Source organism: Natator depressus, chromosome 12, assembly GCF_965152275.1.
Source record: "Natator depressus isolate rNatDep1 chromosome 12, rNatDep2.hap1, whole genome shotgun sequence".
NCBI lineage: Eukaryota > Metazoa > Chordata > Testudines > Cheloniidae > Natator > Natator depressus.
In genome coordinates, this window is record NC_134245.1 from 12,526,855 (window position 1) to 12,671,033 (window position 144,179).

Here is a 144,179-nt window from a genome sequence, read left to right on the forward strand (position 1 = left end):
CCTCCTAGTTTGCAGGCATATATTGTGGCACCACATTTTCCTGGGCATTGGCGTTTTGGCATATCTTGCAGATGCAAATTTGGTGACGTGATGCACAATAACTGACTCGTGGTCACTGCTTCCACAGCCGCAGTTCAAATATGGGTCTACAATTTACAGGCACAAACTGTACTTGCAAGCAGGAAGGCAGGGCCTGGTGAACATCTGGCTGGTATTGTATTACAAAAGTTGCATTACGGGGATAGACAAGAAATGAATTCCTACTGTGAATGTCAATGGGAATAGCCGGTGCTCATCACTTCCCGAGATCAGGTGTAAAGTGGGGATATTTTTTTTTATCTCCTTGTATGCTCATATCATTCATTAGCAATGACAGGAACTACATAGGTGTGGCAAGAGGAAAGTAGCTTGCTCAACTTATATGTTTCCTGTCTAATATTGTACAGAAGCAAATACAGGTGGAGCAAATGTAGGTGATTTAATATCGATTTCCAAGCACAGGAGATAAATTCGTACATTGGGGAGTTAGCAGATTCATTTAAAATTCATATTGGTATGGATTTTGTGACTATACGTACCATCATGGTAAATGCATGTGCTAATTAGGCATGCAAATGCATATGCATTTATGTGGGAACAAACGAATGTAAAAAAGATGTAAAAATATGTTCCAATACTTCTGAAAATTATTCACACCCCCGAGTGACATAAGTTTTGCCGAAGTGAAGTGAAGCTGAAGTGTAGACATAGCCTTACTCTTCGTTAATAAAAATGTACATTTGAATGTAATTAGGGATAAGACTAGGCAAGAAGGCAACATTTTGCTGCAATAATTCATTTGTTGGGGGAGAATGGGAAATAAGCAGTTCACAGATAAACATGTTTATGAATAGGCTTGGAAGGGTTAGATTTTTATCAGTAAACGTTGATTTCATCATACACACACAAACCAACCGAAAAACATTGCCATAGATAATAACCAGAATTTACAGATAGGTAAAGGAGGCAAAATGCCATTTGAGAACTTATCAAAGTTTGATTTAAGGATATTTACTTTGTATATTTTGACAATGGTTGACTATTTGTGTTTGAATGGTTATAAAATTTAAACTTTTTGAATCCCGGTGTCCACTGTCATTGAATAATTATTTTCTGACACCCCCCACCCTAATTCCTGCAACTTTGAAAATTTAAATTGATAAAAATTGGGAAAAAATGTTTCATCATCATCAATATTATATGTTGAAATTATACATATATAAAAAACCCTAACCCCAAAATCCAGTTCTGCCAAGCCTACTTATGAATGAAAGCAATTATTGACTGGAATGTTTAAGACACGTACAGATTTAAATCATTGCGGAGGTCTTTTAATATTGATTAGGGGAAATACTTCACTGATAGTATTGGTCAATATAAATGTATAAATCATGAACGTGTGATGTTTTTACTATATGCTTAATGTTTCTGTCTTTAATTGAGTTATGCTCCCCCGTTTCTAAACCGATGGACTGGAAGCTGGAAATCATTTTGGTCCTGACAAAAGTGGTGCCTTTTTAAAAACATTTACATTTAAGGTAATTGGTAGCAGCACCTGACAGCACCACTATAGTCTAACTGAAGCCATGTCTCAGCATTTCCACCATGAACCACATTTTTCAGGAGTTCATAACTGGGGCAAATAAAAAAAAAAGTTTAAAGCTGCAATTTGATATATAAGGGCTCAGTAACTGGATCATTTTAAAGACATCTATTTAAATAAATCAGGTCACATGTAGGGCTGTAGGAGATGTTTAGCTAGAACCCTGAACCCAACCAAACACAGGGTGGCTTGGGTCTGAGTCAAATTCATGAACCTCAGCTGAGGTTCATGAATATTCAGTAGTCTTGTGCTAATAGAATTCACATGGATCCCTTCTGCCTACCATGATAGCTGTTCCGAAAGTCTGGCCCAGAGCATAGGCACTTCCAAAATGGATATTTATCATAAAGACTTCTGCTCTGTATTATACAAACATGTGACCAGATGGTTCATGCTAAGGGAAAAGTTCACCGTTGCAGAGGGTGCGTTAGATTAAGTTCACACCTCAGATTTGCCCATGCCTGCTCATGTGCCTAGATCTTTGTCAGCTTCACAGATTTGAATCTTGTGACTTTGAAGGAAAGAGGGATTTGCCCTGGAGGCGCAGGACTTTTCTGCTATTGATTCCTTTAAGGTGAGTCTCTGATAATACATTTCCAACAATGCGAGTTGTGGTCTTCCTGGAAATCACAAGGAATGTTTCTTTTCTGTTTTGCAATGTTCGTTTGATGTAATATCACTTTGGAATAAAAAACAAAAGATGGTTTTAAACCCTTGCCAATCCAGAGTCTCTTGCTAGTCATTGTTTTTACGATAAAATCTTTGTGTTCAGTGGCATATTCATCTGCTGATCTATATCTGCATTAAATTTTAATGTGATGGAATTAATAAAGAATGAGGAATACTTTTTGCGTGGAAAAAGTAATGCAGCCAGTCTTACCAGTAACACAAGTGGAACTCTGCTTTAAAAAGTAACCATGGTTGAAGTGTCTGAGGCAGAATTAAGCAGCAGATTTTTTCTGAGCTTCATGCAGTTAAAAATAAATAAATAAATGAATATAAATATGGACGAAAACACAAAACCTGAGGCTATCGCCACTGGTGAGGGTTAAAATTAGGGCTGTCAAGCAATTAAAAAATTTAATCACGATTCATCGCGTTGTTAAACAATAATGGAATACCATTTGTAAGTTGCACTTTCATGATAAAGAGATTGCACTACAGCACTTGTATGAGGTGAACTGAAAAATACTGTTTCTTTTGTTTGCCATTTGTACAGTGCGAATATTTGTAATCAAAATAATATAAAGTGAACAGTGTACACTTTGTATTCTGAGTTGTAATTGAAATTGATATATTTGAAAATGTAGAAAAACATCCAAAATGTTTAATAAATTTCCGTTGGTATTCTATTGTTTAACAATGCGATTAATCGTGATTAATTTTTTTAATCTCAATTTTTTTTTAGTTAATAGGGTAAGTTAACTGCGATTAATTGACAGCCGTAGTTAAAATATAAAAACACTGCATTAGTTGCAGTCCTTAGAAAGCCTCAGGCACCATATCACAAACGTTTCAGGCAAGTAAATAACAAATAGCAAAAAATATCTTAGGCCATCGCCTAGAGAGAGGCTTAAGAATATAAAGATGGATGACAAGAGCAATAGCACAGTCTTCCCCAGAGCAAGAGCAGGAATAATGTCATGAATGGTATTTTAAATCCAGGAACTTCTAGGCATGAATTGACTTAGACAGGTGATGTTTCTATGACACCCATCAAAGCATAACTTCTATGTGTTAATTTGCCTGACACATTTTTAAAGTCTCCATAGGGTAGTTGCTGTTGTTTTCAGTTAAACTCGAGAACCCTAATTACATTACATATGAAATTTGATGGCCTGTGTTATGCAGGAGGTCGCATTAGATCATAATGGTCCCTTCTGGCCTCAGTATCTATGAATTTAACAAGCGAAAGGCCTGATCCTGCAAACAATTATGTATCTGAGCATACTCATGTACAATAAGCAGTTTCATTTACTTTAATAGAAGGTTGTATGTGTAAGTATATGTAAGACTGGGCCCTAAATGTCTGTCACCAGATTTTTTTTTAACTGCTGAGTGAAATCTTTTGATGATTTTTTTTCAGGCTCCTTGTGAGAGATAGCTTTAAGATACTGTTTTGATTTTTTCTGATCATGTCAGTTATTTCCACACAGGTCAGGGTATGAAAATTTCCTTTGTTTTAGAAAACATTCATTTTGTTGTAAGTAGGTGCGATCAGCTGTGTTCCTTATGTTTCATAGTATCTCATCATATGTGGTTGTGCTGTGAGTCATCTCACAATGTTGGAAATTCAACTTATTTATAACTTTTATGAAAGGGAAAAGTGGTTTTGTCGTATTTTCAGCACAAAAATATGTAACAAACTGACCTTTTGCTTCTAAAACCCCCTGCAAAATCCATAAAACTTCAAGACTTGGTCTAATATGGACATCACAGTAAACTCACATATTTTGATTCTGCTCTGTTTAAGATTGTGAAATAACTTTAGCTTTCTCCATCCTCTTAAGTTGTTGCCAAAGACTGGGAGAACTTAAAACACATCTTCCCTTTAGTGCCTGTTCTAAATTATTAACTTCTTTGATGCATCAATGTCAGGAAATAATGGCATAAAAATCTTCTTCAAGATGTGGATATTTTAGTTTAGAAACCAATTTTAAATATTGGAAAGGAAACTGAGAACCAGGGCAATGTGGAAACCTTGAAAGTGAAAATCCTACATCTTCCAATTTAGTATTCATCCGCCACTAATCTGATGTCTTCTGTGTTCATACAGACACACACGAGTTATCAGTTTTCACTCATGAAGATGAATTTCATACTAGAGAAAAACCATATTACTTTCTCTGCTTAGTATCAGGGGGCAGCCGTGTTAAGTCTGTATCCACAAAAACAACAAGGAGTCCGGTGGCATCTTACAGACTAACAGATTTATTTGGGCATAAGCTTTCGTGGGTAAAATAAATCTGCTAGTCTTTAAGGTGCCACCGGACTCCTTGTTATTCTCTGCTTAGAAATCCTTGATAGCTAAGTATATTTCAGCCTTTCCTATTTGCACAGTTAATAATTGGTCAGGGGTGGTAATTCCTAGTAGTAGCCTTGTGTGGTAATTCCCATCAGATCTCACAAGTTATCAGAGTATTAGACCTGCAAGGAAAATCTGCATGGTTCAGGAAATGGTACTGATAGTACTGGAAGCAGTGCATGTTGGCTGGGCACTCGAGGCATTAAAAATTCATCAGCACTGTTTGTAATATAGATGTGTAAATCTGGTTGTCTTGGGCAAATTCTCAGGTGATCACTTCCTGTCTACCTATTTCCATCTTCATTTTTAATGGGGTATAGGATTTTTCTTCACTGCCTTTCTCCAAACTATCAAATATTTTGCTTTGTATTGTCATGCAGCTGATATACTTTGTCCACCAGGCAGCTATTTTTAATTGATAATAGGTACGTTGGCATAGATTTTCAGATGTGACTAGTAATTCTGGATGGTTCCATTTTAGGTGCTCAACCTGAGACACTTATAAGGATCCTGACGCTTCAGGGAGTGGTTGTTCACAAATGGCACCTAAAATTACCAGTACCTGCTGAAAATCTTGGCCCAAGACCTAAAATAGATTAATAAATAGAATTAGTAAAAATTCCTAAATGAATACTTAGTTATAAATAAATGAACAGAACTAGTTTCAGACCAACCACTCTTCATTTGGGCTGGACAGTTTTCAACTTTTGAGATTTGTGTCATGGAAATGCAGATGTTTAATATTTTGAAAAATGACTTTAAAATTGCTGAGTGGTCTTTTAAAGTTCTTCCAAGCAGAGAGAATCTTTGCAAGGATATAGAGAATATATTGTATTTTACACATTTTATCATGTGTGTCTTTTGTATTTTATGTGCAAAGGTGACAAATTTCATATATAATTTTAGGCTGAACCAGTAGATTTTCTGTTTTTTGTTTTTGTTTTTTTTAACAGTTTCAAAATTTATTTATTATCCTTCAGATTGTTACACTTGAATCACAGTGTGAAAAATCAAACACAGGTCAATAATAAAGTCAATAGAATAACCACTAATACCAACAATGTAACTAAAACATTAAATTTAATGTTAATTAAGGATACATGGTCAAGATGTTCAGCATGCTTAAAAGGATGTACAAGTGACCCAGTCCAACAATCCTTGAAGCCTGAGTCAAAAGCAGTATGTCTTTCATACGGGGAGAAGAAATGTACTAAATGTTTAAGACCATATTCCACTCACACTTATGCTCAAGGAACGTCAAAGGAATATCAATTCATTTAAATTGGGAAGTTTGGATTTTCCCCATTTAGAATCTGTTTAAACAGGAGTAAATTGTAACCTCACAGGATCTTAACTCAAACTCCTCCTATCTCATCCATTTCTAAATAGGTATAAGTGTAAATTGTGCTGATGGGAACCTGAAAGAATCCACATAATTTACAGATAATGCTGACCGCAGCCAAAATGGAGGAAAGAGAAGAGAAAAGAGGGTGGAGACAGGGCTGGCCCACAACATTTTGGCACCTGAGGCGGGGAGCTCAAATGACGCCCCCATGCCCCCTCGCTTGGGCCAAAACTTTGAAAGGTCTCAATTCTGCCTTTTTCCTGTTCTACTCCTCTCATAGTACTGCTCTGCTATCTACCCCAATAAAGGAGATCTAACAACTTAAAATGCCTTGTTCAAAAATGTTAAGTAACACTTAACTTTCAAACGCCTGAACAGCAAATGTAACTTTTCTTGTCTGCATAGTAAACACTGGCATTTTTATCTGTTTGAATAATCAAAGTGGTGCTTTCTGTGCCTTCTTGGTTGCAAAGATTTGAACTGCTTCCTGCTGAAGGTCCACAGTCTGGGCCAGCTCATGCTCTGCTGAGCTGGTTGCAAGGCTGACCAGCCTCTCCTGTGTCATTGTGGAGCGTAGATGTGTTTTTATTAACTTCGGCTTGGAGAAGCTGCATTCTCCACTGGCCACTGTTACAGGAAGTGTTAGAAGTACGCGCAGAGCAACAAAAGCATTTGGAAAGAGGGTGGTCTTCTTATTTGTGCACATATATTCTGGAACAGCCTGTGGAGTTGATCCTGCTGAAATGTATCTTGAAAGGGTTTTCAGTTCATCACCTAAATCACTCGCATCAATATTGCTGGTGTAGGTCTTCCTCAGGTATACTGCTGTGCTCCTTGAGCTGCATGAAACGTTCTTCAACTGACTGTATTGCACAATCTAGCACCTGGTTAAAGAATGCAACTTTGAATTGTTGTTTGGGGTCTCTTATGGGATTATCCCGTGCCTCGTAATCAAAATGTCGTCTTCTTCGGTGACTCTTGTATTCTTGAATGGGTGGGAAAATAGATTCAGTGTGAAGTTCCTCTGCCAACTTCTGGGCACTCTTCAGAATGTTTTGAAATCCCCCATCTGACCGGTAAGACTGTAGGTCTGACTTTGCTTTGTCCAGTTGTTCCATTGCTCCAGATATATCAAGATTAACACCTTGGAGTCTCTTGCTTACAACATTTATTTCAAACAGTACGTCATGCCACAACACTAAGCCACATAGAAATTTGAAGTTATGTATGTTTCTGCTGATTCCATTTCCCTCTGCCACTGTTCTCCCATGAACAGTTCCGGTCATAGCATTCTCCTCCATAATGGCAACTATCTATCTTCCCAATTCGGTGTTTGATAGGCTTTATCGCCTCCACTTGACTTTCCCATTGTGTGGCACTCAGTGGTTTCAGTGTCAGAGAGGGTGTTCCCAGATGTTGCTTCAAAATTTGCCATTGATGAGTTGATGCAGAGACAAATACATAGATGCTTTGAATTACATTAAAAAATTCAGCAGCCTCACTAGAAGCAGATGCTGCATCAATGACCACCAAGTTCAATGAATGAGAACTGCATGGGACAAAAAAAGCTCGAGGGTTTAACTCTTGGATCCGTGTCTGCAATCCTCTGTTCTTTCCTCTCATGTTGGCACCATTATCGTAGCCCTGACCTCTCATGTCAGCTATCACAATTCCCATATCTTCCAGCTTTTTAAGAAGCACATTTGTCATACCAGCTCCTATAGTATCATCAATGTCAATACATTCTAGAAAATGCTCTCTGACAGTCACCATTGCAGGGACATTTTCACTAGGTTCTGTTACAAAACGCACTATTAAAGTCATTTGTTCCGTATGGCTGATGTCAGGTGTGCAGTCCAGAATAACAGATTATAGCTTACCGACTTCAGATCTGCCACAATCTTCTGTTTGACTTTTGTTGCCAGTAACTGTATGATCTCATTTTGAATTGTTTTTCCAAGGTAGTGGTGTGTGGTGACTCTCCTTAGATGCTCCTGGAGTCCAGCATCAAACTCAGCCATCAGCTCCACAATTTTAAGGAAGTTTCCATTGTTTGGCACATACAGCTGATCTGAAGTGCCACGCAGTGCTCGGTTTTGTGTCGCAAGCATTCTCACAATGGCAGTGAGCCTTTTCAGAACATTTTGCCAGTAAAGAGACTCTGATGCAATCTTCTCTTGATGCTGATCATCTATGGTGGCCTTTAACCTTAGTGTCATCTCAAGCTCTTTCCACCTACGGAATGCTCTCTGGTGATTTGCTGCCTTCTCATGGCATGCCATATTTCGAGCCAGATTTTTCCAGTCCTTCGTTCCTGTAGCACCCAATGTGGCTGGAACATTAGACTGGAAGAGTTTGCAACAAAAACAGTATACAGCATTCTGGATTTTTGAGTACATAAGCCATGGCCTCTCCACTTTGTCACCATTGTGGATTTCACGCAAGTAGTAATGTGTTGGATGGAAACTTCTATTTTCATTGTCTTTGGGGAACATGAAGTTTTTCACTTGCTGTGGCCCATGCAGTACGAGGAAGTCCCTCAGGCTACTGCTCAAGTGGGTCCACAGTCCTGGATCATCTAGACTTAAGGAACTAAACTCAGCAGCAGCTGTTTCTTACACCTCCACCACACTCTTCTCTGATCTACACTTTTCTTCGGGAATGTGCATGGTTACATCCATTTGAGATGGAAATATGGATGCTGCAGTAGCTGCCAGGTCACCGACACTCTGACTAACTGGAAGATCAGGCATCTCCTCACCACTCACATCCTCACTGGGGCCAGAAGGCTCACCGTGAACACTTGTGTCTATGTATCTCAGGAGAGGTCCTTCCTGCTTAGATAGAAAAGCTTCCTTTCTTTTGCCGAATGCTGCTCCAGAGGGGCATTTTCTTCTTTCACTCATGGCTGCTGTTCTGTGCCAGCTAAAGTGGCTCTCAACACTCAGTTGAAGGGGACAAATAAGCAGGCTGGTAGCAGGGTCTAAGTGAGGGAAGCATCTTAAGGGCCTAACTGGCTCCTACTACTTCAGGTGACCGCCTGTTCTCCTCAAGTGGGTTCAGGGAAGCAGCAGGAAACAGGAAGCTCCCTGAGAAGCTGGTGTTAATCAGTCCAGGCTCCTGGGGGTCCTAGAGAGGTACATAAGAGGCTCCTCCTCCTCTCTCTCCCTGCAGCTCCTGCTGCTTTCTGTTATTCCCTCTCACCTTTTCTCTTGCCTGTTATGTCTCTTGCGCCCTCCTACCTCCAGCACAGCACTCCACCATCTCTGTGCATCTGGGGCAGAGAGAATACATATGCACAAGCAGCAGACACGATTTTCTACACTCTGGGTCCTAGAGGTGCCCCTCCCTCCCCCAGCCACCAGAGACTGGCATCTGAGGCGGCCACCTCAGTTTGCCTCATGGTGAGACCAGCCCTGGGTGGAGAATCAGTTGAAGGGACTGAGTTTCTGAGTGCAGGAGTTATAAGATTAGGCCCAAAGACATTACAAGGTCCTATGTATATAGTAGGAGTGCTGGTTCTTTCTTGGTGATGGCTCAAGGTGTAAGAAGTTTTCCGCTTCCCTCTTTTCACTCTTTCCAAGCAGGAACTGGACACAACAGAAGTCCTTGTGCTTAGGGAATGCAAGACCTCCATGGGACTGAACCCAGTTGGGGCCTTGCAGTAACAGGAACGAGGTAGAGGTTTCGCATGAGGGGTAATGGATACTGCAATCTCTTTAAGGGTGGATAAGCAACTGCATTCTGAAGGAGTTCCCACTCCATCTCAGAGCTTTGGATGGGTGCCACGATCGAGGCCTAAATAATTTGTGACTGGATGACAAAAGCTCCTTTTGCTTTCATGCTACAGTGTAACTTTTGAATTTTTTACAGATTGGGTCCTGGCTGTATTATATGTAGATGGTTTTACATTTAATGAGGGAGTGATAATTTTCAGTTTAGTTTATTTCTTCTTCACTATAAAATGCAGAAGCAGCCATTAATTCCCCAGGAGACTCTCCATGTATGGTACCTGCACCCACGCTTATAAATGGTTCCCTGAACTAAAAGGAACTCTGTGTTCATTTATTTGCTTTTGGCAGATTTAAGTGGGAATATAAATCTGCATCTGCTTTTTGATTTACAAATGCATTTTATTCCATAAAGAATTCATGTGGCCACACATGAAAACTGCACCTCTGTTTCTGCTAAGCTATATTCTCTCCCCTCTGTCAGATGGTTTCTTTCCACCACCCCTTTCACTTGCTCCAAGATTGCTAAATAAAGGTAGTTTTAGTGCCCCCAGAAAAGAATGTTCACTAGCAATTCTGAATTCTGACATCCCAAAGCCCTAGAGTCATATTTCAGGCCTGGATGGCACTTAAAGGCCCATAATCTTTTGCTGAATGGGTTTTGCAATATGCAAGCTGAGGCAAATTATGCAGTTTAAGGACCTGAGCTTCTCCGGGAATTCAGGTCTGGAACATGGCGCACGCCATTGTTTTTAATTATTTATTTATTTATAAAATGTTTGAGCAGAAAAACCTACAGGGATGAAACATTTCACATATCATTAGTTCCTGGCAACTGTGGTATTATGCATTTGCACAAGAAAAAACAACCAGTGCTCCCATGTGGCTTTCAAGTGCAAATGTGGTGAACAGAACTTACAAAAACATATAAACAAACAAACATTTTCCCCAGCCCCCTCCATTCAAAAACCCTGAGGCTTAGTCTCTCTAAAGAGGTGGGAAAGGGGGCAGAAGCTGACAAAAGGTGATTTATTTTAAAAAAAACTTTCCACAGAGTTTTCTACTCAATACACATTGATTGGCTTGACATCTAAAACATTTTTTGAGGAAGATGAATAGAAGAAACTCGACTTACTCAAAAGAGATGGAGGGTAGCAAGGAAAATTTTTAAATTGTCCATGAGAAGAAGATTGTGTTATCATATCTGCCACCAGGCTACCAATCTTGTCAGATCACCCAGGCTTAGCAGGGTCGGTATAACAATTTATATTATTATTAACTGCAGATCCACAAAGATGCTTCAGTAAGTAGTTTGGTGATTTACTTTAGTAGCTCTTTGCTCTCATTACTGAGCCAGTAACGCTGCATAGTATTTGAATATCATATTGATGGAAGTTCATCCTTCCCAATGAGACATAAAACTGAAGGCCTGACTAGGGCTAGCAGGAAAACAAGAATTTTATTTTGTGAAAAATTTTAAGGTTTCAAAATTTGTTTTCATTCTTTATCAGAACAAAACTGAAACCTTTCAATTTTTTTCATGAAAAAACACGAGAGAGAAAAAGAGAACCACCTCAAAATAGTCAATAGTCTAGTGGTTCGGACAATCCCCTTGAATGTGGGAGACCGTTTTTCAAATCCCTACTCTGCCTGATTGGAATAGGGACTTGAACCTGGGTCTGCCCCCATCCCAGGTGTGTGGGCTAAACACTGGGGTGTGACTTTTCTGGGGTGTCTCTCTTTTTGACTCTTTATTTGCTGAGAAAGTTTTCTGCCAAATTTCCATTTTTTGTTGAAATCTTAAAAACAATCTCTGTGACATTCTTAACTATTTCTCTACCCATTTTTGTTTGATTTAGTCCTAATCATATTTATATAATTAATGTGATCATTAAATATCCTGTGGTTTGCACGTGTATGTGTGCGTGTCTGTACACCAGTGGTGAAGTCTTAGTCCCAGTATCCTGTCCAAATTCTCATTTGGGTAGTGGGAACACATTCTCAACTGGTGTAAATTAGCACAGCTCTCTTGACTTCAGTGGAATCCTACCAGGAATCTAGCCCTAAATTTCACGTGTAGCTTCAACTGGATATAATATTCTCCTCCGCTAGAGATGCGGTACAGGGGTAAAGAGCTACTGCATTGCACACAAAAGGTGAGAGAATGTGAGGTGGATGAGTAAAGCACTTTTGTGCATTTCAGTTTGAAAGGTCCCAGTGAAATTAGATAATCTTACATATACTTTTCAATATAATCATCTACTGGCTTAATATGGAAGTAAACTACAAACCAAGTACTGTAAAGTTACCAAATCTATGATACCAATCCTTCCCTTGCTCAGCTTCCATTGACTTTTACTGGAGATTAATGAGCCATGAACCAGAAGACATTCTTTAATGTTTTCAACAGAGTCGTTGGAGAAAAGATCGACACCTAAAATCAACGTGGACAGAAGAGGATGGATGAAAATGTGTATTCAAATGACAGCACACACTGAGTCATATTGGGCGAGAGCCTCAGCTGTTGTAAATATATATAGCTCCGCTGAAGTTGTGGAAGTTAAGCTGATTTGCACCAGCTCGGGTCTGGCTCAGAATTCACACCCATTTAACATGCATTTGCCTTGGCCTAGCAGTTCTGTTGCTGTTTAGTCACATGGTGTACATCTATTTCCTACACTAAATTGTTTCCTGGTTTCCAGGAATTACTGAAAACTAAAAAAAAGGGAGCATTCTTTCTGACTTATTACTCTTATTCCCATTGCCACATCTACTCAGCTGTGTCTTTCTCCCCACTCCTCGCCTCCCCCCCCCCACTAATATTGCTGACTATGTGCACTATATTCCCCCAGCCTACCCAGGGACAGACTTCTTGGAACACTCTACAGCTATTTTTTTGGCAATGCCAATGTAGTTTAACTTCAACAACCTGGAGGGCCATTTCTGCCAACAGTTTAAAAGCACCACTCTCATTGAACATGAAATGTTTAAATTAGTATTGCTTTCTACCCCCTGGTAAGAAAGGGTTGGCAGCATCCTCCACCTTGGAGCCCTGATGATCTACTCATTTCCCCTAATTTCACAGATTCTAGGCCATGGCAGACATGAGGCAGGAGGCTCCCTTTGGAGTTTGTCAGAGTCACTTCTTAATGGGCCCGCTGTTGTGAAACAAGAGGCGCTTCACTCCCTAATTGCCATGCAATCTGCCTCTGCAGCAGTTCTCCCAACCTCTGGCAGACTGGGGAACGAGAGTCAAGGACCACCAGAGTTCAAACACTGCCCTCTTCAACTGTCCCCATTTAAAAAAAAAAAAGGAGGGGGGGTATTTATTTATTTAAAGTGTTCCATTTCTTTTGCTATTTTGTTATCACTTTGGATGAATTTAATACCTCATTAAGATGAGGGCTAGTAGCACTGCTCAGACCGTAAGCTAGTGCATGCAGGTAACATATGTCTTTGGCTTCACAGCTCGGCAAAGGCTGTGTCAGTCATGGTCCACCATACCACTCTAAGCATAGCTTGGCTTCTTTTGAACTGACCCTGTCAATCATGCTGAATTGTGTGGTAGTTTGCAGATATGGACAAATGTCCAGGAAGCACCAAGTCAATGGAAAATAACATTGTGACCATCTGAGTTCTTTGTTCGGCTCCCACAGAGTGCTAAGCATGTTAGATGACATACACACAAATACAATGGACACACTTCCTGCTTGAGAGATCTTACATTCTAAGTGTAAGCAGGGGAATAGTCCCGCTATTGTGGGGAACTTTCCTGGCTTCTGCACTACCCCGGTGAAGTGGGCTAGTGAAAGGATCTGAGTCCTCGCTCCCCCTTCCTTTCCCTAGAGGCCTCCCTGCCCTTGAGGACTCCCCTTCCACTCTCCTGTCTGGCAGAGTCCTCGTAACCCCAACAAGGCTGGGTCCAGGATTCTTGGGGGGCTCGACCCCCAACCCTGCTGCGGTCACCTAGGATAGGGGCTAGGGTGTCCCCACTCCAGGGTACTCTCTCTGCACTGGGCACTTCTCTGACCCACTGATCATTACATACAATTTAAAGCAAATGCAAGTTATTTAATGAACAATTAATTTAAAAAAGAATAAGGAAAAATGGGAAAGGTTAAAGGAAACACATCACCCTGCTCTGTGGCAGGGAACATCACGAACAGTGTCTCTGGAATGTCAGGGCAGTTCACAATCTGTTCCTTGTAAGTCCCAGGCCTTCTTCTCAGGCCCTGGCTGTGCTGTAGGGATGCTGTGGGTTCGACACTTGCTCTGGTGGTGGCCACACGCTCTCAGGCTCTAGGTGGCAAGGCCCTTCTTCCCAGCGTTGCCCCCTCCCTGTCGGGGTTACCAATCCCCCTCCAAGTCTGGCCTGCAGAGCCTCCTGGCTGAGGCATCTCCCTGTGCTGGGTCCACTGCCCAGGGTCCCCCCTTGCTCTCCCCAGCTGCTCACGACACCCAGCCCTGGACTGCTCCAGCCCCAGCTGCAGCTCCAGCTCCACTCTGCCTCAGCACGGCTGCTGCTCTGCCTCCAGCTCCCTGGGCTGCTTCTCTGGCCCCTTTGGCTCTGGTTGCTGCAGCTCTGCTCCCAGGACAGGTCTGCTCTGCAGGCTGCTTCTGCAACTCTGCTCCCAGCACTGACCTGCTTCGAGGGCTGCTTTCCTAGACCCTCTGGCTCTGGTTGCTGCAGCTCTCCACTCTGGGCTGTGCCTCTGGCTTTGGGGCTGCAGCTCTGCTCCCAGGACAGGGTCTGCTCTCTCTGGGCTGTTTTTCTGGTCCCTCTGGATCTGGCACAGCTCTGCTCCCCAGCTCAACTTGGTCCCCTGCTTTCTCCACTCTATCTGACCCAGGCAATTCCAGCTCACATGGAGGACGGGACCTCCCTGGCCTCCTGACTCCCTGATTAGCCTGCCAACCCTGTCATTCAGGCTGACCTGGAGCATTGGCCTCTCCCCATTGCTCCTAGGGACTGGCAGTCTCAGGGTCCTGATTCCCCATCGACCCTTCCCCCTTTTAGTACTGGGAGCTAGCAACTAAAAATCCCCACTGAATGTTAGTAAGGGGACCCCTTACATAAGGGCCACTGCTAATCAGTAATAGTCACTGGCTTGTATTGGGAGTGGAGAGGAATTCCAACACCAGCAGAGCAGCGTTCAGGCGGTGCACATGCAGATGCAAGCTGCTCCCCTCAGGGCCCATCCCATTCTGTGGGCTGGTGTGGAGGAGGAGTGTGACGGGGCGGATTGGCCCCGCACTGGTACCGAGAAGCCACGCCCCTGAGGCTCTGCTGGGCATGCTCCAACTGGAAGTCAGGTATAAAAGCCTGCAGAGCTGCTCAGTCAGGGCTGGTGGCCGAGGAGGAAGGACACTTGGCAGAGGCTGCAGCCCAGGAGCCCCTACAGCCCTTACCTAGGAGAGCTGAAGAGCCAGGAACCTGGACCAGAGGCTTGCGGCTATCGGAACCCCAGGGAGTGTCTGCTGCTGGGGAACCTGGACACCTCAATGCCACATGGACTACTGCTGCTCCGAACTGGTAGGAAGTGACCCAGGGAAGGGACTGGTACCTCCCACTGCTATCAGATCAGCGTGTTTCGGTAGGATTCCCTGCTGACCCTGTGATGGATCACTCCGCTGCTGGCAGGGCCCTGGGTCGTGGCCCAGTGAAGTCGGGTGGGCCCAGGCTCCCCTATTGGGGCTCATCGGCCCCCTGCGATGACCACAGTTACCTGACCCCTGTTTTGCCTCCAAAGGAGGTAGCATGGACTCCGGCTGCTAGGCCGTGCTATCTCACAAGGGGAAGGGAAGTTAGATGGACTCTGGCCATTGGGCTGCACTGCTTTAGGAGCATATTGCATGAACTCTGGCTGCTAGGTGGTGCTATCCCACTAAGGGAGGGGGAATTAGGGGGACTCTGGCCATTGGGCCGCACTACTTTAGGAGCATATTGCATGAACTCCGCCTGCTAGGCTGCATTATCCCACTCAGGAAGAGGCAGTATACAGATCCTGGCCATTGTACTGACTACCAGGCGGGGTGTATGTGGTAAAAACAGACGTAGGCATAGAGAGCCAGAGTTACCATCGCCCCCCCTGACTCAAGGGGTTGATGAGGTACAAAACCTGCGACAAGGAGACTCCTGTTTTCAGTGTGCCTCTAGCAGTGTGAGAAGGGAGCAGTCCCTGTCTTTCCCTGAGCCCAGGAACTGTGGTTGTGACTGTTTCTTTCATGGTGTGTGCAAGGGAGGGGGAGGAGGAAACCCAGCCCTGACAGTAGACATGAAACAACAAGTGATACCAACAAAGACACAAGAGAGCAATAGGGTGAGTGGGAGTCAAGAGTTGCAATAATTAGGTCACCTGCTTACTTAGGTCACTCTAGTTTTTAAGTGGGAGACTGATTGACCAGCTCAGCCAATCTGGATGTTACCAATATAAGGAGATAAGTAGTCTTAGGTCCTGATCCTGCAATTAAATCGGGCTTTGTGCAATGAATTGCAGGATTGCATAAATAAGCCAGGGCTTAGGCTAGTTGGGGCTCCTGAGTTCATATGGCCCCTTTATGTATTGCCCACCTCAGAGCTTGTCTTTCCTTACTGCCAGACATGAACTGCACTTTCAAAGTACACACATTAAGGCCTCTAACTCATAACCGTAACTCATGGTCTCCTTATGCATTAGAATAGCTAGTGTTGGTGGCACTGGCTTAGACATACAAATGTGTCTTTCAGGGGCTGTGCTGTCTCCATAAAAATTCAATATGTGTATTATTCTTGGCATTTTGGAATAGGCCTCCAGGAATATTTGGTACATTTAATATGCTTTTATACTGCTGAGCAAAATTATTTTTCCTGTATTTGTTTTGGCCTAAATTGATTGAATATAGCTAAAAGCTTGGATTTTGTTCACATTTCTGGTAGAATTTATTTTTTATTGTATTGCCAGTTGTGCACAAAGCTCTGGAAAATAGAGAGTTTGGTGAGAGAACTCAATCATTTGTTTGCTTTTGGCATCCCAAAAGGAACACAATATTATATGGCTTTTAAAATGGCTTAGCCCCAAAGCCAGAACATTTCTGCAACACAGAGTGTTGCAAGTCCTGTAAGTCAGAAATGAATTCAACCCCAGTCCTATAATGAGCACCACATATGCGTGCCCTGCACCCATCAGAGTCAATGGGACAGAGCTTATGGCAGGATTGGGGCCTTCTGGGCAGTAGCAAGTGCTTGCTGCTACCTTCTTTTTTCAGACTGCCGATCAAGCGTATTGATTAAACTGTATCACAGTTCAGACCTCGACACTGTCATAGAATCATAGAGTTTGAAGGGACCACAAGGGTCATCTAATCTAACCCCCTGCCAAGATGCACAGATGGCTCCAGCTTCCTTTTGAAAACCTCCAGCAAAGGAGCTTCCACAACCTCCCTAGGCAGTCTGTTCCATTGTCCTCCTGCTCTTACAATGAGGGATTTTTTTCCTGAGATTTAATCTCACTCTTCTATGCTGTAGTTTGAATGCATTGCGTCTTGTCCTGCCCTCTGTGGCAAGAGAGAACAACTTTTCTTCACCTTTTTTTTTTATGGCAGCCTGTCAAGTATTTGAAGACCACTATCATGCCCCCAGTTAATCTCCTCTTTTCCAAACTAAACATACCCAGTTCCTTCAGCCTTTGCTCATATGGCTGGCTTGCATTCCATCCCTTTGATCATCTTTGTCACTTGCCTCTGGATCCTTTCCAGTTTCTCCACATTCTTTCTATACATTGGTGACCAAAACTGGACACAGTACTCCAGATGAGGCCCAACCAGTGTGGAATAGAGTGCTGTCACCTCCAGTCACTTGTATGCTATGCCTCCGTTAACACAACCTAAAATTGCATTTGCTTTTTTGTGCAACAGCATTGTACTGCTGACTCCTATTAAGGTCATGATTCAACATGAAGCATGGTACAAGTCACAATAACTTTGGGGAGTGAGAATGATAACCGCTTTTGTCCCTTCTGCCTCAGAAGACACTTCAAAATAAAAGAGAGAGGTTGGGAGTTGCATGAGAATATCAGAGAGCCTGTTGAGGAGAAGGGGGATCCTGAGGGACAGGTTCTCAAGGCTTGTTGAAGGTAGATTATACAGAGGAAAGGGATGGTTTTGGATGCCCTACTACCATGCAAATCCTTTAAGAGATTAATGCAAACATCTGACCCAGCCTGGTTAACTTGGGTTAGAGGTTCTGGAGAACGTTGTAGACGTTTGCATTTTGCATGGAAACTCCAAAAGCAGGGTGACTTTCAATGGGTTGAGGTTATAATAATAATACCTAGTTCTTCTATATAGTTCTTTTCATCTGCAGATCACAAAACACTTTAAAATGGAAGGTAAATGTCATTTTCCTCATTTTAAAGTTGCAGAAACCAAGACACAGGGAGGTGCAGTGACTTGCTCCAGGTCACCCAGCAGGCCACCAGCAGAACCAGGAACAGAATCCAGGTCTCCCGAGTCCCAGTCGAATGGTGCAGCCACTAGTTATGCTGCCTCCCATAAAGGCACTTCATAGGGATTCAGTGAGATCATGGTAACTGTGACAGCAAAGATGAGTTAGACTGTGATGTCACTGGAACCCAGAGAGATGTGAAGAGTCAAGCTGAGTCCTAGATTTGTTGGTCAGTGGTTTGTGTTTGAGCTCTTTGATGGATCACCCAAAGAGTTAGGAAGAAAAATAGTATAACCATACATAAAGCAACTCTTCCATTCAGAAAGCCTCTCTCTTTTTTGGCAACAGTTGGCTCAACAAAGATTTGGTATTGGGATTTTACAAAGATTTGTGCCTGTGAAATTTCTTAATCAAATGATTTAATAATAGCAATAATAGTACCCCAGCTCCCTCTCGTGCTTCCAGGAAATTAGCCAGTTTTTGAACTTTCACAGACACTCGAGAGAGATTATTGCAAGGTACCAAAATGCCAAAACAAAAAAGGAGACCTGCCTGCTCTAAGACTTTCCTTAGAACCAGAGTCTCCTCCCTGTCACATAAAGCAATGCCTTTCACTGCTAGAGAGGGTTTCACGGAATTGCCTGTGAGTTTTGAGGCTGTTGGCATGCTTATTCAAAATTGCCAGATTTCTGCCTCATTGAAGACAATGAATTCTATGCTGAACTCCCTGAACTCCAAGTTTGATCAGCTGCTGAAGAAATCGAAATCTATAGGAAATACAAACACAGGGAGTAGAAGCTTGAAAACTTGAAGGAGGAACTACAGGCCAAAGCCAATAAGACAGAAAGGTCATGAGAGGTAAGTTCTGGTTTTTTCAAAGAAAACATACAGTAAATTACTGTAATGTCTTCCTTTCTTAAAAAATAAAACTTTTTTACATTTTAAAGTAGGAAATGCATTGCTAAGCTAAACGTGTAAGCTCTGTAACTGTCTTTCCGGAGAGTTGAAGAACGCAGAAATGTATGCATTAGTACAAACATGCTGTATATCTTAGCTTCTGTTCCAAAATTCACTGAAATAAATGAAAAGGCTCTCGTTTACTTCAGTGGACTTTGGATCAGGCGCGAGGTGCCTTCCTTGGTAATGAAAATATGCCAGGCTTAAATGATTAAAAACACAATTAGAAATATTAGAAAATCTCAATTGAAAAAGAGAGAGAAGCAAGAACACAGTTCTCTCTTCCTCTCTCTCTCTCCCTCCCTAGAACTAGGGAACTAGTGATGCTGCCACACATCATCTGTGGTGACCTCTAAGGAGACGATGATTAAAAGCGTATTATTGGAGAAGATATAAAGGGTCAAGTATGACATCTTTAACATTTGGAAATATAAGCACACTATGTTAAGTTCTCCTTGGTATATATCTGAAAAAAGCCCCATATCTGCTCATACAGAGATCATTAGATCTTGTAAAGTTAACTTTTTTCAAATGAGACTGTCTCCAACAGGGAGTTAATCCATTGTTCTGTACCCAGCTAAGATGAGTGTTTGTTCTGGTTTTGTTTTTGTTGGCCGTTTAGTTCTAAGGAATCGCTTCCGTCAGATTTGATGTGTCACAATTATATGACCTATTTCCCAAGATATAGTACAGTTGATTGAATGGAGTGAGATCTGACTTCAGTACAAAATTAATTCTCCCTAGGTTTTATCTTAGAAAAGAGTTGTTATCTTTCATTCCCAAAGCATGCCTATCAGTACTGGGAACCCTTCCAGCAACTTCCTGAGTAGATAGTACCCAGCCTGTGAAGTCTAAATTGCGTCCAATATGAGAGTGAACCTGCAGAGGTCCCTCAAGCAGTGTTGAATATGTTTCAGAACACAATTTCACCTTTGAAATCATTGCTCCAAAGTCCCCATAAATGTTGTCAGGTAGTTGCTCAATAATTTGTATGTCTTAATGCTGCATGAATTTGCCTGATTTTTAATGTCTGATTTTTAATCTACTCTTTTTGTCAGATGTTTAATGTGTTTGGAAGCCAGTTTTTATGTGCAGTGTTGCTGTAGCTATGTTGATATGTTCTGTGGATGAAGGGAAAGTAGTGGACGTGTTGTTCCTTGACTTTAGCAAAGCTTTTGACACGGTCTCCCACAGTATTCTTCCCAGCAAGTTAAAGAAGTATGGGCTGGATGAATGGACTATAAGGTGGATAGAAAGCTGGCTAGATTGTCGGGCTCAACGGGTAGTGATCAATGGCTCCATGTCTAGTTGGCAGCCGGTATCAAGTGGAGTGCTCCAGGGGTCGGTTCTGGGGCCGGTTTTGTTCAATATCTTCATAAATGACCTGGAGGATGGTGTGGATTACACCCTCAGCAAGTTTGCAGATGACACTAAACTGGGAGGAGAGGTAGATACGCTGGAGGGTAGGGATAGGATACAGAGGGCCCTAGACAAATTAGAGGATTGAGCCAAAAGAAATCTGATTAGGTTCAACAAGGACAAGTGCAGAGTCCTGCACTTAGGACGGAAGAATCCAATGCACCGCTACAGACTAGGGACCGAATGGCTCGGCAGCAGTTCTGCAGAAAAGGACCTAGGGGTTACACTGGACGAGAAGTTGGATATGAGTCAACAGTGTGCCCTTGTTGCCAAAAGGCCAATGGCATTTGGGGATGTATAAGTAGGGGCATTGCCAGCAGATCGAGGGATGTGATCGTTCCCCTCTATTCGACACTGGTGAGGCCTCATCTGGAGTACTATGTCCAGTTTTGGGCCCCACACTACAAGAAGGATGTGGAAAAATTGGAAAGAGTCCAGCGGAGGGCAACAAAAATGATTAGGGGACTGGAGCACGTGACTTATGAGGAGAGGCTGAAGGAACTGGGGATGTTTAGTCTTCAGAAGAGAAGAATGAGGGGGGATTTGATAGCTGCTTTCAACTACCTGAAAGGGGGTTCCAAAGAGGATGGCTCTAGACTGTTCTCAGTGGTAGCAGATGACAGAACAAGGAGTAATGGTCTCAAGTTGCAGTGCGGGAGATTTAGGTTGGATATTAGGAAAAACTTTCACTATGAGGGTGGTGAAACACTGTAATGCGTTACCTAGGGAGGTGGTGGAATCTCCTTCCTTAGAAGTTTTTAAGGTCAGGCTTGACAAAGCCCTGGCTGGGATGATTTAGTTGGGGATTGGTCCTGCTTTGAGCAGGGGGTTGGACTAGATGACCTCCTGAGGTCCCTTCTAACCCTGATATTCTATGATTCTATGATATTAGAAAGACAACATGAGTGAGGCAATATATTTTATTGGACCAACTTCTGTTGGTGAGAGAGACAAACTTTCGAGCTTACACAGAGCTCTTCTTCAGATATGGGAAACATACTCAGTGTCACAGCTAAATACAACATGGAACAGATTGTTTAGCAGAAATAGTTTACGTACATTTCAAGGGACCATTCAAGGTGAAGTGAAATGGATGAGTTTGGCATAGGTGGATATCTGAGGGACCCACCACATAGACACTACAGGACACTGCATCACTCATCCATTTCATCCTCACCCATAACAATTTTATGTTCAACAAGAAATACTTTGCTCAAGCCATGAGAACAGCCACAGACACTAGGGTGACTCCCCAATATACCAACCTCTTCATGGGCCACCTTGGACAAAAATTTCTGGACAAATGCACCACAGAACCAATGATATACCTGAGATGCATCAAAAATACTTTCATCCTTTGGACAGACAACCTAAACTCTCTCAGATTTCCACCACAACTTCAGCAACCACCACCCATCCATTAAAAATGCCAGGGTGGGGGGTGTTGTCTAGCCAATTTTTAAGCTTTTTGGATCACCATGAATGTAAATGTACTAGCAGATGCCTTTTTTCATTTTTAGCCAACTAAAATATATTAATACAAACAGCAAAAGTGAGTTGCATGTGTAACCCAGTGGTGTGACTTTGTCAAAGGTCCCCCTAGTATCCCATAGGATAGGAGTTGTCATAGACCCCAGTTACAGAGCCTGGACTCTTCATCTCATGCTCTGTGCTCATGCTTTTAGTTCTAGTTGTTCCTGGTGTGTCAGCCAAAATGGCGGCCATCGCACATGCATGTGGGAAATGAACCTTACACAAGACAGATCTGCTATATAATCCAAGTGTAGTTACTAACTGAGTATCTAATATGCTAGTTATAATCTAAAATTCTAGTTCTTTACAGCATAAACAAAAGATAAAGCACTTCAATGAACAGTTTGATTCATAGTTAAGTGCTTCTTGGTGTAATGATGTAGCCTAGGGTCAGTTTAATTCAATGTATGACCCAGTTTAACAGCTGTCTGAAATTCTTTTTGGAAATCCATTAACTTCTCGAATCTTCACCCCAGTGAGAAATATTTCTAACTAAAAGATGAGTTGGCTTCCGGATGTAGCCTGGGGAGAAGTGCTATGTACTGTTAGAAAATTGTGACTTGCAGTAGTTTGCTACAGTGGAGTTCCAGAAGAGATTTCTATCATCAGATTCATGTTTCCACTGCAGTGGTGGTTTTAAATTACCTAGCTGTTTGATTAATATATTTGTGTGTTAATTTGGATCCTATGTTGAAGTCTCCTCCTAGATTATTAAGCTTTGATTGGTTAATATTTTGAGGAGATCAGGGAGAAAAAGTGCACATTGAAGGGTTTTGAAGAGAGCATGAGAACAAAGCTCAAGTAGACTGTGTTGTCATTGGAACCAAGAGAGATGAAGAGCACATTGCATCTGAGCCTTTATCTCAGTGCACAGAGAGAGAGAAATATACATTGCTATGGAGAACCTAAAATTGCTAGGATCAAAATTCTCTTTGGAAGGTGTGTGGTTGTAGTGACTTATCTTAAAATGGTAGATTCTCTTGATTTCTCTGTAAGGTATGGGAATATGGCTCCACCTCACTTCTCAATTTTTCAGGCTTTGCAGGCCTCAGATTGATTTCTTGTAATATGGTTAGGTCTACTTTTGCACTGTTGAGAAATAAGAGAATGATTTTCTTTTAACTGGGCTGTTCAGTGTATTCTATGCTATGAGCTTTATCCATGTGTATTCTATGCTATGAGCTTTATCCCCAGGTTAGATTTTATCAGATAGATATTTTAGTTTTGAGGAGTAGTTTTAGGCTTGAGGGTACGTGGGATAGAGGGTCTGTGCACCTGAGGTACCAGGTGGCCAGGAAAGCTAATGGCTACCACCAAAAATCATGATTTTGTTATTGGAGACAGAGTTGTTCCATAGCATAGATGTACAGTGATCCCATGGTAGACCATCACCGTGTGTGTGTGCATGGCATTATCCCCCTCAGTTTGTGTATTACTGTGTGCAGGGGCACTGGCTATTTTGTCACACAAGACAAAAAAAATATGAAGGGTTTTAATAAAAGGAAAATACAACCAAGGTACTTTGTTCTGTTAGTGATGAACAAGTTGTCTAAATGCCTGATTGCTTGTTAATCTTCTACCATGCCTAGTGTAAAGACGCATTATTTATATCTGCACCATAGCATTAGGTTGGCATTGTCAATAGTGGATGGGATTATTATCCAATAAATGTTATATATGTTCTTTTACAGGGCAGGTTATCAGGACTGGTAACAAGAATGAAGCAGAGGATGTTGCAATCATAACTGCAAAGGAACACATGTGAAACTCATCAATTGACTGTAATGGCAGGCATCTGAATAAAAGCACCATGAAACCCCAGTGATGAAAACTTTTCAGAGCCACCTCCAAAAAGTTGGGGCCCATTTTATGACATACAGCCCCTCTAATGGTATTATAACAGTAGTAACTCAAGGTGCAAATAAAAAGAAACAGAAAACGATGACATTTTCTGCCACTTATTTGTTGTCCCAGTCTCCAGATTCATTAGACAAGTCACTTCGGTTCATTGTGCCTCAGTTTCTCCATTAGTAAAGTGGGTAAAATGATGATAGATTGTTCATTGTGGTATTTCCAGGCTGAAAAATAAATCTTAAAAAAAAGAACAGTTTTGAGAACCTCAGTTGTTAGGTGCAGTTTAAATGCAAATTATTATCTTTATAGTTTTTATTATGATGATCGAATATATCAGATTCACTAGAACACTCTACTTAAATAGTGTCATGCTATTAAGTTACATTATAAAGTCTACACCAATCATTTCATACACCATGAATATAGGACTTTACATCTCAAATGTGTCTGTCTTTCTGTTTCTCACATGTGTACGTGTACACACACACAAATACACACACACACACACACACACACGTGTAATCAGCCATCAGAAGAGAGAGCCAAATTACTTTACAAGCTACATTTCCTTTTAATGAATAGTAATTTAAATACAGGACTACTTTCAGGGCTCTCTTAATGCCACTGAATCCGTTTTGATCTGGATTCTTTAGAGCCGACAAAAGGGTTAACAGTCTGGGAGAGGATGGGTACTGCAAAGCCCATTTTGCATATGAGATAAAGATCATATGAAAATTTACATGTTAATGGAACATTTAAGAAAAAAATTGCTCTTTGTCAATTGATTGTATAAATATTTTATCTAGTGTAATATTAGAAGAAGGCAAGCGTGAAGTCATTCAGCATGAACAGTTTTTTGAGGAGGAAATTAGGACATTATTGTTGAAGAAATAATATAAAATAGGGAGTTACAAGCACTTGATCTAAACTGTAAAAACCTTTCATGCACTCTGGCAGAAAGAGCAGATTAAATCCATAATGAAATGGGTAACTTTAGGCCTGCATAAATTTCCAAGCAGTCTCAGTTTCCTAGGAATCTCTCTCAGCTAGATTAATGGCCAGCAGCCTGCCACATAATGAAGTAGTTTGCCTTGGCAATGTGCTCATGAATTTATTATGGTGTCCACAAGTGTGCTATATGGCCTAGACATCTTTATAAATCCTGGATTTAGAGCTGCAGCGATGAGCCATTTCAGTCCTAATGGTGAGGTTGATTTATCACTGTGGTCCCTCACTCCACCCTCCCACCCCTCCCTGACAGTTATAAAAGGAAAATGCAGGTCATATCATTGATGGAAATGAAATGTGAAGGTAATTAGATAATGCCGAATGGATATGGGAAAGGGTGCACTGTTGAAATTTTAAATATGTTGGTAATTTTTTCCTTAGAGCAATTATATCAGGTTGATTTATTTTTACAGTTTATAATCACTTAACTACCTGTGGCTGATTTTTACCAGATCTTGTGCCTTTGGAGACAAGAAGTAGAGCTTTTCACTGCATGATTGTTTATTGTAAATTCATTTATCTCAAAATACCTAATTTATTATGCAATTTACACAAGTCACAGCTCATTGCTGATGGGGAATAATGATTAGCCATTTGGTTCCTTGTAAACTCCTTTCTCTGTGGCTTTATAAAATAATCAGCCTCCAAGGCTGCCAGGATCTAAAGAAATCTTTATGTTGGAACAAAAAACTAGAATTTTTAAAAGGTATTGGAGAACAGTAGATTAATCAACGAAACAAATGTTATTAAAATCAATGTGTGAGTGGTCCTGAATTTAGTATGATGGATATTTACTACTTGAATTTATTCTAAAGAGAGCTCAGGCTTTTTTAACAGAATTTTGAACATTTCAAAGAGAACAAAAACTCTAAAGTTCTCAGCAAGCCAAGGCTGCACAGCATCAAAAACAAAGGCTTTGACTTACTGTATTAGCATATAATTGACCCAAAAGAAGGCTGGGATTTTCAAAGGAGCCATGGGAGTTGGGTGCCCAAATCCCATAGATTTTTTTTTTTTCAAAAGAAGTAAGATTCATTTGGAAAATCTCAGGCCAAAACTCTGAATTGAAGCATACAATCAACTCACTATCCACCATGTAGGAGTGCTATGAAGTAGCATTTATAGTCCTGTTTCCCCTCTCGTCTTCTCTGTCCTCCTCAGATTTGATTATATTGATTGAAGGTCCGATATGGAAAGGAGTACATGACTGGGCTAGTAAACTCTGGATTTCAAATGAGCTTGGGCAGTCATTCTGATGTGTGGTTGTTGAAGGTAAAATACAGCAGTATTGTAAGTAATAAGATTTGAATCTCAGGGTCCTGTTTTGGTGTTAATAAGTATCTAAAAGTTAAAGTGCTCAGCTAGGGCCTTGATTGAAAGCTCATTCACATCAACAGGAATCTTTCAATTGACTTCAGCTGTTGGTTCAGGACCCTGGAGCTATCCAAACTGTCCAGAGCTCTTGAGTCAGTTCTCAGGGCATGAGATTTGACACTTCTACTTCCCATCTTGGATTGAAATGATGTGATAACAGCTCATCTCATGGGCTGGTGTTTTGGCAATTCTGGCGGTGCCTGGCACCTGGAAGTGCAAAGGCATAAACAAGGGGACAAGCTTTGTGAATATCTCAGAGAAGTTTAACTTTGGTTCTGGGGCAGAAGATGACAATGTTGTTGGTACTGGTTTGTTGTTGAAGTCCTTATAATTGTGCAGCATAACTGTTTATTTTTTGTAATGAGACACAACATTCCATAGCTCCAGTGAACTTATGAAAACAAATATCTCCTAGGCTTCAAGCTTTCTGCCAATTGGCGGCTGCAGCCCCACTTTCTGGCGTGTCTGATTTGGGTCCATTGGACTCAGAAAACCAAGAGAGTTAAAACTCAATGACTGAACCTGCAGCAAATCAGTGGAGTGCACATATGCAGAGCAGTGCACATACGCAGCTGCTAAAGTGTATCATTGCATTCAGAACTAGATCATTTGAGCTAAGGCTAGACTAGTGATGGGTGTAAAAGTGGGAGAGGAGAGAGCACAACTTGGTCAATCAAAAAAGCCTTTAAAATATCTTGTAATCCAAAAGCAATGTAGAGAGTGATGGACAGACTAAAAGTGGAACCTAAATTAATCTAAAGGAGCCCTAAGCTGCTCTAACATACTTTTCTTCCAACCCCCTTGGCGCTCAATTAGGTTTTCTAACATTCAGTGCTGAATTTGGTCCTGAGAGGGGAAGAGAAAAGGAGAGTAAGAAACTATTGACAAGGTATCATTCTTAAGCATATTTAATAGCAACGAGAGAATATAGAGGGAAGACTGCCTCAGAAAGGTGCTTGTAAAGCTTCCAGAATAGAACATTTTGCCTTTGTGTCCTAGACAGAGGGAAGAAGAGCACTCCACAGCCCAATCTTGAGAACCTCTCCTTTTCATTGCTATAATTTATTCAGATTGTGGTAGCATCTAGGCAAACCAGTCATGGAGACTTCCTGCAAGATGCCTACAACAGCTATGTTGAGCACGTCTGAGGAAGTACTAGTGGCACAATCAGCCTTTAGGATACTGAAACCTTATGTAAAGGCAATGAGAATTTTGCCCCAGAAAAATGAGCTCCTAAAATGGTTTTGGAGTTCTCTGCCCACCAAACATAGATTAAAGCAGTCTGACTTACTGCCTCAACCGCCTTGACTAATAATATTGTATCTTTTATGAGATCAACTTCTGTTAGTGAGAGACAGAAGCTTTCGCTTGTACTCAGAGTGTCACAGCTAAATATGAGGTAGAATAGATTGTGTAGCATAAGTAGAAATATATTTCAAGGACCATTAACACCCCTCCATTCACAGGGGGAAGGCAGCTGACTGGGGGTTGGTGGGTTATAGATTGTTGTGAAAAGCCATAGTTCCAACTCTCTATTCAGTACATGATTTTCAGTGTCCAGCAAAGTTATGAATTTAAGCTCCCAGATTCATCTGATGAAAGTGTAGTGCGGGTTTCCTTTGAGAATGAGGACTGAGAGGTCAGCTATAGAGTGATCACTTTTTGAAAAGTGTTTGCCCACAGGTGATATGTCTCATATGGGGGTGAAACCGGATACTCACATGCTCTCGAATGAACTCACACAGGAAAATGATAAAAGGCAAAAACATCATATCACCTGTGGGTTAACAGTTTTTGCAAAGTGATCATTTTATATCTGACCTCTCAGTCCTCATCCTCAAAGGAAACCTGTCTGGCACTTTCAAAAGCCAAGGCTGGAAGCTTAAGTTCATAACTTAGCTAGACACTAAAAATCATGGCATGAATTTATGGCTTATTACAACAATCTATAACCCGCTCACAACCCCCACTCCAGCTGCCTTTCCCCCTTATGCCAGAGGGGTGTTGAACAGGCCACTTCACCTTGAACAGTCCCTTGAAATATGTGCTATTTCTGCTAAACAGTCTGTTTCACCTTGTATTTAGCTGTGAGAGACTCAGCACATTTTCCAGACCTGAAGAAGAGCTCTGTGTAAGCTTGAAAGCTTGTCTCTCTCTCTCACCAATAGAAGTTGGTCCAATAAAAGATAATTACCTCACCCACCTTTTCTCTCCCTTATCCTGAGACCAACATGGCTACAACACCGCATACAATATTAGTCTATAGTAGCTACTGTTGTACTTCTTGAATGCAACATCCATAATAGAGATGGAGCCCAAGGATGCTCCAGATCTGAACAAGCTTGAATGTGAAAGAGCTCATATCCAGAGCCCAGTCTGTACCTGAAATCTGGGGCTTGGGTACAACTGTAATCCTTATGCAATAAATACTGAAAATTCAGTCATTCCACTTCAGTCTTACAAAATCCACTCCAGAGAGTGGGCAATTATTTTTTGATGGTTGAAGAATAAATATATAAAGTTTGGATTCAGATTGGCACTGGATATGAGCACGTTCACATTTAGGCTTGTTCAGATCCAGATCATTATATACGAATCATGAAATTTCATGACAAAAAATGGGTTATTAGGAAGGCAACTTTAATAACCAGGAATGGGATTTTGGCACCCAGCTTCTTTTGACCTTTCAGCGGGAGCTGGGTGATTTAACTGCCGATATGACATTAACAATTCCCCCTCCTCCCTTTTTTCTTTCAGCTGGGTTGGTACAGTTTCAGGATGGTACTGCAAGACTTGGTCACTCTGTATTGTAGTCTCATGAAAATGCTATTAAAATGGAACAAAAGTTCTTGGGCTTGGGGTTTGTTTTCGTTGCCAAATAACTTTTAAGATAGGATGATTGTAAATGTTACTTTCAGACCCATGACTTAAGGTATTGTTGTTTTCCTTCCCAGAGGAGGAGGAACTTTGTTAAAATCCTATTTGAAGGTGCAGGTGGCAGTGTTATAAAAGATGAGAATGTGAGAATGTAATTGTTGTGGTGTTCTAGTGTGGCAATGGGGATTAGATTCCTGACTCTGTACTTTCAAATATGAAACTTTTGAAGTATTTATGAAGTTTTAAAATACAAGTTTTCAGTGTGGGTTGAAAAACTTGAAGACATAAGAGCTCTTATCAAAATACCTTTTTTCCCTCTTTTTAAAAAAAAAAGTTCTGCGTGTTTTGTTGTGTAAATGAGTCTCTTGCAAATTCTCAGCATCAAACATTCAAGGCTAGAAGTAGAAATTCTGCACATTCCTGAGGAAAATTTGATAATGATGCATATTTGATCAAATATTTGTTTTATAACTTTCCAAACCTCTCACATATCCCTTTGAGCATGATTGTGGTTGGCACTGTTCCATACTTTGCCTTAGGTAAGCCTCAAACATTATTTGCTCTTAGCCCGTAAATAAATTCTCACCTTTTGGAGTATCCGTTCCTGGCTCTTTGTAAGTGCTTTTTGTGCTTTGTAGAAGGAACTGATAAGTGTTATGCATTTATATATGGTCTGCAAATACTGGACCCAATCCTGCTGCTGCCGTTATTTACATCCTATGGAAGTCACACGAGTCAAAGGTATGCAATCATACCTACTATAATTTATGGATAGAATCCTCCTGCAGCAGTGGATATTGGCAGTGTCAGTAATATACTTGTGGTATAATATTCAGCCACAAGATGCTGCTGTGTGAGGTAGAGATTTCCTGGCATAGCATGGTCCATGGTAAACAAAGGAAATAAAGCTGGAACTGAAGTGTGGAAGCCTGATTGTTTGTGTCGATAGTTGCAGTTTTCTTTAATAAATGCCTGCTGTGATTCCACGTATTCTGTCAGTTTCCAGCCTCATTAAGTCCATTTCAGGTGACACTTCTCAACTAATGTATTGCTTGTTTGTACAAATACAGCTAAATAACTCTTTAGCACGTATGCTGCAAGCATCTTCGTTTTCTAGGAGCTACAGTAATAGTATGTCTAAATTTTCATTTAGCTCAAGTTTAAGCTTTAAAAGATAAGTACTGTTCAGTTGACTAATCAAATAGTCATAAAAGCTCCTTTTCTGAACTATAATTACATTTATGCAGTTCTGGGTTTGATTTATTTTTTATTTTAATTGTCAGCCCTGCTACACCATGATGCTAATAGAAATGTTATTGCAGCCAGGATGGGCTAAAATGATGTCTGATGATTATTAATGAGAGCAATAAGAAGGTATCTTCATATAAAGTCAGCATTAAAGGAGTAATTCATTTTACCTGATATAATTGGATCGTAGCATTTAAATAGCCTGGGACTTCCTCTTAATTGTGATTACTTGTAGCTTCTTCCTTTTAGTATAGCATTTAACTCTTCCTGTACTACTTCAGTTTCTTTTATGAAGTAATTAAACATGAATTGGTTGGTGTCTCTTAATAAATAGATCCAAGGATTTAGTAGCTGTTAAATGCTGTAGTTGTGTGTTAAAAATATTGATGTGCATCACCTATAGTTAACGATGAAAAAGCTATTCCTTGGTTCTAATATGCTATATTGAGCCTAATTTCAGAAATAACTCCATTGTTGTGGTTGCAAGATCCACTCTGGGCATCTCTGTCCCCTATGAGAGTAATTGCAAAGCAGAAGTTTAAAAGGGTGAAAAGAAAACAAAAAGGAGGATAATCGTTTTCTCTGTTTAGTGATGGGTCAATTGAGACCCCAAAAATGTTGATGTAACCATGATTAAAAAGCGAGCTGAGATGAAATTCCAGAAAACTGAACCTTAGCGTCCCACTTGATTCACTACGCTCTAGTCCCATGAAAGACTGCACAATATTTCACAGGATAGACGTAGATATTTGTCACTGCAGTACATCCTTCGAAGCGGCACTATTTTGCTATTTCTTTAGAGCCAAATTTTCAAAGTGGCCTCAGTCTGGCCACCGGATGCCATTTTTGGTAAACCAATTTAGATTGAAAATGTGGCCCTGAATTTAAAAACCCATCAAGATTGTACAATGAAAACATGGAAGAATAAGGAAAACAATTCTGCATTTGTCATCCCCAAAATCTACTGGTACTGAGATGAAATAGAACTCTGTTTCCCCCTCTATTAATTTAGCTGGGTTTGAAGGGCTCAAAGCCTTCACAGTTCAAAATGCTGGTCACCTGGGAGCTATGATATGAAAGTTAGCCTGTACTTGTGTCACACCACTGTACTTTCACATATCAAGAGAATAGGAATGCTGATACGTAGGAGGACTCTCTAAGGACAAGTTAGAACTATTTATCCTTTACTGAGAAATGCACACATTTCTCACTTACACTTACCAGAACAGTCAGAAACATTCTCAAGTCTGGCGGCTGCTCGTAGCTCCCAGCTAATATACATTGATCTACTTTTATTCTAGAGTACATGGTGGATAAGAATTTGCCAGTCTATCTTATATGCTCTTACCTATGCCTGATTTAACCATCAGTGTATCTCAGGAGCATACATAACTGCTAAAACATACGTAATTCCTCTTTTTGCCTTTGCATCTCATTTGCCTATATGCCAGATGAAAAGGATGTAACTGGATATATCTCTACCTTGTGTTTAATTTCATTTTTTTTTCTTGTAAGGTCTTTTGACACTTTAGAAATAAAAAATAATGGTCCGTTGTCTTTATTAATATGATAGGGGGACCGAAGAGGGTATCACACAGTTAAGAGTCTTACCTGGTACTTCAACTATTGTTTTTCTGATACATCTCTTTTAGGCCACATTATTTAGCAGTCATGAGATCTGGATGAGACAACTGGTGTGCCCACATCACGGACAAAAGAGGAGGTTTCCTTAGCAACATGAATCATATGAGATCTGTCAGAAGAGCTCTTTCCTTAAAGTCACTCCTTCAGTGGTTTGCACCACACACTGGCTCTCCATGGACAACAAGGACCTGATTCATAATGCACCTGATGTGGTAATGGCTACCTTTCAAAAGTGAGTGTAAAATGCTATCATTACTTTTTAGTGCAGTTTGCACCCATTTTGCACTGGTGTAAGCAACTGTGCAAAGTGCAAGGTGATGACAAACCAGGCCCCTATTGTGTCTGAGTTTATCATACAAATTGAGGTTGGTCAGTCTTATGAAGACTGAGTGGGGTTTCTAGAGGGAAAATACATGTTGCACCCTTTCCCAAGCTTGCATTTTTGGTGTGTCCATGCATAAAGCGATAATACTTAGTGGACTCCAAGCAAGGGCAGGCCAGATCAAGGAATTAGATCAGGGTACCAGTGATCTATTTTAAAGATTATAATAAAATAAAAGACCAAGCAGCTCTGAGACTAACTTGTATTTTAGAGAAACAAGGTGGTTGAGGTAATATCTTTTATTGGACCAGCTTCTGTTGGTGAGAGAGACAAGCTTTCGAGCCACACAGAGCTTTTCTTCAGGTCTGGGAAAAGGACTCCCAGGGTCACAGCAAAATGCAAGGTGGAACACATTGTTTAGCATGAATAGTTAACACATAATCTGTTCCGCCTTGTGTTTTGCTGTGGCCCTGGGAGTACCTTTCCCAGACCTGAAGAAGAGCTCTGTGTGGCTCGAAAGCTTGTCTCTCTCACCAGTGGAAATTGGTCCAATAGAAGATATTATCTCATCCACCTTGTCTCTCTAATAATCCTGGGACTGACACGACTATGACTACACGGCATATAAACTTGTATTTTGTAATACTGGTTCTAGAAAAGCTATTAATGTTAACACTGTTACACGCCACCAGGAATTTTTGGGAGGTATAAGAAGGAAGTAGGATGAGATTAATAAATGTTACTATTGATAAGAAACTGAGAATGGTGGCAAGAAAACCAGGCATAGTGCAGGCATGGGCTGGGCAAGCTTTTCCACCCAGCCTTGCCAATGTGCCCTAATCCTAATTTGCAAATCCTGGGCCATAGGCCCGGGCCTCTAGTAAGTTTAAAAAAAAAACCAACCAAAAACTGCTAATCATGCTGAAGCATACCAAGTTATGTAGCATTTTTGTTTTGTTTTGTTTTTCTTTCTAATGTAGATAAATGTCCAATAGGGATTAGGTTGAAACCACCAAACTCATTTACATTTGTGACCCTAAGGCATGTTTGGACTGGTTTCTTGAGCCGGAATAACATAATGTATCAACCCACTCGGCATATTCCATTCAACTTGTAAACAACCATAAAAACTATCTTAAACTAAATAAAATTGGACCAAATTAAAGCACTGTACAGTTTCCAGTTTTTGTGAGCACTTCTCTTAGTAGTGGACGTAAATGATAAATATTTTACAATTCCTATTAAAAAAGCAGATAGCATGAAGAAATCATTGTGGTATTTTCTGGATTATTACTGCAATAACACAGGGATATGAATATTAATGAATAAACTAGAATGTAATCCAAAAAATGTTTTTAGCATTATGCAAGCATTGCAAGGAGTCATGATTAAAATATGTGAGAAAGTAATGGATAGCTTTAAAAACTTGTATGTTCTGGCTTGGATAAATAGGTCAGGAAAACTGAGGTAATCTTATTTGTTTATCAAAGTCAAAATTGGCATGTTTTTAAGAGTGATGATGGCATAATGCATGAAAAATCCACTTTTGAAGGCATGTATATCATTAATGTTTTTCAAAGGTAGACTGGGAATCACCATTTAAGAGTAAAGCAGCAGTATTACACAAATGGGCAGATTAGAAAGGATTAATCTGATTCTAAATTCTCAATTGCCAACAGTTCAGCAGCACAGAGAATCATAAAGTTACCTGATAGAGGAGCCAGTTCTGCACGGGCTATGTGCACAGAACTCCTCCACTGAAGATACTGGTAATTCTGTACTTGGAGCACTTTCAGTACTGGACTCTTTATGTGAAACACTTAAGAGTAAACCCCCAGTTATCACTGAGGTGAAAATACGTGGGTGAGGTTTTTTTAAAAAATGTCCACAAATTTTGGATGCCTCCATATTCAAATGCCCAACTTGGGGGGACACAGGGTCAGATTTTTAAAGGTATTTAGGCGCCTAACACCAATTGTTTTCAATGGGAGCCAGGTACCAAATACCTTGAAAAATCTGGCTGTGGACATCTTGAGTTGGGCTGCCCAAATCTGAATCACCTTAAAACAGTGGCCACGTTTGAAAAATGTTAGCCTTTGCTTTTATGTTATGTCTCAAAATACACTCATGGAATAAGGATATCTTCCCAAACTGTATATCTTGACATGTGTTCTTTCTTGCATATTAAAGCTTTTTTTTTTTTTTTAAATGGCCTCCAGTTTTCAATGCTTTGGTTTCTGGGTGCCCAATTTTAGACACCTGGGGTAAAGTGTTGCCCCTGCCCACTGAAGTCAAGTGTCATTTTTGCCATTGATCTCAGTGGGGTCAGGAATCAGGATTTCACCCCCTAGGGCTTTATTTTCTGAGGGAATGAGCATCTGCAACTCCACTTTAAGTTAATAAGGGTTGTGGATGCTCAGCACTTCTGAAATTAAGACCCAACGTGTCCCAAATGAGGCATCCAAAATTAAAGGTCACTTTTTAAAATGTGGATCTAAATTGTTACATCACATCTCTATAAGATACCTGGCTTTTGCCTATTGTTCTAGGGGTGAGTATAGGTAGAATTAGCTTTTCTGTTATCTCATACAAACATATAACTTTCAGCCAATACCTTACATTACTGTGAAAAACCTTTTTGTTGATTTCTTTTATTTTTTTTATTGAGCTTTCTAAATTTTTGAACAAAGTAGTTAAAGGAAAAATAGGTGTTCTGTGTTATTTTTCAAAATACCACATTTGCGCATGCCCCCCCCAACCCTTATTTTGAGTAAGATGCTCATGCATTTAACTTGTGCCACTTTTTTGTTCTACTGCATAACAAATGGTAATGTAGACAGGACTTTGCATCACAAAAGAAAACATGTTCCATGAAAGAGAGAGAGAGTGTATAATATATTCATCAGAACGTGATTATATATTTTCTTTCTTCCCTCCTTGTATTTTGCCAAACATACATTCTGTATTAATGTAATGCTTCAAAAATAATAGATTGTTTCTCATCCATTTAGCTGTGAATGTGTTATCTCATTCTACGAAGCATATGCATGTCTTTTAATCTCCTATTAACATTTTACTCAACTTTGGCCCCTCTGTGTTTTATCTCTGTGGTAGACGAGTGAGGTTTGTTTATCCTGCTCCCATTCTGGGACATTTTCATCTTTAATTGTAGGTCAGGGAGCGGAGACCTCTCATACATTTTTGTTTTCACCGGCTATGGAAATGAGAGTTTGCCTGCTGCACTGGTGGGACTTCCTTTCCCTTCAGGGTTACTTATGCAGCAGATGCATTGCCAATCCTCTTATTGTACAGATATTGATCCCACCTCTCCATAATGAACTGTAACAACAACTCTATTACTCTGAGCTACCTGATTGGCTGAGGATAATATGAAATTAGCTGGCGTGCATCGGACCTGTCAGTATCGATTTCCCTATCCAGATTACTTGTTACAAAAGAATAGAGCTGTCTGCACTGTAATTGAACAAGTTAACTCCTTGTCTCATAAAATGTAAGCCCATATTGATTGCCTACTGTAGTATGCAGAAGGAGGAAAGTTGTAATGGTATTTAATCGCCATGGTGCTGAGAGGCCCTTTTTTTGAGAACCAAGTGACAGCTGCTGAGAAAAGGCTTGGGGCTTCTTTGCAAACAGAGAAAACAGCAGGATTTCTCTGAGTGATACATAATGAGTGGCTGTGGCAAATAAAAAGAGCCTCTTGCTGCTGCTACGTTGCTCCTAGCATTGTCTTCCATTGCTAAAGGTATTCGTTTTTATTTTGCTGAATTTATTTGCAAATGAATGGCAAGAAATATTCAAATGCATGTTGTTGGGGGTGGAGAGGAATAGCTCAGTGGTTTGAGCATTGGCCTGCTAAACCGAGGGTTATGAGTTCAATCCTTGAGGGGGCCATTTAGGGATCTGGGGCAAAAAAACATTGGGGATTGGTCCTGCTTTGAGCAGGGGGTTGGACTAGATGACCTCCTGAGGTCCCTTCCAACCCTGATATTCTGTGATTGTTTAGCATCCTCAGGTACAGTCATTTTAAAAAAAATGATTTAGGGTTTGCTTTGACTTTGGGTATCAAGAGATACTTCCAAAAATATCTTGGTGATCATATTTTTACCAGGTATTGAGGTTCCTAGTCATGTGACCCTTTCAGCTTCAATGGCAGAGAATAAGCCCTTGGCCCCTTGTTGGAACTGCTGAGTATCCCACAGGATCAGGCCCTTAAAATGAAGACACACTGAGACTGAAACATCACGCAACAGATTGAGAGATTAAAAGTGCCTAATGTCGTTCTGCAGTAAGACAAGATGTTATCTGAATCCATAGTCGTGGAACTGTGTGTGCAGTGACATTCTAAAAAAGAACCAGTTACTTTTTTGGGTTTCCCTAAGTGTCTCTTATTTAAATAGCGTCAATGGGAGGTTTGTGAACAAATTATTATTGAAGCTTCAAATGAAGGAAAGGCGAATTTCTCACAATTCAGCTTTTTGTTTGTTTGTTTCAATGGAACTATGCCAGTTTGCACCAGCTGAGGATCTGGCTCAAGGGTTTTACAGATTGGCAAGTACCTCAAAAGAGAACTTGATCTCCTGACGTTCTGTATGCCCTTATATATGAAAGGGGATAAAGAGGAGCCCTTACCCTTTCTATGCCATTCATTATTTTGTACGCCTCTATTGTGGCACCTTTTTTCCATCTGCTTCCTAAATTAACCCTTCGCCATGCAGATATATTTGTTGCCCTTTCATATTACTGTTATGTCCTTTTTTCGAGATGAGGTGACCAGAACTAACCAGACATTGTGTACTGGGTGACAATGTTCCATTGGTTATACAATGGCAGTATGATATTTACATTTTTCTTTATCCTTGTCTTAGTTCAGCGTAACTTGTCTGCTTTTCTTTATCACCACATCATAAGAATCAGATGCTTTTCTTTCTTGCTCACAAAGACATTAAGCTGTTTGTCCTGAGTAGCAACAGTTAAATTCAATCTGATCAGCCTGTGTAGGTTCTAGGCGTGCATCACCTTGCATTTGGCAGCATTATATTCCCTCTGCCCATCATGATCCCCAACTTGCCTAGTTCTGTTAGGTTTTTCAGAAGTTCCTTGCAAAGCTCTCTAGTCTTGACTAGCCTAAATATTTTGGGATTTATTCAAAATGTAAAAACGCACAAAAGTGGGACGTGTAAATTTCTGCTAGTAGCAACACCAACATTTCACAGGGTTATTTTTTTGTAGCTGTCAGCCAGTAAGAGGTTTAGGAAGGGTCATGTGCCTTGAAGATGATCCATTGTCTCCCACAATCTGAGAGGCCAGAGCAAGATCCCCAACAGAAGTCAAAAGAAAGATGACAGGAGAATTAGTCTCTACTCTAGAGTGCAGTGGTTCTCAACCAGGGGTATGCGTGTCCCTGGGGGTTTGTAGAGGTCTTCCGGGGTAGTACCTCAACACATCTAGATATTTGCCTAGTTTTACAATAGGCAACATAAAAAGCACTAGCGAAGTCAGTACAAACTAAAATTTCACACGGACAATGACTTGTTTATACTGCTCTATAGACTGCTCTATAGACTGAAATGTAAGTACACTATTTGTATTCCAATTGATTTATTTTATAATTATATGGCAAAAATGAGAAAGCAAGCTGTTTCTCAGTAATAGTGTAAAGTGCTGCTTTTGTATTTTTATGTCTGATTTTGTAAGCAAATAGTTTTTAAATGAGGTGAACATTGGGGTTACGCAAGAGCAATCAGACTCCTGAAAGAGGTACAGTAGTCGGGAAAGGTTGAGAGCCACTAAGTGGATCAGAGAGCTGGGTGGGCCATAAGATTCTCTCTAAACAAACCCAAGTGCATTTTTAAAAAAATGTTTGTCATGTCATGTACAGACCAAGAATTGATTCATCACGCTGCATTAGGCCATGCAGAATAGAGCAGGCTTTCCAGATCTAGGACTGTAGAAATTCCCATGGTCAGCAGAGCCTTCTCTGAGAGAAACCTAGCCAAAGGAATTAAAAGGACCTTGCAAATTTAAAAATCACACTTCAGACAGAAAAAAAAAATTATTCTTACAAGTAACATCTGAAGTTCTCTAAAACTGAAAGAGATTGAAGAAAACAAATTAATTTGTTCACTTTGTGTATTTGAAAGAATGTTGTGTATAATCTTTTCCACGGTTTCCTGTGGCCATATGGAATAAACTGGAGAAATGTATTCAGCAACAAACTGCCTTCCACATTACTTTAGTTCCAGCTCTGTCTCCCATTTTTACCAGAGACCACAGCCTATCAGGAATTGTGTGCGGTATACAGAGATATCTATTAATCGAGTACTATATTACAAGTATATCATTTACACACTCTCTAGATAGTCAGTCACTATGTGTCTCCAGCAACAGGGATGATAAAAACATTTTAAAACTCCAAAAAAGGATTGCTATTTGTGATTGACAGGGACATTTAAACTACCTTTTAACTCACTGTTCAGATTGAACTGAACTGAAATTCGTCCAGATTTCAAGCTGTTGCCATTCCTTTACCTTGGAGCCCCATTCATTTGAATTAACTCTCATTCTGAAGGAGAGCTGCCCAGCTCCCCCGGCTGGAGAACAGGTGGACTGGGCTTGTTCAGCTGATACAGGAGGCTAGCCTTTATTCTTTACGTCGGCTGATCTGCTGCAGATGCACTTCTGGCACTTACATGCTTCAAACTACATGGTGAATATTTTCATCTGGATCAAGGCCCAGTCCATCCATCCACTTATCCACTCAGATGTATAGTTTGACGCTGAATAAGTGTTCAGTTTATACAAGGTGTCTGGTTCAGTGTAAATTATTTTAACAGTATTTGAAAGAGAGCTGGCTTTGTGTTCTCAAGTGTATGTATATAATATTTACTAGTCTGGAGTGCTTTCTCGAGCACTCCTAAATGGCAAAGCAGCTTTACTTACTTAAAAGGAGACTTTGTAGGCCATGAATTTTTAGCTCGGGCCACACAGTGGTTTTTCATAACCTTTTAAAATATGTGGACTCTAGTGATACTTTAACAGCTGCCTCCTAGATGTAATAGTCTCCTTTCCATTTCCTAGAGCAAAACCAAACTGATTCCATGCAGTGCTGCGCTACTGCTTTATGCCACATGTAGATACTTACACCAGTGCAGAATGGTGTCATTTTGCATGGGTGTAACTGGTTGCACGTGGTGTAGGGCAATAAACAACGAGGTCCAAGGAGTGCAGAAGGTTGGGGTGTGAGGGAAAGATCATCTCTGTGGGATGCACTTCCACTTTGTGGGACCTAGAAGAAGCTTCTCTGTGCTCAGGGCTTAATGAAAATTGAAGATTGGGGCATGGGAGAAGGTGGAGCCAGGGATCAGCAGCTCTTTGTGGCATGCTGCTGCCACGTTCTGGAGATCAGCTTCTAACACTAGAGATGGTTGAAAATTTAAAAAAAGATTCACAAGTAACTGCTAATGTTTCCATTTCTCAGGGATCAAACGCATCCATTGTTTTTTTTTTCTTCGAAATTTGTCAAAACGTTTTAATGGAAATGTTTTGCAAACAAGCTTGAAAGCATTACGGTTTATAACAAACACTTTGTGTTTCTGTCACCAAAGCCTGTGTTCTGGTCACCAAACAATGTCAATAATGGTTTTGTTAACTCGTTTGTTAAATTTTTTTTCCAAAACCTGAAACATTTCCAAACAGGCAGCAGTTTTCTGGTGATCTTTTGGTTTGGTTTTTTGTTCCAAAAAGTCTTGGTCCTCTCTATTTAACATCCAGGGAGCCACCTTCATAGCTGCTATTGTGTGGCCCTGGAGCATGGGGATTCACATGTTGATTAAGGCGTTCAGATACTATTGTAGTGAGTGTAGTATAAATAGGTTGATAGATGGACAGGATCAGGGTGACTATGTAGATGCACAGGGTCTCTGCCCACCCCACCCAACTGTTCCTAGGAGAAACAAATCTCTGAATGAGGAGGAAACTCGGTGAGTCAAAGCTTGCAAAGTTTCCTGCCCCTTCCATGAGAAACTTGCATATATAGGTTTTAATGTGGTTGGGGTAGGGACTTTTTTCTCCTGTGTTTTGTACAGCACCTAGCACATTGGAGTCCAGGTCCATGACTAGGGCACCTAACCACTTGTGCAAAACAAATAATAATAAATAGGAAAAACCCACAGTGGCTCGAGTATGGCCTTAGTGTAACTTAATAATATATAAAAGATCTCCCAAAGAAGAAAAATCTATAGTGTGTGATGTTTGTTTAGACTATAGAATTCACTCATAGCTCACACCAGTTTTACACAAGTGCAACTCCTGCAAGTGCAGTGCACTTGTTTCTGCTTTGCATTCGGATAGACCAGATCAGGAGCAAGCTTTATATGTTGTCTTTTTGGTTCTTGTTGTTGTTCTTTATGCGTTAATTAAGTGTGTGCATGTACAGAGATATTACAAAGCAAAGATATGTTATATATAAGAACTAAGGCATGAGGGAAGTATGCAAAAAGCTAATGAATTTGTTGTTATCCTAAGACCATATGTTTTTCTGATATTGCCCCTGAAGGCAGTTTGTCTATTTTATTATCCTCTCAGGTTGTTTTTATACACAGATGTCTCTATGCATACGGATTTGGGTACATAAAGATTTCTCAATGAAAAAGCTTGTTTTGGCTGCAGAAAAGACGTTGGAAATCTCCTGATACCTTGGTGGGCTTGTCCTGTTAGGCAGGTGCTGCCAGATGTCCTTTGGGGGTATACCACTGAGGATGAACTCCTCAAATGAGAGACTCTGACCAGAGGAGGAGGAGAAGGAGAAGGTACAAAGGAGTAGGGGTTGTAATTTGGATTACACTGCACTAGTGTTTCTGATGCTTTAAGAAAGCTCAGCTTGACGGCACTCAGCTTGGTTTGATGTGAGCGCTATAGCTCAGTGAATCCAGAGAATTCCTGGACTGATCTGAGAATGAAATTGCTCCTGTTGTGTGAAGCTATATTTGTCTGGATAGTCACTGTTAGCATTATTTTGATTTAATTTTTTCTCCTTCCCCAAGAATTTTGCTTTTTTGATCACACACTCCTGATGCAAACTTTGTTCCAGATACCGTAGTACTCTGCATCTGCTGCATTCTCATAAGTTATTCATTTTGCAGTTTTATTCTCCCCAACCCTCCCCCACCCAAAACAGTCAGATGTATCTAGCTAGATTTGTTTTTTTGTAAATCCCTCCCCTCCCCACCCTTGAAATATGAATGTATTCTTTTTATTTATTTATTTATTTGGTAAGTGAAGCTAAATAAGTGCTTGCATTCTGTGTTTGGTTTGGCTTTTGGGCGTGACTAGAATGAGTAAGGATGGAGGGAAGGCAAATAGACCTTGGAGGGGTAGGTAGATATTGAATATGAATATTAAGGAAGCACTGAAGAGAGGACCTAGCAGCCAAACAACTTGATTCAAGAGGATATACCGAGCTGAAGACCTATGAGGGTAGCAGCTGTTATTCAGTCACTTGTACGTTATATCCCTCTCCGTTGCATTTTGTCTGTTTTGTGTCCGTTAGATTGCAAACCCTCAGGGACGGGGATTGTCTCTTATCTGTGTTTGTACAGTGCCCAGCACAATGAGGATCCCAACTGGGATCTCTAGGTGCTTCTCTAGTATAAATGTAAACTACGTCTACTTCTAATCGCAGAGAAGAGTGTTTCTTCATTGTTAATATTAATATATCCATTGTGGTTCTCATCCTGCATCATTAATGTCAATGGGAGCTTAGCTAGTGACTTCAGTGGCAGCAGGATCTGGCCCATAGTTTCTGATGAGAAATTATCTTTAAAATTAAGGATGTTTCTCAGAACTGGAACAAAACCAGAGCTAGATGAGAAATATTCAATTAGCATTTTTTTAAAAAAAGTGTTGACTTTTTTAATGGCCTCTGCACTGTGGTGAAGTCTCAAGAGGCACTAATAAAGGGTGCAGCAGTGATACTTTCTTCTTCAAGTTATCAGCAACCATTGTGAGATTTCTGCAGGAGTGAGACATCCTGATCATTGGGATTAACCTCAGCTAAGCATCTAGTTGTTTGCAGCTTATCCACAATAAACCCCTGAATCATCTGAGCTTCACCCACCTCTACAGAGATAAAGTTAGACATCTCCCTGCTCTACCAGCAGGATATGAAGATGTTCCCCCTGTCCACATCTTACCATGCATGCATCAAGGGAAGAATGAAGGCCTAAAGTTTGGCTATTGCCTCTGCTGAAATGTAGCAGAATGCCCTTGTAAACATGTTTCTGTTCTAGTCAGGATTTTTTAGGTGCGTTGGGGTGGGCTGCACTGTTGCCAGACAGGTGGGAGGCAGCAGAGAGAGAGAAAAGAAAGAGAATGAGAAGAATTCAATGAAAAAAGTAGTTTAGGTGGGTCAAGCCCCATAAGCACCAGAGAACCTCAGGGCTTGATCCATTGAAGTGACTGGGAAGACTTCTGTTGACTTAATTGAGCACTGCATCAGGCCCTGAGAGAGGAAGAGTGGAAGTTCAGCAGGCTGTGAGCAGTGAAATGTGCCCACAATAACTAAACAGTGCACATTTAGATATGCTAGTGTTGTTTCAAGGTCCAGCTACTATAAAAGATCCAATTGAAATAGGTTCCTCTCTGGGGCTCCTCCTGTACAAATATTTTGATTTACTTACATTTTTGCCAGCCCCAAAACAGCCATTTCAAATGTTTATATATTTTTAATTGTTCCTTAGACTTGTCCTGCCCTTGCAGACCCTAATAAATTTGGAGAGCTTCTTTAGAAACATTTTAAAGAGCGTTCTCTGATCACTAGCAGGATTTCCCATGCTTGCCCAGATCTAATATTATGCAAAGGGGGTTTCAGTTCCTATGTGAGTCAAGGCAAACTCCCTATTAGTCTGACTATTTGTGAATGCTCAGATCTACGTGCAATTGTGTATCTAATAACCTTGCCCCTAAGCAGATGAGTATTTATTTCAGTCAGTTACCCCTTATAATTACTATATTGAACCTAGTTGTGTATAAAATGGATGGTTTGCTTATACAGTTTACCAAAATAGTTCTTTAGGGGTTAAACAAAATGAAATCCTATTTGCAAAGAGTATAATAAATTGTTTCATCTGTGAATTTAGCTGTTCTCCCTAATGCAGACATGGATGTTACAGTGGTTTTCCCTTGATAGGGTTATGGGTTAATGAAATGCTTTTTCTGTTGCTTATTTTCCTCTCTTCTGTGCTGAGTGATAAGTAGCTAACCAACGAAGCTTGTAATTACAATCTTACAGAAACCGGGCCGATCTGTATATAAATCTCACCATCCAATTACAAGATGTAATAATTTTGCACTCAAGCTGGTAATGAGGTCTAATACTTGTGCATGTGATAATCCCCTCTGGATGCCGACTTGATCAGATGTTGGCTTTGTAATTAGACGGGCAGAAAATCATTATTTCATGTTCAGGAAAAAATTAGGTTGGTGGGAAGTTAATTTTCTCTCCGCTCTCTGAAGCGTAGACAAGAATTTAATGATTTAATCATGATTGTTAGCTCTTTTGCAATCAATTTGTAATGATTGTGTAGCAACTCTCTTCAAGGGAAACTGCATCAGGGAGGAGTATGCAAACAACTGTCTAGGAGGGCTGATTATAAATACTATCACATGTCTCTGAAGCCCATTAAAATCTTCTTAATGGTGACGTACTGATTCTTGCACCATAGCTGGGCAGATCTGAGAAGGGACTTCAGCTAGGTTGGCTTTGCAGTATGTATCAGTGTCCAAATTGTTTAGCAGTTCTACAGTGCTGTTGGAAAATGGAACATGCTGCTCATTCCATTAATGCTGCTATATTGGGGGTGGAATTCGCTCCTATAGCATCTACTGGTGAATTTACTTAGAAAACTGATATACATTAATGATGTAAACACACTCTCTCTCTCTCTCTCTCTCCAGGTTTCTTTATCGAAATGGTGAACAGGTGCCTGCAAAATAAAAAAGGGCACTTACGATGTTTAAATTGATAATACAACTAAACAATTACATGTTTTTTATAAAGGAAAGGGATCTTTAGCTTTTATTGTGGACATATGTGGCTTGGACTTGTCCCTATAAACTTCAACACATAGATACCGTTCATCCCTACAACCACAGAGTTGAGCTCAATGGGTTTATTCAAGTGACTGATTAATCTTAAGAAAAATAGCTTGTTTGTTATTGGGAAGTTCAGTAATTTATATAGTACATATTGCTACTGTCATGTTTTGGGGTGCAATCCATAGCAACAAGGGCTTTTCTCACTGCCTGTACTGTAACCCTTGGTGCCTTAAATGCACTGCTGCTGTGGCTCATAGCCTGGACATTAACAGTCAGCAGACAAGCTTGCGGTATCCCGAGTGTCTATGTGCTGTGCAGTCTTAATTGAACACTTCTGACCTCAGCAGCCTGCCACAACACAACAGCTCTACCCTGGTTTCCTACAGCTTTGGTTACACCTGGCAAGATGGCCCCAACACACCGCCAATCCTGAATTTCCCCAAAACCATCTGCCCCGAAATCTCCAGCCCTCTCCTAGAACACTGAGAGAAAAAATAAGGTCAGTTTGCTCCTTTAAAGAGACAACACCCAATGCTTTCCCATATTAACTGGAGTTAACAATTACTTCAATTCAGACACAGCACTGGGTTGGTTTAGATGAAAATAAAACAAGTTTATTAACAACAGGACATAGGTTAAGTGATTCCAAGTAAAAGGGGGAAAAAAGGTAGAGATGGTTACAAGCATATAAAGTGAAAACGTGTGTCTAAAACTTATTTAGTCTTTGTTTTTTTTTTTAGATGCTTTTGCTCACCAATTACTCTTGGTCCAGCATAGCTGACTCTCTCTCAGCCAGGACCTTCCACAGAAGTATCAGATGCTGGTTTCCCTTGCCTTAGGTGAAAGATAAAGATGGAGAGTCTCTCTGTTCCTTGTACTCCCAAAGAATTGTAATTGTTCTCAAAGATAGGAAGGGGGACTCAGTCTCCTGTGTGTCACTGGGATGCAGGAGCCATGTTAATTCTCTGTCTCTCATGTTCAAGCTCAAGACAACTCCCATTGGGTTGCTTGATAGCTTTTTGTATGGCTAATATGTAAACTGAGATAAACCCAAATTCCTTTGTCTAGGACAGATCTGTTTATCTTCTTTAGCTAGGTCAGGCTGTCTTCTTAAAGCTGTTCTAGTAACATTCAACAGAGGGAATTCATAACTTCACATAAGAGGTTAACACATGCATTTGACAATTCTATTGACCATTGTGCTATTAGTTTTCAGATGATACCTTACGAGGCATATTTTGGACAAATATCATTGCAGTTGTGTGTAGAGTGTGAATACACCTACTCCTTCTCAAAATGTGATAGGTGTAGTGTTCCTGGGTGGCAACAAGGATAGTTACAGATAGGAAAAGTGTTCAGTCAAAATCCTCTATTTCGATTGCATAGAAGATCTTTCTGTAAAATCCTGCTTGGGTTGAAATTTCCCATGCTTGGCCCACAATTTTACTTTTATAAAATGTTGTACTTTGAAGAGAAGGACACTCCATATTGGCCAAGTAATGGTTAATTCTGTGACGTTGGTACATGGTGATATCTCTGTGTCATAGTTATTCTGGGACCGAATACTTAAGATGACATCATTACTGTTTTAGCTGTATGTCAGCAAGGCTAAAAGGCTGCTGCTGGTCTACATACAGGCTTTTGCAGAGAAACACCCAACATTTGTCTGAACAAGTCAGCCCCATTCTAATTGTTATTGCTACTCTATTCAGCTGATATCCATGTAAATCCCTCGGGTCTATGGTAATGATTTTCATGCACAGACATTTTGGCTCAACGTGCCTGTGTAAATTCTTGGTTACTTTTTTCATGGGTTTTTTTTGAAAGAGAGCAAAAATGAAATGGGCACTCCCATGCAAATCCAGCTCCTAAATATAAATTGCATAATATCTCAGGGGTGTGCATAAACGTTCCCATGCTATCAGTTGAAATTATAGTATGGAAACCAAAGTATGGTCTTCAAAGACATTGTGCAATGAAGTTAATGTTTTGAGCTGAACCTTCCATTAGATCAGTAGAACAATAGTCTGATACTTTCAGGGTTTTCAAAACAGAAATTTCTTTGAAAAGAGAGAATGAAAGAAGGATTATATTTATTATGATATCTGAGTAATGTAATACATATAAAACCTCTTTTTTACCATTATTTTGTTTTTAAGGCTGGTGAGTTGGGAAGAGGAAAGGGGTGTGGGAAAAGCAGATAGTGCTTACCTCATGAAATATACAAACTCTTGTGCTTATAGAACTGTCTCTGTGAATCTGTTTACAGCTCTCTCTCTCTCTTTTTTTTTTTTTTTTGGACTGGCTAAATTATAGTTTCACTGTTTTAAATCCCTCAGGACTTTTCCAGAGATGATGTAACTAAAGCTGTGTATGTGCTGAAGAACCTCCTACCTGTCACTATTAGCTGGAGGTAGCACTAATTTACGTATTTTTGGATGGCCTCTCAGGGAACAATATAATTATCTTTATAAAAATGTGTGGCAGGATTGTCACCAGGGAATTAATATTGTGCCTTCAGAAATGTCTCATTGGCAAACATATGTTTGTTTTTAAACTTGAGATTTTTCTCCAGTGGTATTTGCATGGTCTTTGAGCAGCTTTGTTGTTGAAAGTGGATTTCAGCAAAGAGATTTTCCTTTCTTTTAAACAATGCTGCAGAATTCTTGATGTGAAGTGGCCTTCAGTAGCATTCAGCAAAAACTCCACTGTGGAAGAAATTCAGTGGGGACTTCAGGCAGCATTGGTGAATGATGGGGAAGGGGTAGCTATGTTCTGTTGTGGAGTGGGGGGAGAAATGAGCAGGAAGTGCTCTACAGGGCACTTAGCTTATCACAGAGATTAGGTCCGCCACAAGGCATGACAGGATCCTGGAAATGGGGCAATGCCACCACTTACAGGTGATGAGCGTGAGACATCATTGTCATTTCTGTTGTCATTTCTTTGATTCCTCACCTGGTCTTTAAGCCGTGGGGGAATTCAGCACTGTTGCCATTTGGGTTCCTTTCTGAGGCTTTCCTGTCCCAGTGACACTCCAAAACATAAAAAGCACTAGGATAGCACAAATATGTACAGTCAAGTGCAGAGTTGACTGGAGCTTCTTAGGGTTCCTTTCATACATAATGGGAACTAGCAGGCCTTGACCTGCTACTTGCTTTGTTCTATGTGTGCATGTTTGTAAGAAGGGGTGCAGAGAGCCTCTGTGCCACAGTCTCCTACCAGGACTGGTGAGGAAACAAAACCCTGCCTCTCTGAGAAGACCCCTGAGAACCTGTTGCTATTTGCAGACTTACATTTCTATTGAAAAGCTGGCACTTAAGGTAAAAGTCCCAAATAGAATCATAGAAGTATAGGACTTGGACGGACCTTGAGAAGTCATCTAGTCCAGTCTGCTGCACGTAAGGCAAGACTAAGTAATAACTAGACCAATCCTGACAGGTATTTGTCTAACCTGTTCTTAAAAATTGCCAGTGATGTAGATTCCAGTGCTTAACCACCCTGACAGGAAGTTTTTCCTAATGTCCAAACTAAACCTCCCTTGCTGCAATTTAAGCCCATTGCTTTTTGTCCTATCCTCAGAGGTTAATGAGAACAATTTTTTACCCTCGTCCTTATAACACCTTTTATGTAGTTGAAAACTGTTATCATGTCTCCCCCCTCAGTCTTCTCTTTTCCAGACCAAACAAACCCAATTCTTTCAATCTTTCCTCATAGGTCATGTTTTCTAGACCTTTAATAATTGTTGTTGCTCTTCTCTGGACTTTCTCCAGTTTGTTCACATCTTTTCTGAAATGTGGTGCCCAGAACTGGACACAATACTCCAGCTGAAGCCTTATCAGCACAGAGTAGAGTGGAAGAATTACTTCTAGTGTCTTGCTTACAACACTCCTGATAATTCATGATGTTTGCTTTTTTTTTTTTTTTTTTTGCAATAGCGTTACGCTGTTGACTCATATTCATGTTTAGAAAAACAATGTCCCAGCATATATCAACTGCCTCCCACCAAATCTCCCAAGTCTACCCAGTGTCCATCCCCTCCATTAGAGTAAAAGGACCTTGCAGCATGCCTGGAAGGCCAACACATTCAGTTTCTGATGGACTGGTGGGTTTGGGAGAGCAAATTCCAAACTACAAGATACCCTCATAGAGAAAGAACATCCTTCTGCTAGGTCCCTTCCAGGGCCTTTTAGCTGAAACACTTCCACTAACTGCCACTGTGGCAGAATTACAAGAATAGAAGGATAGTCTCGCAGGTATGACGTCCTGCTCAGGACTCCAAGAATTGTGAGCCACTGTTACCCACCTCTGCCTCAGTAAGTGAGAGTTTGGCTGTTGTTAAGATGTATGTCAGCTCCCTGATATGCCAGTCTGTCTGCCTTGCTAGTAAACTCTTCAGGACTCTCCAGTCCAAACTTTACCTTGCAGGTAACTCTCAGTAAACCTCAATTCCCGAGTTCCCCAGAGACATCTCTCTGCCGTGTCCAGTGCCTCTCACTGTGACATCCACAGATATAATCACTTCACAGAAATTATCAAGAGACAGAACACATGCAAGCCTGTTGGTTTAGCTGAGGACTTACCCTCCACATGAATGCACGGTACTGAGATGGTTTTGTAATAAAACAAGAAGTTTATTAACAAAGAAAAAAGATTGAAGTGACACTAAGCAAGAATCCAAAAGACAGGTATGGTTACAAACAAAAATCTCCTATCATCTTAGTACTGTCTGTAGTCTGGGTTAGGTTGGTTTAACTGCATCACTCAGGGGTGTGGATTTTTCACACCCCTGCACCATATCGTTATACCTACCTAATTTCCTAGTGTAGACTAGGCCTAAGAGGTCTTTTTGCTCTCCTTATACCACTCAAAGTCCATTGTCTCTGCCTCAAGAGCCAGGAAGGTTTCCTGGGGTACAGATTATGTCCCCTGGCATGATTGTTAAAAGGTCTCTTCTCCCGATTATTTAGCTTGATGACTTTGTTTCTTATATGTAAATGTACTTTCATTGTCCTCTGCTGGTAACCAAGCTGCTCAGACAGGTAAATACACAGTCCTTTGTTTAGGGCAGGCTGGGTTTTATGCTCTGCTACCCAAACACATTTTAAGAACATATTTCCAGCACGCATTCATAACTCTTTGTATACAATCCGTACATATATCACGCAATGATTTTTCAGCACCACAGTGTAAAGTAAGTTACTAGTTTACATGTGATGCCTTACATGACACCTATTATATATATTATGAAAACAGCGTGTTGGGGATAATGAGTGCATCAGGCCTGATGTGAATTACAGTATTGGGGGAAGAGGGGTGTCTGCCAGTTATCCAAATTCCATACCATTTAGGGCTTCATATATCATTAAACACCATTTGGTCCATTATAATAATATCATAAAGTGTATTGGGCACCTCATGGAAATATCTGATGTAAATACTGGCACAGTGCTTCCCAATAGCAGCAGCTATTCAATATATTTTCATTGTTTGGATTCAGACAAGATAATAGGGTCTCCTGTTCTAAGAGACCCAGCATAGGCAATGGGCAGACAGTAGAACACCACTAATTCACTCCAATGACTGGGGGAGACCTGTTTTATGGTAACACTTCATAAAGTGCTAGTAAATGACAGTAGTATATTTTATTAAAATAATGAAATTGTGATAATATGAGATCACTTTACAGCCCTCTGCTATTAAATCTTTGCTGAGAAGTGGGGAGGGAGATCTCCACGTTTTTTGCAAAATCCTAAAGCAGGTTGGTGAAATGTAGTTTATCATGAGGTCTAAAAGAAGAAAACCCTGCTCTCCATGCCTGTTGTGCAATTCTTCTTCTCCTGGGTATTCATTTGCCCGAAGATAAAGATGGGGAACTCTGCCACACACCAATTCACATCAAGATGTCTCCTCCCACTCCAAACTATTTATTATTACATTGATTAATGGATCATTCTCTTTCTGGTGTGTCCCAGTTTTCATGGATGTCACCCAATACTCTATTGAGGGACAAACAAAATCAATTACTCCTATGTTATGCTGTGCTCAGAGCACCCAGATCTTTAAGCCAGTGTGTTACCTCTGTGCCTTAGCAAGAGAGAGCTTTGCTGGAGCTTAGACTGTGACAGCTCCCTGCCTCACCAGTCTATCCACCTTAAAAGCAAACTCTTCAAGACTCTGCCAGTCTAAAATGTGTCTTGCAGGTAACAGTCAGCGAACCCAAGTTCCTGAAAGAAGTCTCTCTCTCCAGTGTCCAGTCCTTCTCACTGAGCACTCAGAGAAATTATTAACTTTGCTGCCTTCAGAGAGACCATGCACACACCAGGCTGTTAGTTTAGCTGGGGTCCTACACTTTAATGTACAGCACTGAGATGGTTTTGTAATAAAACAAGAATAAGTTTATTAATAAAGAACACATTTAAATGATACTGAAGCAGAATAAAAGAGACAGAAAATGGTAATGAACAAAACAAAAACAACACACTTTCTAGTTCCTAAAACTTAATTCTAGCAAACTATGTCTTTGCCTAAAAGTTTCTCACGACACATCAGTGTCTCCACGTCTTTAGGCAAGAGGATTCAACATTCATAGAATCAGAGGGTGCTGTCTTCTTTTTCCCCTATGGGATGGAGAACTAGAATGTCTTTTTGCTCCCCTTATATTTCCCAAGGTTCATTGTCTTTGCCTCAAGAGCCAGAAAGACTTCCTGGAGGTTCAGACTCCCCTGGTGTGCTCAAGGAAACAGCTTGCTGTTAGCTTTATGCTTTATTTACTTTATATGTAAATGCACTTTCATTGTCTATGACTGACAAAGCTTGACCTAGACAGCTAAAATCACATTCCTTTGTCTAAGGCAGACTTGCCTCCAAAACACATTTTAAGAACCTATTTCCATGACACATACATAACTCTTTATACAAACCGTCCACATGTCACACAATGATATTCATGGCCACCATATTGCCAGTTATGATATGCTACATTACAGGACACTGCTTGGCCAAATGTTCTGACAACAGTGTGTTGAGTGTACCCTTTGCCAGCTTAGGGATACATCCTATCCCGCCAGTCAGCACCTAAGAGTCTCCAGCATTCTGAAAGGCTTCTCTTTTCCCAAGAGCAATGTCTGGGTTACAACTGGATTAGCCTTGTGGGATGACTGAATGGCTAGCAAGACTTTTTGTTTTTCCACCTAAAAAGTGTTCTCTCCTTTATACAAGTAATATTTTAAATGCAATAAAAATGCAGAGGGTTAACAAAAGCTGGTTGGAAAATGTTTTTTTTCCCCATGGTAAATTTTGACTGTTCAGCAAAAAAATCAAGAGCTGAAAAATCAAAGACTGAAAACTTTAATCTTAAAACAGAATATTTCAATTTAGAAATATCACCACAGTGCCTTGTGGGAATTGTAGTTTGGGCGCTTTATGCATCCATTCACTTCTGTGGGCCAGATTCTCTATCTGGATTGTATCTCTCATGATGCATCATTGTCTTGCAAAGCCACCACAATGCATTTCAGGAACCCCTGGTCATGGTGCATCATGGAAGATGTAGTCCAAATGAGGAGCTCAGCATGTACAAGAGAATGGGGACATGAGACATGCAGACTACAACTTCCATGAAGCTCCCTGAAGCACCATGCTGGCATTTCAAAACCAAACATTTCTGGTATTAGGCTGAAATTTTTCAGCTTTCAGCAACCCCCCAGGCCCTGCCAAAACATGGTGTGATAGGGTGACTGGCCTCATTAAGAGGAAGTGCGGTCAAGTGCACTTGTGACTCATCAGTTGGGCTTAAGAGAAGGCACCGGGGTCATATAAAAAGGGAGACTGAGGAAAGGAGCAGGTGAGAGCTGCCTGAGAGGAAAGGAGAAATCCAGAGAGAAATGGGAGCAGCAGAGGAGAGCTGGACCATAGAACTTTTGGAAAGAACTAAAGGTAAAGAAAGTTGTTGGTGAAAACTGGCCAGAGCTGGGGAACCCCTGCCAAGCTACAGGAGAGCTTGTGCAGAGACCCCGTAGGAACTAGGGGAAGAACCGACCTGGCTAAGGGAAGTTGAGCTCAAAACAAAAAGAGGGTTGATGCTGATGGGTTGATTGGATTCACAGGCAGGAAGGCCTGGGGTGAGTGGGATATCCCCTTGCAGTGGGCCCAGGTGGAGGGCTGCAGGAAGCCAGGCCCAGAGGCAAGGAGTTGGACAAGAAGGGAGTTTCCCTGAGCAGGGGCAGCCATCCCAGCTGAGGAAGCTTGGGTGAGTGGAACACTTCAGAGAGACCTGACTTGGTGCTTCTGGAGAAGAGAAAATCTGTGAACTCTCAGGTGTATGGCCTGAACAGAACAGTCCTGAATCAAAGGCAAAAATTGACTAATACAGATTGGAGATAGACTCTCAGAAATGATGTCTCCGGTGAGAAAAGAGCTGTGATTCTGTTGTACTTTAGGGGGATTGGGAGGACTGATTTTATCACAAGGGGTCTGTGTATTATCATGTGTACATATACAAATTATACCCAAAGGTGGGACTTCGAATAGACATAGAGAAATGGTGATTCCTTTTATGGGTGAGTGAAGGGCAAGCTGAGGTAAGCATACTGGATGTGCCATGGCCTGCCACAGTGGGGCGTAGAGATGTGGGAAACCTCATTGCATATGGTTTTCAGGTGTTCATTTTTGTTGTTGTTTAAATATTGAAATATTCCATGGAAAGCAGATGCTGTCTTCAACTGAAAATTTGTGTCCAGCTCTAGCGTTAACACAATTGCTGACCACCATGATGTAATGAGGTGGATTAATAGTACCTGTGAGGGATACCCCTTATGGTACAATATTGGTGTTGTCTCTTGGGAGGGTGGCTATGAACATCGCAACAATCACAGTTTTCTTGTTCATGATGCTCAGAAAACCCATATTTACTGTTACAGCACATAGTGATCCAAAACAAAATCAAGCCCCCATTTTACTAGTTATTCATACACAGTACAAATCAGTCCCTGTCTTTAAGCATATAATATAAATAGACAAGACAGACAAAATGTTATTATTCCTATTTTATGGATGGAGGACTGAGGCAGAGAGAGGCTGTGACTTACCCAAGATCCCAGAAGAAGTCTATGGCACAACTGGGGATTGAACTGTGATCTCTTAAATCCTTGTCCACAAGACCATCCTTCTTCAGATCAGTTTGACTAGTGGATAGAGTACTGGACTAGGAATCTGAAGACCTGGGTTCTGTTTCCACTGGCCTGCTGGGTGACCTTGGGAAAGTAATGTAAAACTCCATGCCTTGGTTTCCTTATTTGTAACATGGGGATAAAGATACTGATCTCCTTTGTAAAGCCTTTTGAGATCTGGTGATGCAAAGTGCTCTGTATAACAGCTAGGTAATATGGTATCTTATTGTGGAATAAGGGAATAATTAGTACCTTTTACAGATATTTGCTGTAAGATGAGAAGCTCCCAAAAGCGAGATACAAAGCCCTTGTTTTTTAACTATTTCTTTCCCTTGCCTTTTAAAGTGAGCAATGATTGGTTTAGAGATACCACCAAAGGTAAGGAGAAATAGTCACATTAACCATCCTTGTTCCAGTGCCATCTGCTGTACAGTACAAGTTGCTTCATGCTGACTGAGAGCTCTGAGAAAATGATGTAAGCTCCTTGGGCTAAAAAATACACACATCAGTTCTGGGCATATTTTGTGTCGTTTCCACTCTCTCGCATGGGACTAAACAGAATGTCTTTTCAGGGAATCCAGATCTTTTTGCAATGGCCCTGATAACTTGGTACTACAAACGGTTAGCAATAATCATTATTTGAATGATCCAGAAAGCATAGAAACAGGAGCAGGTAGACAGCAGTCACTCATTGCACGCATGGTAGGACTCGTATGTCCCATATCTGGGAAATACTTTTATTGGCTGTGAGATCAGCTCTCTTGCTGTGAGATCAGCTACAGTGAAGGCAAGAGCTATTTGCTGCTAACTTGGTCAAGTGAGCTATTACGTACTCCAGCCTGTATTTTTGTGTAGTACAGTCAATGAGACCTACTGTGTGTGGTGAGACCTTTTTTCTTTTCTTTTCTTCCCCCTTGACCTACATCAAAACGTTTCCTTGCCCTCAGTAGGGGAAGCAGAGGTAGCGCAAGTGAGATCTGGAAAGGTGATGCTTGTCTGCACAAAACAAAGTTATGACCTGACGTCTCTATGAGGCAAGGACTAAGCAGGAAAAGGGCCTGACAGGAGCTGTACATTATCCAGGGTCACTGGTCCAGCTTCTGCCACAAAGGCATTACCATAATTGCAGACTATCTGTGAGAACCTGGGGTATAGCAAATCGCCCCGTAAGATCACAACAACATTAGACTTTAAATATTTTAAGTACTTTCTTTCATTTAAGTAATTATTCATGTACAAAGCCTTTCTTTTTTAAAGTCCCGTTGACGTTATGACACATGGCTGTGTTGGTAGTCATGAGAGGCTGATTTCTTTTTCTTTATCCACAGCTACTCTATCCGCCTCTAGTAACAGGGACCTAATAGCTTTGTGGCCATCCCCTCTTGTCACCTAAATTGACTGTGCTCTGCAGTCTCTTCCACAAGTCTTTGAAGATTTTTGGCTTCACTTGTTCATAGGCTGCACGCTAGGGTCAAGCTTCTGAGTCTCCTAATCACTCAGTTCTGGCATAGTCCCGTTGCCACTAAAGCCTCTTTTCATGCCTATTTAATGCCTTAGAAGTGCTTTCAAGTGGTCTTTGATAAATCATAGTAAGTGTTATTCCAGTCGCTCAATAGCAGTACCTGCTAGAGTCTTTTTCAGCTCCCAAGGCAGCTGTTCCCTCTTGCCTTATTTTACCAGCGACAGTAATTCATTCCACTTGAGCTGACTAGCTTATTTCACATTTATTTGCACATTATGAGCAGTGTCACTCTACTTACCCTCCAGACAGTAAATGGTTTGAAAAATGCAACTGTAACAAATATTAGGCAAGGGGAAAAAATAGGAAAATTGAACCTTTGCATTCTGAGCCCAAATCAAAACATAATGAATAAATAATGGTTTTGAATTATCTCAATCATGTGGTGTATGCAAAATCAAAGGTGCTGCATAAACTTGCATTATTCCTTTGAGAATACATTTCTCTCTCTTCCCTGTCAGCTAGTTTAGCTTCTTCAATGCAGAGTTAAATAAAATATCACCCATCAGGTCAGGAAAATAATTAGTCCTGCATTGTTGCCTCCTTCCTCAGCAATCCGACTTGACCCATATGTATTATGCATGTTTGCACCCTGTGCCTCTGAGAAATGGAATGTCTATAAACACAGATGAATTTGGGCTCGGTGTGTTTGTACCCAATGTAATACCTATCCCACACCCTCCCACGCACACATGGAGAGAGAGTTGGAAAATTAGCCGGCAAAGGGAACGGATTTCTTGCAATCTGAAGTGCTGTGCAGACAGTAGCAAATAGTATAAAAGTGCTATATTCTAGTATAATGGGACACATTCCTCCATTTATATGGGAAGAATTACAAATAATACTATGAATAATAATAATGTCCTTGACAGACAATTCTGCTCACATGGTGCAGTGGGACAGAGGACATCAGTATAAAGGGTGTGGCCCCAGAAACTCTCAGAGACTGAAGCGTCAAGGGGATCAAGCTGCAGATAAGGAGGATTGTCTTGTGATTAAGGCACAACACTGGGTTTCAGAAGATCTAGTTCCAGTTCCAGGCATGGACATAGATTTTCTGTGGAAACTGGATCTCTTTGCCTGAGTTCCCCATTTGAAAAAGGGAGCTAAAAATACTCCCTTTATCTGTCTTGTCTATTTAATTTGTAACCTCTTTGAGGTAGGGACTGCCTCTTACTCTCTATGTATAGTACCTATAGTGTTTCCAACTGTTGTGATTTTATCACAAGTCTTGTGGTGATTGGTGTTTGTCTTCAGCCCCTCCCCCTCCTGCAGTCAAGTGATTGTGTGAGAATCTCCGTTTTCATATTTTTAAGTCAGTTTCTAGTACATCTGTGCAGAGGATAGACATTCTGTTTCACAAAGGATTTCACAATTTTTGAAATTTGGCTTCATTTCACATCAGAACAAACCCCCCGCCCCACACTTCAAAATTTTCTGTGAAGGAAGATTACCTCCCAAAATTTCACTTTGGGTCAATCAAAATATTTCAGTTCAACAAAACTGAAACATTTTGACTGACTCTTTGTATGTTGTATTATAGCACAATATTTCATACAAAATAAAAAAAGAAATGAAAAATAATTTCAAAACAAAAAATCAAAAATGTCCTAATGGGATATTTCAGTGTTGTCAGAACTTTTTTTTTCTGCTTTTCTTGGGGAGAAGGCAGAAATCTGGAAAAATCAACTTGATTTCATAATGTGTTTTGATTTTTGGTGGAACTGCATATTTCAGTGGATTATGGGTCCCATCAGTCTTACTCTGACCAGCTCAAATTTCTAGCTTTTGAGCAAGATTCAAATGTACCCTAGTGACTTAAAACCAGAAGGAAAAGAACCCAAAACGTATAGTTTAAAATCACGTGGTTTTGGCTCTTGATTCATGATTTCTGAATACTTGGGGTTGGCAATAGTATGCATAACACAATAGAACTCAATCTCAGTTGGACCTGCTGAGGACGTCAGTAATCATATCTGATATTGTAGTATCTATCCACTGAGGTAATACAGGAAACTGCTGGGCCTGACAACTTCCAATGAAATCAAGGGGATCTATGGATGCTCAGAATCTCTGAGCATTGAGCACAGTAGACTGAATGGTCTTAAGGAAAAGTCTCTTTTCTTTCTGTGAGATGCCACTCCCCTGTCTCATATAAACTACTTGTGATTTCCTTTCAGCTGTTTCAATTTGCTGCATATGGTGCGCAAGGAGCGGGCTCTCTGCATAAAGGCTCTAACTAGCTCTCTCTCTCTCTGGGAGTGCATGAGGATGGTAGAAGGAAAAGGAAAAATGTGTACAATGAAGTTCTGAAAATTTTCCAAAAATATTTTATATTTCTGCGGTGGACTTTGGTTTTGAAATTTCCACTCTATATTTGTGTTTCTGACTCCAACTGAGTTTGACACTGTATCTGTCTGTGTGCGTAGAGGAGCTGTGTGTGTATAGACCTGTGTGTGCAGTCATTGCACAGCATCAGCTGCAGAAAACTCTTTCTAGGGGTGGACTGACATGTGTGGAAATATCCAGGAGGACCTTCCCTAGTTTCACCTAGATACTGTAGGTTATGTATCTCAGCCCCAACTCCCAATCAGCTAATATAGGAGTTAACAGTACTGTGATCAATGGTATTTTAGTACAGCCCTCCTGTATCCTTTAGTGTCAGACCATCCAACTATATTACTCTTCAGCACTTGGGAACACACATACCTGATTCCCTACAGAGGTTTATTAACATCAACATTTTGTGTTTTTTTTTTCTATATTACAGGCAATGTCATGCAGTTCGATAAATAACATGTTTGGGGGAAGGCACAAAATGATCCTTACTCCCACATGTTCACTTAACAAACACAAAATGCATCTTTTGCTGTCTCTCCAGCAATGGAGGGTACATGGTGTAGTTTTGTAGTCTGTGAATTGTGCAGACACAGGCACATCCCGCAGTTGACAATTTCTTTAATGTACACCCTGTTAACATAAATCAGTATTAAAAATACAACTGAATTTGTTTCTCTCTGGCATTCTGAGTGCCTGATACTTGTAGAGCTGTCTCCCTTTTTTTGCAGTTTGTCTCCACTCATATTTCCTGTGCAACTTGCCTTCCTCCCAAAGGTGAATATCAGGCTTAGCTTCCCCTGAGGTTTTGCAGTTCAAAGTGTCCCAAAGGAGGGCACCCAAATGCATTGTATCTGGCAATCCTGCAGCCCTGCTGGCACTTGGTAAATGAATGTTGCGTATCACACCGTGCTGTTCCCACCAAGGATTCAGGACCATGTTGTGTCTGGGAGCTATTGCCCAACACAGTCTTTTCCCACAAAGCCTTGTGCACACCTGGGTTCCTGCCTGCAGGCCTTGTGTATGCTAACCATGGCCATCAATGCCAGCCTTGAATGAGATGTGACCTCCTTGGGAGTTAGGAGGAATTCCAGGTGATTCAGCCCAAATAACTTCTCCTGCCATGCCTATCCCAAGCAAATGCAAAAGCAAGAGGAAGGATGATCTTGTGGTTAAGGCACTGAACTGGAATTCAGGAGACTGGGTTTCAATTCCTGACTTTGCCACAGATTTCCTGTGGACTTTGGGAAAGTCATTTAATCATTCTGTACTTCAGTTACCCATGTATCAAATAATACTTCCTTTGTCTGGTTGAATGATTAGCCCTTGGGGCAGTGAATCTCATCTTATATGTACAGGGTCTACCACTATATTGCTCCAAACTCAACTGGAGCTTCTAGATGTTACTGTAATATAATGAATAATCAAGTGTAGTCCTTCATTCATAGCTATACTTCCATCACCTATTGCTCTGGGTGACTGAAATCATGAACTTACTCCCAAAGTCAAGTTTCCCTTGTTGAGTCAGTGGTCAGAACAATAAAATATGTTGAGGTTTTCACATATTTCCATCTTATTCCTTTCTTTAATGGACATAAAACCTAAGTGGGGAAAGTGCCCCAGATATTTTCATCCCCTTGTTTGTCAGAATTCTCCATTAATTTAAAATCCAGTAAACAATGTCACTGTTGAGAGATGGTATTTCCTGGGTGGGAGGAGTCTTCCCCAACCACTTGGAGAAACTATTGAACTCTTGGGAAAGGGGCATAGAAAATATTTCTTGTTAACTGTCTGTAAGTAGCAAACCCCGTTGCATTTCTCCCTCAAGTGAGTAAAGCTAAGGCAAGAATTATCTGGTCTATTTTATGTTGTCTCCAGCTTTCTAAGCTTGATGATGCTGATGATTGATGATAATAATATATGAAGCTAATTACCCCAAAGAAGGCTAGAGGGATCCAAATGCTGGATTTGACCGTTTCTTTGTTCCCTGAGAACACGGCATTTACAGATTTGGTTGTGAGACAACAATCAGTTATTCCTGTTCCATAAACTTCATTTCTTACCAGTTGTATTAGCATCCTTCCATGTTGCACGTTGGACCCTGTGATCCAATCACAACCCTTCCCTGAATTGTAAATGAATTGGAGACAGATGCTTTAAATAACTTCTGATGACAGTCTAGAAAATGTGCTTGGATTCGAGTCACAGAATTATTTGTGCTGCTGCCTGCACTGCACTTGTTTGGTGGTTTTATAAAGGGCTTTAGGGAAAGGAAGGATAGTTCAGTGCCGGCTTGAGACTCAGGAGCCCTGAGTTCAGTTCCCTGCTTCTCCATGAGTTTCCCGTGTGAGCTTAACAAATCATATTGTGTCTCTGTTGCCCATCCGTAAAATGGAGCTACTTGCTCTTCCATCCCTCAAAGGGGTATTGTGGTGATAAATACATTCAAGATTGTGAGGTGCTCATTTGCTTTGGGAAAGGGAGCTATATGAGTACCTATGATATATTAGACATACTTATATTTTCCAGAGCTTTTATTACAGTACCTTTATTAAACACTAGCCAGATAGGTTGGGATTTAGAAAATCAATGGGTGTTGTGCTCCTTAAATCAGGTAGGCACTTTTGAAAACCTCACTCTGAGTGCAATAAAAAGTCTTGAAAATAGAGTTTGTCTATGTTGTGTTCCTGCACAATTAATTAACATGGTCAAATTCAGGCCTTATGGCTGACTCAGCTGCACTGATTTTACACCAAGTCTTAATTTAATCCATATTCTCCTTTATGGGGAAGTAAAATAATGTTATCTACATGAATCTAAAGGGGCCAGATTACTCATGGGCATGTTTGTCTTAGTGTATATGTGTGTCTTAAGATAGGTATTTTGGTGTGTAACCAAATGTCCATGAAATTTTAAAAAAATATATCTTTTGATCCAATATGCAGTATTTACCACCCTTATTGTATGATCTGGTCCGAAATTCCCAATCATAATAAATCCTTCCTTATTGAAACATTCAAAAGATGAGGCTCCAAAGTCGGGAGTGTTTTGGTTTGGGGTATACTGACTGTTGTTTTGTTTTGTTAGTTTTTGTGTTTGTTGTTTCAAAAGGGGTTTTTTGGGCTCTTATGATGTGATCTACTTTGTTTGATTTTTCACAATTCCATAGACTTCCTGAAATTTCTGAATTGATTAGGATGGAAATTTTTGCCTACTCATTTGTAAGGCCACATCCTTGGATACTGCTGGCAGCATGGGGAGGTATTCTAAGTTTGGGCTCTAAAAGTAACTTTAAAATCACAATGGCAGTTTTCTTTCTAATAGTTTAGGGTTTAACGGGGTAAGGAATGGCTCACTGCTTCCCTTCATTTTACTTTTAAATTCCATCGTTTTTCTGCTCCGCTCCTTCCATCTCTACAGAAATTACATCAGCTGTTAAAAACCCTGTGAGCCAACTCCTAATCCTGACATTCTTTTCTCCCTTGCTCATCTCACTTACATATCCACATGCAGTTTGTACTCTGTTTGTTAATTCCAACTTGATTGACTGCGGACAGCTTCTGAACCCCATAATCGCTGAAATACCAACGTTTCTCAGTGTAACTTAGTATTACACTGGTGTCCTGAGCCATTGTATTAGATGTTGTAGAATCTAGATTTACTGTTTCTCTTTGTTTGAACTTTTTTCTTTCTTCCTTTGAAGTGGAGTGCAACCCTGTTGGTCTCTTGTTTCTGTGAAGCATAAATCAGCCTGCTGAACCAGTGGCTTAGTTCATAGGAAAAGAAGCTCTGGATACAAACACAAAGAATAATTAGCTTCTTGTTGGCTGTTTCTAAATGTAATACCGGACTTCAGACAAGACGTTCGTATTCAGAGATCACACTGATAGAGTGCAGATTACAATTGTCTTCATATTTATCTGTGGTGGCTCCCGCTATGTGCCAGGCACTCTCCAAGTGCTGAAGAAACAGGGTCCTTGCTGTCAGTTGCTCACAATCTAAGAACAGACAAGAGATGGAGGAAAAGGCGAATGGGTTGAATAATAGGCGATTTAAATATAAGTCAATGTAAGCAGCATGACACTACTGGGGTTTTAAGAGGGACTTGAAGGTGGACTTAGGGAGTCCTTGCTGATGGACTTAGGGAGATCGTACCAGGCATGGAGGGGCTGCATGGAAGGCAGGAATGGAGGTGATTGTGTGGGGATCTGGACAAACTAGCAGACAAGTCTGTCTTGAAAATATAAAAGACGCAGAATGAAATCCTCATCTGGGGAAGAGCCACCCATGAATCTCCTGATGCTTTGGGGCTTCCTCCTCTTCCTACCACTCAGGTTTGAATGGTCCATATTTGCCAACAGGAGGGCTTTGGAGATCCACTGGTGGGTGGCTCCTAACCTTGCCCTGCACCAATCTAGAATGAAGTAGGTTCATGGAGATGCAAGGAGTTGTTAAGATATTTTCTGTCGTGCATGCTGTCCTACTGTATTCCAAATAATTCTTACTCTGCCTCCTCTAATGCACCTTTGTCTCACCAATGTACTCACATCTCTCACATAGTACTGATACCTACTGTTCCATGCAAAGTGAAAACAGCGTTGTCCCTCCCTGATTCTTCTCCCACCCTTTCAAGATATGCATGAGTTCCCATGAAATTCCTGACTTCCCCAAAGAGAAGTCCATTCATGAAGTAAACATGCCCTTAAACCTTCCCCTGCCCCCAGGCAGCAAACCCTACATGTTAGACCCTACCCCTAGAGACACTACTCTCTGTAATGTACAGCTGGTCAACAAAGGGGGTGATGGTGAGGAAATGTCTCAAAACTTGTGCTGGAAAAATGCCCTCATTTTGTGAAATTCAAATGAAAAATGTCCATCAGCTCTGCTCTCATGCTACAGGCTTCTCTGAGAGAGAGCCCTTCCTTCCCATATGCCCACAGGAGGCCTTGTCCTCTGTGTATGGCACACACCCCAATATATACTATCACTCTTTCACTCAAGACATCAGAACGTTTCCTCTCATGGACTGCCCTGCCCCTTCCCCTCAGTCAGGAGATAGTCTCCTTTGAATTCAACTGATAAAAAGTTTATTAGAAAAATAGTATTGGATACAAATAACAGTATCGTAAAATGTTTCCCTCTGTTGTCTACAGAATGAAAAAAATCAGAGAATTGTTATGACCGTCAGTTTTATTCTGGATTTACCTCTTCTTCCCTCCTCCCCTCGCCCCCCATCTAAATGCTTATATGGCCCTCATCATTGTAAAATCTGATGCATTCAGACACAATGGTGGAAGATGACAGAGACGGAAAGGAATGCTTAAATCCCAGTGTATAAATAGCTCTGTTGGGAAACCTAACAAAGGCTCTATTGTGCTAGGCACAACCAACACGCACATGTATATCTCCACCATCTACCGGCCTAGGATGTAAACTGTATTTGTGCTTGGTCACTTGCTAGTATATTGGCAAGAATTCTACAACTATCTACTCTTGGGTAAGCATGTGTTACTTGTAATATCCCACTTCCTCTGCTCCAGCCATAATTCAAATAAGTGCCTCAGTTAACACTTGCACATGGTATGGTCATACAGCATTATCCAAGCCCTTGGAAGTAATTTTGGCGTGATAGAAAGCACTCCTACTGTTTTAGTGCTAGGCCATGACAAGCAGACATTGTCAGCTGCACTTGAACTGTGTGGTGGTTTTTCGAGGTCAATAAAAATGTCCATTAGTTGCGGGGGGAAGGGAGGAGCGGGGGAGACTCCTGACCTCATTTTACTTGTGACTTGATATTGGTTCAAAACCCTCTGGTGCATTATCCCAGTGAGCCACTGAAGAAAAATTAATGCTCTCTTATTCACGGCTGTTCTATTACCTATTCATCAAAAATATTGCTTTTGTGCATTTTTCATTATAAGAATCAACATTACCAATGTTAATAAAGACAGAACTCGTTTTCTTTACTTAGAAATAGAATATGTAAAGACATTGCCTCTTTGATGTTTCTAAGCCAATACAATATGTATTTGAATGAAGATAAAAGTCATTCTTTTAACAGAAGATCACCCAAGTCATTTCTGATGAACCTCAAGAACAGCTTTTTTTAAAAAAAAAGGTACTTGGAAATTAAGATTAAAAAGGGGAAGCACCTCTCTCAGAAGAAAATAAATCAAGTTCAGCGACTGTATTTGTCAGGCTGCTCTTTCATGCAGTCTTTCCATGACATCAGCCTTCATCATTGTGCTTAAATGTTGAGCAATAGGTGCCTTTCATTCAAACAAAATAGATATTACAGTAGCAGGCAAGTTTGTTATGCAAAATGTTTGCACTGCAATTCCCCCACCACGCACACAACCTGGCCTGGTTTCAGACCCATTTTGCCACACAGTTTGTTAGGGCTTGCAAATAAAGGTTCCTTTTGCTCAATGCACAAGCGGTATGTTAGGGGGAGGATGGGGAGAATCCACTCTTTTTTTTTTTTTTTTAAAGTGTCCTGGAGCTGCACTGCCAGAGAATCCCTCAGGGCCAGCTGCCCCCGTTAAAGGGGGTTCCCCATGGGAAGAATCTCTGAGCAGCCAAAGGCTGCGTTATTTTGAGTATGGATTCCCCACAGGGGGTGGGGGAATGATACATGTCTCCCTATTAAGAGCTTATATGAAGCACAGCCAGAGGAAGGCATTTGCAGACCTACAACCCCCTGGAACTAAGTTATCTATTATTGAGCACCAACTCCTGGTGCCTTATCTATTAATTAGCCCTTTTCATAGATACAGAGCACTCCTGTAACATCCCTAGCCCCGTTACCAGGCCAGGTATTCACCACGCATGGATCCTGTGCTGTGCAAAGGGCCCTCTGCAAAAATGGTGCTGCAAAAATGACTGACAACCCCCATCACACAAATGAGAGCTGCGGGTGCTTGGTGTACCCCCCCCCCCTTTCCTTATGGCTGAGGCAGTTCACACACAAGCTGGGAGGATGATCAAGTCCTTACAATCTCAATGGCTTTAAATGGGTCTGATGGTATCTACCTCACAGTTGTGTCTGTGCATCTTTAATTACTGTTTCGATGGCAGTCGATGAAGGAGGATTCTGAATAACTATTAACATTCAGTCAAGGAACGAAGTGACTAACAGCTGGCTGGAAGGGAGAGAGAGAGAGAGACAGCACCCTCTCACAGCCATGCCCAGGCTGCTACTCTGCTGTGCTACCCTGAACACATGCAGGGGATCTTGCCGGACATTCAAAGCTTGGGGCACAATTTTCCCAGTTTCAATCCATACTTAAGCACCTGAATATGTAATCTGATTTGTAGAATTGCTGAGCATCCACAGTTCCCATTAAACCACTTATTGAGGTGCCTGGATATGGAGTTAGGTTTGTCACAGGAGGACTGGCCCCTCTCGGGCATCTCTACACAGCAGCTGGGCGGTGTAATTCCTAGCTCCAGCAGACATACACGCATTAGCTCTGAATGAGCTAGCCCCTAAAAATAGCAGTGTGGCTGCGGCTGCTTGAGCTTGCACCCGAGTACATACCCCGGGGGAGCGGGCACGATTGTACTCGAGTGGCTAGCTTGAGCGGCTACCCAGGCCGCCGCAGCGGCACTGCTCTCTAGTTGTTAGCTAGCTTGAGCGGAGCTAACGCATGTGTGTCTACCTGAGCTGGGACTCTCACCACCCAGCTGCTGCGTAGACATGCCCGAAGAGAAAGGGATCCAGGGCACCTGTGAACTGATGACCTGCTGCCCAATGAGAAGGCACCTGGGCCTTACAAAGTGGGAGCTAGCAGCAGGGGAAGGACTGCTACCTGTGGACTTCTCTCATCCCAGGGAGGTAAGGGAAAGAATTACTCAGAGAGCTACTGAAAGGATTTGTGAGGGAAACAGGTGGAGGAGCTGCTGACAGCCCGTAAACGCAGGCCCTCAGAGAGGAGGGCTGTGAAACTCCCTGAACCTGAGGGAGGAGATTACAGGTCAGAGGGACTTTATTTTGGGTCTGGGTAGAAGAGACCTTTATTTCAAATATGTTTAGATTTAATAAAGGAGAACCTCAGCCCAGAAGTTGAGCTTTCTACCTTTGGACTATGTGGCGTTCTTACGGGGGGCCCGAGAAAAGGGGAAACTGAAGCAGGGCTGGCCAGTTTGGCCAGTAGGGGGCATTATGGGGCAGACATTCCCTGTGACAAAGTGCTTAATATTGGTCACTGAGGCTGGCCTCTTCAAAAGAGCCTCAGGGAGTTAAGTGCCCAACTCCCATTGGGTTTTGAGCGTCACTCCTTGAATCTCATTTGAAAAGCCCAGCCTGACATTTGACATTTTTGGCTTCAGTGTAAGAATTCCGCACATGATAGCGAGTGCCGGATTTTTTTGCATAGCTCTGAACCATTGCATAGAAGGCGAGGGGTGAATCATGCAAAAGCACCGTTATTCCCGTAGTTTGTGATTCCCTTCTTTTGTGAACCTTGTCCATAATCAGTGGACAAATGGCTAGCAGCGGGATGTGCTTTGAATAATGTCCTTGTTTAGCATTGTTCAGAAAGTCATTTGATTAGCAGATGTGTGTTGTGTAGTGCTGGCTTTCTCTAAACACTCCAGCACCATTTTTCATACAAGTTAGGTGTTTTTTCCCCTGCAGCTAGGGATTTTTCAGTTTCTACCCTCTCAGCCAAGGGCCTGGAGACAACTGCGGAATTTTCAGAACAATGAAATTGATTTTTTTTAAAGTTTGAAATGAACTTATGAAAATGGATGTGTTGTTATCTAGGGGGTAATGCATTCCTTTCTGTAAGCTTAAGATGTGTTTTCTGAGGTGGGGTAGACTTCAGTGACCAACTAAATAACCCCTTTTCTCTTAGCCCCCTCGCTGTGTGTGTTCTTTGCAGTTTTTGGTTTGTTTTAAAACAGCAGAGTGAAATATGAATGAGCTGAAATGGTCTCCTTGAAATCCACAATCTTCAGAGACTGCCTTAAAAAAACACTGGCTCCACTCCCTTGCCAAAAGGCAGTCAAGCAAATAGTTTGTTTGTTCTGTGTATATGTCTTCCAATCTGCATTCTGTTTTTTTAATGCTCATTTAGGTGTTGGACTGGCAGCCTGAGAAGCTGTGGCTCTTTATCCACAGAGTGATAATGGACAGTGGCAGCACAAGCTTCTCCACAGCATTGCCCATCTAGCTTAGATACTTATATGCCTACATCACTTTTGAAAATGAAACTTAGGCTCCTAAATCAGTTAGGCATTGCAATGTTGAACACAGTACTGCCTAAATACCTTTCAAAATCTGGGCCTAAGTGAAAGTCTGCGGTGGAACATGGGCATGAACCCCGTCTCCTAAGTCCTAGGCTCGTGTTCTTACCCCAGGACCATCCATCCACTCATTGTGTCTTCCCTGGCAACACACATAAAACCTGAGTTTGTGGGACCACCTCTACACCATTACCTACACTAAAAAGTGTTTTGATCATGGTTGAGAAGTGTCAAGTTAGCTGCCATAATGCTGAGAGTGATCAATATAGACAAGGGCAAACTGTGTTGAGCATTTCAATTTAAACCTTACTGGGTCACCATTAGCTGACATGATTCTGAACACAATTTGTCCTGGTTTGTGTCTGCCTAGTCAGCATTGTGTCAGATTTGGTAACGTTTTATAATGTAGCTAAGGCATATGGGTGAAAACACAAAGGGAAAGTCCCAGAAATTAGAAAGAGGGAGACAAGTATATAAGCCTAAAAAAAAAAATTTAAGTGCATTAATATTTTGTGAAAGCCTATCTTTTTGGGAGGGAGAGGGGAATAGGAGGGATATTGAGTTTTGTGCTAGCAAGTTCTTTTATTTTTATTTATTTTCAGTACCTTCCTGCTTGTATTGTCTACTCTTAGGTGCTAGACATGCTTGGAAATTTTTTAAATTTCATTTAGTCATGCGGATGAATATTAGAAAGAATTTGCCACCCACTTGTGAGTGCTACATCTGATTTGCACAGTTTCCATTAGATATATTTTTAAAGGAACAAAAACATTCGGGTCTTCAGGAATCACATTTAAAAGGTGATATATTTCCCCTCTGAATTGTTTACGTAGGAAATGCAATTTATAAAGTCTAGGAAATGTTAGCAGGAGAAATGTTTTGTTACCTAGGCCACTCTGATCAAGGTCTCCAAATAAATAAATAAAACATCAGCACAAAATATATACCTAGGGACTAACAAAGGATGAGATATTTCTGATCAATGGAATCTAACAGAGGCTCATGTGACATTGTTGGTCTGAGGCTTATTTCAAGATAGTCGTATCGGTTTACCTCCTCAAAAGAAGTGTTTTAAACGAAAACTGTTCCTTCAATGTCTGTTCTCCAGGAGTCCCTTATGCTTGCTTGGTTGCTATTGGCTATTTTACCCTAATTGTTTTAGAAGTGCAGCCTGCTAGTCCACTCCATTTCATAGTACGTGTCATTTTTATTTTGACCGCACCCAGCTCACGAAAGGCTGAGCCGAACATTCATACTCACAAGAGTCAGCCTTGCTTAAGCAAGTACATTGACCCAGAGGCTTCACTGCATGAATCTTGGGCAAAGATATGACTAAGTGTTGCAGGAGCAGGCCCAGTGTCCAAAACATATGATTTTCGTGGCCCAGGTCCAAAGCAACCAAATGTGAGTTTTATCCTTTGATCTGTGTGTACAGTCTGGGGAATGCTTCAAGTTCTCTGCTGGTCTGACTGCTGAACAAACCTCCAATGCAATATCTTGAAAATACATTTAAAATATGAGCAGAGTGCTATGACTCTCTGTTGAAATCACAATACAGTGCATCAATACTGTGCTCTTTTTGGCAACGCAGTGGGTCTGACTTTGACACTGCTGCTGACTTTGAGCTGTGCTCTGCACTGTGAATGGTCCCACTGAATAATTCCCTGCTGGAATAATTGTGCTCTACTCCCAGTGAAGTTGGCAGAATTGGCACCTGTACATTAAAACATGGAGAAGGCAAATCATTTTGGGATCAATGGTGCAATAAGGTCACAGCCTACTATAAGACTCAGAGCATTTCTACGCTGCCCTGGGGGCATCCGGGGAAGGAATTGTGGCTCAGCAAGCCATCCTGCTTCCTTCTTGCTCTAGGAGAGAGTAATTTGATGCTAGCCTATAGCAGCAGCAAAGGACTATGCCATGCCCAGTGCTGATTCAGCACCGCAGGTCAGTACAATGCAGGGAGGCAAAGCTGGGGTTTCTTCCATTCCTGAACCACCACCTATGCACCAGCTTCAGGAGTGGGTAGGAGCAGATGCACAGTAGTAGCTTACTCCTATATGATGGGATTCAGTATCTTGATTGCTTATACAGGGGGATAATAGGAATACTTACTCCTCCATACACCCACATACACGACAACAGGTCAAGAGATGATGTGTAGCATTTTGCAATTTTCATTTTTATTCTCATTAAATAGCGATTTAGAAATGATGACTCAAAGCTACATTTTGTCCATAGTGCTATAAACTCATGACCCATTTTCTTTCAGGTATTCAAACATGCACAAACCAAACTAAACCAGATTCAGACACAATCAGGAGCATATTTATTTGGGAAATGTATTGCTGCGGCCTTCAAAGAACAACTAATGTACATTTGGGATAAATCAAACACGCCTGTAGTATGTTATTACAGTATAAACCATGTTGTAATTACAGAACTTGATTTGTTTCATTTATGACCTCCATGGTTTATTGTATTATTGGTTGGACTTGAAAGTGGTAGCTGTGAATTTGTAAAGCCCACTAAAACTTTGTTCCCCACCTCTTTCTCAAACTGATCAAATGGCTAAATCAATTGTTGGGGTAATGCCAATGGAATCAGAATCAATAGGCGTAGAAAATTTATTATAAATTTTCATTGTATAAAATTAGATTGCATAATTTATGGATGTTTATCCTTCTGAGACCCAGATATCAGCTTTGCCTGAAGCATATGTTACAGTATTTTGGGGTCTCTGTGTTATATTACAATTTCAGTAGCAATAAATTGAATACATTCAAGAATTCTCTCAAAAACATCAGGAACAGGTGTGCATTTTTTTTTCTTAAGGTGTGTGCCAACTAGTTTTGGACATGTCTTTAGGTTCCTCAAAGGCTTGTAGCCAGCAGTACATATGTGTTGGGTGAAGCACTTAAGCACATGTTTAAATTTAAGTACATGCTTAAGTGCCATTGACGTTAATGAAAACACGGTATGAGCTTAAACGCTATACTTAATTTGGTCTTTACTTTCTACTCAAAAGCCTGTTGAAGTCAATGGGATTTTTTCTGTTGATTTTAGTGGGATTTGCATATGTCCTTAAATGCCCAGCTCCAGATTAGCCAGTTGCTTAGCCTCCTCAGTTTGCCTGCCTGAGGTGATTTAGTAGTGTCTAGTGACTTTTGGTTTTGCTACCCATGAGTTGGCTTTTTTTAAAGCCCATGAGATTAGTTAGATAATTAAATACTTAGATGTTTTTACCACTTTTTGGTAATCCACTTTTTTTTGTGTGGGACCAAAGTTACAGTGGCATTTATCTGTGGCTATAAATTGAATGTGATATCCGCACAGCACCGAAAAGCAAAGAGGAGTACCAAAAAATAAATAAAAAGCCAGAAAGAGAGAACAAAATCAAGGAAGTTTTGGAGATATGAGTGACCAGATTTCAGCATTCACTGATCATGGAGGAGTGTGGGTATTTGACAATCTGATCTTTCTCATTGCAGATCATGTTAGTTAAAAAAAAAAAAAAGGCTAAAGAATTTCTAAGCCTTAACAAGAATCTGAAATCTATAAAAACAGCTATGTTAGATCAGGCAGAATTAAGGCTAAGATCGTGCCTTGCCCCCTTGTACTGTTTATAAATCCACATGTAGGAGCTCTGCTTTGAGGAGAGAGATCCAAAAAGAAAGCCATAGATCTGCCTTTTTTAAAAAATATAAAATAAAATAAACCTCATTATGTTGCCTAGTGGCTAGAACACTGAACTGGGACTTAGTTTTCTTGCCAGCTCTGCCTGGCCTGCTGGGTGACCTTGTGCAACTCACTTCATTTCTCTGTATTGTTGTAAAATGGGGATAGTGAGACTGACCTCCTTTTGTACAGTACTTTGAGATCTGTGGATAACAATAATACACAGATATTTTTGTCACTGATCAGATACATTGTGTGGTTTGAGGGAGTTTGATTTTTTTTTCGCCCACCTTTGGGCAGGGGATCAGAACAAGCCTGTGGCTTTAGAAAAGTGCTAAGAACTAATTGAGAATTCCAGAAGTTTTTTTTTTTTTTTTTTTAAGGCTCCAATTCAGCAAAACACATAAACTCATGCTGAGGTTCATCCCTGTTCAGAAAAATATTTAAACATATGCGTACATCCCTGATTTACTGAATCAGGGTCTAAATAACACTGTCCATTTGAACTGTTTTAAATTGACTACTTTAAAAAATCCAGTTTCACAGAATGTCCTGATTTTAGTTTTTTAATCCTTAAAATATTTACTCCCCCTGCCCCTTTTCCTCTTTTTGATTTTAGGGGTTTTTTTTGTTTTGTTTTGTATGTGTGTATTTTTTTGTTTTGTTTTGGAAGAAAGAAACTGACTCTTCAGGAGAAAGAGTAGAGCTGATTATGCACAAAATGTGACAAATGAACAAATTTCTGAAACATTTTGAAAAATGAGAAAATACTTTTCCTCTCATCTTTCATTTCTAATAACTTTAGATGTTACTTGTAACATGAGTAGGTACATAATTTTCAGACAGAAAAGTCATTTTCAGGTTGGTGGTGTCCCTTGCCCAAAAAATGTTAATAAAAACATTACTCTAACAGCATCTGTCCCCATGAGCTTTACAATAAAGGAGGAATTTTTTTTTCACTTGACTACCGTGTCTTTACTGAGAACCATGGGGATTTAGAGGTTTTTATTCCAGCCAGCAGAGAGCTTCAGTATTTTTTCCATTCATGTTGTAAAAACATCTTGGGTCCAGTGTAAATCTGGAATAACTTTGCAGGTGTAAATGGCATTGCACCTGTATAAAAATGATGTTAGTTATTGGCTTAACAATGAGAGCACTGCCTGAAGAAAGACTGCAGGTTGAACTTTAAAGAGCTGAAAATGTGGTGAACCATTTTCCTGTTGCCATACAAGAAGTGCAAGGAAAAACGGTAATTCATGAGGAATGTTAATGAAAATAAAATCTTAACAGGACTGGAACTCTAAAGCAGATGCTCGGGCCACTGGGATGCATCATCATTTGTATGCAAGTTTACAGGTATTGTGTTACATTCAAGCTGGGCAGAGAAAAGTATTCCGTTTCACAGAGGGTTTCTTTATTTCAAAATCTGGTTTCGTTCCAAAGCCCAGAAACTTCAGAATTTTCCCTGAAAGGGATGGATCCCCAGCGTATCTATCTGCCAGGTGTGCTGACCCTGACCCACCCATCCTGGAAGCCCTGGGGTCTCCTGGGGCAGTCTATATGGTGGGCTATCCCAGAGCTATGGAACCCGGAAGCCCGGGGGTCCCTGGTCCCAGGGCAGTCTGCTTGGCAACCTGCCCCAGAGCTGCAGAACCTGTAAGCCCAGGCTCCCCAATAGCCCACAAGATGGGCTGGAAACTAGCCAGCTGGGCAAAATGGCAAGGAACCAGGCAAGTTTCCAGTAGCACCCTGCTAGGATTCCATCAGAGCTTTGTTGAAATCCAAATATCTCTGTGGAACATTTTCATCTGGATGATTTGGCGAATTCTAATGGAAAAATATTTTGTTGACATTTTTGTGACCACCTCTCCTGAACACCCTTAATTTAAGAGACGCGTCGGAGACATCTCAGTTCTGTGCTGGCATGTAAGGATGGGAATGGTAGAAAGAAGGCCAAGGTAAATGAACAGTAGCAGTCCAAGTGGAAAAGGTACAGTTCTGAGGCATGGTGTAAGGTAGGAGGAGGAAGGATCTGAGGAGGAAGTGAAGGGGGAGCACAGCCTACCCTGTACAATGCTCCATGGGAGTGTCTCACAGGGTGAAAGGAGATGGGGGCAGCCTGGGCTGCAGAAAGGCCACAGCCAGGGATTCTCCTGTTGTTCCCCTTCCTAGCCTCCACCTGCTAAGTCCTGTCATAGAGGCTGAAGTAGCCCCGCCACAGTTGGGCTCAGCTCCTGCTCAAAAGCCTGGGAAAAGAAGTACCTCTCCTGTGTTCCTCCACCCGTCTTACATGGTCATTTGCAGCACGGACTGCCAAACTTTAGTGGATCACGTATCACCATAAGCATGAAGACAGGAGCTGTAAACAGCAGCCAGCAAAGCATTGACTCGGCCCAGTGCGCAACATCCTTGTGGACACTCGCAGAATGTGTTTTTGTGAGGGGGTGTCTGTCCCACACTGGTCCATAAGGGCTTAATAGAGCCCTCAGGAGGCTGTGCAGGAGGCAGACAATTAGAGAGGGGCTGCAAGGAGCAGCCAATCAGGGCCGAGCTGGCCCATATAAGAAGGGCTGCAGAGCAGTTTCAGTCACTCCCTGGAGCTCGAGGAGGGCAGCAAGCACCCTGGACAGAGCAGAGCTGCAGGAAGAGACCAGGGAGCTAAAGGCAGCTCCTGGCAGGCTGCCGGGATTTACAGGCTGAGGCCCTGAGACAAGGGCAAACAGGGAGCTGGGGCCGTGGGGAAGTGGCCTAGGAAATTCTACTGAGGAGTCGGAGGGGGCACCACAAGCAGCGGCCTTCTACAGGGTCCCTGGGCCAGGACCCAGAGTAGTGGGTGGGCCTGGGCCTCCGCCACTCGCCACTGAGGAAGTGGCTGGACTGAGGGACTGCAGTACTGTCCCCCGGAAGGGCTGGAGCACGGAGTGCGGCACAGCTGGAGGGCTGTGTCCTGAAGAGGATGCCATGGTCCTTGGAGTGATGACCTGAGTCCTGGAGCAGAAGGGATGGTGGCAAGACATCAGCAGATGAGGGCGCACTAGTGAGGAGAGCTAATTCCCGTATCGGCAATGACGAGGCGTGGCAGTGGTGAGTCACGCCCCATCACTCTCTTTCACTGGACATGAGTACCTATGTATCTGGATGAGTACTGTTCTATGTGCTCACTGGCTTTGTAACGTTTTTGACAGGTTCACCATGATGTGTTGGCTGCCTGGGATGCACAGTGGCATAAAACCTTTTCTGTTGTTGCAGGATGGAATGAGGTTGGATTGGCACCAAGTATTGTTTACTGCTCCTTTCAGCAAGAGTAGTTTTGTGTGCTGAGGCAATTCTCCAGCTTTCTCATCATGTTCAATCTTCTAACTGTATTAGCTGGTAGTGGTCATTTTATAATTTGGTATAAATTATTACAAACTTGTGGTTTAGAGAGAGGACGCTAGTCTTGTAACTGAAAACTACTAAACTATACCCATGGGTGTATTCAGATGGTGTGATAGCTTGAATGTACTGGGAGTTACAGCATGTATACAGTAAGGGAAGTTTTGGCAGGGCAAAAGCTTATCCAAAGTCATTGTTCAATTAATTTGCCATTTTCTTGTACATTTTGTAACCTATTTTAGTGGACTAGTAAGGAAGGATAGTCCAATAATCAGGGAAGTAGCCTAGAACTTGGGAGACTGGAGTTCAAATCCGTGCTCTCTCTTTCTGTGTGACCTTGGACAAATCACTTGGCATCTCTGTAGCTCTGTTCTCCATCTGTAGAATGGAGATAATAACACTTACCTATCTCAAAGGGGTCTTTTTAAGTATAAGTACATTAAGGATTATGAGACACACACCCAGATACTACAGGAATGAGGGTCATACAAATACCACAGATAGATTCAGGTCCTTTTGGTCACATGAAAACCACCTTCCACATACAGCATTAATTTGCAGAGATGAAGTGTGTGTATGTGTGCTGGTTTTTCCTTGTATGCCTTTTTTATAAACAAAAATGGAGACAAGCCATAATTCAACAGTTTTTTGCTTTGTTTAGAAATCTTACCACACACCTCTAATTGTGAATTATTACTTTGCACCAGCTTTTGTAAGAGGTGTTTTGATGTGTCTGTACAGCTAACATGTTTAGTTATCATTATGTAAATAGAAATTTAATTGGATGGGAAAGAGGCCAGCATTAAAAATTTGTGGAGAAGTTATGTATGGGTTTTTTAAATATGCTGCAGCTACTGACCATGACAGCAACATAAAGAGACAATGTTAAGCACTTTTTTGGGGGGTTCTTTCTTGCTTGCAATGTCTTTTCAAAACCTTAATGTAGCAGCAAAAGGTTATTTTTTGTTTTTTTGTTTTTTAATATAGGTGCACCTAAATCCATATTTGGTCTTCTAAAATTAGATGCTCAATTTTAGACGTGCTGAGCTGAATTCAAGGTGGAAGCTCTGAGTGTTCAAAACCACAGAAAATCAGGAAACTCTCAATATGGATTTTGGCGCTTAACTTTAGGCACCCACATTTGAAAACTTCAGCCTGTGTGTCTTTCCTTGCCCAGTGTTGTCCTTTTTCCACACACACCAGTCGAGCAAATATAGACACTTATTTTTCCCTTGTGAAATGCATACCAGACTGGCTGCTTTAGGTTTACTTCATTGTCAGCATTCCAAGGGGTAAAATTTTCAAAAGCATTTAAGTCCCATTTTTCAAAAGGTACTTGGGAGCCTCAGGGTTTGTCTACATGGTGCTGTAGAGGGATGTGAATTGTGGAGTATTCTAACACACTGTGCTCTAACTGCCCTGTGTAGACCCTGCTGGCGCAAACTGAAAAGTACCTTGTGTGTGTTAACATAGTCCTGTTTTTCAGATAGAACTCAATGCATGAAGTGCTCTACAATTCACCTCTTCTAGTTCAAACCATAGCACCGTGTAGACAAGCCCTATGCCTCACTAAAAGTCACTGGGACTTAGGTTTGTTCTATACTTAGGAGCTATTGAAAATCTTACCTCAAATCAGTAGTATTTTTACCACAGCTCTGGAAATGGTTTACCACAGCATCTTTTCCAAGTTCTGCAGCAGCTGAGCAAAACACATATTGTGGGTCACAAATGTTCTTTTTGCTGTATTTACTTTCTCTGTGAGGCACTTAGAGGGACAAATTCAGACCTGGTGTAAGTGAGCCAGCTGCACTGAAGTCCATGAAATTACACCCATTTATGCTTGGTCTGAAATTGGCCAGGGTTGGTTTGTTTTGTTTTTAAACAAGGAAAATAAATAGTTAAATATGGAGGAAAGTCTAAACCAAATTCCCTATTAAGGAAAGTCAGATTTTGCGTTTGTCACTACTTCTCGATGAAAACAGATAAAATAGGTAAATTAATTGTCAAATTAATCTGCCTAATTTGTGTCTTCCCCTTAGAATATTTGATGATGTTACGTATAACACCATGCGTTGCCTGGACAAAATTGGCCAAATCATGTAGGCAAACACGTGGAAAATGGATACTGAAGTTAGTTGGAGTCTGGATGATAGCTGCAGATTTGGCCCAGTAGAATTAGTTAAACTTGGAGTATCAGGAGGATTGTTTTATCAGAGGGCCAAATCTTGATCCCATTGGACTCATTTGGAATAGGATTACAGCCCGATCCTCAGCTAGTGTAACATCCATTGAAGAAAGTCAATTTACATGAGCGGGAACCTGGGCCATGACAAACCAGTTCACGATAAGGCAGAAACCTGAATTATTTGATGTATAGCAATGTGAACTCCTTATATCAATATCCGTATTTATGTTTGAAACCATAGCACAGACAAGACGTTTTTGTAACAGAAGAACCATGTATTACATGATACAGATTAGTCTATTGATGGAGCACAGGTTTGTGTAGAGCAGTGGGGATATCCTGTCCATGATGTACCAGTAAATATTCTACCATGTAATCATTTAAAACCATTAGTGGCATGTTATTGTCGTCTTTCGTTTTTATTGTCTAACGACTTCAGCTGCATGTATTTCAGCACTGGCACATATGCTAGTCTTTAAATAGCCTATTGTGGAATGTTTGTCACAAACCACCAGGACTAAAAAGCTTTAGGGCATGAAATAAACATTCATTTGCATTAAAAAATAATTGCTAAAGTTCCCTCCTACATGCCCCTCTGGAGGAAAACATGAACTTTTTGTAGCATTGGGTAGGAGCAACAACACCCAGACATTCATCCTCAGAGATGCTGCCAGAACTGCTGAAATGTCAGGGGCAGAAGCTCCAGCTCACTTCTCCACCCCACCACCCCTTTGTTTTTTGTCTCTCCTCCCCCTTCCACCCCCCCAACACACCCCTCCAGATGGGGAAGACAAGCATTTTAGAAGAGTAACTCTTTGCTTCAGCTGCTTGACATATGGTACCACATAATCTCTGTTTCATTTTGACAATGCCAAAACCCAACTGCCTTGAACGGCAGCCTGGAAATGTAATAGGATGAATACACAATGCCACAACGAAGCTGCTGTGCTAGATGTGTAGACCTATCCATAAGTTAGCAATTTTTTTGTATTTGTTTTCTGGAAATTGCTTTTCAGATCATTAGCCTGTTCTTATTTTTCCTCCTCCTTTTAGAATTGCACCCTTGTTTATTACATATGTAATGCCGCATGAACAAAAATTCCATTTTCAAACTCCTACTGCTCCATGACCCCCTTCTCATTCTGTGTCGTAATAGGGAAGTACTGGTTACCAGAAAGATTACAGTAAATTTGTTCTATGGTGAACTTACATCAAGAGAAGAAGCAGCAGGCACTTCCACAAACCAGTAATGACTGCGTGTCATTACAGTGTGGCTCATATATCACTGGAAATGACAAAGTGGTCTGAAATACGTAAGAACATCAAAGGTCCCTTGTTTATTTAGGGTCACAAACATATGAGATCTGGTGGTATGGAAAGCCTATATGAAAGTCATGGTTATTTGAAACTGGGATGGATGAAACCCAAATTGGAACAAGATGTAGCCATAAAGGCAAAACACTGCATGAAACAAAAGATTATTGGATCATTGTGATTAAACTAAAGTGGTTTGTTTGTTTTTTTAAAAAAATCCCAGTTAAGAATGATGATATTGGGAAACTAGGATGTTTCTCAGAAACGATTTATTTTACTTCCAGTGGCTAAGCAGTTTTTTTGGTTTAGCAGTTGTCTTGTTTTTTGTTTCTTTTGGAGAACAAGCGGGTGGCTTTTGTTTTGTTTTGGGGGTTTTTGATATTATTCAACCCCCATATTTTCTTGCTAAGAAAAAATCTTCCTTTCTGATAATGTGGATAACTGAATATTTGATTGGAAATGATTATTTTGAGCGTACAATACTTGAACATGTCCTTGATTTTATCATTATAAGATTCCTGAAGCAAGGCCACAGATATTTTCCTTGCAAAATAATCCATTAAATCCAGGCTTTCCTCTCCACAGAAATGCTGTATCTGACCTCCACTGCACCAACATTTTTTTAAAAATTGGGTTTCTGTGGCTCCAGTCCAAAGGGAAATATAAAGAGGAACATTTGTGCCTGAACTCCACCCAATCACCCCATCTTTACCACCAAAAGAAAATGCATCCAGATTCTTAAGATTTTTAATCTTCTTTCTGTGGTTGAGAAACTTAATGTTTTGGCTTAGTTACTCCAGCACAAGTGTCCACAATTATATATATTTGTTTTCTCAAAATTAAACAGCTTCTTGCCATTGGGAAAACTTTACACCATGTAGTCCAGTGCTCATCACAGCTTAAATCCTTGTTACTCATTTTTTGCACATTTGAAGTGTTGTGGATCTCTCAGGGCCCAATTTTTGGTGGGCTTCAAACCAATTTTTTTTTTTTTTTTTGGCCAGCAAAAATGTACCTGCAAGATTTTGCAATCACAGATGACTGAATGATTTGTATGTGCACGTGCAACTCTGTATGTGCAAAACAGTTGCTTGTGCAATTTATCAGATGCATTCTTTCCACTATACAATCACAGAAAAACAAACATCTGAGTCAGATTTTCGATTGGTGTAAATCTGGGTTTACAGTTGACTTAAATATTCCAATCTACAATGTGACCCTATAGTTACACCCATTTATACCAGCAAGTATATGTTCTAAGCTCAGGTGAGAGAATCATATTGTCTATATAAATGTTTCCTGATTTGGGCTCTCCTGGGTTTAGGACATGTTTCATACAAGTCATGTCATGCCCACAATCAATGCGCTGAACCACTGTGCGTCTAAGGCAAGCTGCTGTGTGTGTGTACATACATGTCACAGTTTCTCTATTTGTAAAATGGGGTTAATAATTGCCTAACTCAAAGATATTTTTTCTTAAAACAAAGCTGCAACCCAATTTTACAGGCATTCTCGCTTCTTGACATGAAGAAGTGGGTGGGAAAAGACAGTTGATCTCAAAACAAACGTGGATGAACTGTCAAACGCTGAATTGATGGGAACTGAATCTTCTACTGAGGTTTGAAAAAAATCTCAAAAAATCTGTGAAATACGGAGAGACATGAGCTCTCTTTTGGGTGAAATTCTGAAGTCCTTACTCAGACAAAATTCCAGCTGAAGTTCAGTTAATGGGAGTTTTGGCTACGTTGACACTTCCAGATTTGGCTCTCTGATTTCAGTGGGAGTTGAGGAACTAAATATCCTCCAGGAAATACTCAACTTATTGTAAGATCAGGCTTTTTCCCCCTACATCATTGGTGGTTCAGGATTTAGAGGGACTAATGAGCAAATCTCTCTCCAGAAGGTGCATTGCAATTACTTTCATTGAAGGGCTTGTTATAACTCAAATATTGTCATCAGTGTCAGCGAGAGACTACCGATATATAACTCAAGATAACTTTGCAGTAAAAATGTGAGTGTTCCCCCTAAACTCAGTCCCATTCACATACAAATCTCAAGTCCAGTAGAGCTTTTGATTCACGATGGCTGGCCTCAGAGGCGGTATTCACTAAAACTTGAGTGAGCAACGCTTGTTGGCTGATAACATAATCACGCAGTAGTGTGGACGCAGGCTAGTGCCACTTGAGTGCCGCTAGTCCTCCACTGCCTTCCCACAATCTCCCCTATTTGTCCAAAAGAACAGGTCATGGAGTGGCTCAGTTTACTGCAGCACACGGAACTATGGGATATGCCCCCAGAAGCTTTAGCGCCATACATATTTGAGAGTGGTGCCAGTGTAGATGTAGCAACTTGAGTGTTGCTTCGCGGTGCGGCCATTCTCACTTGAGCTAGGCCAATGCAAGAGAAGTGACTGGAGTGTAGATAACTCAAGTTAACTGCAGTGAAGACATACTCTTAAGTTTAAATTCACCCCAGTGCGGAGGAACGATGCAAGGTCTGTGCTCCACCTATGTCCCATTTAAGCTCTTAAAATACTACTTAATTATGATTAAAATGTTACATAAGCCTTGTGCTGGTCCTCTGTGCCTGGTGAATTTCATGCTTCTAGACTAGCTCTCTATGGATCTAACATGTCTTTAAACGTCACTTTCATTTTATAGAAAACCCTCCTTGTCTCTTTCAGGAAACACAACCATTTTTATCCCAAGTTCTGCATTTTTCCCTCCCTTTTCTAGTCCGTGGCTGACGAATGATTCATTTCCCCAATGTTTACAGAGAACATCGAGTGGAAAAGGGGATCATGACTTTTTAAAATACCTATTTAAAGAAGATGTCTCAGTAGTGCTGTGTAATCCAGTGCAGCTTCCCCCGGGTGGCCAGAGCCCACAGCAGAGTTTAATCAATCTCAGTCAATCAGAGCAAAGGATTGTGTGGCATATATTTTACCATATTAATTCCAAATGCTTTCTTATTACAGTATAACAGGCTTTATTTTAATTGAAATGGCCAGATGTAGTGTTTTATTTTTAGCCACTTTTTAGTATTGTTTCAGGACAATCTAAATTATGACAATGTCATTACTTTAATTTATGATACTATTTAACCATTCTGTGAATCTGTAGCAGTGATTTAATTTTATGACTAAGATCCTAGAATAGTCATCTCATGTTCAGTCTTACATGCCTTAAATTAAATATACCAAATATAAAATAAGTATAAAAATAGACATTAATTTTCTCAGATGGAGTTTTAATATTAATTTCTAAGCTTTGTAAATGACAGCACATATATAGGTTGTGATTTTAAATCCTGGAATATCTTTGGATCAGATTTATCCCACACTAATGCTTCTATATTTAAATTTTAGGGAGAAAAAACTATAGGGACATTGTATATTAAAACTATAAGTAGCTATAGTAACATAAATCCTTTCCGTCCCACTACATCATTGAATCATGCAGAGAGCAGTTTTGTTCAGGATGGATTCTTCATATAGGGCAAAGCTATCATTTCTGCATCAAAAGAAAACCCTTCTTCTGATGGAAGGAGATTTGTGTTTAGAGTCAATCAACTCTGGTTCCCTTGAGCAGAGCCTGCCAATATGAGAACTGTGCAATTTTGGAAGTATATTCATTCATATGGCAAGAGACTGTGATCTGAAAATAAAAATAGACCTATACATATGGTATACATGTGTGTATCTCTGTGACACTGATATACTTGTGTACTGAGTATATTCTGTAAGGTTGTTGATTAGGTAAGTTAGGCTGTACAGTTATGCTAAAGCACAGCTATCCTCTTATTCTGTGGCACCACTTAGATACTATGGTGATACACACATTGAACTCTTAACACAGATGGATGGAAGAGTCATCAGAAAAATGGCTTTGTGGCATCTGTTTGTTTCAATTACTTTCATATCTCTGATAAGTAAACATTATGGTTGTGTTAGCTGCCAGTCTGCCAGTTCAGCTTGAGATCTGAAAGTCAAAGTGGGTTCTTTACAGTCTGAATGGGAATCCTTCCTGGGCCAGAGAATATTGCTTAGGGCATGAACAAGGTTCGATCACGTCTGTCTATCATGCTGTTTGCTGGAATAGCTACTTTGCACTATTTCTATAACTTGTTTATGAGAATAGGCTGCTGGCCTGTTGCTCTGCCCACATCCTGGAGGACTCGTGGACAGCTTTTCATCTGCTCCCTATCCCTTGGTGACCACACCAGTAGTTCAAACTCTTGCCCAAATAGCTTTCAGGGTCATTGGAAGACACAAGCTTTCCCATCGTGTTGAGGTGTAGACCCCCAGGAAAGGGGTTCTTTGCAAAATCTGGAGTACTTGTGAGCAGTTTAAAAACAAAATTCTGTTGAAGCAGCACGAGCCAGACTAGAATCCAGCTCACTCTTGCATAGGTGTGCTGGCTTTGTAGCACAAAAGGGATGGAAAATAGTAAAAATGTGTTCTGGTCACTGTCAGTAAAAAAGTGTAACTCGGAAGAGATCATTCCAAACGACAATGATATCCTGACCATAACTGCACTGTTAGGAGATCTAGCAACATAATGATAGATCTTGTCAGACACTTTGATTTGAATGTGGGCCATAGTCAAAGTTTTCCTGTATAGTGCTTATGTGTTTGATGAAAAGAATTTTCCTCCCCAAATCCCATATTTTATACACTGTAAATTCAAATGAATTTAATGCTCAAGAAGAATGTCAGATTAATAGCATATGATTAATGTTCTTTCCATTGGCCTGATCCAATTCCTATTGAAGACCATGGAAGACTTCAATGGACTTTGAGCTAGGCTTTATATGCACTCAACATATACAGTGTATGCAGCATTAATGCAGATAACATTGAGGTCTATGGTATTTAAGCATGCGTGCATTGTTAATTACACTCTTATGTGCTTTCCTGTATCAGGGCCTACATGAGAAAATTGGAAAGCGCATTTAATTCTAAACAAAGCATAGAGGCTTACAAAATAAGCTTCATAGTATGTCCTTCATCCATGCACACAGACCCCAGAGGCTCCAGAGGGAGGTGTGTGTAGATCAAGGATGGTATATGTGAGGTTCAGTGATCACTCAGTGATTAGTGTGCTTGCAAGAGCTATGATTTGTTCTGTGTTGGGTTCCAGCTGGTTGTGCATGACAACAGCAAGAGCTTCAAGCTCCTCACCCAGACTCGCTGGCTGGGAAGTTTAGCCCTTCAAAGCAGTGTGTTCAATATCACAGTATATTACCCTAAACGTTTTAATGAAAACTCTTCTTTAGAGTGGTTGTTTGTTTGTATAGCTTTTTGTGACAGTTAAAATGATAGGACAAGATTATATGCAGTTAAAATGACAGGACAAGATTATGGAATGAGAGACCAAGATGGTACTTGGTGTGTGTGGGCAGGAATCTCAATTATCATTTTTTCTTCTAGATTAAAATCTATATTTAGGAACGATTATGACACAATCTGTTAACTCGTTAAAAAAATCATCTTCTTCCAGGCCCTTCCTACATTGGAACTTCCTCTTAGTTGGGGTATTTTATATATGGACAGAAGGCAGGTGAGGTAATATCTTTCATTGGATCAACCTGTGTTGGTGAAAGACACAAGTTTTGGAGCTACACAGAGCTCTTCAGGTTTATTTATGGGTTTTTTTAGTGGTGCTCATCCCTCTAGCTTCTGAGTGCCTCGCCAGGTAGCTTCAACTTCCCGTGAAATATTAATATCTGCATTTTACAGATCAGAAACTGAGCACAGAGTGCTAAACTGGCTCACCCAAGGTCACAAAGAAGGTCTATGGCAGAGCTGGAACTAAAACTCAGATCTCTTGGCTCCTAGCTCAGTGTTTCTGCTACAAAACCATTCTTTCTCTCTGTCTAAATATCATGGAACCTCCCTATTGAGCGAAAGCACCCCTCCCAGTAGGTGAAGGCAAAGGTGTAAGAAGCTATGCAGTGCTGCATGCAAGGCCAGCATAGAACAGAGGTGGGCAAGCCAGACAATGGAATGGCAAGTGGGTCTGCAAGTTACAGCCAGTGCAACTGTCCCCCGTCTTTTCCATACCCCAGTACTTACAAACTTAAACATAACATGAAAAATCTCAAATGTCTGTTGACCTCTAACTGTAGATTTTAGTCTTTCATTTCATGCTTTTAAATAGCAATTTTCTTCTTATAATTTAATACACGCTATGCCTAGAAACCTGGAAAAATTGGCTTGTTCCATCAATTTTAAAGGAACACAGAGTACAGTCTGTACTCTGTTGTAATAGCAAGTTCAAGTTTTATTAAACTTGATAGCATTTAAAATAGTATCATAGAACTGCTGACAATTACTTTGGATGCTTCTTGGCTAGTGCATGAGCCCTACTAGAGTTTGCAATGAGGAGCTTATTTGCTGAACTGGGAATTATTACTGTAGTCACTAGGGTCTCTGGTCATAATATCTTCTTAGGGTCTCAGTGCACTGGATTCAGGAGGAGGGTAGAGCTCATCTTTGGAACAGTTTGCCCTGGGGGCTTTCAGCTGAGTGAATCAGGGCATTTGAACTGCTCTGCAGCAGCTGAGTGACAAGCCTTTGTGGTAGGGAAGCCTGGAGTGGTGCTGGGATGAATGCATTGTTACAAACAATGAGTTCAACTCGTAGCTGTCAGTTAAGCCCAAAGTCCTGTGAATCTGTAAGACAGCATTGACTGGATGTTTGGACACAGTCTTGTCTATGTTGAAAAAAGGAAATCCTTAGCAATATCACAGAATAGTGGATCCTCATCTGAGATGCTTTTAAGCTCAGGGATGAAAATGGCAATCCTTATGTGATAAGAGAGAGAGAATGGTTTTCACGGGCTGGAACCAGGGCTCTGATAGACATTCAAGTAAAAATTGGGGAAATTCAAAGTTTGTATGAATCATGATGATGACCCTGGATGGCCTAAAAAATCTCCCTCTTCATGTACCTCAGAAGGCTCCAGCATTTCCTTTTCTACTTCCCCTTTTGAGGCTCTAGTGATGCCTTTCAGTGTGAAGATGGTTGACAAGCTCTCACCATCTGTAGTCTCAAAGGGGACTGGCATGGGCGGGGGGGCTCCTTCTCTGCCTGCTCTCCAAGTATATGGGGAAGGGTGGCTGGTATAAATGCAGGTGAGCTTCATTCACAGAAGATCTCATGGTAAGCATGGTGTGGGGGGAGACACCTTAGAATTGAAGGGAGAGCTGAAACTGATGCGTTTCATAAGATTTGCAGGCCAATCTCTGGCAAGATGTAACTGCCCTATGGAAAGAATTTGAGATTGTTTGCGTAACTCATAACTCTCGTTAACCTCAATGGATGTTTCTCTCTTGAGGATAATCAACCTTTGAGTATGTTGGCCGAATTAAATTTCCATTCCCTAAATAAACATTCTGAAATGTTAGTTATGAAAGAAACACAGAAAGGGCTAAATACACCCCTGGTATATATCCATTAAAAGCAAGCTCTGTCAAGGATAAAGTTGGCCCATTATCTTGTCTTTAGAAATAATTTTAAAAGCGTGATAGAGCCATTCTGTAATATCAGATAAAAATGCATTAGAAAGCAATGTTTCTGATGTGAAGTATTATCCTCAATTCATGCCATTCTGCCTGGCCCCTCTGAGAAATGGGGTTCATCATGGAAATGTTTACGATCTTGAGTCTAATGCTGCTATCTGTTCCACCCAGACAGCACCAAAGGCTGATGGGATTTCTGGGTAGAAACAGTAGTGGAATGTGGCCCTTAACTATGGCCTGGTTATAGGTGATGATACTGTGCCCCTAGAGGACTGTGGAAAAAACACTGAATTAATAAATCTGTGTGAGGTGGAAAAAAACCTCATCATAACAAACCAGCAAAATGTCCTTGGGGGTAAGGGGAAGAACCTCCCACCCTACAAACCCATCTTTATTTTGGATCCTGCTAGCAGCATGCAGCAGTCAGTCAAATGGTCTTGTATTCTGTGCATTCCTTTTATTTTTCATTTGTTTTCTTGGTTAACATACAACAAAGAACACTAATGATGGGCAGAGCCACAAACCCATAATGACTGTGTGTATTACAAAAATATGGACAATGCTTACAGGAAAATGACACAGCAGATTTAAAATGTGTGGTAACATTAAAAATGTCTCTGTTTACTCTCGTTCCCACACATTTGGGAGTTACAAGCATATGCTTTTCCCTTGGCAGGAATCTGACAGAGCACTTAGTGCCTACTGAAGGCTAAGTCAAGTATAGCAGCAGGGCCAGGCCCTGAGGCCTAACTAGCAGGCTTGATCATCCATCATCCCTTGACAGATGATTTTCTGGCTCTGTATTACATAAGGGAAAAAAATCATGCAATGTACAGTAAATATAGATACAATGAATGAAAATCCCCTTCTTAAATTATTTTGTTCATATTCATGACCAAATTACCATAATTAGTAAAAGCATTTAATTAGGTTATGGAAGGGAAAGGGTCAAGTAAACAGCATTAAATCTCAGTGGCAAACAATAAATCATGCTGCAGAACAACATCTGAGTTTCTGCAAGCAGGTTTTCTAGGGTCACACAGCAGCTTTTGTTCCTTTTTAAAAACTTAACGGATAAAAGCTAATATATGTAGTTTAGTTAATGGACAGACAAAGTGAGTGAGGTAATATCTTGTATTGGACCACCTTCTGTTGGTGAAAGAGACAGGCATTTGAGCTTACACAGACCTGAAGAAAAGCTCTGTGTAATCTTGAAAGCGTGTCTTTTTCACCAACGGACGGTCCAATAAAAGATATTACCTCACCCACCTTGTCTCTCCAATATCCTAGGACCAACACAGCTACAACAACAGTTTAGCTAAGGGTAAATTTCAGGTGTTTGTCTGGGCACAGGGTTCTTACTGAAATCTCTCTAAGATTAGAGATGATAGAGGCACAGTACTCGTTGAGGCTTGTGTATCTCTGTGTGGAAGGATGTGTTTTAATACTGGCACTTTTACTTGCTGCACCTAATTGGATGCCCAAGAATGCCGATAGATGCCTAGTAGGATTTTTAAAAAGGGCTTTAGTAGATTAAGGAACTGAACTCCCATTGACTTTGAACATAAATGAGGAACAGAAATTTGACAAAAGAAGGGTCTTCGCTCCAGCAAACAAAAGTATAACAAGATCCAGTAGCTGGAAGTTGAAGCTAGACAAATTTAGGTGAGCAATAAGGCACAAATGACTAACAGTGAGAGTAATGAACCATTGGAATGACTTACCAAAGATTGTGGTGGATTCTTCATCGCTGGAAACTTTAAAATCCAGATTGGATTTTTTCCCTAAATGCTATGCTGTAGTCAACACAGGAATTAATTCAGGGAAGTGCTATGGCCTGCATTAGACAGTAAGTCAGCCTAGGGGCGTGTCTACGGGAACATTTAGTTCATGGCAAGCCATGGTATGAATGTACCCCACATGAATCTGCTGATGATTAAATGTCGATGTGGACCCTGCTGATGCACACTGATGGTTCATTCCTGAGTTTGGATTTAGTCCTTTTTGAAATAGGTCGAGATCAAATGCATTAACAAACCATCCATGTGCATCAGTGGGGTCCATGAGGCAAGCTAGTGTGATGTAGGTTCACACCCCAGCTTGCAAGAGGCTAAATGTCTGTGTGAACAACCCCTAGATGAACACAGTGGGCTTTTCTGGCTTGATAATCTATTAATATATCTGAACCTTCCTGGAACAAGATACCAATTTATTTCTGTACATTTGCTCCTGTGGACACTGCCCTCTTTCAGGCTTCAGAAAGATTTGGTTCAGACTTACTCTGAGTTTTGTGGCTTGGCTAGGTTCTTACTTTAGCTGAAATGGGTCATTCCAGTTTCTCTTCCTTGCTTTAAGTTACTCTTCAGGCCAATGCTAGGTTTTGCCTGTCATTTCCTTGATGTATCCCCTCCCTCCATAAGATAATGAGATCATGTATGGCATCAAGGGCCCTGTTCTGTATTCCTTGTGCTCCCTAAGCTCCCACTGGAGTCAGGGGTGCAGAGAAAACTGTATTGGGTCTTTAATAACAATTGTGAAAGTCAGTGGGGCTTGTGCTCCTATTGAGACGTACTAGCTAATGTGATCTAAGTATGGGACTCAGGAGATGAAGCATGTTCCAGTGATCCGGGGCTCTAGCCTGGGATTCACAAGTCCTGGGTTCAATTTTCTGCTTCTTCACACATGTCCTGTGTGAAATTATTATTATTATTATTGTTTTGGACAAGTCATTCAGTATCTCTGTGTCATGTTTCCTACCTGTAATACTACTTCCCTACCTTGGAGGGGTGTTGTGACGATAAATACACTACAGATTGTTAGGTGCTCAGATGCCGTGTAAGGAAGGCCAGACAAGTACTTAATATAGGCAGGAGTTTGAAGGATGTGCACAGGATTTTTATGAATATACAAGTTGGGGTAATTTTTTTTCAGGGTCATTTTTTTCCCTCTCAGATATGTGTGCACTGGCAGTGGGGGTTTAATGTGTGTATCTGAGGGCATAGCGTTGTCTCCAGGGTCTGTATGTTTCTTATTCTGCTGCCTAGAACTGGTGGCCATGTGCTCTGACTCTTTCCTGGAGCTTCTAAGGCATGGAATAAGTGCACCTATCTTCTAGTGATATAATCTAGAACCATTTAATGCCCTGCCTGAATATACGTATTGGTGTGATAAGAACCTCTACATTCTAACAGGGTTGCATGGGATTTAGTGCAGGGTTGCAACTCCTATAGCTATATAGACTGGGATATTCAAAGATGTCTGTGAGTTAGGTTCCCAACTCCCATTTGAAAATCTGAGCCATCCCTCCAATTGACATTAAATCCCTTTTTGTTTCTGAAAAATGCGGGGTTCTGGGATCAAACCTTGTGGTTCTCTTGCAGCATTTACTTGGGCAAAACTCCCATTGAAATCAAAACTTCAGGGTTTTGCCTGTGGATTTTTTTTATTATTTTTTTTAGCATCTCTATGGTAACAATATTTTGAGCATTGAAAATAATTTTATGCAGCCAACAACATCTGAAAAAGTCTTTATCACACCCCTGGGAGTTGTATAGACAGCTATTAAATTTCTTGAACAAATGGATAGTTGGTAAAGAGGGTTATCACTGGTTTGGTAAATGGAAGGGGGCTTCTGGTATTTGTTCTAACTTTATCTGCCTCAGTAAATTCAGATCAGATACTTAATATTTGCTTTTCCTATCAATGTCATCCAAACCACTAAAAAGTCAAGAGCTTGGGGAAGGAAATTCTATGAGTTTCAATGTGGTCATAGCTAGGGAAATTATTTCCTTTGGTATCCACACGTTCAGCATATTTGCTTGTTCTATCTTTGGTAAAGTTGTGGCATGGCTTTGTGGAAAAGAAAAGGAAAAATGATACTGAAAAAATATCTTGCATAGAAAAAATATTTGGCTAACTTGTCTGAAAACAGATTGACTAATAGTTAAATTAAGCAGAATGTTTGCTTTGCTAAGACTATAGAAACAAGTGGGGAATTCTGCCTCTCGTCTTCCTACTCTCCCTGTCTTTAGGCTTCTAGCCACGGCTGGAGAGAGTCATTGCATCTCTTCCTACCTTTCCAATGAACGAATAAATACAATATATGAAAATTGGGTCCCTGAGTAGTAGTGATGTTTCCTGGATCCCATCTCAGGCAAAGTAAAGGAAAATACCCATTGCTACCAACACCCCAATGCGAGTATCACACTGCTCTTCTATCTTGCAAACGCTAGCATTCAGCACAGCAAACATTCCTGTACTGTTGTGTGAGAACTGCTGTAAGTTGATTCCAGCCTGCTGTGTTTTACTTGCAATGCTTACTGATATGTTCATTTTCACTGCTTGTCCGCTTAGCTCTGCGTGGAAAATCAACATGTTCTCAGTTGTGCTGTTAACAGAACGTAGATAAAGGAATCAGAGTTCCTCAGCTTTATTTATTTATTTTTGCCAAATTTGGTCAAATGCCAGAGGTATGTCAGTCTGTTCTGTGCATTTTTGCTAAATTTGCGAAGTGATAGGGATATGCAGAGGTCAACATTTATGATCTGTCCTATTCACCATGTGGGATAGCACAACACCCTTTCCTTTTTCTATCCCTCCCCTCACTTCTTCCCCTGGCTACAGGAGCATGCACAAAGATGGTTGTCTCACCCTCCCTTTCATGTAAGGAGGTAGGGGCTGACAGCACATTCCTTTGGCCCTTTTGAGACGAGAGTCTTCCCTTTAATCCATGGAAAAGGCACAACACATCATGCACCATCTTCACTAGAGAGCTGAACTATTTCAAGGCCACACATCTCAGCTAGGTATTTCTCAGTTGAGATTGTCTGTCCTGCTGGCATTAAGAGCCTCCTGGTTTCAATGGCTGAAGTCTGGTGACAGGGTGTTCTTAGGGAGGGGCCTGTGACTCTCAGGACATAGTCAAAGGCATGTTGCTTTTCCCAGACTTCTTCTTGAGGAGGAGGAGAGAGTAAATGATGGGAGAGTCTGAGGTTAGGGAGTGGGAAGGTTAGTATCTGGAGACCAGTTCCATGTCTCCTGATTTTGTCAATGTGCCTAACATCAGGAAGGCTTCATTTTTTAATAAATACCTATGGTGACCAGTGAGGTTTGAAAGTTTGCTGTTACAACTGACCTGTAAAGAAGACCCTCCAAGCCAGCATTGTGTAGCCAGCTTCAAAACAGGCGATGAATCGTGTGCCCACCTGACCTGAGCAGCATGCTGTTGCTTCTTGAGAAAGGCTTACTTTCTTATCAGGAGGGGTGAATGGTTGCAACTAGAGCTGGTTGAAATTTTTAATTTACAACTTGTTTTTGGTTAAAAACATCCTTTTCTCAAAAATAAGAGATCAGAAAATTTTTAAAAATCTGATTTTTCTACTTGAAATGTCTTTTTTTTTCTTTTTTCCAATTTTAAGGGGCCCCCTGCATTTCTTTACATTTTCCTTCTTTCCCCACTAAAAAGGGGAGGAAACACCAAAACCTGCAAACCAAAGAATGTTAGTGGTCTAGTTTAGAAAACCAAAAGGAATTCAGTTTTTTGATTTTCAGGGTTTTTGGTCAAAAAGCCAAACTTTTTGAGAGAACCAATTCTTTTGCAAAACATATTTTATCATTTTTTGTCCGATTCTATTTGTAATGCTGCTGTTTCTACAGCTCTGGTAGCCAAAGTTTGACCTAAACATCTTCCTTTCCAAACCTCTTCCTCTTCTTAGATTTATTGCTGTTTAGGGGGCTGATTGAACTCCCACTGAGGTCACAGAGAACCTTTCTATTAATGTGATGACAGAAGCTGGATTGGATGAGTACAGAGGAGGTAGGTGGGATAGGTTGAAAAATTTCTGTGGGGGCTGTTAATTTGGCCTTAAAAATTGATTTTTGACTAAACCAACTTTTCTGTGCAAAAAAAAGTCTGTTTTTCTATTGAAAAGTTAGTTATTTGTTAACAAACAACATCCAAAATATTTTGATTTTGGAAATGCTGTCACAGTGTCTGAGTCATATTGTGGTTTGGTTGCTTCATGTCATCCTTGTTCTCTATGGACCAGGCTTCTGTAAGGCACTACCTCTACCATGGTTCCTTACAGGAGATATAGTCCCATCAAGGAGTCCAGCTGATAGAGTGGAATGGAAGCATGAGGCAGCCAAACTACAACTCCCATGAGCCATCACTGCAATATTTCCAAATTGAAATATTTCATTTTTGAGCCAGAATGTTTTGGTGTTCCAATTGCTGCCCCCCAACTGAACTTTTTGGGCGGGTAGGGGAGCAGGGTTCAACCAGCTTTAGATGTGGGCATGACTGGCTAGAGTGCTTTCCTGTGCCTCCTTTCCCTTTAATTGAACCATTCCCTCCTCTCTTGACGGTTCATATTGGATGCATTCTTTCTTTCTGTCTCTAGCCTAAGGAAAAACTCTACCATTCCTCTATGGTCATGTCCCACAGCCTGCTGGACAATTAATACACATTTCAGAAACTCCTTAAGTGGAGTAAATTTCATCAATCACATCTTAAATTACTGTAGAGTGGAAGTTTTATTATGAAAACAGGACCTATTTTCATGGACTGAGAGTGTAAAAGGATCACTTCCATACTTACACAGTTCCAGTTGAAAGGAAGGTTTTCATATCAGTGTATGGTGTCAAGTTACATACCACACGAGCTACCATAACTAGGCATAAAAGGATAAGTGAACTGGAGAGTCAGCCTTAACCCTGAATTTCCTGGCTGTGTTGGCTTATTGTGTCATGACTCTACTGTTATTTAAATTTAGTTTTGGCTTATTAATATAAATACTCCAAGCACAATCCACATCATGCATATTTATATTTATAAACCATTTCTAATCAGTCCAGGAATTTTGGGCCAGGAACATCCCAGAACTGGCATTTTTAAAATACTTTTGTTTATGGGAATTTTTACATATTGGATTTTCCAACACACAATTGGCAAAGATCACATCTGAGAATACTTTAGCTATCCTAATTCTCCCATGAGGTTTTACTAATATCCAAAGAAGGAAGGACTGTTCATTTCATAAACCAGTCTTCCAGGTTCCTTTACAAGTTGTTGCAGTCCCAAACTTTCTAACTAGATGGATATTTTCAATTATTTTTGTTTTTGCCTATGAAATTCTCCCCAATTGGGGTGCCCACATGTCCCTGACGGGGGGCGTGTTTTCCAGGCTTGTCAGAGGAAGGTAGCAGTGCTTTACAAGTGGGGAGGGGGGAAGGAGGTCAGAAATTGCTGCAAAAAGATGGGTGGGTGTCAGTTTAACAACCCTAACTCATCCCCTGGGAACGTAGGGGAGAAGGTTTAAAAGGTACAAGCCCTTTCTCCACGCAGCAAGCAAGGTGGAAGTTCCAGGTAGTTATCTGAATGAACATGGAGTTGCCTAGAGACTAGTTAGGCATAGTGAAGAGTCGTCATCAGGTAGGGAGAATGGAGGGTAGGTACAGTTTGTGTCTGTAGTAATGATATGTCCAGCACTCTGAGTCTGTGGTTGGTTGGAATGAGACTGGGGTTTTAATAATGTTGCACCCCTCAGTGTGTTTTATTTCCCTGTGTAAGGAACTTCTACAAATTGGAATTTTGGAGAGAGGAAGAAGTGACATTTGGCGCCTCAGAAATACTGACACTAGTTTTTAACACTTGCATAGGGCTTTCTCTCGCCACCTAGCACACATCTAGCTGAGCATTACTTTGTATAATATGTTAAACCAAGGCATGCACATTTGCAAACTTAGGTAGCTAAAGTTAGGCATCTAAATCCATATGAGGTCCCCAATCCTGCCAACACGTACACATATAAGTGGTCCCACTGAGCTCAATGGGATGACTCGTGCAACAAGTTACTTGCATGCATAAAGGCTGTAGTCAAAGTGACCTGCTTTTCAGAGGTGCTGAGTAGCCACATCTCCCATTGACATTTATTAAACTACTGTAGTTTAGAAAGGGGTTTTCAGTCAGCATTCATGAGCTGAATTTACCCTCTGCTATACTGGTGCATCACTACTGCATTCAGTGAAGTTACCCTACGGTAGCTGGGAACTAAGTTTTGTCCTTATCCACAATTCTTCTCGTTAGTTGTTACTTATTAGAAAAAGATAAAACCAGTTATTTGAGGTACTGTAGTTAGAGTTTTTCACAAGAAAATATATTGCTTTACACTACCAATAAAACTGTCCCCTTTAGTGTGGTATGTAATATTGGACTCTCTTTAAATATTTCCATCTTTATTTACATTCATCTCATAGTAAAGGGAAGAAAAGCAGATGCAGGACAATGAACCAAAAATCTTTCCTTCCAGGCCACAATGTTTCCTGGAACAAAAGAACTAGTTGTATGTATAAAGTAGAGAACATGTTACAAGTCCAGCCAAAACTGCCCCTTGTGGATACTTAATCTATGGCTATAAAATTATATTATTCTACATATTAGTTTTAAATGACTTGTACATATGTCCATCATTGTCAGCTTAGAAAGTGTAGTTATGAACTTTCCGTTCCAAATGCTAAAACACTTTGCCCTTTAAAGTGAACTAAGGTAAAACAGCCCAGTTACTTCAGCAGTTACAATAAGCCAGAGAAGGCCAAGCCCGAAGAAAGTGTTTTTTAAGCATCCTTCACAAGAAACTACCTGAAACCATAGTGGTGTCTTTAGAAATATTTAACTCCCACTATACTGTCTGAAATTCTCTTAAGAAAAATTGATTAAATCCCATTTACAAAAAAAGGAGCCCCAATTTTCACCCCAATACCTACCTGGGTGTTTAGATTATTCCTCGAGCATATAAATATGCATCCTATATGCCAGCATGTGATTATAGCCTTCAGGACAACTCAGAAGGTCCCAGTTCAGTAAAGTATTTAAATGTGTATGCATTTAAAGATTGGGGCCAAAATGGACTATGAAAGCAAATACATTTGGAAATTGGGCCCTGTGTTTGGTGAGATGAGCTCTCTATGTATCGGAACCTTTGAATCGGACAGATTCTTGCACATGCTGAGATCCACTCGGTGTCAGAAGGATTCGGGGGGGGGGAGGTTGATGATATCAGGAAGCCAATTAAAAATCCCTGATTCTTAAGCCACAGTGGCTCCAAATCCAACCGAAGACTTCAGCAGCTTGGATATTTTTAATTTGCAAAAGCTGGCTGTGTTCCCTATGGGACCCTACATGCAGTAGAATTGTGAGAGGTGAAGTGAACTCTATTCTACCCCTGTCAACACTCCTCAAAACCCCAAAACATCCTCTAAACAGGGGTTGCCTGAGGAGGTTGTGAAGGCGAGGACTATAACAGGGTTTAAAAGAGAACTGGATAAATTCATGGAGGTAAAGTCCATTAATGGCTATTAGCTAGGATGGGTAAGGAATGGTGTCCCTAGCCTCTGTTTGTCAGAGGGTGGAGATGAATGGCAGGAGAGAGATCACTAGATCATTACCTGTTAGGTTCACTCTGTCTGGGGCACCTGGTATTGGCCACTGTCAGTAGACAGGACACTGGGCTGGATGGACTTTTGGTCTGACCCAGTATGGCCATTCTTATGTAGAGGGGCAGTGGTAGCAGAACTAGTTCCACCAGCTTTACACCACCTGAGAGATCCTCTACCACTGCAGAAATGATCAGCTAGGCAGATGCAATGCCATTCTGATTCCTTTGCACTAGAGCTGTGTGAATTCTGGGTGGTATCCTGGAGCTCTGTGCATCACTTTAGGAACCACATTGCAGTATGGTGTTGGCACTGTCTGCCACTTGGACATATTTCTCAATGGCAATTCCTGCTCATCCCTCTATATCCAAAACATGAAGAAAGTGACTGACAATATATTTCTGCTCCTGCTCCTTCTTCCTGGAAGAATGTGTGTCTGTCTGTGTGCTGCAGTGTGTAACTGGTGAGAATCTTGGGTGAATGGGCTCAGGCCTTTGTCACAAGCTGAAGATGGGTGACTGATCCACTGTTGTCCCATGATTCATAGACACAGGAGACTGCTGGTGTTGTGACTGTATGTTAATGGGTGGACCGCCACTTCTGGGACAGAAGAACTAGCATGGTATGGTGGGATCACATCATCTTGGAAACTTTCGGTGATGACCATTGGCTGCAGAACTTCAAAATGAGGAAGCAGATATTCTTGTGAGGAGCTGGCCTCAACCCTGCAGAGACAGAAAACTCAGTTCTGTAGTCCCTTACTGATGCAGCAGCAAGTGGCTATTGCCCTCTGGAAGCTGGTAGCTTCCAGTCAATGATTGTTCTGCCAAGGGCAGAACCTGCTCCAGCCTCTCCAAAGCTTCTTGGTAAAGATGGATGTTCCTGGTGCTGGGAAGAAGTCATGGAGGACAGCACACACTGACTACTCATTGATGAGCATCCAGGTGTGCTTGGCTGACCAGGAGGCAGAAAATGGAGTAAGTTCCATGTTCACATGCACAGTTGAAAAAAGTGCAGCAGAAAAATCTTCTGAGGTAGTCAGTGCAGCTTGCTACTACCAGTGAGAACAGGGACTTTCCTAGATTTGTGAAAGGGTCAGAACATTGTGGGAATGGGGCTGGAGGAGTACCGTACTTGGGACCCAGTACACACCCCTTAGCCCCATACATGCTGAAAACTGCGATGGGCCAAGGTGTGTTCTGGTGTTCTTGCCCCAGACATGTCTTGAAACTCATGTTTCTGGGGTTTAGATGTGGACAGGACTGGGGTTCTGGCTCCACCAAGTACATGGACCCATGCCTAGTCCGCTTCAGTTGGTCTGCGTGTCAGCCTCTAACATGCTGACTCTCTGTGGGCTGGTCTATACTGAAAAGCTACATCAACATGAAAACTCCACACCCTTAACTCTCGGAGTAGACAGTGTTAGGTCAACGGAAGAATTCTTCCTTTGGTCTAGCTACTGCTTCGGAGAGGTGGATTACCTACAGCGATGGGAGAACCCCTCCTGTTGCTGTAGTACAGGTCTACTCTGAAGCGCTACAGCAATGCGGCTGTAGTAACTTAAGTGTAGATATAGCTGAAGTGTTTGCATGATGCAGCACTATAGACTGTAAAACTACCCAGATCTCATGAGCAAATGTGGGTCTTTGCACATGGAAACGGTTGCAGGTGGAAGACTGCTGGAGCATTCTGACAGGACAGTTTTGAATTTGCCCTTCTACAGTATGTCTTGTTTCTGCCTAAAACATATTTTTACAGTCTAGTAATATAAATTCCTTGAACATGGTGATTTATAATGGAAATGCTGACACCATCTTAACTACTGCACAGCAACTTGACAGAGTGGTTATAATTTATTAGTGCTGATTTCTCACTTCAGCTACTTTTTTCCTCAGCTGTAACTGGCTTTTTCAGTTCTTATTCTTTCTGACATTAACTGTTCCTGCATTGACAATAGAATCCTCTCCTGCTTCATTTTACTTTAGTTTTTTTTATAAGAATTAAGCCCCAATCTTGTTATGATTGGAAGAGAAACCTTGAACCATGTTCTCAAGGCTGATACTTTTTTTTTTCCCCTCCAATTTTAGTACTTTGTTAAATTGATTTGGGATTTCATCTTCCTCTACATTCACTGAGCATCATCATCTAAACACACTGTTGGTTGCATTCATTTCATTTTACTGTACATTACAAATTCTTCATGTATCTTCAATGATGATTTCTCCATTCGTTACAAACATCAGGATTTATGCAAAATCAAGTGTACAATAATTGTCCAATGCACAGCAGCCTTCATAAAGCTGTCAAATAGTAATATTTTTTCAAATTTTTTCATCATATTAGACAATACTAGAATATATGCATTTCTACCCCAAGACTTCTGTGCTTAGGGAGGCTTGCAATAAAGTATATTCCCTAATTAAATATGTAAAGCAGCTTAATATCTTTAAAATTATTTAATTATAAAGCAGAAATGTACTAAATTAGTTCCCAGGCTCAGTTAGCATCCTGCTCCATGATTTTAAATATGCATTTTTCTCAGTGCTCCATTCATTACTAACTGCATGGTTAACCTGAACTTATGCACAGGCAAATTCAATTTTGCTGCAGTAATTCGTATGCATTTTGAGGCAAAAAAGGAGCAACTTTCATATACCTTATATACTTTACTTTATGCATGCATTTCAAAGAATAAATCACAGATGTAAAAGAGATCCTCTGGTAATATATCCTTTTATTGACTTTTTCTCTGAAGTTCTTTAACAGGTGTGGTAAAAATGTTTTTGAAAAGGATTAAAAAACCGTACGGTGTTAGGAAGTGCTGGCAAAGGAATGTAAACTCAGACAGCAGCAGGAGAAAAAGGAGAATAGGAATTCTTCCATTCATTTTTAACTTTTTTTCCCCAAAATACACAGTTAACCTGTGGAACTCATTGTCACTAGATATTTCTGAAGCAAGTGCTTATCAGGATTCACAAAAAGATTGGGCATGTATATTGGTAACAAATAGAACTGGTGTATAAAATTATTTTCCCCATCAAAAAATTTGAATTTTATTTATTTAGTTAGTTTTCATCAATTTTTTTCTTCAAAAGTTGTTGATTTTTTTTGACAAAACCCCCCAAAACAATTTTTGTTTGGCAACTGAAAATGTTTAGTTTTCACATTTTGCTGAAAACTTTCAGTTTTCAGGTTTCATGAAACCTGAAGTCTTTTCCTTTTAATCCAAAAGCTATTTTACATTAACTTTTTGATGGACTATATTCAACTAGGAAAAAATACACCGCAGTGGGACTATCTGGAGTTATAGCACTAAGGATTAAATAATAGTTATAATAAAGAATTTTGAAAGGGATGTAACCAGTGGAAGGGATTTAAAAGAAATTTTCCTTGTCTACAGGTTGTTCCATAATTGCCTTATGCAGGGTTTCTTGCATCTTCCTCTGAAGCATGTGGTATTTGCCCCTGGGAGAGACTATGCTGGACTAGATGGACTAATGGTTTTGACCCACTGTGGGAATTCCTATGTTGAATTTTAGTGGTTCTATGGTCTAGTACAGTGTTTCCCAAACTTGGGACACCGCTTGTTTAGGGAAAGCCCCTGGCGGGCTGGGCCGGTTTGTTTGCCGAACCTGCAGACACGGCAGGTAAACAAACTGGCCGGGCCCGCCAGAGGCTTTCCCTGAACAAGTGGCGTCCCAAGTTTGGGAAACATTGGTCTAGTACTCAGTAGGACTATTCTACTTTCAGAGTTCGCATTTCAACTCTGTGAGGGAGATTCTGTGGCCTGCATTGTGCAGAAGGTCAGACTAGATGATCATAATGGTCCCTTCTGACCTTAATATCTATGAATCTATGAGCAGAATGAGAGTAAGACTGTGTCTATATGTACAGCGGCACAGCTGTACTGATATAGCTGTGTCACTGCAGCGCATCTGGTGAAGATGCTCTATGCTGACAGGAGAGAGCTCTCCCATCAGCACGATAAAACCACCTCCACGAGCAGCAGAAGCTATGGTGGTGGGACAAGCTCTCCTGCCAACATAGTGCTATGCACACAAACGCTTATGTCGCTCAGGGAAGGGTGAGGGGGCTCACACCCCTGAGTGACTTAATTTCTGCAGACAAAAACTGTAGTGTAGATATAGATAGCCTCAGTCAGTCCCACTCTTCACCTGGCTCAAATAACTAGGATAGCATTCTTTAGTTATTATGCAAGTGAATAGAAATGACATTTGCTATGTATTACTTGACAGTGATTCTTGAAGTGAACCCAATAACTACTAAACATGTTATATCTCCACAACCTCATACTTCAGAGCCTAGAAATAACTCAGGCTTCATGCCGTGTAATTACTGTTCACAATCAATAGATAGAGTCATTTTATGGGTATTTGTGCCTTAATAAAGCTATAGGAAAAGAACTCATTAAGAATCACTTACATTTACATGGCCTTGTCTCTTCTTGACCTAGGAGCTATAACAAGATGATTGAAGTTTCTTTTTATGGTAGCAGGATGTGCTGTTCCTTTTATACACCAGTCACTCTCTGGACAACATTCTGTATAAGAAAATTAGTAAAAAAGACAAGTCATTAATCACTTTTTATTTGTTCAGGCCTTCAGCATTATCTTCCTTACTGGGGGTATGTAGCACCAAATAGCTTTTATCATCCAAGGGTGCAGATAGTGGGCATTCTGTCTAAGTAAGGACAGCAGGTTTTGGCCTCTGCTGTAGGCTTTACCTTTAGAGCACCCCCTTTGGGTTGGATATGAGTGCTTCTTTTGTTCCCAGGAGCTTTCTCTTGCAGCAGCAATGGCTATAGTATCTGTCTGAAGAGGGCTGTGTTTCTCCGATGACCAGTATCAGCGGGACAGTTCCCCCAATACCCTTTCTGGGGTTAACAATAGTCCAAGTGAGTAAGGGAAGGTTGAGCAGTCTTACAGCCCTAGTCTGGGTTCTCCCTGCTCTCCTTGCATAGCAAATCATCAACAGCCCCTGAGCAAGGGCTGTGTTCTCTAATCCCTTATCAGTCTAATTGAGCCCAGTCTGAGCTTCCTGGGCTCTAAATAAAACAAAGTAAGGAAAGTCCCTCTTCTTGTCCAGGTGGAAGAGCAGCAGCAGCCTTCCTAGCCAGCAGCTCCTGTACTGTGTGTTCAAAGAACTGTCTCCTAGCTTTGCTTTCCTCTGAGAGCCACCTACCTCTGAGTTTGGATCCTTCCTTTTTAAGGAGCCACCTTTCTCCAGGTGCAATAAGCCTCACAGGTGTTCCAATTTGGAGCTGATGGTGGTCATTAACCCTTTCCTGACTGGGGTGGGAACTAATCGCACCACAGCCCCACAAAACGTCATTTGGTATGTACTGGAACTGGTTAAAAACATTTGGAGGGAACAGTTTTCCATTTAAAAAAATGCAGTTTCATTGAAATTGAAACCTTTTGTAGGATCAGGTCAATTTTGACAAAACTTTCAATGGACAAAAGTTAAAATAAATAATTTTGACTTTCTCATTTTGGCTCAGTATTGTCAGAGTTTCATTTTCCTAAGGTAAAAACACTTCATTTTGACTTTACCATTTCAATTCATTTTGCGTCAACTTTCATATCAAAATATTTATTTGAATATATATTAAATATGCAAATATAATATATATTGTGTTTATTTTAATATAATATAAAATCTATTGAAATGATAAAGTTAAAACATTTTACCCTACATGATACCTTTTTACCTTATCTAAATGAAATATTTTGATAGTCCTGAAAGGAAATTTTTTCAGAATATTTGTTTCACAGGTAAATTTTGAATGTTCAGCTTTTCATTCTGATTTGCAATGATTTTTTTCCCCAAGTGTCAGAATTCCCCACAGAATGGAAATTCCTGTTTCTGATCAGTTCTGTTATTCACTATGATGTCAAGGATTTTGTGCGTGAAAAGCTGCCTTTTTAATTTAGGTAAAATGGGAGCTGGTTGAGGTCAGCATGTCAGGTTTCTGTGATTATTATGAAAGCAGCAAAACAAGGTTCTTATATTAGCTTTACCAATGGTGAGATTTCTTTTCTCCACAGCTCTAATGATAGTATGAAGGCCTCTGGTTATAGTTTGTGCAGCTTTTTTCCAAGCACTGAGTAAGAAGGGTGAAGGAGATGTTTCAAATACAATAAGAACCAACCTGAACCTTTTTTCTAGACTCAGACTTATTTTCTCTCCTCTCAGCCTCAGGGGAGGAGAGATACGGGTCTTAAGCCACCTCTTGCTGGGACCAAATCCTCATTAGAACAGGTACACGCATTTTGCCACCCCAGGAATACCCAGTGTCCCTTCCTTTCAGAGCACTGTTAACCTGTCACTTTGTGTCAGAAACTAGGAGGGCCAGACTTGCAGTTTTATCCTTGACTATACCATGAGTAGAGCTGATCATTCTGAAGGAAAATTCCTGATTTTCTGATGGAAAATAAAATTTCTACATCATCTCAGTTTTTGCTAAAAATTTCATTGTTACTTCAAACTGTATTTCCTTATCAGTCCACTGGTTTATGGGAACTCCCTGGAGGACTACGTCACGCATAATGCAATGTAAATTTTCCCTCTGACCAAGCTTTGCATTCTGCATCATGGGAATTGCATGATTCTGGGTGCATCCTAGGAGATGTAGTTTAGCCAGAGAGACTGGCCATAGGGAAGAATGGGTCATCAGGTTCCTGAACTTCAACTTGCATGAAACAACGTACCACAATGGAAAAATGCAGTTTAATGCTGAACTGACTCTAAACAAGGCATTTGGGTCATTTCAACAAATTGAAATAAAATATTTCAGGAAGGCAAAATGTTTCATTTTGGTAGAATTTTTTAACTCTTCTGAATCAAAATATTTTGGAATTTCTGTGCTGTGAAATATTTAGAAATTTCAAATTTTTGCCCCAATTTGGGATGAAAACAAACGTTGGAATTTCCTGCAGGATGGACATTCCAAATTTCTTTCAGCCTTAACCATGAGCAACACTGTCCCTTTTAGATGACTGTTCTCCAACAAACGCTTCGTCAGGCCCACCACCATGGAATTCAACCAGGAAAAGGTTTTCAAAAGAGGTGGCAATTTTAAGACAGCGATTGTTCTTAGGTCTAAAAGGCAAAACATAGGAACTTCTTGATTACAAAGAAATATACTATTTTTTCCTACCCTTCCATCTTACAAATCCTCTTCCTTTGTGAAATATGGTACAAGGCATTGGCTTGTTCTATTTATCTTGTAGCCATTCTATAAGGTGGAAGGAGACGCAGGAGTTTCTGTTTGGTTGGTTTGGGTTATCATGACACATCCAGGTGAGGTGCTCCCTATGTCCTATGCTTGAAACACACCATCTGGTTAGAATTTTAGGGAATTTTAGGGGAGGTTTAGGTTGGATATTAGGAAAAACTTTTTCACTAGGAGGGTGGTGAAACACTGGAATGCGTTACCTAGGGAGGTGGTAGAATCTCCTTCCTTAGAAGTTTTTAAGGTCAGGCTTGACAAAGCTCTGGCTGGGATGATTTAATTGGGGATTGTTCCTGCTTTGAGCAGGGGGTTGGACTAGATGACCTCCTGAGGTCCCTTCCAACCCTGATATTCTATGATTCTATGATTCAGACTCCTAAGAATAGTAATAATACTTACCTCTTATATAGCGCTTTTCATTAACCGATCTCAAACGTTCTTTTACAAAAGAAGGCAAATATACCATATGGTTCAAACTATGTCAAGGGAAACATAAAGCAATGAACAAAATGGCACAAGCAAGCTGGACACCATCTTTGGCTGCTGTAGGGCTGGTACAATTCCTCCATAAATCTTTGACCAGCTGTTTGGATCTCAGCTAAACAGTTTGTTGTTTTCTACATAACATAAAAACAAAGGCCACCCTTTCACCAGGCTTGGCGTTTTCCATGCACTCTACAGCAGTGCAGGAAAAGAAAACAGTACTGCTGCTTTCTGAAGATACTCTGCTTTATTGTAAGTATTGTTGTCAGCAAGGAGCAAATGCACATGGCAGACCAAGGTAACATAATAACAGGAAGATGTTCATTTAGGCATAACTCACAATGTGACCTTTTTTGCTGCTTATCCCATCACTGACAGATATAGCAGCAGTTTGAACTGTGACACTGTATAACACAGGAGTGTCTGAGAGGTGAGGATCTAAAGGAAAAAGATACAGCAGCATTATTAGGGTATACTTTTTGATATTGTATTACCCATAAGATATCTTCGCTATTCACACATACATTCTGTTTCCTATCTTTTGCTCGTGTCACACTGAACCACTTCCTTTCTGTCTCTTCCTTATTCCTGCCTTTACCTTTGTATCACCCCATGTGCATGAAATGACATCTCAATTACTCTACACAAAGCTTGCTTAGCCGCATCCTTCAAAGAATTTCATTAAAACCAACTGGTCTGTGTTCCATTTCAGTTACAATGACCCCTACCACTCTTTCTCTGTATTGTATTGGGGATTGGTGGGATTGGCCTGCATTTTACCAGCTTCCACCCTTAGATTCTGAGGCCTTTGGACATACCTGTCCAGTGCACCTCAGTTTTAAGGTTGTCACTCATTTTAGTCCCTAAATTTGATGTCCCCTCACTTTGTGTTGTTGAAATCTAGGGCATTACACACTTTGTTACATCTGAAGGCCTAGGTCATTGCACACCTGAGGGCTTCTTTGCATCCCTCCATTTCTCCCCTCAGCTCTCTAGGTGCCACCCTCCCATCGCCCTCTATTTCAGAGACTCCATTCAGCTTCCCCCTTACCTCCCACATTACAGGAGCTCTGTGTGCCCCTCTTTTCCTGTAACAGGTTCCCGTAGTCTCCCACCCTCCAGAGGTTATGTGTACACTCTGTTCACCCCTAGTTGCATGGGCTCTGTGCGCTCCCCCTTGCCCCAATGATAACCTGGCACTTGGGTGACTTGGGTTCAGTTTCCTGCTCCACTAAAGACTTCCTGTGTGATCGTGGGGAAGTCACTTAGCTCTCTGTTCCTCATCTGTAAAATGAGAACAATAACACTACCCTATCCCACAGGGGCGTTCTGAGGATAAATACATTAAATATTGTGAGAGGCTTTGATACTGTGATGATGTGTTGCCACAACTCTGTCATACAGCAACATGTATGGCTATAATTCTACATAAAGTATATAGAGATAATAGTTTGATGCACTTTTCTTTAAAGACTTTCTGCACTTCCTGGTTTTGACCATATCAGCATGTATTCTGAGCCTGTAAAAACAAGGAAAGAGTAAAGTATCGGTAATGCTGAAAAAGAAAAATCTTATTATTCTAACACTTCTAGAGCAAAACGATTCATATAGACTTCTCACATGCAGCTGAAAATTTGAATGCTTATGTGAAGCTGTCAGAATCCTGAGGTTTTCTCATTATCAATCTGCCTTAGGATATGGTAGTGTGAACAAAATACTAACAGAACTCCTGGCCCCATTGAAATCAACGGAAGTTTTGCCATTGACTTCTCTGGGGTCAGCATTTCACTCTAAAAGTGACTCAAATTTGACAAGCAATGCTGTTTGTACAGCAGATGTATTCTTGATCATCTTTACTTTACCTCTCAAAAGTGCAGGCTTAAATCTTTACGCTTTCCAAATACCTTATGAGATTTTTGTTTTATGCTTTGTGAAATAAGCAGAAAACGCGTAGCCCTGTGGCAGAGACCGAGCAAGGAAAAAAGCCAACTTCCTGCTTTTAAGTTGATTTAATAAAATACGATAAACCCCAGTCTGTCAACAGTGGATGATTAAGCTGATGTCTGAAGCTGGAAATTTCTCTAGTAAAGGCCCATAACTCCAAATGACGTCAGTATTGCAGGCTGCTGTGCAATACAGATATCTGCCTGACTGAGTTATCCTAACACAATGATTGTTCTAAAGCCTGGAAAATATCTTAATTGCAGGGGAAATATATCAGCATTATAATTCTACAGTTTTTACCAAAAATATTCAAAACACAAACAAAGGAAACAAGGAGGGCTGGGGTCTGCCTGTTCTTAGGCAACACTATTACCTCAAGCAATTTGTTGTGTGGGAAACGCTCACCTGATCATCATGGATGAACCCTGCTCAGATATTCTGGAGTGCACTGACCGCCAATATTTCAAATTTTGGATATTTCAATGACATTTTAATTTAGAAAATCAAACTTCTTTCCCCCCCAGGAAAAAGTTTCGCCATCTTTTGATCAGCAAAACAACAACCTTCAAGAACCACCCCTGTGGGACACTTTCCTAGCCTTAGTCTTTTGTTGCAGGAAGAGAGGTGGAAGAGCAGGCAAAATAAGGAAAATAGATTAACAAATCCGTTTTATGGGAACAAAGACTCAAATTTGATGGATTGCAAGGTCACATTGCTGGTTGTTTGTGAATTTTTGCATTACTACTGGTGTTCATCAAAAACATTTCTGAATGTTTAATAAAATTTGGCTCAGAAGTGCATTATTCACATTAGTCATTGTTGTGTCCTACTTCTGGTTTTTAAAAAAAGGGAAGAGTTCAGCCATCTAATCAGAGAGCTGAAATTTTACCCAGTAACTGATTATACACCATTAATGGTGAAAGGTGGAACTGAAGCACTCACAGACAACTCATCTGATGAATACTTTTTCATGCTAATTACTCAGTTAACACATGAAAAGCAAATGCATTTAGAGAAATTAGGCACTCTTTGTACATGATTTGCAAAACAAGAAAAGTCAAATTTTTGGCCCCAAAGAATATTATCCTTCCCATTCTATTAAAGTCAGTATTACCCAACTACTTCCCTACATGAACTCTTGCACTAAGCATAGGTGAAAAGTGTGGTATTCTCAGTTACCTCTGTGCGTGCTAACCCTTGACAAATGTTGACTTTTTAATAGCAACCACTATCAATGTCTTTTAGAACTGGTATAGCTTGGAGGAATAAGACAGTTAAAAAGAGGCAAATGCTAGTACATACAAAATCAAAATGTATATGGTAACAAAATGCCATATACCACATAGAATCATAGATATCAGGGTTAGAAGGGACCTCAGGAGGTCATCTAGTCCAACCCCCTGCTCAAAGCAGGAACAATCCCCAACTAAAGCATCCCAGTAAGGGCTTTGTCAAGCCTGACCTTAAAAACCTCTAAGGAAGGAGATTCCACCACCTCCCTAGGTAACACATTCCAGTGTTTCACCACCCTCCTAGTGAAAAAGTTTTTCCTAATATCCAACCTAAACCTCCCCCACTGCAACTTGAGACCATTACTCCTCGTTCTGTCATCTGCTACCACTGAGAACAGTCTAGATCCCTCCTCTTTGGAACCCCCTTTCAGGTAGTTGAAAGCAGCTATCAGATCCCCCCTCATTCTTCTCTTCCGCAGACTAAACAATCCCAGTTCCCTCAGCCTCTCCTCATAAGTCATGTGTTCCAGTCCCCTAATTATTTTTGTTGCCCTCCGCTGAACTCTTTGGTTGCATAAGTAATGGGATGCTGAATAATACAAAGAACATATAATCATGTCATATAAGTCAATGGCACGGCTTCATCTGGAATACTGTGTCCAGTACTGGTCACTTCATTTATAGGGCTATCATTTGTTATCATAATTGATGATAAAACTTTTGTGAAAGCGATGGTAAACCTCAGACTTCAGAGTGAGACCCAATGTGGGGGGACAGATTAGCCCCCACATTTACCTCTTGCAATGTTCTTTAACTTTCCTCTGAAGCATCTAGTGCTGGTCACTACCAGAGACAGGTTACTGGACTAGATGGATCTTGGGGCTGATCCACTCTGGGAATTTCTATGTTAAATATAAAGTCTGCAATAAAACTGTGTTTTGTGTTTCTGATTATGGTAATGAATGAATATGGTAGCTGTCATGGTCTTTTAAGAATTGCTGGTTGATTAAAGTCCTGATTCTGCAATTTATTACGTGCAGGCAGACTGGTGTGCCTTCAGGAACCCCTAATGACTTCAATGTCAATGTTAGTTAGAGTCAGTAGGGCTCTGTTTAGGCCCAGTAGTCTGCCTGCATGTTATAAATTGCAGGATCAGGGCCTACGTCTGTTACTAGGCTGTATAGCACTCACATATGCTGTAAAATTATCTAGGGAAGAATTGCTATGGCTTAAAGGCCAACGTCTAAACTTCCCAACATTCTTAGCCCACGCCCTCAGATTTAAGGTGGTCAGCTTTATTGTTTTAACTAAATTACAGGAAAACAATATATTGGACTGTATATATTTGTCAAAATGTGTTACTTTGTTTCCCTAGCAAGCTAGCCCCTCAAGCATGTTGCAGAGGTGGAGAAAAAAAGTTTATTGGAAATTATTATATTTGAAAAGGAGTTAGCTATTCCCCAGAAAGAGGAGAAGCGAACACAGGGTCAATTTATAACCTGACCCGAAAACACAAAGTTGATAATTGGCTGTCATTGCTTATTGTATCCATGAGCTGATTTGTTGAAATGCTCAATAAATCTGCTATTAGAAGAAAAAGTGCTTACATGCATTTCTTTTCCTTAAATTTTTTTTAAACAACAAAATAAAAGATTGATTGACAAGACATCAATAAAGCTTTGAGCATACACTGCTGACCTTTTTTTCTTTGCACTGCAATCTGTGTTTATTAGAATTCAACTCCTATAAATAGGTTTCCGTGGATAAAAAAAAAGTGAGCGGTTTCTTATGGACTTTTGCTCAATAAACTTCAGTGAAAATTCGAACTGTTTAATAGATGGCTTTCAATTTAATTCAACCTGTCTTCCCTTCTTAAAAATAAGATATAACTGGGGATGAAATAGATTTAGCTAGTGGATTTTTTTAAGCTGGATTCTTAAAATGCACCTTCCTTTTTAATGTCTACCACAGCAGTCCATCGTGAACAGACAGGATACGTTTCATTTGAAGCCTGGTACAGTAGTAGGCTATTTCTTCTCATTATATAAAAACATATTATAAGGCGGTGTTGCTTGTAGTATTATAAAAGCTCAAGTCATGGCTGGTGCCTTCGAAAGTGTGAGGGGCATGAGGCTCCAATGGGGATCTATTCGTTAGAGTCTACCAAATGCTACTGCCCGAGCTCCTGGATGCCATTTTGTATTTGATTTTCCTGAGGGGGAACAATCCACAGAGGCTTTTAAAGCTGTAAAAGTTTTATACAGCAGCAATGCCACGTCTTGTGATATTTGGTGTTTTTCTTAAAGCGCCAGTTCCTAGAGTCATGTGATTCTGTTAGAATACGTTTTAGTTTTTTTTTTAAAAGGTAAGTGTCTAGCTGACATGTCTGTAGAGAATCGCTTGGAAACATGAACCCCAAAGACTCAAAACCTAAACCAATTAAAAAGAACCTAAATTGTTTTTTTAATATACATATGGCCTGCCTATTTAGCTCATCACAGAGTGGCTAGGTAGCTTCTGGGCTGAGCTCAGAGTGCATCTCTGCATAACCTGCATCTTAATGAGATTGAGTGAAGTCCTCCAAGGTTCATGTGTATATATAAGGGTAATGCCTCTGCTGAGTCTTAGCCCTCCACCTCCTTTCCTTGAACTATCGCCTGCTATGCAAATCCAGTCTGGTTAGGTGTCGTCCTCCTGGCTCCCTACTTCCTGGTGACCCTCTTCTGAAAACTTTCTCTGTGTGTCTCCAAACCTTTTCCCTTTCTCTCCTGCCATGTAGCCTAATCCTGACTCTCCTCCCCTTTCCTAATCCTATGAATCCTTGATAAATCCTGCCTGTCTCCCACCTTCCTCCCTCCCTCTCTTTCTCTCCCCTCCCCGTCTCTCGAGTATATGGGAGGGTCCTTTCACAGTGTACTGAATGACTGCTTTAAGGATACACAGAGTGCAGAACATCCCATGAGAGGCTGCTGCTTGAGCATTTTACCCTGCACCTCTCGGATGAGTCACAGCTCTGAGACCATTGCTGTTGAGCATGTGGGGCAGATCTTGGGTGTCCCTGTGTGTGCTTCTCTCCTAGAGCGTCCACCCCTTCCGAGTGTGGAAGCCCAGGAGCTCTCAGACAGCTGGGCTAGGGCCATAAACCAGGTTTAAAAATCCCAAGGAGCCAGTCTCTCATTTGAGCCCATAGATGGGAGTCCAAGTGGCTATTTACATTTGCCTAAGCTTTTGAAAGAGAGAAAAAGCGCTTACATGCATTTGTAAGATGGGTCCTAATTTCTCCACGTCTCCGCTTTCGTGTTAGCAGAATGGAAGCAACAATTCTGAACTCTCTTCAGAAAAGGCTTGTGGACCTCAACTGAAATGTGCTACGTAAAGGGGAAGTATGCTACGTAAAGGGGAAGTTCACCTGTGACAGGGCAATTGTTCATTCAAGTGACGATCCTGGACATCCCATGTCATTATTAGGGAAAGGCTTCACCACAAAGCAAGCATCCTTAGTCCTGTGCCCCTGAGTGTAAAAGGATGCATATAAGGAAGATGGTACTAAACACAGCGGCAGCCTAGCATTCTATCTGCTCTGATTCCTGTGGAAAACAATAGCAAGGTTGAGGTGACATAATAAAATGCCATTGCTAGGCAAGATGGACTAAGAACAGAAAGGTTTCAGAGTAGCAGCCATGTTAGTCTGTATTCGTGAAAAGAAAAGGAGGACTTGTGGCACCTTAGAGACTAACAAATTTATTTGAGCATAAGCTTTCGTGAGCTACAGCTCACTTCATCGGATGCATTCATTCATCTCCCCACTGTATTTTCCACTGAATGCATCCGATGAAGTGAGCTGTAGCTCACGAAAGCTTATGCTCAAATAAATTTGTTAGTCTCTAAGGTGCCACAAGTACTCCTTTTCTTTTTAAGAACAGAACGACTGTGGTGCAAAATGATCAGCCATTCTAAAAAGGGAGTTCATTTTTCAGGCTTAGCTTGAAATACTTTCTTGTTTCTTCCCAATATAGCCAAAAGGTGGCAGCACTCAAGTCAAATTTCATCTCTCATGGGTTGACTTTAAAAACGCAGGCAAACAATACTGTTTCAAATACAAGAAGACTATGTAGAACTTACTTACTTCTGCTTATCCAATAGTTAAGCCAGGAACCTTTGAAAAAAAGGACTACTTCACTTTGCAATCTCTGATCCTTAGAATCATTACTAATTACTCAGCCATTCAGTTGTGCTGACAAAACCTTACTGACATTCCTTTAATCCCATATTCATAAGATGTTCAGGTATAGCTCTGCTAGATCTTAAACTAAAGCAAAATCAAATGGCTAGTCAAAATCTGGGCCCAGAGAGGGTGGTCATTTAACTTACTTGCCCGGCACATGGTTTGGATAGTTTAGATTATGTATGTGAAATAGCCCTGGAGGAGGTCAGTTAAAGTAATAAAGGCTCCCTTTGCCTCAGGAGCCACTCCCTCTGCGATATGACCTTTCTGTGACTTCCTAGCTCAAATCGTTATGAAGAGAGTTAAACGTTTATTTTAAATCTTTTTGAAGGGGTTTCAGGGCATTGGGTTTTATGGCAAGCTCTCTCTCCCCCTCTCTCTCCAAAACCAATGTGCTGATTGCTTGGAGGAGGGGAAGAATGAGAGAAAGAAATGAAAAAAACAACCACCTTTAGCACTTTTTTAATATATATTTTTCAGTTTGGGGGAAGAAGTTGTATATCTGTGACTTTAAGATTGTGGTTACATATTCCGGCAAAGTAGTTGCTGTACAAGCACTGTAACACACATTCTTTATTTGTGCCATTGTTACTTTGCTCCGGTAACACTTAAAAATTAGTGCTGAGTGCTGATTCTAAAGCACTAAGGTCATGATTGTGCAAAGCGCACAAGCACAGATTTCGCTTTAAGCCTGTACTTAACTCCCAGCTTACTGGCTAAAGCGCAAAGTCCATGCTCAAATGTTTTGCTGAATCAGGTCTTTAAAGAGTAGCCCATGCTAGTTTTCGAGAGATTGTAGGGTTTTGTGATATTCCAGATGCACAAAATAGGGAATACAATGAACAAGTAATATCTCTAGGACTGGAGTGACCTTTTAAAATACTCCCATTGTATATCTGTGGAGCGTTTTGAGAGTTGTGCTTAGGCATGTTTGGTACAATGTGATATATTTATTAATAAATCTGCAACATTATCAGCTGGTAGAGACAGCAAGTCACAAATGTTAAAATGAATACGGTTGCTGTTTTTTTGTAATGAAAATTGGGTTTGGGCACAATGAGCATGAATTCAGTTGGATCACACTCCATTGATTGCAAGGTCAAAAGCAAAGTAAGAGGAGAAGAGATATCATTGTTTGTCATTGCTGTAAGGAGCTGCAGTGTTTAAGCACATTGTTACCTAATGTAATTTCACTAACTTCTAACAGCATTGAGGGTAACAGAGCAAAGTCACAGGCAATGTCTCATTCAGGCCCTGTTTCGGTAGTCCATCCTTGTTCAACAAAGCACTTCAGCACATGCCTAACTTTGAGCATGTTAGCAGGCTGGCTTAGCAGCCTGTAACTGAACCTGTAGCCTCTAGGCCGAAAGGGCAGGGATTTCATTTCACTGCATCACCGTTACATGCTTTAAACTACATATTCTGCATATTCAGTTTTTCATAACTTTGTCAGTCTGTTTGGCTCAGTCAAGTCTTCCTTCCATCCCTCGGCTGGCCCTTGCTAGAGGGCAATACATCTAAGTGCTAAAATGTTAACTACAGTGAGAAAGATCTATCTCAACCAAGGAAGCTGACTGCAGTCACTGCTGGGGTTACCAGCTCTCAGTGTTGTTGGTGCTGGTATTTCATCAATCCAGTCTGAGGGGCAGGAGCATATTGTGTCACTGGGATACCGGGCATCAATGGTGAAATTCACTACTGCGCAGATACCCACCACAAAGCCTCACTTAAGTCCTGATTTGAAGGTTTAAGTGGAATAAAAACAGGGGTGAATTTCACCTGAGAGGAGCCTCACCAGAGCAATAGCACAGAGGCAATGTGGGATGTTTTCGGTGTGGGGAGGGAGTTAGTTCAGCAGGAATTCTGATAACATATTTGTGCTGAAGGTACTGCTATCTTCCCTTACTATGAACCCAGGGTACAAAAATACATTTGGAGGAAAGGACTTTTTTCATTAAAAAATACCCAGGGCTAGAGCTTTGCACCTGGCTTGAATATAAATACTGTGGGCAAAAGAAAAAATGTTGGGGGAGAGATCTATTGGACCAACCTACCTATCGCGAGCCTGTGGCTGTATCGAGAAATGCTGTTTGCTTTCTGGCAAGCAGGGGAGTTAATGCCCTACTCTGTCTCCCACAGGTGTACAGAGTGGAGTCACGAGGCAGGGCTGGGGGCTAAAGGCACAATCATGCTCTCAGAAGGTATGCAGGAAGTGCTATAAATAGAGCTCTGGGGAAGCCTTTAAAAAGAAACTGAGCACCATTTACTTGTGGCGTACTACCAGCTATGGGTTTGTTCCTGTGAAGCTGCTTTGGTTCAGTTTCTGCTGTTGTGAAGGATGCAATTTAAAAGCCTCAGTAATAAAGCCTTGAGAAGGACAACTGTCTGACTTAAAGAATGGGGGATAATAGTATTGCCAACCTACTTGATAGACTTCTCCAACTTACAGATACAAATAAGAATCAGCTAGGAAACCAAGCACAAAACAGGTAGGCAGTTTTTACCCTGGCCCTATGTATTCTTTTGGGTGAGATGATCCTTTGGAGCCACTGGCAAAGTATCTTGTCCTATTGTAGACGTAATATTGCCAACCCCAAGAGTTCAAAAATCATGAGATCAGTTTAAAAATTGAGATATTCTGATATTTTTTTTATTTGCCTTTTGGTGTTGAGCCTTTAAGGTTTGTGTTTTAAAGCCTTTGTTTCTGCCACCATGAGGGCTGGAAAGTTACGTATTAAAAAGAAATAAAAGCTGAGATTCTCACATACATCTTGGGGGAGTTGGTGCTTTAAGGACCTCTCTAATCATAAGACTTGTGAGAAAACTGCAGGACTGGTTGATAACACTGCAGACCACATCTACCATTTAGAGTACAAGGCAAAGTCATCTTACTTGATAACATTTAGGGATGCTAGCAGCCGAGGTAGCAGGTGTCCAAGCAGAACTGACTAAATAATAAATAGTGAATAATTTATTTGACAAATATAGTCTCTTTTTTTGTCCGTGACTCTTCTCTGAACAGCTGCTGGGTATTGTGGATTTGTTATTCAAAATTATGTACCAGATAATTTCTGTAAATATTCTTGGCCCACAGATGGTTCAGGACAGTTTGTCGTGAGTCATCAAAAATTAAGCTATATTGGCTAGTTTGGGCAGATGATATTCATGTGAATGTTTCTGTTCTGTGACTGGGTGGGCAGAACTCTTAGAACTAGGTTTCTAATGGTTGTACTCATTCTAAGGTTCACAGCTTCAAAATTTGCTTACAGGAGCTATTCTTTAGTATTCACTGAAAATTCAATGTTTCTAAAAATCACTCTTTCCAGCAAGCTCCTTTCCTGCATGTTTGTGGAAAGGAAACACAAAGCAGGTGCAAACACAAGTAAAGTGCAGTTTTTTTTCCCTCTGTGAGCAAATATTCATGGATTTTTTTTGTGTGTGAGGGCTATGTCTGACCAGCATAATTTACCAGGGCACAGCTGGGGGTATTTTACCCACTCTTCTTAACATGAAGTGTAGAACTAAGCGTACCATTTCCATTTCAAAGGATCACTTAATATCTTTTCTGCCAATTTTCTAATTTGTTTAATTAAAACTTAGCACTCCATTCCACTTCATTAGATCTATTTAATTTTCATCTATCTAAGCACTTTTTCAAGTACATAATTAAAAGACTAGTTTTATAAAATCAGTTCTTATTTTACATTAACATGCTCGAGAACAGGAACTATATTTTTCCTGTAGATTAGCATTTGATGGTAAAGGGATTAGTGTAAAGTAGTAGGAAGGAAATAATCTAATGTAGTTTGAAAATCCACACTGGAACTGGACACCAAATGTATTTAAGAATGCATGAGAGGGCTGCTAGTGCAACTTTGTAGGAGACGTGAGCCCAGCAGTAACCTTGGGGCTCCCATGTTGCAGACTGGTGGAGAACATTCCTTACAAAGATAAATTATGTGTAGTGGTGGTATTGTGCACTAATAATCACTATCTATATAGTACTTTTCTTCTGTAGAGCTCAAAGTGTTGTGCAAACATGGGTTTCACAAGGCCAGATTTTACAAAATGGGGAAACTGAGGCACGGGGAAATTGGCTTGCACATGGTCAAACAGTGAGTTGGAGGCAGAGGTGGAGTAGAACCCCAAGGTGGTTTCAATGCCATGTATGTGCAAAGAGAAGAGGGTTAGCAGTGTTCTTTCTACTCCTTAGTGCCCTCAATCTATAAATGGCACTGAGAGGGAAATGTGCGACACATGGAAAAAATAAACTAGCTTACAAATAGTTACAATCCTTCTTAGAAATCTGACGTCATCCACCAATTTGTGAACGTAGAAGGAAATGAAAATCCCTACAACTGTTGTTTCAGAGGCCAAGTGTCTGTCTACAAATTGATCTCTTATGCGGAAAGCCTAGGATCAGGATTACTCCCTTCTGCATTCTCTTTGTGGCTAATGGAGGAAGTTGCTGAATGCATTGTTCTTCTGGGCCGAGTATGGAGAGTCATGAGCGGTAGTCCTGTGGAGTCCACAGTCGGATCCCCCTGCAGCTGTTGAAGACAAGTACCCTCCAAGCATAGGAAGAAGATGAAAAAGGAAACAGTGGCCGCTCCCACGAGGAACAATCTAGTAACAGACCAGGCCCAGATGCTTGCAGGGTTCATATAATGAAAATGAATCCACCCCCACTCACAAGCTATAGACTAGTAAAGTATTGCAAGGCCTGACCAAACGGTCAATTAGATTTTGGGCTGATTTTCTGTCATGTTGGGTTTCTATTCGCAGAGCAGAGTGGTCATGGGGACTAACAAGGAGACATTTCTGGCTCCCTAATTCTTTGTCTCAGCTTTGGGCTGATTTAATTTGCTCCCGCTGGCTGTGGTCCCCATGAGAGAGAGAGAGAGAGAATACAACATGCTTTGATGCTTCTAAATCCCATGTACTGGGGGTGGCTGTGAGATTGGAGATCAAGGAGCACCACCTACTCCACATCTATTCCCATTTGAGGTGTCTCCAATATAACTTTTTTTCTGTTTCCTGGGGAAAAAATATTTTTGTGTTGATATTTTCCAGTTTTCATAAAAAAAATTAGAATTATTTTTTCCCCAAAATGGTTTTTGAAACCTGAAAATATCTGGACGGGCATGTGTTCTTGTCAAAAATTGAAGAATTTGGGAGGAAATTTTGAAGAAAAATGTACTTTTTAAAATGTCCCTGGAAAAAATATTTGGTATTTTTTCCTGGAGCTCTAATCTCCGGGTAGGGAATTACATACCCTGAGCAGAGCAAAGAGAATGGAGAGGGACAGAGAATCTGACCGTTTACCTTCAGAAACTAGAGTAGATTTGTATCTGGAAGATGAGCAAACAGTTGATCAGGAAATTCCCAGGCTGTGTGGAATTATACATAACAGTTGATCATCTCTTATCAACTGAAATTAGTTTGACAAAAATAAATAGAATTTGTACCATCATTATGACATCACTTCTATTTCTTTCAGAGTAACAGCCGTGTTAGTCTGTATTCGCAAAAAGAAAAGGAGTACTTGTGGCACCTTAGAGACTAGCCAATTTATTTGAGCATGAGCTTTCGTGAGCTACAGCTCACTTCATCGGATGCTTTCTTTGATACTTAGGGGTGACATAGGCCTTGTTTACACTTAAGTTTTGCATCTTTAACTATGCTGACATTGTTAAAATGACAACCCTCCTTTCATGTAGATGCAGTAATACCTTATTCTGTTTTGGCAAAGCAAAATATGCTATAGTGGTATAAAAGGCCTTATATCACTTAACCTGTAATTACACTACGGCTTTTATCAGCATAACTATGGCTGTAAAAATCACCCCCCTTACTGATATTACTATGCCAATAAATCTTTCTTATATACACCCCTCATTCAATTGTGGAGTCACTAGGGAACCAAGGAAGCCTTTAGGGGTTCATATGGCACTCCACAAATTTTCACATGGGGCTTCAGAATAAACCCGCCCTGCGGTCGCCCAGCAGGTGCAGCTCCTGTCCCACAGGACTGGACCTGGCTCCCCATTCCAGGCATTATGACATGGTGCACTGGCTTGAGTGGTGCCCATGTATCACATTGCAACACCAAGTATCAGAGGGGTAGCCGTGTTCGTTGTTTTTGTGGATACAGACTAGGAGTCCGGTGGCACCTTAAAGACTAACAGATTTATTTGGGCATTAGTTTTCATGGGTAAAAAACCCACTTCTTCAGATGCATGCAGTCTTTAAAGTGCCACCGGGCTCCTCGTTGCAACACCATTCACTCAGATTTGCCCCGGCTGCATCTACAAACCTGAATGGTGCTGCAATCCCATGTACCACGTTGCAATGCCTGGAGTGGAGAGCCAAGCCCAGCCCTGCAGAACAGTAGGCACCACTCTCCAGCCCACCCCCAATGATCCCATTTCCCTCCCACCTCCATTTCAAAATGTGGGTCCACCACTTTCCTCATTGTATCCATTTCTGTAGCTATTTTGCACATTTATTGTACTTTTGTGCTTTCTACCAAAACTTTTTACTTTTGAGGGCAATTAGAATCATAGACTCATAGAATCATAGAATATCAGGGTTGGAAGGGACCCCAGAAGGTCATCTAGTCCAACCCCCTGCTCGAAGCAGGACCAATTCCCAGTTAAATCATCCCAGCCAGGGCTTTGTCAAGCCTGACCTTAAAAACCTCTAAGGAAGGAGATTCTACCACCTCCCTAGGTAACGCATTCCAGTGTTTCACCACCCTCTTAGTGAAAAAGTTTTTCCTAATATCCAATCTAAACCTCCCCCATTGCAACTTGAGACCATTACTCCTCGTTCTGTCATCTGCTACCATTGAGAACAGTCTAGAGCCATCCTCTTTGGAACCCCCTTTCAGGTAGTTGAAAGCAGCTATCAAATCCCCCCTCATTCTTCTCTTCCGCAGACTAAACAATCCCAGCTCCCTCAGCCTCTCTTCATAAGTCATGTGCTCTAGACCCCTAATCATTTTTGTTGCCCTTCGCTGGACTCTCTCCAATTTATCCACATCCTTCTTGTAGTGTGGGGCCCAAAACTGGACACAGTACTCCAGATGAGGCCTCACCAGTGTCGAATAGAGGGGAACGATCACGTCCCTCGATCTGCTCGCTATGCCCCTACTTATACATCCCAAAATGCCATTGGCCTTCTTGGCAACAAGGGCACACTGTTGACTCATATCCAGCTTCTCGTCCACTGTCACCCCTAGGTCCTTTTCCGCAGAACTGCTGCCTAGCCATTCGGTCCCTAGTCTGTAGCGGTGCATTGGATTCTTCCATCCTAAGTGCAGGACCCTGCACTTATCCTTATTGAACCTCATCAGATTTCTTTTGGCCCAATCCTCCAATTTGTCTAGGTCCTTCTGTATCCTATCCCTCCCCTCCAGCGTATCTACCACTCCTCCCAGTTTAGTATCATCCGCAAATTTGCTGAGAGTGCAATCCACACCATCCTCCAGATCATTTATGAAGATATTGAACAAAACCGGCCCCAGGACCGACCCCTGGGGCACACCACTTGACACCGGCTGCCAACTAGACATGGAGCCATTGATCACTACCCGTTGAGCCCGACAATCTAGCCAGCTTTCTACCCACCTTATAGTGCATTCATCCAGCCCATACTTCCTTAACTTGCTGACAAGAATACTGTGGGAGACCGTGTCAAAAGCTTTGCTAAAGTCAAGAAACAATACATCCACTGCTTTCCCTTCATCCACAGAACCAGTAATCTCATCATAAAAGGCGATTAGATTAGTCAGGCATGACCTTCTTTGGGCTTCAAGTCGTGTTAATGTGGGCTATGATCTTGCATGCTAACATTAGTAAAGGCTGGTTTTTACCTGGATGAGAGATTGGGGAATGGTGTTGGAAGAGATGCTAGTATACTACCTGTTTGAGACTGGATTGAGTAATGCCCGATCTGATGCTAAGGAACACTTTGTCACTGAGGATGCTGGCTTCTGCATGCCATTCTTCATATGATAATTTTTTAGATGTATTAACTGTGCCCTTCCATATAACTTATGTACTCCATAACTTAATTTAAAAAGAAAATGAAGAAAAAATTAAAAAATAATGGAAGTCTGGGCCAGTGTGACTTCAAACATCCTACAGTGCCTCTTGGAAGAATATAGTCATTAGCCTTAGCATTCACTGCCCTAATTCTTTTCTGAGTAATAATCTTTGCCCTGCCTAAGCTCTGTCTGCAGTTCTACCAGGGCAAATTGTTCCTTATCTCTTCCTGTCCTAAACTGAGGCCTAATCTAAAATCTATTGAACTCCCATTGACTTCAGTGGTCTTTGGATCAGGCTTTGTACCATTACTGTCCTCTATTATACAGCTGGAATTTTATATTCCAGAGGTAGCTGTAGCTTCTTGGGGGCTGGCATTATTCCTTTACATATATGTAAAATACAATGGTTGAGAAGTATTCTGGCATCCTTTAAGATGGAAGGGTAATGCAAAAATCACTGGAATCCTTTGCAATTTTCACAACAAAACAATAGCAATCTTCTATGCTGTAGAGTGGGATGCTTGAAGTAGCTCAGAAGTATTAGGTAGTTCAGTGCTGGTCAACATTGTTAAACAAAGCTTTACGGCAGATAGCGAATTTTACTCTGTACTGTATTTTAAGGCCGCACTCACAGCCTGAGCCAAAGCCGGTTAAGTCAATGGTGGTCTTTAGACTTTGAATGAGGCATGATGTGACTTTTTTCTGAATGAGACAGGATTTGAGCATTGTCATGACACCTAAATACTTTGAATGCTGGATCAGGTGTCTCCATGGACACTTATTAACAGAAGTTCACATTTCCCTAATATCAGCCCTAAGAAGACTGGCATCACCCCCGTTGCAGATACAGGGCTTGCTCCACCTCTATTCTCTTTCTGGTCTCTCTGAGTGCACCCCGTCAGATGTCAGGGCTCATGCCTTTACTTTTCCTAAGGTGGAATTCTGCAATTCACCCCTGCATAAAGCCCAGGCCCTGTGCTGCAGTATATATACTGTGCTTTCCAAGTCAGTCCTGCTGAGTATGGGAACCTCTGGTTCTTCTCTTCAGGAGTATGTGACCAGTGGTATAAACGATCAGACACCTTCTGATGACAAAAATATTGGTTTTTTTGTAGTAGGAACAAATCATTAAAGAAAAAATGGATTTTAAAACAATAGTCTACATGCAGGTCAGTCTTGCCTCAAGGCTCACCATCCCCTGATAGTAACCTAGGCAGCCCTTGCTACTTCAGTCCCCCAGTGCATACCTGCCTCTCACTCTCACTCATCTCCATACACACCTCACCTCACTTAAAAAAGTGTTCCATTTGAAACCGGATATAATTCTTTTAGTCTCTTGGGTACATGTGCCTTTTCCTGTCCTGGCATTGCTCCTTCATAACCCAGAGGTGTCTGCAGCAAAGTGGCTTATCTTGAACCATTTTGTTCCTTCCTGCTTGTTTTTTCTAAACAGCCCGCTATTAAACTAAACCAATATCTTCATGCAGTAAACATCCCAATAACCAGGACAACATACAATATTTCTAAATTACTGCAGAGGAGCTCCAAATTCATCATAGTTCCATTTTAGATGCCTATGTCCTAGGCCCCTCCATCCCCTTCCTGTCCCCCACCCACCTGAGATATAATGTGCTCTTTGAGCTACACACTGAAGAAAATCAGAGTGTTAAATATTTAAAACTTAAATAAGAGTTAGCAACATTGTTCTATCTAAAACGGATTCATCTTGAGAGCTCCACTGGAAGTCACTGTTCTAAGTCTTTGTATTTAATTTGCAGTATTGCTGTCAGAATTTCCATTCTATCTGAACGGCAGGTCATTCCAGAAACTCAGCGTAGGGGAATTATGAAAGATTTCAATTAGCCAGGTAGCCTCTGAAGATTTACTAATGTATGTGCAGAAGAAAAATCTGCTCTTCAAACTCTTTACTCTTTTTGACACACGCATTCATTTCAAGTCTAAATAACGTTTATGTAACAAGTTCATTTTCAGTGGAGTTACCCCATGGATCAGTTTGCCCCCTTTATTTATTTATTGTATAGGAAGTGCACTATTACTGGTCAGAGATTTGTTCTAACAAAATGTTTAGCATTATTCTTCGCTGGAGGCTCTAAAAGAGGGAAAGTGAAATTGGGTATGTAAAGGGACATTTACATTTACATCCAATTTTTGGTGGCTGGTAAAGAACATATTTTGATTCTAAGAAGGGTGAGTGATGCCTGTCCTGAGGACTCTCCTCTGTTGTTTTCTCTTGTTATGAGATTTAAATATATATATTGGTGGTTTTTCCATAGATACAGAGCAAATATGCTTTCAGTCTGGATGGCTTTCATTTTAGATTACAAGAATTAACAATAATAAAAACAAAATTAAGCCTCCAGGAGAGAGCACAGTATGTGTGACTCCTTCAGCAGCAGTAGCCATCTTGAACCAACTCACAAGCAAGTTAAGATGTGGGGGCCCATTTTACACTTAAAGCAGCAATACATAGAAAATAGCTTTCTAGTTACATAGCAATATATGCCACAGCTTCCGAGTTCTGTCATCATTTGTCCATCAGACTACTCCATCAGGGCAGTTTCACCAAATACAATTTTCTGTCCTTCACTAAGTCGCATTTGTGTCCCACCATGCAATGAAAGTTACATTACAGTTCATCTCTTCCTTGTCTACTGTGACCTCTCAAGAAAAGGTTAGCTGCAGAATCTAAATTCATTGTGGCAGACCTTAGTTTCTGCCATTGAATGCTTGTGAGCTCAAACCTCATAACCTTAGACCTATTGATGGAAAAATGTTTTGAAGTGCACCTTTAATTTAAAAAAGAAACAACTTATTTATAATTAATTCATATTACATATAACAAGCAAATTAGAACAAATTCCTCACCAGAGCTGACCTTAATGCATTGCTAAATGTGTAAAGCATTATAATATGATGTAAAAGTAGAAATGCCAGATGCTGTGCATCACATTTAATTATTGGTTTGCTGAGAAGTTTGAGAGTCTACAGGAGTTGGTTGACTTTCTTGCAGCGGCCTTCTTGCTATGTCAGTGCAGAAAGAGGCGATATTTCACAAATAAAATGTGAGGTATTAGGATAAAGAGACATTGGTGAGTTCTGAAGACAGTAAACATGAAAGCAAGTGTAGGTGAAATGTAAGACAACAAATTCGAAAGCAGACTATGGTCTTTTAAATATATTTTTCAATCATAAAGGGCAGTGGGGGTAACTCTGGATAAGCAGAATTAAACTTGTTGGGAATTTTCTTCGGTGTTTGTTTTTAATATTTTTGCAGCACCTTTTGATGGCCCCTCCCTTCCTTGATTCTTGCTACGTAAATGAAGTCCCAATGATGTCATTATCTTTTTAAAATAATAGAGGCAGATATATATAGACAAAACTCAGCAAAGTAACAGCTAGGGAGCCTGTAAGTAATTATTTGCTAGGGCTGTGCAAGCCTTTCATTGTTTAATTCTCAATGAATTCTTGAACTGTATGGTGCAAGTTCCTTTTGCAGGAGCTGGAAGCCTATCATTTCACTTGGAGGTTCCAGTTTTGGGAAATTATCAAAATCCAGCTTCCTCACTTCCTTTCTCCGCTTTTCAAAGCGTTGGTGCAATGCACATTGAAGCCACGGCAGGAAACTGGCTCTAGCCACAAGTCAAGGTCCTTCCTCCCTCCACTTGGGGTGGGCTCCTGGTGCTGGTGCCTTGAGCTGAAACTGGTTCACCTACCTCCATGAGGACTAGTACCTTGTTGTATTACAGTCATCATACCTGGAAGATACATGAGAGCTGATATATTTCCTAAGGAGTTCAGAAAATTTCCCCAGTACTTGTGCTCAGCTCTATACCATGCAGTCCAGCCCAATTCAAACCCTGTTTGAAAACTGAAAATCCAGCATTTCACAAAGCTCAGTTTCATGAGGTGTTGGGAGTTTTCAGGTCTTCTCAACCTGAAACCTGCCCACCCACCCGCCCGCCCCTCGTTTTGTCAGGAATCCTTGTAGCAACATCTGAAAAATGAGTCTTGGCTCCTTATCTTATGATTGCTATTGAGGAGGAGAAATTTGGAATAACAAGGGAAACCTCAAAGGATGCATTTCCCATTGTCCTTTCAGCAAGTGCTTGTATGAAGAACTGATAGAAGCCTTTCGTGAATAAGAAAGTGAAAGAGATACAGAGTCCACTTGCTTTCAGATACAGCAATGTAAAGCCCGAGTGACAGCATGGAGTTTGTTACACCAGTGCTGAGAACAGAAGTTGATCAAATTTTTTTTTACAGTCTTATTTCATCTCAACCAAGTGTTCATTTTCTAGTGTGCAGTGTTTAAGACAGTCAGTGTTTTAAAAATATCCCTAATTAAGCTTTGAAGATAACGAACTTCACTCGGGGTTGGGTGTGTAAGGGGCGGGAAGGTACAGCCGTCATTAATATCAGTAGGCATTGCATATACGTATAGGGAGAAGCATAGACCCCTCCAAATTATCCACGCTCCATCATGTAGTGGTCTTTTCAAGGAAACATGCAGAGAATCAGTTTTCCTTAGAAAGCAAGCACATAGGCTAAATTGTGCCTTAAAGTACATTAGCCACGCTTGGGGATATTGAGCAATGTAGCAGACGAGTGGAGGTGGCTTGAGGCATTCTGATTATGAGTGCAGATGGAGGCAGAATGCCTCTGGGTGGCTATGGGCTGTGTAATCTCCTGCACTTACTACACCTCCCATACAAAGGGGTTGCACATGTTCCTTGCAGACCTGCTGCCAGAATCTAGCCCTGGCTGCATCCCCAGCTTAGCTGAGCAGATCTCCTTTGGATACAGAACACTGCTGGCATCATTAGTCAGCCCCCTTCCTGCACTGAAGAGGCACAAAGAACAACATTCTCTCTGCGCCCCAAGTTGGTGAGAGCAGACAGTGGAAAAGACCCTCTGGGCCCTCTTCAAATCTACTCTCCTCTCTCCCATTTTGCACCAGTGCAAAAACCACCAGCAGTTTGACCTCAAGCATGTAAGACAATCTTCGTTTTTAAGAAAAGGGATTTACAGTTCAGCGTTTTTCTGGCGATTATAGTGATCAATCCAAATTATGCATAAACCAGAAAAAAGTATCAATATATTTTTGGAAGGAATGTTTCTTTCCTAAAAAAAAGAAAAAAAAAAGTAGTTTTGTTTAGTACTTTATGCCTTGGATATAACCACTTTAGCCACCTACAAACCACTGTTTTTTCTTTATTATTCCTTGGCAAAACTATCTAGGACAAATGTCAGAATCTGGGGCTATTGCAGAAGGAATTTCCCATCCTAGCGCAGAAATTCTGTGTTCCTGAACATAGACCTCATGTGGATTTGAGAGATCCAGTGTTTACTTTAGCCTCGTAACAGCCTTTGTGGTTTATAAAAATGTAGACACCTCAAGTTTTAGGGTTGTGGGGGGTGGGTCAGTTTTGATCAGCACCAAAAGGATTAGCTGCTTAGGTAAGTCTGTAAAGTTTGCCAGTAGGATTAAGATATGACTTAATGCAGCCTGGAGGGGGAACGGACATACACGAATACCATCTTCCAAAAGGCTCCTATTGCTTCTATCAATGGAGTGGTCTTCCAGCAGGAACCAGGGAACTGGTTTATATCTGTTCCAGCATGTGGGGTCTCCTCTTCCAGCCTGCTCCCACTATCTGCATGGGAATCATCATTTTGGCATGATAGTTCTTCTTTTCTAGTGTATTGGGAGCTATTAATTCACCAGCTGGGCCCTACCAAGTGGAGATTTTAAGATTTGAAAGGCCTTCCTGGTATTGTGAAGTCTCTCCCTCCATTCCCTTCGCAATGGCTCATGGTAATCCCTTGATCCTTCTCTGCCTACGTTCTTCCATCATTAGCCATTCTCACTGGAAAGATCATTACCAGGAGTCTGTAAATTAATTTCCCTAAATCTCAAAAACTGTTCAGATTCAGTTTGTGGCTCTAGGGTTTGGAGAATGTGTATAATAATAACTCATTCACCCATGCCTAAAAGTCAATATGAACTGAAATCCTCCCATTGTAGTGATGTTCTTGAAAGCATATGAATTCAATTCTGCATACTTCATGGTGGAAGCTCAAAGCCAGATATTAAAAAAGTGGTCTTTGACGTGGGAATTGTAAAATTGAATGGGGGACCCCACCCACTTCAGTTTGCTGTACAGATCTGAAAGCTGCATATTTTTTACATGTGAGCAACAGTGCTTGTTTGCAGGCATAATTTCAGAGGCTGCTTTTAAAAATTTGGTCCTCATTGCCCAAAGGTTCAATTCTGCTCACTTTACTTACAAAAACCCCTCCTGTTAAAATCCATAAAATAAAGAAAACCAAGTTCTTTTTCTTGCATCCCCCTGTGGCAGAGCAAGAAAGCATGAGAATTGCTCAGTGATTCCCACACAAGATTGGAAGTTAAGAGATCTGAGTTAATTCTTGTATGATCTCGAGCAAGTCTTATCACCTCTGTGTGGCTCAGTTTGTAAAATATCTACCTTTTAAGGTAGATGTTTGTAAAGCGCTTTGAGATTCTCGAAAGAAAGATTCTGTATAAGTACAAAGTAGTGTTCTGATTGCTAATTTGAGTGTAAAGTCTGTTATATTTAATGCTGGTCAAATTATGTTTTGCACATAATTTATATGGTGAATTGAGCTTTTTTTCCTTGTTCATGAATCATTCATGAACCACTCCTCATTCCTACAATTATATTCATGATTGTGTAAGTATTTGCTGAATAATTAGAATACAGATGTCAGCCTGTGGGTTATTAGTGAACATCAGCAAATATCATTCCATGGAAGGTTCACTTTAACTATTTGCTATTCAGAGCATGTGGTTGGTCACCTAAATCACATGATGTTGTTTCTGCTCCCTGTTTAAAGGAAAACATTTTAAACAGGAGACTAAAATAGTTATATTGAGCATTAAATAAACATGAATAATGAATTATTTTCAGCCTGGATCAGTGAACATTTTCACAGATACCTGGCAGTCATCTGAATTCTAATGAACAATTGATAACATGACTCCACAAAAGACACCTTACAAAATGTTTACTGGCAAAATGACTGTTAATTGGTGGTAGTATCTTTGACCAGCTTTGCTTGTATGACAGGCTTACTCTATGACATGGGGAATCTAGAAAGATAGGAAGACAGACTCAGGAAGGCCAGACACCCTATAAATTGAGCAGCTTATTTACTCACTAGTTTTGCAAAGTGAAGGAATTCCTTCTAATACTTCTCATAGCTGAATTTGTTGGTGTGCTTTTTAAGACATCGTGGCATGTTGATATGATGAGCCACTGTAGGACTGTAAAATTCCAATTATCTCAGCCTGTTTTTTGGCAATGTTATTTTGATTTATTTTGAAGATTTTAATGAATGGCAATGGGAAAGAGATTACATGATTTATGTAACATGTATTTGCTTTTATTCTTTGTGATCTGCCTTGTTATAATTTACGAATTGTTTAAGTGCTTTTTTTGCTTTGAACTAGAAGCAGAGTGGCAGCATCTCGTTTGGTTGGTTTTTGTTTTCCTAAATGAAATTAAAGCCGAGGGCAGGCATAGGATTAACAGACCTGGAGACTGAAGTTCTTCCGCCACAAACAGGGAATGAAATCAGTGCCACTTTTTTTCTATACTGTAAAAGAGGGAAGAGAAATATGTCACTTCTTTCTCTTAATTAAAAGCTAGCAACTTTGTAGGTATTACTTAAGAGTGGCAAGAGATTATTTTGTTCCAGTTCAGAGACACCTGGACCAATGGAGACGTGAAGCCTCATAGAAAAACTTTCTTTTCTTAAAAAAACAAACAAACAAAATCACGCACACACACATTTTGGAAACTGTGGCTAATTTAACAAAATAAGTAAAAGTGCCATTGGAATATGGTTCCAAAGATTTAGTGATGTTCCAGGTCTGGAAAATATCTAGTGTTTTAGAGCAGCCTTTCAAAGTGTAGAAAATGTTTAGCATGGCATATTATCAAAGGCTCTTCAAGGAAACCTAGAGGAAATTCATTTTTACACTTACTTCTTTGTTTCTAAGTGTTTACTACTAAAGCTTTACAGTGGTTCCACCCATTAAAAAGAAGCTCCTTTCATTTTTCACCATCCCATTGCAACAAATCCTGAATACATAAACAACTCCTTGATGTGACGGGCTGCGAACCTGCATGCTAGTAAGAGTACTTGCCGTCATCTCCCAGGAGAAATCAGATGAATATGCCCAACCCAAGAGATCCAAAGTGCAAAAGAGAGAACTAGGAAGAAAATCCTAGGCCACTTGTATTTCATATTTAGTTTTAGCTGACAAATAAAGAAGAGAAACTTCATAATGAAGCACTTAATACAGCAGCTGACAGATTTAAATTGCCAAAAACAGTGAAGAAGCCAAACAAGAAAAAATGAGCAGATCTCAGGCATAGCCCTGTTCTGAAGGCAAATTTAGTCAATGAATTCCGTATTCATGTACTGATATTTCACATAGACAAAAATATCTCTTTGCTGTGATACCAGGATGTGGATTTTCTGCTTGACCTATCGGATTAGAAAGTAGGACACCCAGTAAACGTGAGCAGGAATCACAAGAATACAGGCAATAATACTCCTGTCCTAATCCTCCTAGGTAACGTCTTTCTGTAGAGCCTCACTGCCCTAAGGTTTTAATTTGTCTCATCTGTATTAGTCTGGACCTTCTTCCATTGAAGTCAATGGCAAAACTTTTGTTGATTTCACTGGGACCAGAAACAGAATCTTGGACTCTGTCATTGTGGCAGGGAATGTGTCTTATTCTTTACTCTGTAAAGGGCCTTAAAGATGCATGGTCTGTATACGGTGTATGACTTAATAGTAATAAATTGTCTCCCACCCCACCACTCTCTGAGGAGTGAATCTCAAACTCCTGTGGAAACTCTGCTGCATGAATCATTAAAAACTAGACTAAACAAAGATTTGCAAAATCATTAAAAACTATTATGTAAGCATGCTTATCTCAAAGTGCTTTAAAAAGGAAGGTAAGTAGAATCACCCCCATTTTCCAGATGGGGAAACAAAAGTACAGAAGGATAAATTGGTGCTGCCCTGATAGGTCTTTCTGTTGACCAAACAGTGCTCCTAATGAGCATGCAGTTAACATTGTATCATGCACTCAGTTCAATGTACTTATAACAGAAGCATTTTCAAATGTTTGTGACATTAATTGTTTCAGTGGAAAGATGAAATCCTGAACTTGCCATTTGGCAGATAATTTATATTTTATGTATTTTATATTTCAGTGTTGTAAAACAAATAGGTCAAAGGCGTATGTATGGGTAAAGTGTTAATTTATATTATTTTGTATAGAGAATGTTCTATACCTGTAGGTGTAATTTATATTTATATTTGGGTACATATCAATTGTTAATTAACTTTAATATTTAAGTCCACAGAAACATTGTTTAGCGTTTGGTTAAATATTCCAGCTGTGCTGCCTTCTCATTCCCAATTTAACAGAGAAAACGCACTCATTCTGTCTTCTGCTTATAGCTTGCATTTGAACAAACTTTGAATTTAATCAAGAACAGGAGAATGGTTCCAATTTTAATGGAGGGATTTGTTCATGTAAAGAGCAAATATTAAAGGATACTGCTTAAAAATAATGATTTTTCTTGCCAAAACAATTCTGTGCAATTCACATTAAATGATGTGTTTTGGTACCTCAAATAGTTTAGAAAGCCAAAATGTTTTTAGTACAACATTGAGACACCCTGTTATAATACCAGACATTATACTGCTTTCAGAATGAGTTTGTAATGTGCCCCTGCAAGTTCTTCCTTACTCCTTGTATTTCTTAGGGCTAGATTATATAAGGCACTGAGCTCTTGCCTCCTATTGAGGTGAATCAAGAGCACCCCTGAGTGTTCAATGCTTTATCGGATCAAACTTCTAGTGCATACGTTTAAAATACATGCGACGAATGCCCAGTCCATTGTTCTGACTGCTAGGCTAAACTCCCTCAAACTACTAAAGCAAACTTAGTTGGCTGGAATAACATGATTACTAAAAATCCCCCTGAGCTTCAGAGTATATAAAAACACAAATTGGGGGGGGGGGGGAATGTAATTGCAACTCTAGGATAATACCCATTTTCAGATCAAGAGAAATAAAGTACCTTTCCTCAGACAGTAAGTTGCTTTGGAAAATCTGATGCTTCACCTGTGTCAGGCCATCTCAAAAAACATGGTACCATTGTTTGGGGGGGAAACCCTTTATCTAACCTGATCTAATGTTACACATTGTTCTTCATCATAAATTTAGCATGATCCTGGATTTTTATTTTATTTCTTTTTTTTTTTGTTTACAGAGAGCGCTACCACAGGTGTCAACTCTCCGTAGTCTGTATCAGAAGGTAAGCACTGCTTTGCTCAAAGGTACCTGAATGATATTTGTCAGTTCAATGTAAGTCTGGTTGTAAAAAGGGTAACAATGATACATAAAAACAAACTGTAATGAAAAGAACTCACATCATGGGTGAATCTCATGAATCATGTAAAGGTATGCATAAAAAATTGAATATGTACACTTTAGATCTCAGATATGATAAATATTTCATTAGATTAAGAAATGCACTCTTGAAGCTTACCTGTGTAGAAGGACCATTATGGAGGTAACTAAGGTACTCTGTCAATTAACACACTTTGTGTGTGTATGTGTGTGTGTGTCACTAATAAAAATCTTTGCAATTATTAGAGTTAAGGTGGCTATATCTGTACACTTTAAAAATGTAAATCTTTGAAAGTAAAGGAAGTAACTCTTAAAGTTACTAACTACATGCATGAAATATACATGGCAGAAGAGAAGTATAGCTGAGGTAACTGTTAATGCGCACACTTAAATTACAACCTTAATGCTTTAACGAGTTATAGTTGGGTACTTTTGAAGGGAGAGGGCTTGATCCTGCTGCCATTAAAGTTAATGGAGTTTTTCCATTAACTTCTAGAGGAGTAGGCTGGTCCTTGAGATTGAGACTAGGCAGTGGGCTGGCTCTGCTTCCATTGAAGTAGACGGTAAAACTCCCATTGAGTTAATCCAAGGATGAAATGCTTTTGAAAATTCCACCCTTGTGTATAATGGCTGGATTATGTCTTTAAGGCACAACCTTTCCCAAGGTGCTGGGGCAAAGAATTTGGGGAAGGATTGTGTCTTGGGAAGGTGCAGTTCTTAATTAATCATGCTTATAATGGTCTAAAGAGCAACCAAGAATGGGGCCTTCATTGTGCTAAGCACTGTGCAAACACAGAGTAGAAGTGCCTTGAAGACCTTGCGGTCTAAACAGACAAGACAGACACACAAGGTGGGAGAAGGGGAACAATACACAAAATTCCTCTTGAGCTACCTAATGTATGCATGTGTAGACTGCGCCCAGAGGTTGGTGTCCCTTTACCGGTAACACTTAGTGAATTAACACTCTTATATTGGCTTTCATTTGAGTGGGACTCTTGGGGTAAAATTTGGTCCATTTGTTTCCATTTGGTCTTCCCCCTTTCCTCCCAGCACACAGAAGGATTCTTTGCTGGGAAGGATCAATAACGAATTGGACTGTTCTATGGACTTGATTTGAAAAGATGAACATAAGTTATCATAGCTTCAGAGTTTATTGACAGTGGATTGGCTGATGGACTTTTCTATTGTAATATCCAATATCCAAGTGTGTGAAAATGTTACAAATGCAACAACTGGGGGGCAAACTGACTCTTCACTAAAGAAAAAGAAAGCAAACCCTAGCAAACTGAGTAATGTACCGCTGGAATTAAGAATTCTGTAATAACTAATTATTTAAAGGTGATGAGAAATATTACAGAACTGAAATGTGACTCCACTGCCACCCCAGAAAAGGACAGTTCAGTTTATTTTAATTTGTGTTTTCTTCCCTCACCATCACACGCTTCTAATCTGTCTGTGTAGACCTTTAATGACATTTTCATCCCGTTGGTATCAGAGCACCCTTGTGACCCTAGGTAGTTCTACAAATGGAGGTTAAGTGGTGTGTCAAGAATCCTTTACATCTTTTGAAACCATACATGCGTGTAGACATGTACCTTTACTCCAGATTTACACCCATGTAACTGTGATCGGAATCTGGCCTGTAGGTCCTGTGCAACCATTGTGACCATTACACTGTACAGGAATGTTGATGGAGTTACTTTGGATTTTCACGAGGTAATTGAGGTTGGAATCTAACCCAAAGGGTTTAAAACAAGTGTTGCACTTTGAATGTAAGACTCAACACACTTAGCCAACAACTTCCACACGCCCTGTGTCAGGGCAAGCTTGTCCTGAGTGTTTGCTTTCCACGAGCATTTAAAATGCCCTTACAGGTCATTATGTTGTTATGTTGAGACATGGGATAGAACCTGGGATCTTCAGCACAAAAGCATAGGCCACTGACACTTGAACTGAAGGAGTTACGTAAGTGGTTCGCTTTAATGCTCTATATGGATTAGAGGGAGCCAGTGTGTTACATCAGTGCTTTTCAACCAGTGTCCTCAGACTATATAGAAGATTTCCAAAGGGGTCTGCATCTCTATTTGAATATTTTTAGGGGTCCACAAATGAAAAAAATGTTGAAAATTACTGTTACATAAATCGTATGTTTTTCTTTTGCTACTGTACAATATTTTCCCCAGTTCCACCTCCCCGACCCCCCAAAAATCCCATCACCACCACTACAACACTGAGCCAAGTTGGCTGTAGCTATATTCAGTATAAGAAAAGTTAAATCCACTTCTTTACACACATTAGATGTTACCATATTGTTGTGTGTTTTAAAGACTAAAGAAATGGGCTATTAATGATGGAGTTGGGGACACTGTAAACAAATCACCTTTGCTATTATACTTGTCATTTTCTGATTATTAAACTGAGTTCATGTTTAACATCCAGATAATTTTCCTGGCAAGTATGTCACTCTGCCACATTAAATGTTCAGATCAAAAATGGTCAATGCAGGCTCAGTTAAGTTGGATCATAAGATCGCAAACTTAAAATCAATAACATGTGGCAATACTTGATACAACCAAGAATTTCCCCCCTTCTTTTCTTGACTATGGTTTTAAAGTATAAAGATACACATGCTGCAATCCAATGCCAGACACATTGACTGCTTTTGATTTCCTTCCTTAGATATTAATGTTCCCCCTACTCTTCAATCCCTTGTTGGCATCTTAGGGGTTTTCATGCCAATAAACAGGCAGAGAACTGCAGCCTTCGCTTCTGTTTCTTAAACTTGTTCTCTTGAATGTTGAGTGATCTATGGACCATGAAGGTCAATTTTAATCCGCCCCGCCCTGTAGGCACTGGTTAACATTTAGGGCCAAATTTTCAAAGGGGGCTTCCAGCTGGATTCTGGTTAGTGAGAGCATGCACAATCATGATGGCTTCTCACATGATCAAGGCTCACAAACACTGTACACAGCTGAACTCTTCAAAATGAAGCCCTGGATGTCTCCATGACTGATATATAAATACAAATTCTGTCTTAGCAAATCAGATGGTTGCACATCTACTTTTACCACCATGGATCATGCCTGAATAATGGCACCTGTGACTTACTGTGGATGCAGAACTGCAGGCACAAAATTGGAATCCATTTTTGGAAATGAGGTCCTATTAACTTGTAACTTTAATTTAGTTTCTCATTGACTAGGCTTTGTCATTCCTGTAGTCTGATGTTCTGATAAGAAAAAGGCATCATTTAAAAAAATTTAGGATACCCTAGTGTTAGATTCAAACTGGCATTGTCAATATTTTAATTAGACTTTTTTAGCTTTTGGGGAGGTTTATGTCATACGTTGGCTTACCTAGCAATTTAGAAGTGAATCAGCCAGTGGTGTTTGTCTATTTACAATATTCAGCAAGATTTGAGGACTGTTTCTATAGGCAATATTTATTTCTGCTGCTCAAAATTCTTCACAGTGGCTTCTTTAAACAGCAGTAGTGATGATTTCTTATCATTCAAATGCCAGCAGGAATGCCAAGCACAAGTGAAGAAGTGTCTTTTGCCAACCATGAACTTTGGACTATAATGAAGAAGTGTGTCCGAAGTGGTAATCACTTGCATAACAGTTTCAGACTTGTAATACCCAATAGAATGATACCACAGATACATTCCTGGTCACTCAGATCATGTTGAAACATGTATAGTTAATTATTATACATTTGCATATTTGTATTATGATAGTGGCTATATACACCAATCAGGATCAGGGCCCCATTGTGCTTGTATATAACTCTAGCACACAAGAAGACTTGGTCCCTGCCCCCAAGGAATTTCCAATCTAACAATAGGCAAAGGGGAATATGTGGTCTGCGTTGTACAAATATGAAGCCCAGAATTAAGGGTGGCATCTTCAAAAGAGCTCAGCATTGTCCTATCTCTCGTAAAACTCCCTCTGATTCCCACAAGAGCAGAGTTCATCTGACATGGAATTCTTGAGAAGATCCCACTCTTAGCCTCTAAACAGAATATGCTTATCTCTCGCACGCAGAGAAGTTGGTGCAGTAAAAGATATTACTTCACCCACCTTGTGTCTCCAGTATACCCAATGAATTTTCAAACAACCACGCAAACAAATCAGTAAAAATGCCTGTTAGAATCTGAAAATATATTGGCAAGGACTCCAATAGGAACAAGCAAGACTGACTCACTTTTGTAGCCTTCCGCTCTGTACGTATTCAGTCAGCTCCCATAACAGGTAGTTGGGGTGCTGACACTGGCGTCAGTGGGAACAGAAACAGGCCCATGATTACTTTAAAAATTGGCAGGTTGGAAGGAGCAATCCACTAATAAAAGTCCATAACCATGCAATTATGACTGCAAATACGGACTGTACAAGGTGAAATTCATTGGCCATTTGAGGCTTCCTGAGACTCATACCAGTCTCATAACTTGTTTATGTTTATTTTTAATTCATTTCACTCTCCCTGAAGGTTCAGCTGTTGTGTCATGCCTAGCTGTAGCATGGAGCTCTGAAGTGCACAAAGCCTTGGTGACCAGGCTGCCTACAACATGAGTATGTTCCACAAGACTTCCTGTGAGTTTGTGCACATGCTCAGGTTCATCTCAAGGCCCTTAGTACTGGCCCTGAAAAGCCTTTAAAGTTCACTCATGGCAAACAAATTTAAAAAAATAGTAATTTGGCACGTGTGCATGTGGGTACGTGCTCCATGTTGAGAAAAACTCACATTGGCATGAGTGTGCACACAGTAAATTGATCTTCTACTATGTATCCCAGAGTTATTCTGCAAATGTAACTGACTACTGGTGACTGAGAAGAAAGTCGAAATGTGGCTGAGTTACTCATGTCAAGAAAGCGTGTAAAAAGGATGCCAAGTCATAGTGTGCAGTAAAAGCACTGAATGAGGTTTTCATTCTGTCACAGTTGGAGATTTTGTTCCATGGGTTGCATTAAAAAGGCTAATAGGAAGTGGGAGTGGGGGTGGGGAGGGGGGAAATTAACCTGATGATCTCATAACTCAGATTAGACCATGTGGTGTTGATGTCCCATTGACCAAGATTGCTTGAAAAAGCCCTCACATTTCAGTCTGTTTTAGCATAGACTCGTAGCCACTACAGGGTGTGTGAGATTTCTTTAAGCTTTTTGCAACTATCTAGGGATTCTGAATTTTCTTTTAGATGCTGGGATACCACTGAGATTTTGGCAGGCCAGTTTGTTTAAAGAAAAAAAAAAGGTTTAAAAATATTGCATTGACCTTTATTGGGATAATAATTTATTGTTCTTTAACAGCGTTTATTCACAGCGTTTATTCGATGCCCAGTGTTTTACGAGTAACAGGAGAAATAAAGGAAATAGCTAATAGATGTTGGCTTGTGCCACTTGAGCTGGGCTCCATGCTGTTCAAACTGCACCTGACTGACTTACTCCCAGTATATGTGGAAGTAACTATCAGCTAGATTTACAGTTCCATTCACATTTGTAGCGCGAGACTAGGAAGGCTGAAACATTTTGGTCATGTGGTTGAAGTTCAGTACTAAAACACTGCTCGGCCACATCAAAAGTACACTGGTTAGAAATAATACCTAGTGTACAACAGAAGGAAATTGTGCTCATTTTATAGGCCTTAATATTGTTCTTCTGACCTGCATGAGATGCGCTATAGTTGTCAGTAATTTTTTTCAGTGCATTTGTGCTGACTCTTGAGTTCTGACTTCGGAAGTTAGGAAACCAGGCATCAGTCGTTCTCTCAGATGTTTAGAATATGTGCTGTAGGGAACAGTTCTGATATTGAAGGAACGAAAAGCCTACCAACACTGAAAACAAACACAAAAATGTGCTACTGGAAACTCCGATGGCTGGTCAGACTGAAAAGGAGGGTAAGTTTCACAGAGGTGGAAGAAAGACTGCAAAGTGAATTGAAAAAAATGTGTGCATTCAATAGCTTGACTTTGGAGGAAATGTATGATTTTGGTTTGCTGGTCCATATGACACCATGGGATTAGGTTCAGATGACTGTGTATTTTGTGGGATGCTGGAACAATATAAATTACCATCTGAAAGACGACTATAGTACAGTAAACACACTGATGAGCAGGGTGAGAGTTTGGCAGGAAAACCAATCTTCCAAGCCCTGAATAATCAAAGAAATATTTTGTCATTTGAGTGTGAATATTGACTTGGATAACATGGAGAGATTGATAGAAAATTCTAGCTTTCCATTGTTTTATCACCACCACAGGATCTGGTTCTGCATCCATTGGAATCAATGGATATTTTGTAATTGACTTTTATGGGACCAGGACTGATCCCATAAAGCCTTCATACCTTGAATATGGAGACTGTTTTTTACAAAGAGGCCTCTCGTTAAGCAGGACAACTTCAAAACTGCTCTTTATTCACACACAGGGTAAATCTTAAGGATAAGCAAAGCAAATATCTGCCTTAGGGTGCTGTATTAGGGACCCACAGTCCTGCGTAGGCTCTGAAACCCATAGGCCACCCCAAATTCCCTTTCAAGCAACGTGTGTCTGAAGGAAGAAAAAATAACTCTCCACCAGAAAGCACTCCTCTACCTCCAGCAACTTGGGGCCCTTCTCTTGCTTGGGGCCCTTCTAATTCTAAAAGTGGGTCTGCTAATGTGTAATCCTCTCTGGAAATGGCAGGCTACTTCAGGGTGACCATTTGCTAAGATGACAGTTGATTTCTTAGATAAATTGCAAGATTTAACATGGAAAACTTGTATTTCTGGTATTTTTTTAAAAATATTCTTTTCCGGAAAAAAAAGAGAAATTCAGACAAAACACTGAACATTATTGTAAATATTGCATGCTTTCAATTATTTTATTAATCTTCATCTGTAGCCATTTTCAGATTCTTCTCTCAAGAATCTGGTGTACCATTTTATTCCCAAAATGGGGTTGGTGAGTTATTTCTAAAACTGTATTTGGATTCCATGGAATTGAAATATTTCCTGTTCACGCAATGGAACTTGCTCTGCTGGATGAATGTTCTTGAGGTACAGATCAAATATGCTGTAAATTCTTTGATTCTCAATATTTGGCATTACCAAATACAATCAGATTTCTTATCTTTGTCCCAGCTTACAGAACATTGCCTCAGTGCTTTGTGCAACAGATCTAATTTAAAAAAAAAATGGCATGATGTCCGTGTTCTAGCTACATTGAATACTCAGACTGGTGTGGATCAGCAGGTTTTGCTCCTTAAACTACAAAGCCTTCCTGTCTTTCACTGTGATTAGCCTGTGATGGTTGGGAAAGCGTTTACAAGCCCTGTTCTGCTAGGAAAGGTATGGGATCTTCTTCCCCATTTGCCAGATGAAACTAATATTTCAAGCTTCCAAAATCCAGAATTATTGTATGTCTTTCCATAAACCCCAGATACCAGAGAAGACCAATAATTAACACAGATGATTGATTTGCAGGTTTTGAAATAACCAATATTCTTGCTTCCTATAGAATATTTTGCTAGCCCAATCCTAAATAACCCTGTCCATCCTACCTTTAGACTTGTGCAAAAAACAATAAGCAAAGTAAATACAGCTCATCTTTTCTACTGTCTTCTTGGTAAATAAAAATGTCTTGGTTTTTGTCCAAAAAGTATTTGTTGTTTTGCCAGGTTAATATCTTAACATCAGGAGTCTTGGGGGGCCTGATTTATAGAAAAAGATGTAAAGTATCATAGACAGACACACACCCATAAGAGGAGACTGTAGGGGACCTGATGACAGGTCAGGAGGGAAAAGAGTTATTTGGGATGGTAGTTTCATAAAGATATAGGGATAATCCTTCACTGAGAGTGGGGCGGACTGCTGACCTTATGTGCCCGATGATTTTTAAAAATGGAGATTGATGGACATGGCATAAATGTGCAGACAGAAAAATATGCACTTACATTTCTGTGGTCACTCACCACAACCGTGCATGCTAAGTAAAGTTGAGACTCTAAATGGCTATGTGGGCCTCCACTTTTTAACAATTTGTTCCTAGTAGGTGTTTTCCTTTATCTCTGATTTCTTGAATACTATAATTCCTTCCCACTAGGTGTTGAGAGAAATCATCCAAAGACTGCACCCGTTATAATTAATGGGGAATGGGAAAATATTTCATGGGTCCTAATTGTGGCACTAGTTTCAAATCTTGATATTTTTACTCTTGGCCTAACCCTATCCTGTACTCATGGTACCGTCAAACCAAATATGAGATCTGCAAGAAGTGGTCTGTTAATCCCAAAGGCTTTGGGATTAATGCTGTCAAAATGTATAGCAAATTTGGACTTCTTGCAAGCTGAGCTCATGAGCTGTCATCACACACAAACCAGTTGTTCTGTAAGTCACATTCTGTAATGTACAGTTCATTGAATGACATGTTGATGATCTGCTTTCTAAATGTTGTTTTGACATTTAAAAGTTCAAAACCATCTTGAGTTAATTAAATATAGAGACTTCTAAGTGAACTGAGTGTGGTGCAACTCATCATCCAATTACCCATAATTAAGAATTTTAAAAATCAGCTAATAGTAATAATAAATAATGTTTGTGATAGGAAGAAAATTCACATGTGCTGTCCAGCTGCATGGTAGTGTTTCTTTCAAGCTGAGTTCATCCATGAAAGCCTTTGACATTGTTTTATTTAGTGATATATTGTATATTTATTGGCATTCAGTCACTGTAGGTTTCAGGTTAATAAGCACTGGCTAAAGAACAGAAAATTCTGCATGATGTTATATGTTGACTAATGCCAAATAATCGTGGGATTGTGGGATCAAAACAGTAAAACCCAAAAATAAATAAATAAATGAGAGAGAAAGAAACAGAGGGTAAGAGACACAGAGAACAAGCTATTTTCTGTAACTTGTTATTAAGCTTGTCAACAACGCTAAAAAAGAAATAAATCAAATGAACTGAGAGAAGTCAGCTTGGTTTGATGTTAATTGATGTTCCATGCCAGTTGCCAGAGATGTCTGTGTTTTAAACATGTAGAAATCAAGGATGGGCAAGCTGGATAATTCACTTATCTCTAACACAGTTAAGGAAACATTGTTTTAAACTATTTTGCCTGCATGTTTATCACCCACAGCAGTTTTATTTATTCTGGGAAATATTAAATGAAAAACATCTGCTCCTTGATGGTTAAGAAAACGATGCTTTCTTTGCAGTCTGAATGCAGTTTTTGTGTCTGCTAAACTAGAAAGAATGGCAAGCTTTACATTTTCTTTTCCAACCCGTAGTTAGGAAAAGTTATGTGTTGTAGCATAAGGTAAAGACTCGCTACAGGAAAGGAGTAACTTTAAATCCACCACTGCCATTGTTGGTACTTAATACTGATCTCTTTGTGCAGAGCTTCAGGGGTTTTCTTTAGCAACCAAGTTATCTATCCTTTCATGAAAAACTTCTATGTATGGCAATAATCAAACATTATAGTAGTCATTTTATTTTTACAATACCTATCTGCCAAAGTACCTTAGGTACTTTTCAATTAGAAATAGACTAAGTGATGGGTTTTAAACAAGTAAAGCACAAAAAAGTTGTGTGCACAAAATCTGTTCATACCTCATGTGCATGCAGTTACCATGAGCTGGGTAATTATGCATGCAAATATACTTGGCAAGCAGTTATTTGAATTGTGGTTGCATGCCTAGTTTGTTTGAAAATAGAAATAGGGAAGTGTACAAGTGAAATAATTAAGGTTTGGTGGGGATAGTTTACTAATCAGAGAAGAGGCAGGAGGTTAGGAGTACTGATGTAATGGATGGGGAACTCATAATATATGGTTAACATCATTCATGTGAATTTGAGGGTGGTGGTATTTGGGACTGCAGGATGGGTTTGGTACCATATAGCTTATCCAAAATCTGGAGGTGCACTGATAAGTAGATGATTATCTTTAGGTAAGGAAACTAGGGCCCCAACTCCACATCTGTCTCTTCAGTAGCTCGGGCTGTGTAACCCCACCATAGATCCACTATGCTCAGATTGCAGAAACAATTGACTGTCATGGAGGAAAGCCGAGTCGACCTTCATCTCAGAGCTATTCACCCTCTCATGCATCCCTTCTACATTATATATAACTGACTTACACAAATGTGGGCAGGCCAGAGAGCTCTTGGGTAGGTTGAGCCTATACTTTATGTACCCTATCTAAAAGTTGTTGTATATGTTGTCTGGGGAACAAATTAATGCATCAAGTGCTACAAAACTTAATAATAATAATAATTAATAATTAATAAAAGCACACACTCCTGATTTATGGAACCTGGAATGAATGATCAAATCTCAGGGGATGTGTGCATGACATATGTTAAATGTCTGAGAAAGATTCATTATTTATAGTGTTTAAATTTTTCTAGCTGCTTGACAAACACATAGGAACACAAGTCCCTGCCCTGAAGGGTTTGTTCCCTCCCTCTCTCTCACTCACACACACACACACACACACTCCTGACCACTACCACCTTTTCTGTGCATGCTATGCAGAATTATTCACCCACGAACCTCCATTTTTCTCTTCCACTTTCATCCTGCTATTCCCATTGCAGCAGTTACATTTGATTTTAAAATATTTTCAAAAACAAGAAGTTTTTACTGATAAGTTTTTGGTGGAAAACTGGAAAATTTCATTTGAATTGTAGCATTTTCTGTGAACATTTTGACTCAAAAGCAATTTTTTTTGGTCAAATGTTTTGATGACAAATATTTTGATCATGTCTAACAAATATTATTTAGGCCCTGATTCAGCGCTATGACTAATGGGACTTACCACATACTTAAAGTTAGGCACATACTTAAATACCTTGCTGAATTGGGATACAGAAAGACCATGATTATCTGGAACCCATGGATAGATTGCAGTGAAGGAGACAAAAAGGAAGGCAAGGAAACCGTTTTTAAGACTAAGAATTAGTCTAAATTTGGAGAACATCCTCTTGTTTTCAAAATCATTTCAATATTTTCTTAAAAACTGTCAGTAACGATATATAAAATATTCCAGTTCAAGGAACAGAAGAGAATCTTTCATAATTAAGTTTCTTTCTTTTACAATTTCTCATTTTTCCAAGATCAATACGTCAAAAAGCGATCCACAAATATTACCATGAATATTTACATTTAGTGAATGAAGGGAGAGCATTTGTAAATCCTTAGGTTTTTTAATTAATGCCAGTCTTCAAGGTTTTATTTCCTAGTGATTGATAATAAAAAGGTTTCTGTGTGACATGGTGTCCTTTACAGCATGAATCGTACATGACCATAAAATTGTAAGCTACATCATTATGGCTGAGTGTATTGTACTAAATGAGCAGGTACCAGAAAACAAAATGAATGTTTTATGCGTTCACTCATCTAGATTCAGATAACACACAAAATGTGCTTCTCAGAAACAATCATACACTCTAATGTGGTTTTTTAAAAGTTGTACTGTTAACCTGACTCCATCCTCCATTATTAACAGCATGATGAACACAAAAGAATTAACTTAATATGAATGTAGTTATGTAATAACTGACTATGGTCCTGATTCTGCAATTGGATCCATACAAGTAGAAACTTGCACCTGTGGAGCCCCGTTGATTTCAGTGGGGTTCTGTGCAGCCATAAGGATCTACTGGCTGAAAAAAATTCCATCAGAACTGTCTGGTTTTTGTTTTGTTTTGTTTTGTTTTTTACAGAAAATTTGGTTTTCGACTAATTGAAAGATTTTTTTTTTAAAAGTGTCAGCATTCCACAGAAATCAAGAATGCAGAGGCAAATTAGAAACTATGTTGTGTTATTACGAGTTAACCTCACAGACACTAATGAGATGGAGAAAAGTTCTGGTTTAGTCTAGAACTTGGAGCTGGATTTCCTGACAGTACAGTGGCCAGACAGCTGCACTGCTGGGTCTCTCCTCCTCCCTCTAGCTCCCATTTGTCATGACCTCCTGTATGTTCATTGGTCTGGTTCACCTTTTCCCCTGCCTTGATCCCATGCTCTTATATATAAAATGAAGGTATTTCTGATCAGCTACACAGCCTAATCTATATTTTCTGTTTTTGTGTTGTTCAAAGAAAAATACTTTTAAAAATTCTCTATCCTTTTGCATCTCTGTATTGAGGCACATTGCCACACTTTGCAAGTAAATGGAGTAAAAGCTGCAAAATTCTGAATGGAGAGTCACGTTTACAGCAAAACAGAAAACCACAGGCTCCCTAATCTATCCTGTATGGCCTGTAGTCATATAAAAAATAGCTATTAATATTCCCTCTGAGTGCATAGAAACAGATGCAACAATAATCCCTCAGATGACTTGCTTGACCTGTTAATTAAGTTTCACTGTTTACCTCTGGAAAATGCTGGGGTTTGCTCAGGATCAGGAGTATCCACAGGTTTTTCAAATTACCGTGACTTAAAACCTCCCTAATCCTGAAAAGGTTGATGAATGAATAATTGAAGAATTATATTGAAGAGATTTTATTTTTGCTGTGTAATCCCATCCGCTACAGCAGAATCCTCCAGATAGAAATTGTTAACTTTTCAGTGACTGTAAGTGGTTTTTAAGAACGTCGTGTGTATCATCACTCTGTATTTTCATTTGGTAGTTGGCACTTCATAATTAGTACACTCGCAAAGAACTGCACAATATTAACACCTTTGCGCTTTGCCTTGAATTTGTAGAGTAGACGAGCACAGAAAACCTACTTGGCCCTTTAAAACAGAGAGAGGGAACATAATTAGCATATCATTGTCTGTCTCCCCAAGGCGACATAATTAGCATATTTTTCTCTGTCTCCCTGAGTCTTGTTTTTGCTAGGTAGGGGAGCTGAGAGTGGCTGGGGTTTGTTAAGAAAAGCAGCCTGCAGATTAATACACGTTGTGGTATGTATTGAAGCAGAGGTATTAGCGAGACCAGGCTAGGCCAGGATGTTGTGACCTCCAGACCTGGAACAGTGGTAGAGGAAGTGAGATAGATTGGCATGTCACTTGTCCTGCATAACCCAAAAAGAAAAGAGGGTAGAGAAATGTCATCTTCTGCACCTCTATATATTTCCATAGGGCCAAATCCTTGTACCTGTACATAGCGAAAATAAATACAGGGCTCACCAAGGGAAATGAAAGGTAGGGAATCCTTTTCCCCGTGTAGCCCCCTGTTCTGCCTCCAAAGCTGCCCTGCACAAGTCTCCCTCCAAAGAGGAAGTGGGAGGGAGTGATACTGTTTAGAGGGGCTGCAGCCTGGCAATGTCTCTGGGCAGAGGTCTGGGCAGTGTTTTGGTAGAGCTCTGGGTTGCATGAGGATAGCTGTTGGACAGGTGATCAAGCAGAGGTCAAAGCTGTTTAGCTCAAGGCCCATTACAGAGAAGTAGGTTGTTAGCTGGAGGACAGGACTACCCTTTGCACACACACTCCCCAGTGACCCCTCTGTATTCCAGATCTCCTTCTTTTTGGAGAAAAAGGTTCAGGGTTCAGGTAGGTCTTGGGGAGCAGAAGCTTAGCAGCTGTTGTAGACAGCGAGGAGGTAGAACGAGAGAAGCTGCAGGGGTGGAACACGGGGAAAATAGGGACTGTCTGAGCACCAGAGATGGATGCTTTTGCATCTGGCTGCCCTGTAGCACACTTGTTCTTGCCCTGGGCAAGTTAAGGTATGTATATATATTCTATAGTCATGGTGTGTGTCAAGGTTCCTTCCCCACTCTGAACTCTAGGATACAGATGTGGGGACCTGCATGAAAACCTCTTAAGCTTACTTTTACCAGCTTAGGTTAAAATTTCCCCAAGGTACAAATTAATTTTACCCTTTGCCCTGGGATTTCCACTGCCACCACCAAACTTTATCTGGGTTCCTGAAAAAACGGAGTTTGGACACGTCTTTCCCCGCAAAATCCTCCCAATCCTTGCACCCCACTTCCTGGGGAAGGTTTGGTAAAAATCCTCATCAATTTGCATAGGTGACCACAGACCAAACCCTTGGATCTTAGAACAATGAAAAAGCATTCAGTTTCCTTACAAGAAAACTTTTAATAGAAGTAAAAAGAAAAGAATCACCTCTGTAAAATCAGGATGATGAATACCTTACAGGGTAATTAGATTCAAAACATAGAGAATCCCTCTAGGTAAAACCTTAAGTTACAAAAAAGACACACAGACAGGAATATTCATTCTATTCAGCATAGCTATTTTCTCAGCCATTTAAAGAAATCATAATCTAGCACATACCTAGCTAGATTACTTACTAAGTTCTAAGACTCCATTCCTGTTCTATCTCCGGCAAAAGCATCACACAGACAGACACAGACCCTTTGTTTTTCTCCCTTCTCCCAGCTTTTGAAAGTATCTTGTCTCCTCATTGGTCATTTTGGTCAGGTGCCAGCAAGGTTACCTTTAGCTTCTTAACCCTTTACAGGTGAGAGGATTTTTCCTCTGGCCAGGAGGGATTTTAAAGGGGTTTACCCTTCCCTTTATATTTATGACTGTGTGTGATTACAGCTCAAGCCAACACACCTGAGATAGTTTTGATCTTGCTATCTCAGATCCTGGAACAGTGAAAGTGTGGCAATGTGAGCTTCAGTGCAGGTTAGCCCTGTGCGGAATGACCCAGAGTTCTGGGTATGTTTGCAAAGCCTGGACTGATGCCTCTTCACTGTTTTGGGACCAGAGCTAGCACAACTAAAGCTAGCTCAGGTATTTCAGCTTGAGCTGCAACCACACGCAGCAATTGCCGTCTACACATACCCTTAGAGAGGAATGATGGCCCTGAGAGATGGAAACAAAAGATCTCCCTCAGAAAGAGAGAAACGTTCTCTTTTGGTGACTTCAGGCAGTGATTCCCTGTACCTGGTAAAGATGTGTGGGAGGAGAGAGGAGACAGGTGCAGTATTGTCAGTTCCATGTATGCAAACACAACCTTGTGATTGGCCTAAAAATCATGAATATTTTTTAAAATAATAAATGTGGGGGGTTGATTTGCATTCTGGTTTTTGAGCCTTTAGGGGTCACATTTTCAAGCTGTTCTGAGCAACAGGAGGGCTAGAAACCTTTCTTTAAAGTGGAAGCTGAGATTATACTGTAGTCCCTTGCTTTTGTGGGGGGGGGGGGTTAAGAAAAACACCAGCAATCATGAGAGTTACTCAAATCATGAGAGTTGGCTCCCCTACATGCCTGTCTCACACTTGCAGTATTGCCAAGCCTGTTGGTGGTAAAGGATGAAAGTGAGAAGTGATGAGAAAGGGAAAGCAAGTTATGAGCCCACCTAAGGAGTCCACTTGTCCCAATTCCATCCCTGCCAACTCAGGCAGCATCATGATTTGAGACTATATTTGTGTGTTCATGTAATTCACTGATGCGGATGTGTTACAGGTGACTCTAGTTTATAGATTATACAAGTTGTTACAGCCACAGGTAGGGAGCTTTAGCTCAAGCTGTGGCAACCCCTACTTTTTGCTCTGGACATCCCTGGTTCAACCCCCTCGCATGTCAGTCAAGATGACAGCCATCACATTTATAATCTAAACACATTCCACTTCGTATCATGTATATTTATAGCCAGGAACATAAATCTATGCTGTTTTTCTTAAAATTCTCCACCATTTTCCTGGAAAGTTTATCAGATGACTTTGGCCTGATTTTTAATGAACCATGAAACCCAATGTGTTCTGCCTTGTTTTTGGTGTTGCTATGAAAGTTTCTCCCAGCACTCACACTTCTGAGCAGAATCTTGCGTTTCTGAAGGACTGTGCTATGTGGAATGATACTACATGAGCAAAATAAATGTGGCATAAAAAAATACGGAATAAATAAGCATTGTTAGCAGGGCTATGTAAGGATTTGGTTACCATATACAAGACAGTCAGATTTTGATTTTCACCCTTTATTCATGTTTTCATGAAACTCACTTTTGTTGCTTCTGATGTATTTTTGTCAGTTTCACGAGGAATCAAGATCAGTTTTGACCAAAGAGAAATTCTCTTTTGGCTGTAAGTGAAACTTGAAGATCTGATAATTTGAGCAACATCTGTACTGCTTTTTCATACCATGTGTCTTGGATGCTTTTTTTTTGTTTTACCACAAACTTTATTTTGATCCTTAAAAAGAAGAGACACTTTCCTCTGGCTGTCCTACAGAGGTGCCTTTTACAAAGTGACTCGTGTCCTGTGAGGGACATTCTCAGGAAGGCAAATTGAATTAGGAGGAAAAG